General features: G+C 43.1%; 1 protein-coding gene and 1 long non-coding RNA gene across 2 annotated transcripts; both read right to left on the reverse strand.

The window, feature by feature from the left end:
• Window positions 1–253: 253 nt before the first annotated feature.
• Window positions 254–26,127, reverse strand: LOC120916490. Its single transcript, XR_005743989.1, has 3 exons — window positions 25,906–26,127; window positions 13,072–13,180; window positions 254–448 (listed from the first exon to the last, which is right to left on the reverse strand). It is a non-coding gene; the product is annotated as an uncharacterized LOC120916490 (long non-coding RNA).
• Window positions 26,128–37,287: 11,160 nt separating this feature from the next.
• On the reverse strand, window positions 37,288–99,654 carry LOC120915825 (SH3 and multiple ankyrin repeat domains protein 1-like). The gene is made up of 2 exons (XM_040326625.1): window positions 99,345–99,654; window positions 37,288–37,509 (listed from the first exon to the last, which is right to left on the reverse strand). The coding sequence occupies exons 1-2, from the start codon at window positions 99,615–99,617 to the stop codon at window positions 37,288–37,290; spliced, it is 495 nt and encodes a 164-aa protein (XP_040182559.1). The 5' UTR covers window positions 99,618–99,654.
• Window positions 99,655–144,179: the final 44,525 nt, after the last annotated feature.

Raw genomic sequence — 144,179 nt, forward strand, 5'->3', positions numbered from 1 at the left:
AACAGAGAAAAAAACAGGTCTCCTGTCCTGTCAGGCAGGGTTGTGCTATATGCCAGGGCAGTGTAAATCTTAGAGCTGGATTGACGAAAATAAAATAAAAATCGTTTGGCAGGTAAAACAGCAACCTTATACAGTATGTATTGTTTTTATTGTATGTATTACTGTCTTTTACCCTTGCAATAATTTCTCATTTAAAGCCAAACTATAGACAAAGTTAAATGCCATTTACAGCCTGTTTTATTTTACCCCCCCCAGAAAGATACTAGAAAGCAAATGACTGTATAAATTAATCATACCATAAGGGCATTGTAGTTTCTGGAGCAGACCGCTTTGTGCAGAGCCGTGGTGCCATCTCGGGCTCGGAAGTCAATGTGGGCCCCTCCAAGGCACAGCATCCTAATCACATCCACAGTTATTTCAAGTTGTGAGGCCATGGTGAGCGGCGTCTCTAAAAGCAAAAAAGAAAAACACTGTATCAGCTATTCAATGTTTAAAAACAATTGTATTCCTGGTTTTAAGGGGAATTTTACCATTCTTACTCAAGGCCAAACCTTTGTCAGGTTTTATTGCAATGCTTGGTTGGAAGGTCTCCCACACTTTCTGTCTGGTCATTTGTATTGGATGTGAAGGAAAATCTCCCCAACATGGACAATGACAACAATAAAAAGACAGACAGACAGACCGACCGATGTTGGTCTTCCCGACTCTAGTTGACATTCCACTTTAAAGTGGACTAAGCACTAAAAAAAAAAAAAAAGTATACATTTCTTAACCTTTTCTAGAATCCCATGATAAGACTAAAGCCCTGTACACACGATCGGTTTGTCGGATGAAAACGGACCGATGGACCGTTTTCATCCGACAAACCGATCGTGTGTGGGCCCCATCAGTTTGTTTTCCATCGGTGAAAAAAAATAGAACATGCTTTACATTTTCCCTATGGATAAAAAACTGATAGAAAAAAAAAACGATTGTCTGTGTGGAAGTCCAACGCTCAAAAATCTACGCATGCTCAGAATCAAGTCGACGCATGCTCGGAAGCATTGAACTTCATTTTTCTCAGCATGTCGTAGTGTTTTTTGTCACCGCGTTTGGACACGGTTGGATTTTTGACCGTAGGTGTGTAGGCAAGACTGATGAAAGTCAGCTTCATCGGATATCCAACGAAAAAATCCATTGGATTAGATTCCATCAGATATCCGATCGTGTGTACAGGGCTTTAGAGGCATCAGTCACACCTAAACAAGCAAAATATAAGCTGGGCTCTAAGGTAGAGATTTTAGTTATTCTCCTTTCCTTTTTATTTTTTTTATTTTTTTTTTAACATGGGCAGAGGTGGGACTAATAAATAGAATCACCTTACTTTTTTGGAGCAATATCTGCTTTAAGCATAAATGGGACCAATACTTGGACTAAGGGCTCTTTCACACTGAGCGCCCGTACAGGTCCGTCTGTCAGGTTTTTTTTTGCGGACCTGTACGGGCGCTCCGTGCTCCTCTATGGAGCCGCAGATGTCAGCGATGACATGCCCGCTGACATCCGACCCGTTCCGATCCGCCAAAGTGTGGCGGAGGAAAAACCTACTTTTCCTTCCATCTGGCAGATCAGATCAGGTGAACACGGAAATACAGTCCGTGTTCATCCGATCCCCCCATAGGGGGGAGCGGAGAAAAGACAGGGCGGTCCCTGCACAGTGTGCGGGGACCGCCCTGTCATCCGCCGGCTCAGCGGGGATCAGCGGAGCGATCCCCGCTGAGCGAGCGGAGGTGCACAGGGCGGATCATTACTGATCATTACTGATCCGCCCAGTGTGAAAGAGGCCTAAATTAGAACAAAATATAATTCCCACTCCTTCTTTGTCTATATAGGTACATTCAATGTATACCAACTTTGCTAGGAAAACTTTCATCATATCAAATTATGACAACACAGTGTGGAGCTTAGAAAAGATGAGACAAAGCATAACCTCAGAGTCTATTTCTCTCTAACCCATGTATTGATTATTATTTTTTAAGGGTTATGTCTACTACTTCTACTCCACAAGTCCTTTTAAAATGGAATATCCTGGAAGGTAGAAAACCCATCTTTGACAACTTTAAGTGGCACAATTGTGCCAGGGCCACCTGTCAAATTATAGCAGAACCCCAGTCCTGCAGTTATTTAAAGTTTTTCCACAAAAATATAAAATAAGTATTGTAGTAAAAGTCATTGATTTAAATCCAATCACTAAAATCTAATAAATATCTTTAAGTTTTTATGCAGTTTTTAAAGTTTTTTTTCTCTACTTATTATTCCATTAAAATGTAAAAAAGAGAACCTACAAATAAAGAGTGTTTATATTCACCTGCCCTGCAACCCATTCCTCTGATCTTCACTGTATTCAAGAGCTGCAACCTCTGGAAGAATCTCCATATCCACCACGTTCAGAAATGTTGGATGTCTGTGTCCCCTGACATAAATTGTGGTTTCCTCTAATGAGGCTTACGCCATTACTGTACCCAGGGCCGTCTTAATAGCATCATGGGCCCCTGGGCAAAGTAATGCTCTGGGGCCCCAACAATGATGACAGTGAAGGTAAACAGACATAAAGTAGGTAGGAGGCAGACTGCCTCCCCTGTGTATCGATCACTCTCAGTGCCATCATGGGGCCCCCAATTTCGGGGCAGCGTGGGCTCAAGGACCAGCTGCTTTGGGGAAAGTGCAGAGGCCCCCCATGCAGCTGGGGCCCCTGGGCAGGGCACTCATTAAAGCGGGGGTTCACCCAAAAAAAAAATGAATTGCATCTGGCAGAGCCAGCATACTAAGGACATTACATTTCGGCATTTTTTTTTCTCAGTACATACCTTTATATCCTGATGTTCTCCAGGGCTTCCGGGTTCCGATGACTGCGCGACTGGGCGTTCCTAACCTTCCGTTCGATGATTGACGTCTTGTGAAACAGGTGACCTGTCGCGTCACGCGCGTCGGGAAAGAGCCGAGCTGCGAGTCGGCACTATATGGCGCCTGCGCAGTCAGCACTACACGGCGGGCGCAGGCGTCGTATAGTGCCGACTCTTAGCTCGGGTATTTCCTGGAAATCTGGTGACGTGCGTTGTGCGACAGGTCACCTGTTTCACAAGCCGTCAATCATCCAACGAAAGGATAGGAACGCCCAGTCCCGCAATCATCGGAAGCCTGAGGCAGGGATAGGAACGCCCAGTCCCGGAGTCGTCAGAACGCGGAAGCCCTGGACAAAATCCGGATATAAGTACAGAGCAAAAAAAATAAAAAAATGCCAAAATGTAATGTCCTTACTATTGTACTTTTTAATGTAAAATCGTTTTTAGGGTGAACCTCCACATTAAGACAGCCCTGACTGTACCCTGTAATGCCACATACTATGGTTCCCTCCAGTTTACTGTGCCCTGTAGTGCCGTAGTAGTCAAGAAGGAACCCCCGAGGCTGTTAATAGGTTAAAACCTTGGTTAAGTAGAATGGTGTGATGGGGTCATCTCTATAAACTACTGGGTGAGAAATTATTGGGTTGTATGACCTAACGAATGTTGTACCTATGGCATCAGGCTGGCTGGTTTTCCCCCCTATTGTTTTTGGTTTTCCCCCTGTTCTTTGTTCCTTTTTTGCCCCCCTTCTTTTATTATTTTTGATTATTTTACCCCCTTTTTTTATGTCTAAAGTGCCTACAGTTGGAATACCAGATGTACGGAAAGATCGCATCAGAACTATTACTGTGTTGATGTATTGCTCCTTGGCTTTAGGCTGGGTTCACACTACTACACTACTTTCATCCTACTTTGCTCTGTGTTCAATGTTTCCCTATGAGAGCGTCTTGTAGCGTCCTACACAAGTCGGTCCGACTTTGAAAATGCTCCCTGTACTACTTTTGGTCCTACATTGATCCTACTTCAGGCCCATTGAATATCATTGAAGTCGGACCAAAGTAGTATCCTGTTCATGAAAGTAGGATGGATGTAGGACCAATGTAGGATACATGTAGGACCAATGTAGCAGAGCAAAGTAGGATGAAAGTAGTGTAGTAGTGTGAACCCAGCCTGATGCTTGACTAGCTTTGCCCCGGGTGTGGCATTGCTTTCTTTAGGGCATTTATATGCGATGTACATGTCTGTTATTTTGTACTGCTACTGTTTTTCTTTTTTTTCGAAATAAAAACTTTACTGATTTAAAAAAAAAAAGAAGGAACCCCCGAATGCTGCAAATGACCAGACATTCAACCTACTTGCACGTTGAATATGAAGAGGCTGTTGTTCTGCAGAAGTAGGAGGCAGGACATGTGAGAATAACCCCTCTTCTTTTTCACATTGTGCTTATCTAAAAAAAAAATTAACTGACAATTTCAACTAAAAAATATTCCTGCCAATATTACCATGAGGATCCTTTGCCAGCCACCTCCTAGTATGGGGTGATAATAGTTTCCCAGATGTGCTCCATTGGAGACCTCAGCAAGGATATTTTCTTAACTACCCCATGATGTCACTCAACATAGCTCTGCCAAGAGTCTAGAACAGTTCAAGAAAGTCAAATCACGTCATCTTCCCCTTACATCTAATTTATACCAAAACAAGCATTGCCATATATTTGAAGTAAATAAACATTTGTTTTTCGCAAAAGCATTGAGCACAGAACCACATTGTGCTTGATTACATAAATATGTCCCAGACAACAAGCTATTCGATTTTCTAGCACAGACACAAAACAAGACATCTAACTGCTAAACATCCCATAAATTATCAAACTCTGAGCCAAAAACTACGACAGTTCTTGTTTTAGAGTCAGATTTCAATGCCAAAAACACAATAGAAAAACAATCAAAATATAAAAATATCACGAAAGCAATTTATTTTTCATTTCCACTTGTACAACAACATTTCTGGGACTATTATAAAAGGTTATATCAATTTGGCACCCCTGCCTGCTTCGGGAATGGAGGATTACATGATAAATATACAGTATATAAAGTGGGTATAAAGTACGCTTTAAACAACATAGCATGTCCCTTCACTTTAAGCAGTGTCATTGTAGGGACCCCTCCGGTTTGAAATTTTGGGGGTGTGGACAGGATCCACGCCTCTTGGAGTGGTTAGGGAGGTATCCAAAAGGGAAACCAAATGGTTTTATCTCTTAGACAGTATGACCCCCTAAGGGGTTGAAAGTAGAATTAAATTTTAATAGCTGTATTAACGATTATTGGGAGTGGATTAGTGTTTGAGCCGGTTTAGAATTCAAATAACATGGATGGAGTGTAGAATTTATATGTGTTTAATAACTAATTAACTTCCTAATATTCAGAGTATTAATATAAATATGTACAGCTTTTGCATGATTTTTATGTATCAATTTGTATGGGATTTAATGAGTAATTTAATGGTTTATAGTAAACTTAACAATGTGTAATTGGATTAATAGTATTCAGAAGCAATGTTTTAATATGGTGTATCATACTAAATATGTTGAAGTGCTGACCTCCTATTACTTTACTCAGATGGAAAATGCGATCAACGGCACTGGAGAAATCCAGGACTGCAATATCTGGAAGGGTTAGATCTGGGTGGTCGGATGTCTCTAAGAGCTGTGCTGCCACGCCGTTTGGCCACACCCTCAGACGAAACACATCAGGGTGGGATCATACAGCAAGCTGAGGGGACATCAACACATGGGCTGGAGGTGTCGTGGACTAGGACCACAAGTGTGGTGAGATGCAAAACTCTGTTCCCAGACTATCCGGGTTGATGTGCTGGCTCACTGTGACTATGATGAGATGGGCATTGCTATTGATGCAATTTTGTGAGTATATTTATTGGGGATTTTTAAAGCGGTTGTATAACCGCAATGATTTTTATTTTGTTTTCCACCTGAAAAGGCAAAAGCCATAATGAGCTAGTATGCACAGCATACTAGCTCATTATTAAATACTTACCTCCGAACGTGGTGTAGAGAACTTACCTGGTCCACGCCGAGCGAGATGTCATCTTGCGTCGGCGTGTCTTCCGGGTATCGCCGCTCCAGCGCTGTGGTTGGCTGGAGCGGCAATGTCGTCACTCCCGCGGCTGCCGGACTTTTAGCCAAGGCTCCCCGCTGCGCATTGCGAGGGGAATATCTCCTAAACAGTACAGGTTTAAGCCTTATTATAGGCTTTCCTGTAGGTCAAAGTGGTAGTAATGACTTTACTACCACTTTAATTCAAATAAAGGATCTTAAACTGGATTACGCTATGTGGGCTATCTTTTCCCTTTAAATGCAAATACGTTTATCTACTTATGGTGGTAGTTTCCAAAGATTGCCATCCAGTAGAATTATGGCAAAAGCAGTTGGTGAGTATTGACCATAAGGGGAGTAGTGGATTTCACATGTTTACTGTGGTTGTAGAAAATATGAAGCACCTCAAATTTTTAATTTACTGCAGCTGTTTATGATACAAATTTTTTTTTTTTGTATGGACTTTAATACGGTTTATTCGTTTTGCACTTTAAGGTGAACTTACATATAGTTACATAGGGCCAGATCCACAGACATTTACACTTGCGCCGCGTATCAGAGATACGCTACGCTGCTGTACCTTACCTGGCGTACTTTCAAATCCTCAAAGATTTTGCGCCGTAAGATATGGCGGCGTAGTGTATTTCTGGCAGCGGAATTCAAATCGGCGGGTAGGGGGCGTGATTCATTTAAATGAAGCACGTCCCCGTGCCGATTTAACTGCGCATGCTCTGTTTCGAAATTTTGAACTTAGACGTGACTTACGTCCATCCCTATTCACAGACGACTTACGCAAAAAAAATAAAAAAATTAACCCCTTTTTTGGCCGCTAGCGGGGGTTAAAACCACACCGATAGTGGCCGAACACCAGCGCAATTCTGATGGTATAACGCTGCTAAAAATAGCCACCGCACCTCCCGCCCCAGTGTGAAAGGGGCCTTAGTCTGGTTGAAAAAAGACACTGAAAAAAGTCCATCTACTGTAGTTCAACCAATAAAGATAAAACTCAACAAAAATGAAAACAAAACTTTTTTTTCCTGGAAGGGAACAGTTGTTTCTGTGTATGATATTATTGTTACATTTATGGGATAGCGCTACCAGGAAGAAACTTTTTTGTTTTGTAAACTTTTGAGCACAACTGTTAAAGACCTGGACTGTGCAAAGGTTAAACAGTCTTCTAACATTACCTTACATTGAAGCAGCTAGGATGCTGCTGCCCATAACAACCAGATTAATTGGAAGGGACAACTGAGAAAATTATCAATTTTCCATAAATTATTGCCAGTTTAAAAACCTGGGAAAATGCTGGGAACAAAGATCATTGGCACCACGGCCCCTTTACAAGGCAGTAATCCCACGCCAAGGACTGGCTGAAAAGGTCCAAGGACCAGTGGATGAAGTCACCCTATCTGACCCCACCATGTAGCACCCGGCAATTGACCTGGGCCCCTGTGTCACACGGGTGCCAGGTGTTTGGCTGGACTATCTAAACCCTATCCTGTAACCACATGGAAGACGTGAAACCTTGCACAGTAAATGTTCCCAACCAGTGTGGGTCGTTGCTATTGGTGACCAGGAGAATGGTGAGTAAAGGGTTTACAACCTGCCATTCATGCACATGTGGCAGAAAGTTATGTTCTGCTTGTGCTAAGATGTGACTGGGCAAAGAGGTAGCCCCTGGACAGCCCTGTCTTGTAGCCCTCAGATAATATCACCAAAATAAGTGTTCCCATTAGAACAGTGGTTCTCAACCGTGCTAGTGCCGTGACCCCTTGATACATTTTCCAAAGTTGTAGGGACCCCTAACAGAAATTTTTTTTTCGTAGCGTGGGTTGTCAGCACCCAAGGCAGGCCAAGTAATTTGCGCCCCTAACACACGGACATTTAGCACTCCCTGGGTCCCTTCCACTTGTATAGTATTAAAACCCCTTATGGTACATTTTTGACTGTACCATTCTTTCTCTTTGTTCTCCTTTCTTTCCTTCTTCCCCTTTATCTCTCTATATCCTAATGTCTTGTTTTTTTCTCCCAATCCCTCTCTCTAGCTTTTTTTTTCTTTCTATTATTCTTTCTCTCCCTATTTCTTTGTTCCACCCCCTCTTTTTCTCTCCTTTTCATGTATTCTTTGTATTCCTCCTCTTACTCCTTGGTGAAGGGAATGAGATGAGGGGCAGTGCTGGTAAGGGGTGGGATCAGTGGCAGTGCTGGTAAGGGGTGGGATCAGTGGCAGTGCTGGTGGGGGGTGGGATCAGTGGCAGTGCTGGTGGGGGGTGGGATCAGTGGCAGTGCTGGTGAGGGGTGGGATCAGTGGCAGTGCTGGTGAGGGGTGGGATCAGTGGCAGTGTTGGCGGGGAGTTGGGATCAGTGACAATGCTGGGGGAGTTTTTAGCCAACTTAGGTGCTCTTGATCAAGGTCATCTGCCGATCTGAGAACTGTAGTGGGGACTTTTAATGGCAACTATAATCACAGGTTGTGTTACTCACTGTGTTTCTGTCTTGGTCGCAAAAAGGCTAGGAAAGTGGTACGGGCTTCAGGAACAGCCGAGGATTCGGTGACCCCTGGCAAATTGCCATTTGACCCCCAGGTTGATAACCACTGCATTAGAAGATTTCCTATATCTGATATAGCCTTACTTTCACTCCCATTATTTTGGTCACTATCACAAATAAAGAGGAAAACAATATTTATATTGGGAACACAGTAGAAATAAAAACCCCACAACGATTCTACTCCTTCCACATTCTATAAAAAAAACTGCCTTAGAGCTCATGCACAAAATAAAAAATACTGCGTTCAGCTCCATAAATCCTAAAGTTTTTTATGGTTTAGCTACAGTATATTGTGTAGTGCTTACCCCCAAAGGGGCCGATACAGTGTGGAGGAATCCAGGCACACCACAACAGTTCACTCAATCTGGCTCAATCAGACATGGGGAGGTATTTTCTTTCTTTATTTCTTTAAAGTTTTAACTTGTAACTGGGAGGAACAGGGGGAATGGGATACTTCAAAATGCTTGAGGGCTGAGGACACCTCTTTCTAATGGCAGCACAGTCATTATGTCAGTTTAAAGTAGACAGGATGGGGCAGATCCACAAAGGAAGTACGCCGGCGTATCTACTGATACGCCGGCGTACTTTCAAATTTCCCGCGTTGTATCTTTGTTTTGAATCCTCAAAACAAGATACGACAGCATCTGGGTTAGATCCGACAGGCGTAAGTCTTTGTACGCCTTCGGATCGTAGATGCTATTCTTCGGCGTCCACTGGGTGGCGTTCCCGTCGTAATCTGCATCGAGTATGCAAATTGGCCATTTCCGATGATCCACAAACGTACGAGCAGCCGTCGCATTCTTTTACGTCGTTTCCGTTCGGCTTTTTTCGGCGTATAGTTAAAGCTGCTATTTGGTGGCGTACGCAATGTTAAGTATGGCCGTCATTCCCGCGTCGAATTTGAAAATATTTTTTTTTGTTTGCGTAAGTCGTCCGTGAATGGGGTTGGACGTAATTTACGTCCACGTCAAAACAATGACGTCCTTGCGATGTCATTTAGCGCAATGCACGGCGGGAAATTTAGGGACCGTGCATGCGCAGTTCGTTTGGCGCGGGACGCGCTTCATTTAAATGAAACACGCCCCCTACTCGACAATTTGAATTACGCTCCGTTACGCCGCGAGAGATACACTACGCTGCCGTAACTTACGGCGCAAATTCTTTCTGGATTCAAAGCTTTGAAAATTAAGTTAAAGCGGCGTAGCGCATCTCACATACGCTGCGCCCATGCAATTGTACGTGAATCTGCCCCGATAAGTTTAAAACACTTGCAGCAGAGAACCACAATCTTGAACAGATCCAGGAAAAACTTAAACAGCCTCTATCCATCACTGTGAATCATGGGTACTGCAGCTCAGTAACCAAGCTTTAATCACAGACCCGATTAGAGAGATACCAACCAAGTAGTCCAGCAGCCAGTCCTAGATGGCTCCGGGGCAAGCAGCCCCCCTAAAGCGCCAACAATCCATCCTCAGGTAGGTAGGACCAGGTACGAACTTTATCACCTTCTCTGACCATCTACTGGGCACACCTCTCCAGGGATTGGTCAGAGGGTAGTAAATATTCAAGCTGAGGATCTGTATCTTCACGCCCCAAGCTCTGGAAGTTTCTCAACAGATCTAGGGGAAAGCAATCAATCCCACAGCTTGTGGAGCCACAGCAGTCCAAAGCAGACAATCCAACTCCTCTGACTACAGAGTAAGCCAAAAGCTAAATGTCCTTAGTAACCCAACTAGAAGGGTGCTACATCTGTATTGTAAGGGCCCATGCACACAGCTACATTACATTTACGTTGTACATCAGCAAACCTGCTATCTGTAAAAACAAAAATACAAAAATCTGAATCTCCAGTCAATAATTTACACATGTAAGCTTCTAAATACACGTAAACTGTCTATGCATACACATGTAAAGAAGAATTTTTAAATACGTTAACGCATATAAACATGTGGCAAGCCAGAACTTTGTGATCATTGGGTGCATTTTTATATGCACGCAGCCAGGGCCGGCCTTAGGTGTTCAGGCGCCCTGTGCGAGCGAATCCTGTGGCGCCCCCCCATCTAGATAGATAGATAGATAGATAGATAGATAGATAGATTTTAAAAAATGAGAAAGAAAGAAAGAAAGAGAGGAGAAAGAGAGGAGAAAGAAAGAAAGGGAGGAGAAAGAAAGAAAGAAAGAAAGAAAGAAAGAAAGAAAGAAAGAAAGAAAGAAAGAAAGAAAGAAAGAAAGAAAGAAAGAAAGGGAGGAGAAATAAAGGAAGAAAGAAAGGGAGGAGAAAGACAGAAAGGGAGGAGAAAGGGAGGAGAAAGAAAGAAAGTCAGAAAGGGAGGAGAAAGAAAGAAAGGGAGGAGAAAGAAAGAAAGAAAGGGAGGAGAAAGAAAGGAAGGAAGAAAGAAAGGGAGGAGAAAGAAAGAAAGGGAGGAGAAAGAAAGAAAGGGAGGAGAAAGAAAGAAAGGGAGAAAGAAAGAGAGGAGAAAGAAAGAAAGAAAGAAAGAAAGAAAGAAAGAAAGAAAGAAAGAAAGAAAGAAAGAAAGAAAGAAAGGGAGGAGAAAGAAAGAAAGGGAGGAGAAAGAAAGAAAGGGAGAAAGAAAGGGAGGAGAAAGAAAGAAAGGGAGAAAGAAAGGGAGGAGAAAGAAAGAAAGGGAGAAAGAAAGGGAGGAGAAAGAAAGAAAGAAAGAAAGAAAGAGAAAAAGAAAGAAAGAAAGGGAGGAGAAAGAAAGAAAGAGAGGAGAAAGAAAGAAAGGGATGAGAAAGAAAGAAAGAGAGGAGAAAGAAAGAAAGAGAGGAGAAAGAAAGAAAGAAAGAAAGAAAGAAAGAAAGAAAGAAAGAGATGAGAAAGAAAGAAAGAAAGGGATGAGAAAGAAAGAAATAAAGAAAGGGAGGAGAAAGAAAGAAAGAGAGGAGAAAGAAAGGGAGGAGAAAGAAAGAAAGAGAGGAGAAAGAAAGAAAGAAAGAGAAAAAGAAAGAAAGAAAGGGAGGAGAAAGAAAGAAAGAGAGGAGAAAGAAAGAAAGGGAGGAGAGAGAAAGAAAGAGAGAAAGAAAGAAAGAAAGAAAGGGATGAGAAAGAAAGAAAGAAAGAGAGGAGAAAGAAAGAAAGAAAGAAAGAAAGAAAGAAATAAAGAAAGAAAGAAAGAAAGAAAGAAAGAAAGAAAGAAAGAAAGGGAGGAGAAAGAAAGAAAGAAAGAGAGGAGAAAGAAAGAAAGGGAGGAGAGAGAAAGAAAGAAAGAAAGAAAGAAAGAAAGAAAGAAAGAAAGGGAGGAAAGAAAGAAAAAAAAAAAGAAAGAAAGAAAAAAAGAAAGGAAGGAGAAAGAAAGAAAGAAAGAAAGGGAGGAGAAAGAAAGAAAGGGAGGGAGGAGAAAGAAAGAAAGAAATGGAGGAGAAAGAAAGAAAAAATGATAGATAGATAGATAGATAGATAGATAGATAGATAGATAGATAGATAGATAGATAAAAAGTTGGATGGATGGATGGATAGATAGATAAAAAGATAGATAATAGATAGATAGATAGATAGATAGATAGATAAAAAGATAGATAATAGATAGATAGATAAAAAGATAGATAGATAGATAGATAGATAGATAGATAAAAAGATAGACAGATAGATAATAAATAGATAGATAGATAGATAGATAGATAGATAGATAGATAGATAGATAGATAGATAATAGATAGATAGATAAAAAGATAGATAGAAGGAAGAAAGATAGATAGAAAGAAACAAAGGCAAGATAGATAGACAGACAGACAGACAAAGAAAGATAGATAATAGGGAGAGAGAGAGAGAGAAGGGAATGAAGACCACCCCTACATCAGTGTACAGTGTACTCACTCAGAGGCAGGAGGGACTGGATGGATATCACACTCCTCCATCTTTCCCTTCTGTTTGCTGTGCTTGAAAATTCCCGCCCACATCCCTTGTATGCCGGGGAGAGTGGGCGGGGCAGACACAAGGAAAGGAGGAGAGGAGGGGGAGGAGTAAAAGCAGCTCCTCTCCTCTAACTGGCTGTGCGGGCAAGCAAGGGGAGGGGAGAGATGTCAGAGCTGGCTGTGATACGCCCAGCTCATCTCTCTCTCTCTGGAGCTCTCAATGAGCTCCGATCTCCCTGCTTATCTGTCCAACTCACGGCTGGGTGCTGTGCTGGTGGCAGAGCTTGCTGCGAGCTGTGATGGCCGCACGGCGCCCTATGTTGCCCAGGGCGCTCTGTGCGGTCGCACAGCTCGCACACCGCAAAGGCCGGCCCTGCACGCAGCTGCCAGAAAGATCCTGCGTCAATAAGAGTGCATTAATTGGGGCCATGTGTGTGAGCCGTTAGATACACCTTAAAAGCATGTTTAAGGGCTATAGGTTTGTAGGCTGTAGGGCATTTAAGCAAGTTTTTTATTTATTTTTAGATCAGACACCTTGATGAGCCCTATGAGGCCCTTGGTTTCTTAGGTTGTGTTGTTAGTGAGTGAGAAAGGAAATGATATATATCCATATTACACACGATATGGCATTTGTATATGTGCAGTGATTTTACTTACCTCCTGTTTCTGAATCATGATAGTTTGGGTCTAGGCCTTTATCAAGCAACCTGGCCACCTTCTCTGCAGAACCGTGTTGAATATATTCCAAAAATTTCTTCAGACCAGCCTGTATGGAAGTAAAAGAACATCTCATCATAAACAGTTTTTACTTTGCACATGTTCAATCAAAACATCAAATACATTAAAATTACTAATGCTAAATGTCACCTTAACATAGTGGTCCCCAACCCCCATACCCCAAACTGGTCTCAGTCCATGACGTGTTAGGAACCAGGCTGCGCAGCAGGAGGTGAGCAGCGGTAAAGATTGCGAAGCATTATCTGTATTTAAAATAATTCCCCAGCGGCGGCATTATATAGTGATAGGAGCAGTGGTGTATTTAGGTTTTGTGCTGCCCCAGGCCTGACTAAAATTGTGCAACCCCTAATTTAAATTATGATCCACCCCTTCCTGTAAAGGTTACTCCCCTTCCTGTTTAAGACTTGCCCTGAAATTTTTCCAGTGGGGACACTAGTTCTAAGGGCCTTGGGGGCAGGGGGGGGGGGTTCCCTTAATCTGCAGAAATTTCCTCTCACTTCCTGTTTGGCTATGGGGCAGAAAATAAAGAGAAATTAACTTTAAGCACAAATGTCTGCAAAAATTTTGGAGGACTAAGAGGACATAACCATGCCAGTGGTGCAGCAGATAACATATAGCACAGTGATGAAGGTCTGTGGTCCAGGTAGTGAGCAAAGGAAGGATTGGGGGCAGGAACAAATAAATCCATCTGTTTATTTTTCTCATTAGCAATTAACAGAAATAAAATTAAGATTCCTTAATTTGTACAACTGATACAAGAAAAGGATTGCAGGAGAGTCCTACTACCTAACTGCTAGGTGTAGGTGACCATGTCAGTGTCCCTTGTGTATCCACCATCCCTATCATACCGGCAGCAGTTCGGCCGATTTGTCTTGCGGCCCTGTCCACCTCATAAGACTGGCACTACACTAAAATTGTAATGCAAGCTGAGGGATCTAGGTTGCGCTCCCCTTTAAAAAATCAAATGCCTTATGATGTGAGGTGGCACTTCAATCATCCTGAAACCGCCCCCCCCCCCCCCCCATTTCCCAGTCTGTGGAAAATTTGGCCATCATGAAACTGGTCCCTGGTGCCAAAAAGGTTGGGGACTGCTGATCTAACATGTGTGTACCTCTGTAAATATCATTCTCAATTCTCAAGATAAGGGTATATATTGGAACCATTGACTGCTGAGCAGCATAGGCTCATTTATGACCAACTAATAAACCAATACCTTGCCCCCCCAAAAACGGTAGCTGATTACATTTGAAATTGGGCAAAGCCACAGCTTTTTCAAACTTTGCAAATGTAACAACTTTCGAAATGCACAAACCAACAATGCCAATTAAAGTTATACTGTAAGCACCCATAAAACAAACTCACATAGCCAAGAGGCTTGTCCTTAAAGCACCAACAGTGCCAGGCAGGCATTAGGCTGACCCAAGAGTTTCATTTGTGGGCATAGTCATAAAGCAACATCAATTGCTGGCAAGGTAAAAACCACCAATACAGCTGCTCAAAACATCACAACGAGTGGGAGGGAGGTCAACTATTGTGACAAATGAAATCACTCTGAGCAGTTGATGTGCCTCAGCGTAGCCTTTTTTTTTTTTTTTTTTTTTTTAGAGTTCAGTCTCCACCAAGTCACCACAGGTCTTTGTAGACAATCCTAAGGGAGCTACTTAACTTCCCTTTTATGGTCACGCCCACAGCGATGCAATGCTTCCAACAGTCAAGGCTCCCTTTCCCTACAGGAGGTTCAAGAAATATTCATTAGTCAGATCTTTATTCAAAGGGGATAGCTTTTGCGAAGTTACTAAGTTGGCTAAGCACTTCGGCCCAGATTCACATAGAACTGCGGCGGCGTAACGTATCGTAGATACATTACACCGCCGCAAGTTTTGATCGCAAGTGCCTGATTCACCAAGCACTTGCATTAAAACTTACGCCGGCGGCCTCCGGCGTAAGCCTGCGTAATTCAAAGGGGCGTGTGCCATTTAAATTAGGCGCGCTCCCGCGCCGGACCTACTGCGCATGCTCCGTTTTAAAATTCCCGCCGTGCTTTGCGCGAAGTGACGTCATTTTTTCGAACGTCGATGTGCGTATCGTACTTTCGTATTCCCGGACGTCTTACGCAAGAACAAAAACATTTTAAATTTCGACGCGAGAACGACGGCCATACTTTATACAGCACATACGTGGGCTGTGTAAAGTTAGGGCAGCTAAAACGACAACTAACTTTGCGACGGGAAAGTAGACTAGCAGCGACATAGCGAACGCGAAAAACCGTTGTGGATCGCCGTAACTACTAATTTGCATACCCGACGCTGGTTTACGACGCAAACTTCCCCCAGCGGCGGCCGAGGTATTGCATCCTAAGATCCGACAGTGTAATTCAATTACACCTGTCGGATCTTAGGGCTAACTATGCGTAACTGATTCTTTGAATCAGTCGCATAGTTAGGAAGACCCTAAAACAGAGATACGACGGCGTATCAGGAGATACGCCGTCGTATCTCTTTTGTGAATCTGGGCCTTCATTTCCATAGTCAGTACTATTGAGGATTTTAAATAGTAGGACATGCCACCCCAATACAAAGTAACTCCAATCTTTTTTGGACTCTACTTCCATTGATGAGGCACTCATTACATTTTCTACTTCTAGGGATCTGCAAGAGTATATTTTCTGAAGTGCTGCATTGAATTACAAGTACAATAAATGATTAAAATACTGTAATGAGCATATTTCTTTTATAGGGAGTTTTCATAATATAAAACTGTAAGAAAGGTTTCATGGAAGCAGCTATTCACTGAATCATGTCAGCAAATTGGATTCAGGACAATGAAGCTGAACCAGTTCTTGAGATTGGTGTGCAGTCTATTTTGTATCGTGAAGGTTCTTTTTTAGTCTGCTGCTAATTAACATGGCTCAGGTTCTGGAAAAAGGAGCTGAGAAACATTGCGCGCTGAGTCTTTTAATGCACAATTAAGAGCAGATCTAGGCTGGCACATTGGCAATGGAAGGGCTTGTGTGAATGAGATTAAGTGGGCCAAGTCAGGTTTAACAAACGTCTGCTGCCCATTTTTCTTTTGCTTCGTTGAGCTGCTGATAAAAAGAAATATCTGGTACTTTTGGGTATGAGGAGTATATGATTGCCCATTCTCCTCTCTTCTTTGATTGGCACCTAAATGACCAATCACCAAGCCCAGCCCTATTATGTGGTGGCAGGGAAAGAGTCCTTAGCCCTGTGTAAGATTCGAGTCAGTCTTGTACCCTTTTTTAACTGTGCCTTGGCAGGCATTCGGAAGTGTGCTGGAGCAAAAGAAAGATGACAATAAGCAGCAGGGGCAGCAAATAACATGCCCACTTTAGACTAGACCAGTGGTCTCCAAACTGTGGCCCTGGGGCCAAATTTGGCCCTTTGCTGGCTTTTATCCGGCCCTTGGGGCACTATTTTATTCACGGACACCAATAAAGGACACAATTCCTACCAATTATATCAATGATGGGGCACAGTTCTTCCTAATGACACCAATGACGGGTCTTAATTCCTCCCAATGACACCAATGATGGGGCACAATTCCTCCCAATGACACCAATGACATGACACGATTCCACCCAATGACACCAGTGATGGGACACAAGTCCTCTAAATGACACCAGTGATGGGGCACGATTCCTCCCATTGAGACAAATAATGGGGAATTGTTTACTCCCACTGATGCAAGGACATTTTGTACTTCCGATGGTCTGGCCCCCTAAAGTCTAAAGGACAGTAAACTGGCCATTTGTTTAGAAATTTTGGAGACCCCTGGACTAGACCAGCGATCTCCAAACCTTTTACATAAAGAGCCAGTTTATTGTCCTTCAGATTTTAGGGGGGCTAGGCTGTGGTCAGCAGGAGTAGAAATTTTCCTCGCATCAGAGGGAGTAAACATCACCACATTTGGTATTAGAGCAGTGGTCATCAACCTGTCACCAGGGCCCATTTACAGGCCAGGTTTGCAAGATAACTGAAACACATCACAGGTGATATAATTTACTGCTCAGTGATTGCAGTATTCTAGTCTGCATCTCCCCAAGTTAATACATAAAACCTGGCCTGTTAGTGGGCCGTGAGGTCAGGGCTGATGGCCACTGTATTAAAAAGGGAGGAATAGTGCCCCATTGTTGGTATAACTGGGAGGAATAGTGCCCCATTGTTGGTGTCAGAGGTAGAAATGGTGCCCCATTGTTGTCAGATAGCAGAACCGTATCTCGTTTTAGTGGGAGGAATAGTACCCCAGGGGCTGCATAAAGGCGTGCAAAGGTCCACAGTTTGAAGATCACTGGACTGGACTATCAACGTTTCCTGTCCTTTTTGCATAACATATTTGCAAGCAGACACTACAGATCACTCTTCTTCCAATGTAATGAGCCATATGGGCTATCATTTTTGTATATGTAGAAAGAAACCATATCAACGTGTTGTGACAGTATGGTTCCCTGTCATGGTGTTTGTCGCCCAGGATTGTCAACACGACAGGTTGGGGACCTGGAGCGTGGAGATTTCGCAGCGATCTGGGTGGGAAAAAATCTCCGATCCTGGAACCAGGTTTTGGGAACAGCCAAGAGGTTGATTATGGGCTCCACCCTCCCGAGGAGTCCTGGTATGCAAGGGAGAAGTGTGCATGTCCGCACAGGACAGTCTGAAGAAGGAGACTGATGGCCCAAACCTGTGGGCTGTAGCAGCAAGGAAGTTGTACAAGAGAGCGTCAGAGGTACAGAGTGTGTACCAAACAGGGAGACGGTTACATGGTCAAGAGGACCGAAGCCAAAGCCTGAGCAGCAGTGCTGACCAGAGAGCAAGATGGCTGGGTATTTTCCATTTGTTATTACAATATAGCTGTGAAGTTGAAAACTCTGCGTGAGCAATCCTGGATCAACGTCATCTTTTGTTTAATAAAAGTGGGCCAACAATCAGTTATGCGCCCCGCCCACAACTTCTTGAGACACATCACAGGTTCCATGACACTGTGGGATCATTTACACAGCACATGCACAGTGGGAAGCCATCTGTGAAGCAGCGAGGAGTCACAGCTGGCTTCCCATACTAAACTTGCCAGCGCTAGGGATGAGCTTCGAGTTCGAGTCGAACTCATGTTCGACTCGAACATTGCCTGTTAGGCGAACAATTTGGGGTGTTCGCGGCAAATTCGAAAAGCCACAGAAGACCCTGTAAAAGTCTATGGGACTCTGATGTAAAGCTGGTTTGCCATTACATCAGAGGGGGCGGGGTCACCCACACGTCACTGGGAAAGCCTGGGCTTTCCCTTGCGTCAGAGGGGGTGGGGTCATGTGACGGGTGGCCCCGCCCTCACCTACATAAGAGCTTTCACTGCTGAAGCCGTGTCATTCCCGGGCTGTCTCCGGTGGAGACAGGTGATGCGCTGGGCTGGATGGACATCTCATCGCTGGATGTTGGACCTGGATGAAGAAGAGATATTCTCATCGCTGGACCCCGGAGAGAAGATAACTCATCGCAGGATACCGACAGCGTTGGAGCAGAGACCGAGAGTGGATTACCACCGCTGGAATTTTTTTTTATTTTTTTTTAATAAAGAACTTTCCCAACGGTGTCTGTGTTTTTTTTTTTACAATTGTTACACTTTCTTTGTGAAATGGTAGAGGTACAATGTACACCATTACCAATTCACATAGGGGGGCCGGGATCTGGGGGTCCCCTTTGTTAAAGGGTTCTTCCAGTTTCCGATAACCCCTCCGCCCGCAGACCCCCACAACCACTCGGCAATGGTTGTGGGGATGAGGCCCTTGTCCCCATCAACATGGGGACATGGTGCTTTGAGGGGTCACAGACCCCCAAAGCATCCTCCCAATGTTGAGGGCATGTGGCCTGGTATGGTTCAGGAGGGTGGGGGCACTCTCTCGCCCCCCCCTCTTTTCCTGCGGCCTGCCAGGTTGCATGCTCGGATAAATGGTCTGGTGTGGATTGTTGGGGGGAACTCCACGCCCTTTTTTTTTTTTAGGGTGGAGTTCCCCTAAAATCCATACCAGACCTAAAAGGTCTGGAATGGATATTTGGGGGGAACCCCAGGTAATTTTTTTTATTTGATGCAGGGTTCCCCTAATATCCATACCAGACCTGAAGGGCCTGGTAATTGAATTTGGGGGGACCCCCACGCATTGTTTTATTTTTTATGAATTACTTTTCTCTGTATTGCCAGGAGCCGACAATTCATTATAGTCGCAAGTGATTAAAAAAAAAATTTTCTTCAGAAATGATACTTTGTGCAGGGACAGTTCTAAACACGGGAAAGAAGCGCTACTTCACAGGCATACTATACACCCCCCCCTAGGTACGAAATTTAAAAGAACATTTCACTTTAAGCATTATTAAAATCACTGTTCTCAAAAAAACTTCCATCTTTAAAACTTATTTTTGCATTGATACATGTCCCCTGGGGAAGGACCCAGGTCCCCAAACACTTTTTAGGACAATAACTTGCATATTAGCCTTTAAAATTAGCACTTTAGATTTCAAACGTTCAAGTCCTATAGACTTTAACGGGGGTTCTAAAGTTCACACAAACTTTTGGTCTGTTCGCAGGTTCTGGTGTGAACCGAATGGGGGGGGGGGGGTGTTCGGCTCATCCCTAGCCAGCGCCAGGAACCTGAGGAGGACTGGCAAAGAACCAGTCAGGTGAGAACGGCGCTGGATCCTTGGTTAGGCGAGTATCCTTTTTATTAAAAGTCAGCAGCTACGGTATTTATAGCTGCTGACTTTTTACGTTTTTTGCAAACAGGCTGAAAATATCTTTAATCAGAAGCACTTTTATTAATAATTTATGTTTTCATACATATAATCTTCTATCTTCATATAGTTCAGTTAACCTTTGAAAATGAAAGATAAAAGCTGATTGGCCACCATGCACAGCTGCTCCAGATTCTAGCTGCTCTAGTTTTGATAAGCTCTTCTTATTGTTCCTATGATGATAAAACTGACAAGGGAACGATACTATCTAACAGCGCACACTACAGAGAGCTCTGTTCACATGAATGAATCCCCAAGTGTCACACATTCGGTAGGGAGATTTAGCACCAGATGATACTGCTGCTACACTTCCAGCAACAGTGAGCGCCTTGAACACACTCACATTCGAAACCGTACAAATAACAGAATATTCTGCATGAACACAGTAATCCAATGCACAAAATGCAAAATACACAAGTCAGCGACAGATGGTTAGATTTAAAATCTTGCCAGTCATGGTTTTGTTTTTAATTATGTCCACGATTGGGTCTATAGTACAGCGTTTACTGCTTCCCATGCTCTACTTAGTGCAATTGGAAAGCTTCCAAATACACTAAGGCCCCGTACACACGACCAAACATGTATGCTGAAACTGGTCCGCGGGCCAGTTTCAGCATACATGTTCGGTCGTGTGTAGGCGCGAGCGGGCCGAATTCCAGCAAACATTTGCCCGCCGGGCCTTTTCCCAGCGGGCAAATATTCGTGGACGTGTTTTAAAACCGTCCGCTGGAATCCTGCCCGCTCGGACATGTACGGTCGTCAGTACAGACCTACCGTACATGTCCGAGCGCCCGCCGTCCCTCGCATGCGTCGAATGACTTCGACGCATGCGTGGAAGCCTTTAAATGGCAGGCCCGCCCACGTCTCCGCGTCATCGCCGCGTCATCGTCGCAACGACGACGCGGACACGCCCCGCGGATTGTTTACGCGCGGACTTCTGTACGATGGTTAGTACAACCATCGTACAGAAGCCCTCTGGCAGGCATGTACGGTGAAAACGGTCCGACGGACCGGTTTCACCGTACATGTTTGTTCGTGAGTACCCGGCCTAAGCCGGTTCACACTAAGGGGACTTGGGATCCGACTTGAAGTCGCCTCAAGTCGTCCCAAGTCGCGCTGTCGAGAAAAACAATGCAAGTGAATGGGAGCGGTGTTAAAACACACGACTCAAGTCGCTCCGACTTCAAAAGAAGTTCCTGTACTACTTCAATCCGACTTGTAGGCGATTTGTACCCATTGATTTCAATGGAAGTCGCCTCCAAGTCTGATCCAAGTCTAATCACTCTCTTAACTGAAGCGACTTTCCAGGAAGATAACATACATTTCTCAGGCAAACCTCTCCCTCCCCCTCCCTCCCCTAGAGCTGATTGTTGTTTGATTGGCCACTGGAAAGTCTCCTGTCCTGGAGACGACTTCAAGTCGTGTTGCAAGTCACCCCAGATCGCCCTGTGGTTCATGCTCAAGTCGTGTCTGAGTCGCCTCTGAAAGTCGCGCTGGAAGTCGTGTCGCCCTAGTGTGAACCGACTCTAAAACTTCTGTCCAGACGAAATCAAATTTTGAAACACGACTTGGGCAAAGACTGCTGAATAGTTCAATTAGCTGGAACTATAGACTACCTTGACAACCAAAAAGGTCACTGGTGTGTTCACTTCCAGCCCTTCTTTGTAGGCTTGGAGTAAAGTTTTAATATCTCAAGCTTTTGACAATTATATTGTGTTTGAGAGTATATGTTTGGGAGAGATGGATCTTAAATGAGAAATGTGGGATTCTACAAAAAAAAAAACGAACAAACACGATGCTGCAGCTGTCCCCTGGCATTTCCAAGTCTGAGAACTGAGTGATCACATGACCACTGATTGCTCAGTTTTCGGTCTGCTCTGAGCAGAGAGTGGTGACTAAGTCATCGCTCTCTCTGCCCTGCCCCTCAAGCACTCACTGGAGAGCCAGGCTGGGAAGGGGGAAGAAATGGCTGTGTCAGGCTCTCAACAGCGTGCTGAGAGGCTGAGCCAGCTTCGGGTCAGCCATCTGGGTTGATCCGGACAATTTTGTTGGGATCCTTCTAGAGTGGACCTGTGGCATCACAGGAGAGCACAAGTACATTCCTGTGACCCAGAAGAGAAGTATGGCCAAAAAAGGCTTTGACCATACTTCTATTTTAAAGTAGTTACATGCAGGTACTATAACCGATTTTGCCAAGTTTCAGAGATGGTTTTTCTTACTTTTTTGCACTGTAAAACTTTGTCATGCAACCATGCATCTTTTCTTCCTGATAGTGGGGGCCGAGTTACAAAGTAGTCAGACTGGTCTCTTGGCACCTGCCAGCAGGACCCGATGTTAACAAGGATCAGATGATACCCCAACAGCGGAATGGCTGATGCGTTTCTGGGGCGCACCCCTTTCTTCAGAGCCTAGATGGTCAGTTATAGCTCTCTCCTATGTGTTCTCAAATATATAGGTGTACAAATGTGCAGAGGGGCCCAAGCTCAGGTGACCATCAATTAGCCAGTCCTGCCCCTCAGTCACAGCTACTCCCACTCGAGGGGATGGGACTAATAAGTTGCCACCCCCCATGGGAGGTAGCCAGTTTACAAACCATAGTGCCTAAACTAAGGGCACCATGGCAGCACCCTTTACTAGTGCGGCCAATACTGCCATTATATAGCTAGCTGAAGCAACCTCAGGAACAAATTATGAAGAGAGAGGTGTGGGACAAGAGCGTGGGCAAGTACTGTTGGAAACACAGGCTATTACCCCAATGCAACTCCTCCTGGGCAGCAGTTGATCGATGGTTGGCAAAACGTCTAGTGCGTCTGATGCCTCTCCTGGCTCTCCCTGTGTGTCTAGTTAGACGCACGCCGTCCTAAAACCAGGAAGTGCGTGTACCTCCTTGCGTTCCAACCTGCATTTCCGGTTGGGCCGGAACATCACTTCCGCTCCTGCGCGCGCACCCACAGTGTGCGGCGCATAGCAGGGCCACGACACCAGGAAGTGGGGGTGAGTAAGACTATTGCTTTTATAATATTTTAATAAAACTTTTTTATGTGGCAATGCACTAGGTCGGTGCGCCCTCTTTTTTTAATTTTTTTTCTGTAGCCGCATGAACACCCATTATTCTGAGGAGGGCCGCAAGACTCTAGACCTTGCCTTAAGATTGGACTACACTACCCTTGTTTAGCGAAAACACAAGAGCGCAGGAGAATTTTGTTTTATGGGCGGAGTTACAAGACACTGTGCAGACACACTGTGTGCTTATTTTCCATAGTCTGTTCAGCCTCAGGAAAGATGCAGGCTGTGAGTGAGCAGGAGGCATATTCAGGAGGCAGGCTGTGATCGGTCAGGGGGGGTGAAGTGGCTGAAGAAACTACCTTATATAGACATACTGTGTGTCTGCACAGTGTCCTGTACCTCTCAAAGGATGAAAACTGACTACGCTAACATAGATCAGAGACTATACTTTGTGTGGTCAGTTTAGAACATGGAAGAAAGGTGACTGGCAGGATCAACCAGGTTATATATTTATGCCGTGCTGGGCTTTTGTCAGTTTGCCTCCGACTTATTGTCATACTGGTAAGAGAGACGGTATCTCCATGATTATTATTCACTCTTAAACCATCCTATGATATAAATCATTGATACTTTATTATCTTTGGGAGTGCTGACACATTGAAGAATTATCCTCCGTATTTCCACTAAACAACTTGGCCTGGTGATTTGTCAGAGTTGTTTTTGCACTGTGTATTAGCTTAATATAGACAGCTAAAATGCCAAAAAATCTTAACGTTTCATCACATTCTGCAAAATGTTTACAGAACCAATCACCAAAAGGTATATATAATAATCTAAGGGCCAGATTCTCAGAGACTTACTTACGGCGTAAGTCCGAATCTGCGCCGTCGTAAATTTAAGCGTATTCTGGAAACCAGATACGCTTAAATTAGGCTAAGATACGAGCGGCGTAAGTCTCCTACGCTGTCGTATCTTAGGGTGCATATTTACGCTGGCCGCTAGGTGGCGCTTCCGTTGAGTTCGGCGTAGAATATGCAAATGACCAGATACGCCGATTCACGAACGTACGTGCGTCCGTCGCAATTAGTACACATAGGAGGTATCCCAAGAGGCTTCAGAAGCGGGGTGCACACTATTTTTGCTTAGGCAAGAATGGAGGCAGGGGTGGGATGGATAGAGAATTAAAATAACAAATAGGTCAACAATCACAAATTTGGCCTTTCCAGATTGTGGAAGGGGGAGGGTTGCAATGGAAAAAAATCTTTTTGATATGAAGGTCTGCTTTAAAGTGGGTTGTAAACTCTCATTTACCCAGTGAAGTGACTGGCCTCAGATGATACACAGAGATTAAACAAATCCTCCTACATAGGTTGTACCTGGTTATCTCTACATTTCAAAGTCCACAATTTATAAAGCTTGCCTGGGCTGTCAGAAACAGGGGGCAGAGAGTTGAAATTACACACTGCAGAGCTCATTGGAGGGAAGGGACACAACCCCGCTCACACAGCACACAGGAACAAGGCTGTCAATCACAAACTGTGTGCTGCAGATCTGTCCTATCACTTTTTTTTCTCTTGGGGTCAGCAAAACTTGTAACTGAAATGATGTAACACCTACTGCGCACAAGTGTGTCAGGCTATGGTCAATACGTGTGCCTCCTTGCAAAACAGTATTAGGAAATGTGCTGGGCCTTGCTGCCCTCTAACGACTAGGGTAGTCCAGCTAACACCTTCAAAAGAACAAACAACAGAGGGAGCACCAGCCTAGTGCATTATCCCAAATATACTTTATTTATAATCTTTTTAACTTTTATTTTACCTTTTTTTTTTATAAATAAAGTGTCCTTGGGATAATGAACTAGGCTGGTGCACGCACCCTCTGTTACTTGTACTTTTGCAGTTGCCAGGAAAACATGTCAGAAATTACTCATGCAAATAGCGGAGGAATGAGGCAGCAGACAGAAATTACACTTAGTGCTTTGGATTGAGACAAGTACACACTATAGAGGGATATACTTTGATGAAGGCTTCTTAGGCGAAACGTGTCAGCGCATAGCCTGTACCTGTGTATCCATGTAACCAATAACCACTTAAGGACTGGACCAATATGCTGCTAAATGACTCAAGGGGTTTTTACAATTCGGCACTGCGTCGCTTTAACAGACAATAGCGCGGTCGTGCGAGGTGGCTCCCAAACAAAATTGGCGTCCTTTTTTCACAACAAATAGAGCTTTCTTTTGGTGGTATTTGATCACCTCTGCGGTTTTTATTTTTTGCGCTATAAACAAAAATAGAGTGACAATTTTGAAAAAAATTCTATATTTTTTACTTTTTGCTATAATAAATATCCCCCAAAAACATATATAATTTTTTTTTTCCTCAGTTTAGGCCGATACGTATTCTTCTACCTATTTTTGGTAAAACAAATCGCAATAAGCGTTTATCGATTGGTTTGCGCAAAATTTATAGCGTTTACAAAATAGGGGATAGTTTTATTTTATTTTTTTCTTTACTACTAATGGCAGCGATCAGCGATTTTTTTCGTGATTGCGACATTATGGTGGACACTTCGGACAATTTTGACACATTTTTGGGACCATTGTCATTTTCACAGCAAAAAATGCATTTAACAGGTACGTACATGTGCCTGTCCGTGCCATTCTGCCGACGTATATGTACATGCGGCGGTCCGGAAGTGGTTAAAGTACTTATTCAAGAGCATCCGAGTTGCCAGCCCTTTTTGATTCAAGTATTGTATTTATGGGGCCTGAAAGTCCTGGCTAGAGCACCGGATCACAGTTCGTGGACTTCTATTTCGGCAGTGGAGCTGGGGTAACATTTTGTTTCTCTATAAAGTGATATACTTTGTTCATATTTTATGTCTGAGGCTTACAACCAATTTTTATATTTTAAAGTTCTCAGGTTTGTGAAAGGTTTATTTTGCACATTAAACTTACCTTGGTGTGGAGCTTGGCCAATTGCTTTTCATCAAGGTTAGTCTGTTTGTAAACCCTCGTCTTGTAGCGGAACTGAAAATATACAGCAAAACATAGAAATCAGCTAAATGGAACGTTTCATGGACTCATTACAAGGACAATTCGTGAGCCGACATAAAATTGTCTTAACAAAAGCATAAAAAGCTCAGTTAAACAAACTATTCTCAAACTTTTTGTAACCATGGTGACATGTCTGTGGAGAGCAACAATCTGGGAACAAGCATACAAAAAAGTTTATGCAATGAAACGATAATGCAGTGCGCAATGATGATCATATGTCAACTATAGAAACCCAAACTGACCAACCAAATTTCACCATTCTTCAGTTAACTGCATTGAGATTTGTGGCTAGTCATATTATCTGTTGCTAGAATAAAATATTTTTAATATCTGGAAGTGCTGGATATGATTGGGGAGATTCCCCATAACTGCATGATTTACTCAATACATACCAGTATATGAGGCCACATTTTCTGGTAAGTAGGTTGACTTTAAAATATGGTGGTGGATCACAGAGCGATGGTGAAGTTTGATCATATTTGGTCTCTTCACGGGTGATCTCTACTCAAGTTATGTGACTTATTTCCTATGGTGAACTACTACACATTAGGATCCTTTTAATTTATCGATAGATTCTAGACACGTGCATTAGTTTTAGTCCGAATGCATTTTCAGGTATTTTCATTATCGTTTTAACAAACGATAACGAAAGTACAGAAAACGAAAACCGAAAGATCCAACATAAACAAATGCTTTCTTTTCGTTGCTGTCGAATGTGCCTAACCTTAACTCTATTAGTGCAATATTATTCTACATAGAGAGAAAAGATTCAACATAGAGAGACATGAAGATTCGACAAAGAGACATGAAGATTCGACAAAGAGACATGAAGATTCGACAAAGAGACATGAAGATTCGACAAAGAGACATGAAGATTCGACAAAGACATGAAGATTCGACAAAGACATGAAGATTCGACAAAGAGACATGAAGATTCAACAAAGATAGACATGTGCAGACTGGAATATTTTGTTTTGTTTTTTCGTTTGGAAAATACATTTATTTAGTTACTCCCGAAAATCGTTTTGATCCATTTCGTTTTTCGTTGGGGAATAGCTTTCGTCCGAAAATCCAATAATACTTGGTTTCTGTCGAATGGTCGAAAGAATATTCACCGGAACGTCGAATCTTTGTTGGTTTCTGTCTAATGGTCAAAAAATATTCGACGGAACGTCAAATCTTAACGCCGAATCGTCCATTTCCGTTCGAATATTCCGCCTACAGGAATTCTAATGTTGTATGACTAGTAATAATGTCGAATCTATTCTCTATAATGTCGAATCTATTTTCTCATAAATCGAAATCTATTCTCTGTAATGTCGAATCTATTATTTCTATAGTGTCGAATCTTTTCTCTATGATGTCGAATCTTTTCCCTATAATGTCGAATCTCTCTATATCGAATTTTTACCGCAACGAAAACGAAAATAAAGCATTTTTTATGTCGGATCTTTCGGTTTTCGTTTCTTGCACTTTCGTTATCGTTTGTTAAAACGATAACGAAAAAAACAGATTTTCGGACGAAAATGCATTCTAACGAAAACAAATGCACATGTCTAGACATGAAGATTCGACAAAGAGAGACATGAAGATTCGACAAAGAGAGACATGAAGATTCGACAAAGAGAGACATGAAGATTCGACAAAGAGACATTAAAATTCAACATAGAGAGACATGAAGAGTCAATTTTTTTTTTTTTTTTAAAGATTCTGTCGAATCTTTATTTTTTCTTCTTCTTCTTCTTCTTCGAACTTTCGACAGACACCATAAGCCTTCAATGACAGATTCAACCTTAATTGTGCCTAACCATAACTCTATTAGTCCAATATTATTCTACATAAAGAGAAAAGATTTGACATAGAGAGAAAAGATTCGACATAGAGAGACATGAAGAGTGTAATTTTTTTTTTTTTTAAAGATTGTCGAATCTTCTTTTTTTTTTTTTTTCTATTTTTTATTTTCTTCTTGGAACATTCGACAGACACCATAAGCATACAATGACAGATTCGACCTTAATTTGGATTTTTGGATGAATGCCCTTTTTTGACGACAAACAAAATAAATAAAAACGAATTTCGGGAGTAACTAAATATTTTTTTTTTCGGACGAAAACGAAATTACGAAACCAAATATTTCAGTGTGCACATGTCTAATAGATTCTAGTTGGAACTCTTTGGATTGTACCACACCATTTGCATATTCTTGAGTTTTTAGGACTTTTCACATATATTTTGTTCATTTTATGATTCTTTTAAACATTCTGGTTATTACATCACCTGTACTGTACCACCATTTGCCTCAAGCAGTGCATATACGACAGCGTGTTCCAGTTCTTGCCAATATCCAGCAACTTCGCACAGCTATTGAAAAGGAATGGACCAACATTCCTCCTGTGCGAAGGAGATGTGCTGCACTGCGTGAGGCAAATGGTGCTCACACCAGATACTGATTGGTTTTCGGACCCCCCCCCCCAGTACAGTAAAACTGCAGATTTTAAAGTGGCCTTTTATTGTGGCCAGCCTAAAGGCCCATACACACGATCTGACATTTTGACAACAACGGTCCGACGTACGTGTTTTATCTGACAATCCGACAGTGTGTATGTTCCATCGGACAATTGTTTTTTTATCGGACAAATGTTCGCTGTGAATGCTCTCAAACTTTGACAACAAATGTCTGATGGAGGATAATCTGATCATGTGTACACCTGTCCATCGGACTAAAGTCCAAAAGTACAAACACACATGTCCAAAACCAATGCTAAACATCAGCCAACAATAGCAGAAGTTGCCCAAAGGGTGGCAGTAAAGAGCAGAAAAACCATGTGATTTGGTGAAAGTTGGCTGAAAATGTTCTGCTGTGTGTATGCAGAACAAGTTCACGGCCAACGCCCATTCGAACCAAAATCCACGGAAAAATCTGATGGAAGTCCGATCGTGTATATGAGGCTTTAGGCACACATGTGCAATAATCATGCTGTCTAATCAGCATCTTCATATGCCACAGCTGTAAGGTGGATGGATTATCTCAGCAAAGTAGAAGTGCCAACACAGATTTAGGCAGATTTGTCAATAATATTTGCGAAAAATAGGCCTTTGTGTACATAAAAAAAAGTCTTAGATCTTTGAGTTCAGCTCATGATAAATAGGTGCAAACACAAAAGTGTTGCATTTATAATTTTGCTCAGTGTAGATAGACAATACATCCTGTTATATCTAAGAATACATGAACTATACACCATAATACTACAGCGCCACCTGCTGCATAGATAGGTATAAAGCATACAGTATATAGTCAGTTTAAATGCAACCATGCTGTTGTTCTTTCCAACAATTCTCACCTTTTGTGTGACCCCTTTTGTTGCAATACTGTACAGTAAGTGACTGACCCAGAACTTGTATGCATATAAGGACTTCTGACCTTCCTCCAGAACAGACTACCCTCAAGAGCCATTAAAAGTACTCCATTTGAAATGGATCAAAGCCTAGCATAGAGAACATCAGAGTGTTTGGATGTAAAGCATATGCCTATATTCCAAGTGAGAAACAATCCAAGCTGGAGAACAAAGCCTTAGGCCTCGTACAGACGACCCAACATGTCTGATGAAAACGGTCCGCGGACCGTTTTCATCAGACATGTCTGCTGGGATCATTTGGTCTGATGGCTGTACACACCAACAGACCAAATTTCCCGCAGACAGACGGCGCGGTGACGTGGCGGCGACGATGACGCCGCAACGTGCGCGAACCTGGAAGTTCAATGCTTCCACGCATGCGTTGAATCACTTCGACGTCATGCGCGGGTTCTCGGGCCAGCGAACATGTCCGATGAGTCATACTGACCATCGGACATGTCCGGCGGACATGGTTCCAGCGGACATGTTTCTTAGCATGCTAAAAAACAGTTGTCCGCTGGAAACCTGTCCGGTCGGCCGGAAAATTGTCCGGTCGGCCCTACACACGACCAAACATGTCTGCTGAAACTGGTCCGACGGACCAGTTTCAGCGGACATGTTCGGTCGTGTGTACGAGGCCTTAGAGGGACCAATAGTAGGCTACAGTGAGCAAACTAAAGCTGTGTACACATGATCGGTTTGTCCAATGAAAACAGATCGATGGACTGTTTTCATCTGACAAACCGATCGTGTGTGGGCCCCATCGGTTTGATTTCCATCGGTGAAAAAAAATAGAACATGGTTTAAATTTTTCCTATGGATAAAAAACCGATAGAAAAATCCGATCGTCTGTATGGAACGCCATCGGTCAAAAATCCACACATGCTCAGAATCAAGTCGACGCATGATTGGAAGCATTAAACTTCATTTTTTTCGACTCGTCTTAGTGTTGTACGTCACCACGTTTGGACACGATCGGATTTTTGACTGATGGTGTGTAGGCAAGACTGATGAAAGTCAGCTTCATCAGATATCCGACGAAAAAATCCATCGGATTAGAGTCCATCAGATATCCGATCGTATGTACTAGGCTTAAGGGTTACAGAATCCTACACCCAAACACAGAGTATGACCATAAGCAATAGTGTTTATTTTGATGAGACAATCTCTAAAAGCCGTAAAGTAAATATTCCAAGCAAACCAGAAGAAAAGGTCAAACAAAGCCAACCTGTACAGGAGTCCTAACAAGAGGTGGAACTGACAATGCCTAGATCAATTTCCCCACCAGATCCTGCTGAACTGGCTGAAGTCAGAAGATCCACTTGGACTACAAAGGGGATACTACCCTGCAAGCTGTCATATACTGTCAAAACACACAGCATACTTGAACCAACATCCTGGGAAGACATAGAAAAACTGCCAAAATATCAAGCCAATAAAAGGTAGCAGAAGAATAATTAAAGTCACTTCAAGAAAATGAAACCTGGACACTCACAGAGCTCCCTACTAACTGCAAAACCAAAGGAAGCAAGTAGATTTTCAACGTAAAGATGCAGAAGGGAATATCCATAAATACAAAGAAAGACTAGTTGCCAAGAGTTACTTTTGATGAAGATTACGATGAAACATTTGTTCCCGTCATAAAACACTCCACCATCAGATCGCTTCTTAGCGTTGTAGCCAGGAAGGTCATGCAAGTGAAAAACCTAGATGTTAAAACTGCTTTCCTATATGGAGACATTAAGGAAGAACTCTACATGGAGCAACCACCAGGGTTTGAGCAAGGAGACAACCTTGTGAGTAAACTTCAGAAAAGTATCTACAATCTTAAAGCGGGGGTTCACCCTTAGAGGGCACTTTTTCCCCTTCTATTCCTGCTCGTTTTCTCTAGGGGAATCGGCTATTTGTATTAAAATAGGTGCAGTACTTACCCGTTTTCGAGCTGCATCTTCTTCCGTCGCTTCCGGGTATGGGCTTCGGGAATGGGCGTTCCTTCTTGATTGACAGTCTTCCGAGAGGCTTCCGACGGTCGCATCCATCGCGTCACGATTTTCCGAAAGAAGCCGAACGTCGGTGCGCAGGCGCAGTATAGAGCCGCACCGACGTTCGGCTTCTTTCGGCTACGAGTGACGCGATGGATGCGACCGTCGGGAAGCCTCTCGGAAGAATGTCAATCAAGAAGGAAGGCCCGCTCCCGAAGACCATACCCGGAAGCGACGGAAGAAGATGCAGCTCGAAAACGGGTAAGTACGGCTCATATTTTAATACAAATAGCCGATTCCCCTAGACCGAACGAGCAGGAATCTAGGGGAAGAAAAAAATTTTTTTTAGAAATGGGTGAACTCCCGCTTTAAGCAGTCTGCAAGGATGTGGAATGAGAAAGTGAATGACGTACTTACTAGAGAGGGATTCTCAAGAAGTAAAGCATACCCCTGTCTCTACTCCAGGAATCAAGATGACAGATGGATATACATCCTTATTTAACCACTTAAGGACCCGCTTGTGTACATATACGTCGGTCCTTTAAAGATGGATATCTCGGTAACGGCAGCAGCTGCTGCCACAACCGAGATATCCATCTTTTCTTTGAGCGGTCCTGTAAACGATAACGGTGGTCTACTTGGCGGATTCGCCGCAAGATCACTGTTATCGGTGGCGGGAGAGGGCCCCCCCTCCCGCCGCTTACCGGAGCCGTCTGCAGCTGCGGAGGCGATCGGGTCCTGTCCCCTGCTCGGCAATGATACAAGTGAGGGCAAGATGGCCCCCACCCGTCTCCATAGCATAGCAGGGCGGAAGCGACATCAAAACGTCACTTCCGCCCATGCTTCTTAAAGCAATATTTTCTTGTTGTCATTTTTTCAAATATTTTCTTGTTGAATTTTTTAAACGTTGCCTATGGAGATTTTTAAGGTTAAAAGTTTAACGCCATTCCACGAGCGGGCACAATTTTGAAGCGTGACATGTTAGGTATCATTTTTCTCGGCGTAACATTATCTTTCACAATATAAAAAAAATTGGGCTAACTTTACTGTTGTGTTATTTTTTAATTCAAAAAAGTAAATTTTTTCCAAAAAATGTGCGCTTGTAAGACCGCTGCGCAAATACGGTGTGACAAAAAGTATTGCAATGACCGCTATTTTATTCTCTAGGGTGTTAGAAAATATATATATATAATGTTTGGGGGTTTTAAGTAATTTTCTAGCAAAAAAAAACTGTTTTAATCTTGTAAACAGCAAATCTGAAAAACAGGCAAGGTCCTTAAGTGGTTAAGTTGATGACATTATAACTTGTTTTGAACAATCAGATAGTTCACAAGCTGAAAGAAAATGTTGAAATCAAAGAGCTAGGGAACATTAGCTACTATCTGGGAATCCAAATAGAGAGAGAAGAAGATGGGAGTTATCTTAACCAAACTCAGAAAATATCCCAAATCTTGAAACAATTCCATATGCAGGATGCAAAGGAAGTGAAAACACCTATGGAACCAAGCTATCAAAAGAGCAATGAAGCAGAAAACTTGATACCCAACAATGACATGTATCGCAGCAGTGGGCATACTATGCAGGAAAGTATCAGCTCCCTGTACAGTAAGTGTGAATGGAATGCAGTAAAATGAGTCATGCAATACCTCAAAGGAACAATTCAGGTGAAGTTACGGCTAACAGCAACATCAAATCCAAAACTGGTCAAATATGTGAATGCTGATTGGGCCGGGGACTGCAGAGACTGCAAATCCACAAGTGGATTCATCTTCCAGTATGGGGAAGGAATCATAAGTTGGTCTAGTCGAACGCAAGCAACTGTCGCTCTTATGCCGCGTACACGTGATCGTTTTTCGGCATGAAAAAAAACGACGTTTTTAAAAACGTAATTTAAAATGATCGTGGGTGGGCTTCACATCGTTTTTCGGCTTCTGAAAAACGAAAAAAATTTTTTTTTCGAACATGCTGCATTTTTTAACGTCGTTTTAATAAAATGTCATTTTTCGGGTTGTAAAAAATGATCGTGTGTGGGCAAAAACACGCGCATGCCCAGAAGCAAGTTATGAGCCGGGAGCACTCGTTCTGGTAAAACTACCGTTCATAATGGAGTAAGCACATTCATCGCACTGTAACAGACAAAAAAGCGCAAATCGTCTTTTACTGAGTGAGTGAGTGAAAAACTTATATAGCGGAGCACATGAGAACTAAATCGCCTCTGGGCGCTCGTTGTTCCTGTCTCTCTTGATATCAAAAGAGATGAGTTTTGATCTGTCTTCTGAAGGCCAAGTGGTTCTCCTCCAACCGAATGCTGGTTGGTAAAGCGTTCCAAAGTCTGGGACCCTGGAACGCAAATCTTCTTTCTCCTTTGGATTTGTATCTGGCTTTGGGTATCTGGAGCAGATTTTGGTCGGTAGATCGCAGTATGCGATTGGGGTTGTAAGTTTTTCGCATAGATATTGAGGGGCCCTTCCATGGATGCACTTATGCGTCAGACAGAGTGCTTTAAAAGCAATTCTGTTTTTTACAGGCAACCAGTGAAGGGCTCTAAGCGAAGGTGAGATAGATTCCCATGATTTTATCCCAGTCGCAAGTCTGGCGGCCGTATTTTGAACGACTTGCAGACGAGAGATTTGGTACTTAGGGAGTCCGAGGTAAAGGGAATTTGCATAGTCCAGTCTGGAGTTAACAATTGTTCCCACCACGACTGCTATGTCTTCTTTAGGAATAAATGGAATGAATCTGCGTATTAGGCGCAGCAGATGGTGAGATCCGCTGACTACTGACCCTATTTGTGCGTCCATTGTCATGTGGGTGTCAAAGATGACTCCGAGGCTTTTGACTTGGGCGCTAGGGGTGATGATTTCGCCCAGAATGGGCGGGGGTGTCCAAGTTGGTGCAAGTTGGTTCTTACGACTGGCGTGAAGCAGGAGAAGTTCTGTTTTGGAGCTGTTGAGTTTAAGATAGCTCTTTGTCATCCAGTATCAAAGAGAGGCATGTCTCTAGACTGAGATGATGATCCTTTTTGTTGCAGATGCGAAAATACAGTTGAGTGTCATCTGCATAAGAGTGATAAAGCAGTTTTTGGCTGCTGATGATTTCAAAGAGAGGGCGGAGATAGATGTTGAATAACACCGGCGACAGAGGGGATCCTTGAGGGACTCCGCATGACACTGTGCGTTTTTCAGAAGTGAAAGGTCCCAATTTCACTATTTGTGATCAGTTTTCCAGAAAAGAGGAGAACCATGATAGGTCGCTTTCTGCGACTCTGGCTACTTCAGCTAGCCGAGTCAGTAATAGTTTGTGGTCTACCGTGTCGAAAGCTGCACTTGGGTCCAACAGTACCAGAAGACAAGATTCTCCTTCGTCTGCGGCCTCGAGAGCGTCATCCCATATTTTGAGCAATGCTGTTTCCGTCCCGTGTCCAGGACGGAAGCCAGATTGAAGTGGATCGAGTAGATTGTGGGTATCTAGATGCTGTTGCAGCTGTTGTACCACCACTTTCTCCATTACCTTGGAGAAGGAATTTAATCCTGTTATGGGACGACGGTGAGTTGGGTCTTTGGGGTCAAGAGTCGGTTTCTTTAAGATGGGTTGGATTATGCCCTGTTTCAGCTGGGAGGGCACTATGCCTTCCCTGAAGGATTGGTTTATAAGCTGCGTGATGGGCGGCGCCAGGATATCGGCGCATTCCTTCATCAGCGTGGTGGGAATGATATCATTAGGCGCTGTGCTATTTCGCAGAGTACCCATGATATTATTAGTGGCCTCGATGGAGATGGGTTTGAGAGTTAACTTTGTTAATTGCGGTGAGATTGTGTGGGTATTGGGGGGGTAATTAAGGGGGGGGGGTTGAGGGGGTTACTGTTTTGCTGAATGCCTTGTCGGATTCCCTCAATTTTATTAATGAAATAAATAAATCAGCTAAAGGAATCAGCTAAAAGCAGCCCAAAGGTGAATAGAACTTCCCCTTTATAGTGCCGTCGCACGTGTTGTACGTCACCGCGCTTTGTTCATAATTTTTCAAAAACGATGGTGTGTGGGCAACATCGTTTTTAATTATGAAGTTGAAAAAAATATTTTTTTTTGGACATGCTGAAAAACAGTTTTTTTTTTCATGCCGAAAAACTATCGTGTGTACGCGGCATTACTTCAACTGAAACAGAGTACATTGCAGCAGCATACGCATGTCAAGAAGCGATATAGATTTGTCAACATTGGGATAGACATGTCAAAATCAATTCCCATTTTTGAAGACAAACAGGGATGTATAAAGCTTACGCATCAGAAAGGGTCAATCCTAGGACCAAACACATCAACGTCAAGTATCACCTACTGAGGGACAATCAAGAGCAAGGTGTTAATGACATTCAATACTGCCCGTCAGAGGAGATTACTGCAGATGCACTCGCCAAGCCTTTGCCGAATTATATTCAGCTTCTTCTGGAAATAACCATGACGTTTCTTCGACAATGTACATGTTGTGTTAGAAAAAACAGTAGCATGGTTCCATATAAACTGAGTATATACTGTATGCATTATACCCATCTATGCAGCAGGTGGTGCTAGAATATTATGTAGTGCCCCCTTACTGTTCTGTACGGGCGCTACGCTAAAGTTAGTGGGAATGGGAAGATTAGTTTGCTCCCATTCACAGTTTATGGAAATTTAGGCTGTTGCCAATTTCAGAATTTGTCCTGTGGGTCAGTCTGCGCTCCGGGGGTGCGTTATCACCCCCGGGCGGCAGCTGGCGCTAGAGGGGTTCTGACAGACCCATCTTTTCCCAGCAGCCAATCAGAGGAGTTCTTCCCTTGTTGGGCATGCTGGGAGGGGGGTATATCTGGGCAACCGCCTTTGGGCCGTTCTGTTCTGTGCGGGGCCTGAGTTCCAGGTGCGGCATCCATGGGCCCCCCCACCGTGGCCTGCTTTACTGAGGTCACGCACCATGCGGAGCCTCATCCCAACCTAGAGAGGGGCCCCAGCGACTGGCTGGGTCCCAACCTTCTGCTGAGAGGATCCTAAACCGGGAGCTGTGCGATGGGGGATTGGCTTTGGGAGAACCTAGAATCAGAGGTTGTCCAGGAGGCCTAGACGAACCATCGGGGATCCAGTCACCACACTGCATGACAGGTATGCTCAAGCTGTCAGTGGGTGACACGATCTTAACTGACTGGGAGGATTCGCTCAATCTAATTTCACAAATCTCAAATTGTCAAGCCTGTGGCAGAAGCCTGTTCCTCCCAGTGATCCTTAAGTGGCGCTCCGGCTGCCAGGCCTGTGATAGACGCCTGTCCGGGGGCACTTTACCCACCCCGATTGTGGTGGCGACGAATTGGGTTACATTATTGCTGAGAGCAGGCTTGCTCTCTTTCATATCCAAGGCCTGATACTAAAGTTTCTCTACGCTCATCAACTTCTCTCTATTGTGTGTCATGTTGATGTTGGCCATGTTGGGCCTTGGGAATAAAGCGTTGAAAACTCAATTGACGTCTGGACACTTGCTCTTTATTCACACTCACAGCTATCACCCCTAGACCAAGTCAAGAAGGTAACTTAAGTAGGCCGATCCCAAACTAAACAGTGGCTCCTTCGGGGGTGAGCGCTACAATTATAATGTGTAGTTCATGTATTATATGATATAACAGGATGTTTTGTCTATCTATGTTCAGTGTACTTGTTTGTGTTTAGTTCCTGTTCATGTTTCTTGTGCTGTAAAGACATGCATTGCAATCCTCCATAAAAGTAAAGCTATTGCTGCAAACAAGAAGCTTCCAGCGCATGATTTCAAAACGCAACAAGAATGACATGCAGGCTACTTGAATTTGCAATAGTAGCCTCCGTATTTCTCAAAAGAAAATGCTCCCCCCCAAAAAAAAAACAGCTTTTTTTTTATTCTGGCATGCATACAATCATATTGCAATACTTGCCTCCAAATACGGAACCCCTTTTTCAAAGGATTGTGGGTATTCCCGAAGCAGCCGCTCCTCATCCAGGAACTTGGCATCTCTCCCATTGGTGGCTGGTTGGAAGAGGCCGTAGTTGAGGACATCCTTGAGGCTCTCATTTAGCGTGCACAGTATCTGCTGCTTTGCTACCCAGATAGTGGCATCTGGATTAAATCGGAGGCATTTCTGCAAAGAAAAATAGTAAAGATGTAAACAAATATGTAAGGAGAGCCAAAGTTTTTTACAGTGTTAAACCAATGCAAATTGAACATGTAATCCAGCAACATTTCCAATATGTCAAAATTAAAATGACCATTTGTTAGTTTATTTTTCTTTTTTTTAACTAGCCCATTATGCTTTTAATTTGCAGGGTTTGCAGTGTGCAAAAGAGGAAGTAAAACTCATCAGGGTTTACTTCCTTTTTAAGGCTTCAGCATACCAAGACATTTTGGACAACTTGGTGGGAACAGTTTGGGGATGGCCCCTTCCTGTTCTAACATGACTGCGCACCAGTGCACAAAGTAAGACATGGATGAGCGAGTTTTGGGTGGAGGGAACTTGACTGGCCTGCACAGAGGTCTGACCTTAACCCCGATAGAACACCTTTGGGATGAATTAGAGCGTAGATGGCAAGAAAAGCCTTCTTGTCCACATCAGTACATGACCTCACAAATGCGCTTCTGGAAGAAAAGTCAAACATGTCAAGGTGTAGGTCACCCAGGATTCTCAACTAGGCAGGTTAAGGGACACTAGGATTATTGTTTAATTTGGCGGAAACTGTTTTTTCCGTTTTCTCCGTAGTTGATAAAATCTGGTTTGGTAAACCTGGAGTCTGGAGATTTCGTAGTGATCCAGGTGGGATGAAATCTCCATCCTGGCACCAGGTTTTGGGAACAGCCAGCAGGAGGGAATCTGCGAAAGAGAGAGTGCTAACGGAGGTACGGCATTTGTACATGAAACCAGGGACGCTGCTAGATGGTCGGAAGGACCAAGGTACAGAGGTTCAGCAGTGGTGATTCTAAAGAGGCAGAAGGTAGGATTGTACTTCATTTTGCATTAATGATGGAAACTCCTATGTGGGCAACTGTTTGTTTTGTTAGACATTTTCTTTGCTTTCTCTGCAAGAAAAATGGGCCAACAAGCCCTTAAACACCACAACAGAAGTGGTCTCCACTCACTGGTGAGCTATACACTAGAGCTAAACAACCCCCAAACATTACTATATAAATACAGTGTGACGGTATTAGAATGATATCCCCGTCAAAGATTCCCTTCTTCCCATAAAAGAACATCCCATCCTGGAATCGCCATAATAAGCCACACATGAGCCAAGCTTACTGCTGGAACAAGACAGTTAAATGGCAGCTTGCTGCTGGTATATATGCAGTTTACAAGCTAAATCCTCAATCAAGGAACAATGAAATCTCCAACCCCTTTCCACACACAGTGGGGGCTCCCATACAGATTATTAGGCAGACACTTCGGAGTCGACCCTGAAAACATTTCTTTAGATAATGACATCAGTGAAGGTAATTACTAGTTGTACAGAATACATTATCTAGACAGCTTGGCCCCGCATATAGAAGAGATAATTACCACAATGAAGCAATCAGAATAATTAACATGAGCCCCTTCTAATCACAGTAAACAGTAACCACAGGGCTTCTTCACACAACACAATAGATCAATAAACCTTTCAACAGAGGAATGAGTCACACCTGAAATCACCTGTTACCTCTAACACACACACAATTACTAGCAGGGAGAATTACACTGAAGCATCCTTCACATACAGTATCTCACAAAAGTGAGTACACCCTTCACATTTTTGTAAATATTTTATTATATCTTTTCATGTGACAACACTGAAAAAATTACACTTTTCTACAATGTAAGATAAAGTATACCCCTAAGTGATAAATTGTCCAAATTGGGCCCAAAAGGGCAATATTTTGTCTGGCCACCATTATTTTCCAGCACTGCCTTAACCCTCTTGGGCATGGAGTTCACCAGAGCTTCACAGGTTACCACTGGAGTCTTCTTCCACTCCTCCATAACGACTTAACAGAGCTGGTGGATGTTAGAGACCCTGCGCTCCTCCACCTGCCATTTGAGGATGCCCCACAGATGCTCAATAGTGTTCAGGTCTGGAAATGCTTGGCCAGACCATCACCTTTACCCTCAGCTTCTTTACCAAGGCAGTGGTCGTCTTGGAGGTGTGTTTGGGGTTATGTTGGAATACTGCCCTGCGGCCCAGTCTCTGAAGGGAGGGGATCATGTTTTGCTTCAGTATGTCACAGTACATGTTGGCATTCATTGTTTTCCTCAATGAAGTGTAGCTCCTCAGTGCCAGCAGCACTCAAGCAGCCCTAGACCATAACACTTCCACCACCAGGCTTGACTGTAGGCAAGACACACTTGTCTTTGTACTCCTCACCTGGTTGCCGCCACACACACTTAAAACCTTCTGAACCAAATAAGTTTACCTTGGTCTCATCAGACCACAGGACATGGTTCCAGTAATCCATGTCCTTAGTCTGCTTGTCTTCAGCAAACTGTTTGTGGGCTTTCTTGTGCATCATCTTTAGAAGACAGCCATGCAGACCAATTTGATGCAGTGTGCGGCGTATGGGCTGAGCACTGACAGGCTGACCCCCCATCCCTTCAACCTCCGCAGCAATACTGGCAGCACTCATACGTCTATTTCCCAAAGACAACCTCTGGATATGACACTGAGCATGTGCACTCAACTTCTTTGGTCAAATATGGCGAGGCCTGTTCCAAGTAGAACTTGTCCTGTTAAACCACTGTATCAAAATAAAAGGAGATGGTTTCCAAAAAACGTTCTGTTGCGATACTGGCCAACATCCTGAACTGATGTAGAAAATATTGTTTATTGGCCAGGTGCACAGCCAAGATTATTCAAAGAGGTCTCTTTGTCTGACCAATGAATCGGATATGCAACAAGATATTCTCTCTTGAAATACACAGGACATTTTAGAGGTAAATATTTATATTGATAACCTATATGAAATTAACCAATAATTAATAAAAAATACCATTATTCGATGTGGTATTGTGATATGAATACTGATGCCTCTTTCTTTGCTACAATCTTTACAAGATTGATTTAATATTGAATTGCTGGAATTGTGGAACAATTTATAGTTTCATAGATATTTGAGAGATTTATAATAATATTTGTTTGTAGATTCCACATAATCAGCTCTTTATATTCTGGACGGATGCAATCCTGGTTTGCTCCACGGCCGCCAATACTGTTTTGTTTGCCTCATTTTTTATCCTTTTCTGGGATACTATTTTCCTTTCACACGACTTTAGGGTCCTGTGGATATTCTCCAATCCTCGTGTTTTTTTTTTTGTTGATTTCCGCTGCGGACTTCCATGCATGGGTGTAGGAACCCTTACAAATCTGGGGGGGACAGCATTTTTACTCGCCACCTACACTGACCCCCGACACCTACCTGACACATACACTGACCCCCGACACCTACACTGACCCCCGACACCTACCTGACACATACACTGACCCCCAACACCTACACTGACCCCCGACACCTACCTGACACATACACTGACCCCCGACACCTACCTGACACATACACTGACCCCCGACACCTACCTGACACATACACTGACCCCCGACATCTACACTGACCCCCGACACCTACCTGACACATACACTGACCCCCGACACCTACACTGACCCCCGACACCTACCTGACACATACACTGACCCCCGACACCTACCTGACACATACACTGACCCCCGACACCTACCTGACACATACACCTACACTGAAATATGTAAAATGAAGTACAGCGCTAAATGAATAAATAAATGAATGTCAATAGATGCAATTATTAATCCTCAGGAACCGGATTAATAATTTACTGATTTTCATGATGTTATCCCTCAGGGCTTTCAGCATGTAAGCCTGTGAGGGAGGCAGAGCAACCGCCGATCAGCAGCAGTAAGGCCTCTTTCACACTGAGGAGTTTTTCAGGCGGTACAGCGCTAAAAATAGCGCTGCTATACCGCCTGAAAAACTCCTGCCCAGCCTTCTCAATGTGAAAGCCCGAGGGCTTTCACACTGAGGCGATGCGCTGGCAGGAGAGAAAAAAATCTCCTGCAAGCAGCATCTTTGGAGCGGTATGTATACCGCTCCTTCCCATTTAAAACAATGGGAAACCGCGGTAATACCACCCGCAATGCGCCTCTGCAGAGGCGAATTGCGGGTGGTATTAACCCTTTATCAGCCGCTAGCGGGGGTTATCAGCCGCTAGGAGAGTCACGCCACGTGTTAATGCACAGATAGTACTGACAGAGACCGTTACATGCCAAAAGCCCCCTCCAAGCCCCCCCTTAGGAATCGAATTAATGGATTTACTGAGCTTCATGATGTTATCCCTCAGGGCTTTCAGCATCATGTAAGGGGTTAAATTATGAATCCTGCTAGGTATTTGGCATGTCGAATTCCCTGAGGGATGCATTATATAGCAGGATTAACCCCAAGGGGTTAAATAATCCTGCTATATGATGTATCCCTCAGGGAATTCGACATGCCAAATACCTAGCAGGATTCATAATTTAACCCCTTACATGATGCTGAAAGCCCTGAGGGATAACATTATGAAGCTCAGTAAATCATTAATCTGATTCCTGAGGGGAGGGGACTTTTGGCATGTAACGGTCTCGCTGTCTATACTCTCCTCTCCCCAACTTTTAACTGCTGCTGCTGACCGGCGGTTGCTCTGCCTCCCTCACTCGTGACTCACTTTTTGTTGTCCATCGAGTTGTTCCACTTCCCGGTCCCAGATGAAGGCTCTGAGCATTTCCAGGTCCGGTCAGAGAGGAAGGGTGGAGAAGACGGCGGCGGCTTACAGATGCGCGGGCTGCCTTCGCGCATGCGCCGCCCGCGTTCAAGGACTGGCCAACCACGCCAGAGCACATGATCACATTCGCCCAATCCCAGGGCGCCATCTGCCGCAAAATGGCGGTGACAATAACGGTAACGGAGTTCAGAAAAATGACACAAGTCCTCCTAACCTGGGGGGGATTTTACAATACCTGTCCCCCCCGCATTATTTCCTGGGGGGGATTCGTCCCCCCCGTCCCCCCCGGTTCCTACGCCCATGCTTCCATGCATGCGTGTCTATGCAAGTATGCCTCCGCCATGATGTATTCAATACCTATACCCCTTTTTCATCCATCTTTTGCCATTTTGATGATCTGAAAAATGTTTTCTGATTCAAAATATTATAAGTTTATGTATTGCTTTTGTATTTTAGATTACAGTATAAAAAAAAAAAAAACGTGAATTCTCCCTGAAGGAGTTTCGCCTCCGTAATGCATAGGAATCCTTCATTGTATGATGTGTATACCCATGTGTATTTTCATGTATTGCATATTCCATTGTTATATGGCTGCACGTTTTATATGATACATCAATATTTTCTATGTCCTATTTTGTACAAATAAATATTAAATGTTTTACCCTTTTGTGGTTATACAATCTGTGCCTACAAAGTCCAGCCCTTGAGGGGAAACTTTTTTCTACGTTAAACCACTGTATGGTCTTGGCCACCCTGCTGTAGCTCAGTTTCAGGGCCTTGGCAATCTTCTTATAGCCTAGGCCATCTTTATGTAGAGCAACAATTCTTTTTTCCAGATCCTCACAAAGTTCTTTGCCATGAGGTGCCATATTGAACTTCCAGTGACCAGTATGACAGAGAAGCAATAACACCAGATTTTACACACCTGCTCTCCATTCACCTGATAACTTGCAACACAAATGAGTCACATCACACCGGGGAAGGAAAATGGCTAATTGGGCCCAATTTGGACATTTTCACTTAGGGGTGTAATCACTTTTGTTGCCAGCAGTTTAGACATTACTGGCTGTTTGTTGAGTTAATTTTGAGGGGACAGCAAATTTACACTATTATACAAGCTGTACACTCACTACTTTACATTGTAGCAAAGTGTAATTTCTTCAGTGTTGTCACATGAAAAGATATAATAAAATATTTACAAAAGTGTGAGGGGTGTACTCACTTTTGTGAGATACTGTGTATACTGTAGGTTTTAACTATTCCCCGCTTTAACAAAAAATAATATTAATGGCATTATTGACCTTGTTTGACTCCACTTTAATGAACTAAAAAATAACTTTAAAATAATTTTTAAGTTTTAAATTCTTCTCTTCTCTGTCTCTTCTCTTGTATGAAGATGGGCTGAGATCTGTGCGATATCTTAATAGTCTGCTTGTACAAGTCTTTTTTTTTTTTGGCCAAGTTTCCAGCAACCGCATATGCACCTGCGTTACGATCTCCCTATCACAGTTTCCAAGGTAATGACAGCTTGTATTCTCTGGCAACAGTTTCCATGACAATTCTAAGAACACCAAAGCCGCTCACTAGGAGTTCGATGAAAGTCCCAAAGGTTTGGCTAACGGAAGCATATTGATGCGCTGTGCTGGGAGATCAGCCAGAAATGTTTTCCCGAGCAAAACCACAGTTTACTTTAATCTTGTTTAATCAAGTACAGGTACAATCTAATTTAAAGCTGGTGTGCTGATCAATTATTAACAAAGGATCTGCATGTGTTACAAATTTAGGTCTGTATCTTAAGTAGCAATCCTAACTATTTACTGTGATCATCGCCCTTTGTTTTGTTTGTACTAAGAATATGTATTATTTGATTGTTTTCTGCAATTTCAGAGATGCTGTTTTTCCCTGAGGAAGACATTAGTGTAAATCCACAAAGTTGAAACGCGTTGGGTCAGCTATCTGAAAGAACTTTAGGAACCATTCTTATCAGGCTCTTGAGGTTTAAAACACAGATATCATTCACCATCTCCACATATGCACTGTCATTCATTGTTTTTAACCCACCACTTGGTGGTGGTTATTTGCATGTATATATATATATTTCTGTCTGTGTATATTTTTGTATAATTTTTTCTATTAAATTTATATTTTTATATATATTTTCTGAACCCTTTTTCCATTGCCCATACAATTCCAATTTTTGGAGGCATTTTATTATTTGATTTACTGTGATCTTTTTACACTGTACGGGAGAACAAGACGAGGGCTTGTTACATAGCAGCACAGTGGAAACATACATTTTACCTTAAAGCGGGAGTTTACCCGAAAAAAAATATTTAACATTAGATTGATGCTCATTTTGTCAAGGGGAATCGCGTATTTTTTTTAAAATTGAAGCAGTACTTACCGTTTTAGAGAGCGATCTTCTCCGCCACTTCCGGGTATGGGCTGCGGGACTGGGCGTTCCTATTTGATTGACAGGCTTCCGACAGTCGCATACATCTTGTCACGAGTAGCCGAAAGAAGCCAAACGTCGGTGCGGCTCTATACGGCGCCTGCCCACCGACGCTCGGCTACTTTCGGAAAATCGTGACACGATTTATGCGACCGTCGGAAGCCTGTCAATCAAATAGGAACGCCCAGTCCCGCAGCCCATACCCGGAAGCGGCGGAGAAGATCGCTCTATAAAACGGTAAGTACTGCTTCGATTTTAAAAAAACTACCCGATTCCCCTTTACAAAATGAGCATCAATCTAATGTTAAAAATTAAGTTTTCGGGTGAACCTCCACTTTAAGAGCCGTTATTAATCTACAGTTAAAAGGAAAATTCCAGACATTCCATAACCTTGCAAATGTTTAAGGTTTTATCATTTGATTTCTATAAAGTATCAAAATATAATTTCTTTGATTTCAAACTTAATTTTATTTATTAAAGAAGAACGTCAGTCCCCATTTGTTTGGGAAAACACACACTTGCCCTATGCAAAAAAAAATATTTTAATAAAAAAAATCAATATCCGAATTTGAGTGAGGGGAACAAAGCATGGTAAAATAAGATAATTTTAGCCTGAAGGTCTACTGTAGGTATATTGTAGATGCATCTTTATAAAAAGGATGCAAGGGATATCTAAAATACAGTAGAACCTTCTTGGATTACGAGCATAATCCATTCCAGGAGAATGCTTGTAATCCAAAGTACTCGCACATCAAAGCGATTTTCCCCATTGAAGTAAATTGAAACGAAAATAATTTGTTCCGCATTGACTTCAATGGCAAAGCCGGAGAGCAGCGGAAACATCCGGAAAGGCCCGAGGACAGTTCGGCTGACCTTGGCAAACCTCAGAAAAACTCTGTTCATGAGCCTTTCTGAGGTTTGTCGAGGTCAGCCGAACTGTCCTCGGGCCTTTCCATGCATTCGGCGCCCCCACCTCAGGCCAAAAGCGGTACTGCACACCACTTTGGCCTGAATACTGCTCTCTTTGCGAGACAACACTCACAAAACGAGTTAGGCTTTTTAGAAATAAGGTGCCCCTATTGCGAAACGCTCGTTAACCACGTTACTCGCAATCCGGGGTTTCACTGTATCTAATATATTTTATAATTAATTTTAAATATAAATACACACACACATCAATCAGCCATAACTTTATGACCACCCACCTAATATTGAGAAGTCCCCCCTTTTGCCTTTAAAACTGCCCTAGCACATCGAGGCATGAGCCATTAGATCTCTGAAGGTACGCTATGGTATCCGTTACCAAGCCGTCAGTAGCAGATCTGTAATTTGCGAGGTGGCGCCTCTAAGGATTGGAATTACTTTTCCAGCACATTCCACAGATGCTCGACTGGATTCAATTCTGGGGAGTTTGAAGGCCAAGTCAACACCTCAAACTCCTTGTGTTCCTCAAACCATTCTTGAGCCATTTATGCAGTGTGGCAGGGAGCATTATCCTGCTGAAAGAGGCCACTAGCCATCAGAGAATACCATTTCATGAAGGGATGTACTTGTCACCAACAATGTTCAGGTAGGTGGTACGTATCAAGTAACATCCACATGAATGGCAGGACCCAAGGTTTCCCAGCAGAACATTGCCCAAAGCATCACACTGCTTCTGTCGGCTTGCCTTCTTCCCATAGTGCATCCTGGTGCCATCTCTTTTACAGGTAAGCGGCACCCAGCAATCCACATGATGTTAAGAAAACTGAATGTATCAGACCAGGCCACCTTTTGCCATTGCTGTGGTTCAGTTCTAATGCTCGAGTGCCCATTATAGGCGTTTTTAGCTGTGGACAGGTCAGCATTAGTGTTGCTCACGAATATTCGTATTGCGAATATTCGGCTCGAATATAGCATATTCGAGTATTCGCGATATATTTCGAATTTTGCAATGAATATTCGCAATTCCGAATATTCGCATTTTTTCAATTTTATTTTTAAAACAGATCACATCCTATCGACGTCTAAAAGCATTGCTGGTATGATTAGAGACCCTGGGCCGAGTAGCTAAGCTGAGGCGATCCTTTTATGTTGCCGAATATAAAAAAAAAAAAATTGCGAATTTTCGCTAATGCGAATGCGAAAATGATTCCGAATTTTCGATAACTGTGGTAGGAGAACTCTGATTGTCTCTGATGCAAAAGGGGGGGGCTTTGTGTATGTTTCTGTTATGAATATTTGTATGTTTGATATTATTTTTTTTGTAAGAAGGAAAAAATTGCGCATACCTTAAAAAAAGGGGAGAATACAGCAGCAACTCAAAAATGTTATACAACATAATTTAATACAAGACAGAAAATGGAGTCGCTCTACAAGAATAAAAAATATGTCTAGTGACAAGACATGTGGGCAAATTATAAAATAAGCAAGCGCAAATAACTTGTGAAATACACAGTGAAACAAATATATAAAGAAATATAGTCCCAATAATAGAAAAATAATCTTTCATAAAAATGTCTTTGATATGTGAAGTGAAAAAAAGTCCAAAGCATGCAGCATGAACGTGTTCAATCTTCAAGGTGTTTGATTGACAAACGGCTGTGACAGATGGATAGAGTAAAGAATCACCACCAATGCAAAACACTTTTTATTTTCTATTGTAAAATATCAAGAATATTCTGAGCCAATCAGTGTGCTCCTTCCACATTTGCCGAATATTCGCAATTATTTTGTATTGTAAAATATCAAGAATATTCTGAGCCAATCAGAGTGCTCCTTCCGCATTTGCCGAATATTCGCAATTATTTTGTATTGTAAAATATCACGAATATTCTGAGCCAATCAGAGTGCTCCTACCGCAGTTATCGAAAATGCGCAATTATTTTCGCATTCGCAATAGCGAAAATTCGCAATCATTTCATTTCGATAAAATATCACGAATATTCGAATTTAGCGAATATATCTCGAATATTCGACTATATATTCGAGACATATCGCGAAATCGAATATGGCGTATTCTGCTCAACACTAGTCAGCATGTGCACCCTGACCGGTCTGCAGGTACACAATCACATACCCAACTGTGATGACCATTTTGTCTGCTTTCAACACATCAACTTCAGGGAAAATGTTTATGTGCCGCCTAATATATCCCACTGACTTTCAGATGCCATTGCAATGAGATAATCAATGTTATTCACTTTACCGGTCAGTGGCCTAAAAGTTATGGATGATCAGTGCTTCTATATATACACACACACACAGGCCCAGATTCACAACCGATACAACAGAATACGACGGTGTATCGGTGAATCAGTTACGCATAGATATCCATTAGATCCGACAGGCGTAAGTCTCTTACGCCGTCGGATCTAAACTGCATTTTTTTTGACCACTAGGTGGCGCTTCTGTCGAATTCCGCATCGAGAATGCAAATTAGCTAGATATGCAAATTCTCGAACGTACGCGCGGCTTTTCCCGGCGTAAAGTTGCCCCTGCTATATGGTGGCGCAGCCAATGTTAAGTATGGCCGTCGTTCCCGCGTCGAAATGTGAAAAAGTTACTTCGTTCGCGCAAGTCGTCCGTGGGGCTGGAAGTCATTTAAGTTAACGTCGAAACCAATGACGTCCTTGCGGCGTACTTTGGAGCAATGCACACTGGGAAATTCCACGGACAGCGAATGCGCCGTTCCGAAAAAACGTCAATCACGTCGGGTCACAGTAGTTTTGCATAAAACACGCCCCCCTTATCCAAATTTTAATTAGGCGGGCTTACGCTGGCCGATTTACGCTACGCCGCCGCAACTTACGGAGCAAGTGCTTTGAGAATACAGCACTTGCCCGTCTAAGTTGCTGAGGCGTAACGTAAATCAGATACGTTACTCCCGCACAATTTTACGCGGCTCTACGTGAATCTGCCCCACAGTATTTATTGGCGTATAACACTCACTTTTTCATCCTGCAAATCGGTTGCAAATAGTGTGTGCGTGTTATACGCCGATACTGCAATTTGGGCTGCCTCGGAGAGAACGTGGAGGGGGGCGGAGGCGGGACGACCGCCGTCCGATTACATACAGTGACAATTTCCTGTTTACTCAGCAGGCCTCTGTAATAGGAAGTCCCGCCTCCTGGGCCAGCATTGGACCAGTGTTCTGTCTATCATAGAAGCCGGTCCAGGAGACGGGACTTTGAATTAAAGAGGCTGCCGAGTAAACAGGAGATTCTCGCTGGCTGTAATTTGACCGCGCTCATCCCACCCCCCCTCCCTAAGATGGGCATTGATGAGGCTGCATTCATGGCAATGGGGAGGCTGCAGATGGGTATTGATCAAGCTACATTGATGGGCAATTGTGAGGCTGCATTGATGGGCACTGATCCTTATTTTGCTTCAAAGTTCTTTATTTAAAATGTACGTTTTTTTCCTGAAACTTCCCTCTTAAAATGAAGGTGCGTGTTATATGCCAATAAATACGGTATATGCACATACACACATCAATACCATTTAATGGTATCAATTCCTTCATCCTCCAGGAACTGGCTGCATACTCTCGCCATATGAGGCCGGGCATTGTCGTGTACCAGGATGAACCAAGGACCCACTGCACCAGAATAGGGTCTGACAATGGGTCCAAGGATTTCATCCCAATACCTAATAGCAGTCAGAGTGCCATTGTTTAGCCTGTAGTGGTCTGTGCGTCCCTCCGTGGATATGCCTTCCCAGACCATCAAAGACCCACCACCAAACCAGTCATACTGAACGATGTTAAAGGCAGCATAACATTCTCCATGGCTTCTCCAGACCCTTTCACGGCTGTCACATATGCTCAAGGTGAACCTGCTCTCATATGTGAAACGCATGGGTGCCAGTGTCAGACCTGCCAATTCTGGTGTTCCATGGCAAATGTCATTTGAGCTCCACGGTGCTGGACAGTGAACACACTGACCACTAAAGTACGTCGGGCCCTTAGACTTGAAGTCTGTTTCTGATTGTTTGGTCAGAGACCTTCACACCAGTGGCTTGCTGGAGGTTATTTTGTAGGGTTCTGGCAGGGCTCATCCTCTTCCTCCTTGCACAAAAATAGCAGATAGCGGTCCTGCTGATGGGTTAAGGTCCTTTTACGGCCTTGTCAAGCTTTCCTAGAGTAACTACCTGTCTCCAGAAATCTCTACCATGCGAAGTTCAGGTTATGATAAACATACCTTTCTCAGCCAATCATATTTGTGGCTAAGCATGCTGGGAGAGGTTATTTAATGGAATGAAGTCAGGTGATCAGGGAGTGTGTTCCAGCCCAGGGCTATGGCCTCGGTGGATGGTGGATGTAGAGTTCCTGGCTGCTAGGCCCGAAGCCTGGGGCCTATCCAGGTGGCATCCGACTGCTAGGCCTAACAGAGGCCTATCCGGATGTTCACGTTTATGCAGAGAAAAGCCTGCCAAAGATCCGGTAAAGATTCTAGACGGATGGAGTTCTAAGGAAGCACCAGAAAGGACTTTTCATGCGCTGGAGGCTATGAACTGGCTGGGAGGAATTCAGAGAGAACTCATCCAAGGGAATTAGTGCACGAAGCAGTGAGTAAAGTTCAGTTACTAGAGGAGAAAGCTTGGCCTACAAAGTACAGTTGTGCTGGTTAAACTTAAAGGCTCTTTTTCCTGTACTGCCATCTACCTTATCTCACCTATTTTTGTCTAAGGCCCTGTACAGACGAGCGGACAGTCCGCTGAAAACGGTCCGCCGGACCGTTTTCAGCGGACATGTCCGCTCGGAGATTTCTGTCTGATGGTTGTACACACCATCAAACAGAAATCCCCTCGGACAGGATACGTGGTGACGTGCCGCGCAGTCGCCGCGACGATGACGCGGCGACGTGCGCGGCCCTGGAAGGTCAATGCTTCCACGCATGCGTCGAATCACTTTGACGCATGCGAGGGCTTTGGGCCGAGCGGACATGTCCGGTGAGTCTGTACAGCCGACCGAACATGTCCGACGGACAGGCTTCCAGCGGACATGTTTCTTAGCATGCCAAGAAACATTTGTCCGCTGGAAACTGTCTGATCCGCCGGAAAATTGTCCGGTCGGCCGTACGCACGACCGAACATGTCTGATGAAACTGGTCCGTCTGACCAGTTTCAGCAGACATGTTCGGTCGTGTGTACGGGGCCTAAGGAGTCTGACAATCTGCCAGTTGCCGATTGTTACTATGGGTGTTCTGTGCCCTTTTCCCACTTTCCCGAATTGTCCTGTTTTATAAATAAACTTCTCTTTTGTTGAAGCATTAAAAAGACTGGTGCCCAATGTTCTTACTGGTTCATATCCCAACATGCCCAAAAACCTGTACCCTGAGGATATTTGCCAGCCTTCCCTAGCCTCGGTCGTTACCATTTGACTCCGGGAAAGTCGGGGTAGGCGCTACATATCATTTCTGAAACTTTACAATGTGCTACACAGGAAACTGCATTAACAGTTAAACAGTTGTAACCCTAAAAGAAAGAAAAAAAAGCCTCTGTTCTATGGTATAGTGCTTGTGCCATGTAATGTGTCCCTTTTCTATGATATAAAATATATGATGTAAAATACCTGGTTGATCCTGCCTGTTACTGTGTTTGCTGGCCATGGTAATCATGGCTGCTGATCCCCAATACCGCGGTTAGTTTGTGTGCCTCCATCATCCTGCAGTCTCTCCCTCTCCTCCTGCCTTTCAGTTCCGAAGCCTGTGTGTGAAAAGCCGATCTCCCCCCGCCCCTCCCCTCCTGCTTCTCTTCCCTGTGGCTCTCTATGGAGCTGGTTCACAGTGGCTCCGGTGTGAATTGCACCGGAGTCCTGTGCATCTTTTGGTCAGTTTCAGCTCCAAATTCAGCCCAAAATTTGGGCTGAATTTATGCCTAAAAACTGTAAATTGAGACGCACCAGACTCCTGCCGTGAGTTGCTCCATTCTCCAGTGTAAAACTAGCCCAAGCGAGCAAGTTTATCTGCTACCTCTGCCCCTAAAAAAAAAAATCCAAAATGAACCATCACTGATAAAACCAATATGATCCTCCAACTTGTTTTTGTTAGTGTAGTACCTGCACCCATTAAGAGAATAGGGGTAATTCCATTAAACCATTTCATTTGGCTTTTATATACCTTACAGTGGAATTAAACCTCCGCCATTTAGCGATGTTAGGCCCCATACACACCATTAGATTTTCTGAAGCTTTTTGTCTTCAGATTTACCAAAACCATGTAGTAGAAGGGCCTGCCTGATTACATACAAATGGAAACTTTTAAGGTTTGATTCCATATTATATGGTTTTGGTAAATCTGAAGAAAAAAATATACAAAAAAATGTAAAAGTGTGTATGTGGTCTTAATCATGCTGTAAAAACTAGCACAATTTTTGCGCATTATGGCAGACTCTTACCTGGCATGAAATCCCCCTCTAGCGTTACGCTGTCAGTGCTCCCATCAATCATGGGCACTGTCATCTCCCAGTCTTTTATCTGGGTTCCAATTTTTGCCCACTTGGTTGGACATCACTTCTGTGTATGTACTCGGGAGTCAAATCATCACAGCACATGTGCAACTCAGTGTACACGAACGCTGACAGCAGTGGCAGCTGGTGCTCAAATTTTTTTGGGGGGGCGCAAACAAACGAAAAAAAAAAAAAACACATAAATTGCAGCCTCACTGTGCCCATCAATTGCCGCCACTGTGACCATCAAACGCAGCCACTGTACCAATCAAACGCAGCCACTGTGCCATAAAATTATCGCCACTGTGCCATAAAATTGTCGCCATCAAACGCTGCCACTGTGCCATGCCATCAAATGCAGCCACTGTGCCCATCAATTATCACCACTGTGCCATGCCATCAAATGCAGCCACTGTGCCATCAATTGTTGCCACTGTGCCCATCAATTGTCGCCACTGTGCCATGCCATCAATTGTCGCCACTGTGCCATGCCAAACGCAGCCACTGTGCCATCAATTGTCTCACTGTGTCATGCCAAATGCAGCCAATGTGCCATGCCATTGTCGCCACTGTGCCCATAAATTGTCGCTACTGTGCAAGGCCATTGTCGCCACTGTGCCCATCAATTGTTGCCACTGTGCCATGCCAAACACAGCCACTGTGCCCATCAATTGCCGCCAGTTTGCCCCTAAAATGCTGCCAGATTGCCCCCCCCCCCCCCACCTGGCACTTACCTTTCTCGGTCAGCCTCCTCCACGATCCCTTAAAATAGTCCCGTCCTCGATGTCGGTTCAGCCAATCAGGTTACCGGTAACCAGATCCGGTGAACCTGATTGGCTGAAATGCATGTCAGTATTAACCAAGGAACGCACACCCCATGTGTCCCCTGGTTAACTATTTGGAAGCCGATTACAGCCCTCAGACTATAATCGGAAAGCCAATCAGGGCTCTGATAGACACTTCCACAGCCAACCAGCTGCCGATATTCAGATGGCCGGCCATCTGAATAGTGGGCAGCGGCGACAATACATAGATTCATGCAATGCATGAATCTATGTATTGTTTTTTAGTGGCGGAGCAGGAGCAAGAGGGGGCGGCGCTCCTGCACCCTCTATGGACGCACCGCCACTGGTTGACAGTCAAGGAGAAAGGTTTATGGCAAAGAGAACAATAGAAGCTCGTCGGTCACAAAGTTTAACTTATTTTTTTTTATTCCTGTTTTCACATTTTACATTTTGTGGTTCCAGATTTTCTTCTGGAAACTTGTGGTTGCTTCTTTAAAAAAAAAAATATATATGTTTTCCCTTTAAAACGCAACAGGATTTTTATTTGATTAATAAGGGATAATTCTAGTAACTCTGACTATTAGTTTAAAATGTTTGATTCCTGCTGATAAACTCTATTTCCCCTTCTGGGATACAAATCACGCAAGACATATACAGGGGTGACTTAAACAGCACAAAATGAAGATACTTTTAGCAGTGCAATTAGTAACACCAGAAGCAAATCAATATAAGGAAAGCAAGACGCTGTTTGTTGTACAATATATTTACCCAGCGGGACTAAATTAGGGTATTGGTTTCCAAGCATTGCAGAAAGTGAGCTAATAGGCAGCTATTGGTTTATGTGTAACATGACTGATTTATTCCTCTGATGTTTACAGTCGAAGACAATGAGAAGTGGTTGACTAAGAAGAAAAAAAAAATAGTTCACTTTCATCTTATTTGTGTAGACATTCAAAAGAGTATTGTATTAGAAAAACAGGATATAACACGTTTTATTTGTCGTTTTGAATATTATTTCAGGCATTCATCTATTTCCATATATTTTGGTTATACAGTGGAACCTCAGATTGCGAGTAACGCGGTTAAAAAACGTTTTCGCAATACGAGCACTGTACTTAAAAGAAAATCCTAACTCGGATTTTGACTGTTGTGTCGCAAAATTTGTATGATTCAGGCCAAAGCAGTGTGCAGTACCGCATTTGGCCTGAGGTGGGGGGGCGCTGGAGCCGAGCGGTGCCGCTTGTAAATGCATGGAAAAGCCAGAGGACAGCTTGGGTAACAGAGGGGTAGATTCAGGTATCTCCGCTTCAAGTCACGGCGGCGCAGCGTAGTGTATTTACGCTACGCCTCTGCAACTTACAGGAGCAAGTGCAGTATTCACAAAGCACTTGCTCCGTAAGTCGCGGCGGCATATCGTAAATGGGGCCGGCGTAAGCGTGCGTAATTCAAATGGGGGAAGGGGGGGCGTGTTTTATTTACATTTTTGATGACCCGACGTGATTGACGTGATGCGCCGTCCGTGTACATATCCCAGTGTGCATTGCTTCCAAGTATGGCGTATAACGACGTATTGCTTTCGACGTGAATGTAAATTACGTCCAGCCCTATTCGCGAACGACTTGCGCAAACAAGGTAAAAAATTTAAATTTCGAAGCGGGAACGACGTCCATACTTAACATTGGCTGCGCCTCCTAATAGCAGGAGCAACGTTACGACGAAAACGACTTAACGCAAACGACGTAAAAAAACGAACGCCGGGCGCACGTAAGTTTGTGAATCGGCGTAAGTATGCAATTTGCATACTCTACGCTGAAAACGACAGGAGCGCCACCTAGCAGCCACCGTAAGAATGCACCCTAAGATACGACGGAGTAAGAGACTTATGCCAGTCGTATCTTAGGCTACAGTCGGCGTATCTAGCTTTCTGAATACAGAAAGTAGATACGCCGGCGCAACTTGGCAATTACGCGGCGTATCTATGGATACTCTGGCGTAATTGCTCTCTGAATCTACCCCAGAGTCTTTCCGAGGTTTGCCGTGGTGTCCTTGGGCCTTTCAGGCCGTTTCTGAGGCTCTCCGGCGCCCCACCACCTCTGGCTGCATAGGGTATTGCATGCCATTCAAGTCAATGCGGAAAAAAATATTTTAGCTTCCATTGACTTTAATGGGGAAATTCGCTTTGATATGCGAGTACTTTGGATTACGAGCATTCTCCTAGAATGGATTATCCCCTGTATTTATATATTTTTTGTGGTTATTTTGTCATACAGATACCTTGACACTCATATATATGGTCGTTTTTTCCTTCAAAAGCGAAATATCCTCTTTCTTTAACCACTTGCCTGCTAGGCACTTTCACCTCCTTCCTGCCTAGACCAATTTTCCGCTTTCAGCGCTCTCACACTTTGAACGACAATTGCGAGGTCATGCAACAAAAATTGAGAAAGATAATGATTTCTTTCAGTGAGACAGATACAGTTGGCTCACCGAAAGAAATTGTCTTTTGGTAGGATTATCCCTTATTAAATTAATTTTATTTTGGTGGGATTTAATCACTGCTGGAATTATTTATTGCTAAAAAAAAAAAAAAAAAAAAAAAAAAAAAAAGACTACAAATGTTGAAAAAGAAAAAAATGTTTTTCTTTGTAAAATGTTGTAAATAGGGGCAGCCTGTCCACTAAGGGTGCACAGACGCCCGCTCTATGCATGCATCCAGCCCCCATGCAGGATGCATGAATTGCAATGAGGGGGGTGTATGTTTGAAGCATGAGATTAGAGCCAGAGGCTCTCACAGGCTTCAAAAAAGGGTGAGCTTGAGACGTAAAGTACTGTGAACTGAGCCCACCTGGTTGTGGGACAATAGCATATTAATATTTTCACACCGATTCTCCTCCCAGCCAATCAGGAAGCGGGTCCGAGACCTGTTTCTCGATCTGCTGAAAGGAGAAGCGTTCCGATTAGCTGCTGAGGAGGGAGGAGACAGAAGCCGCCGCAATGCACGCGGAAGAGAGCAGGGGAAGGTGAAGCCGCCCGTGATGATCGCAACTTGTCGCCCGGGTGAAGCGCTGCCTGCCATAGATGGAGCTGGAGCTCCGGGCCCAACCGACCTACCTGACCGGGGGGGGGGCTGTGGGTGCACCGATTGCTGCCCCCCCAAAAAAAATTACCACCAGCCACCACTGTAATTTTACTATTTTATTCCTTCACTGATGTTGCTGATGAGGCTGCACTGTTAGGCTTCACTTATGGGCACTGATGAGGCTGCCCTGATCGGCGACACTAATGGGTTGCATTTATAGGCAACACTGATGAGCACTGACATGCTGCACTAATGGGCACTGATTGGGGCTGCACTGATGCCCTGATTATCAGTGTAGATGTCCCCTGTGTGGATTTCCGCTTACCAGCTCTCCTCACGTGCTTGTCAGCGTGAGAGGAGGAATGCCGATAACCAGAAAATCCTGTTTAGACTGTTATCAGCTGTGATTGTACACAGCTGATCACATGGTGTAGAGCCACTGTGATGACAGATGCGGGTCCCAGGGGCACACAGGGAGGCAAGGTTCTGGGAGGATGTCAATAGACGCCCTCACAGAAATTTGTGACAGCACTATAGCCGGTATTCAGCTATATCGTGATAGGGAAGAGGTTAAAGTAGATCTAAGGTCAAAATATAAAATAATTTCCACATCGTATTTCTATTTTTTTTAGCCTACTCCTATTACTCAATAGCATCTTGAATTTTGCAAATTTACTCCCCACACATTTACCTTGAATTCTGTGAAACATATTTACTATGCCCTGTGAGTAGGCAAGGTGTGTCATACATTTCACAGAGCCTGCCTTCTGAACTACAGAGGTGCTGAGTGGAGGAGTTTCAGGAGGTGAGGTCAGTACAGGAATCTGTGCTTGCAGGTGTATTGTCACAGTTTGCTGCCTATCCTAGAATGCTCCGGGAAGTCACGTGGCGGCCAACTGCGCATGCGCGATGCGTTCCAAACGCAAATGCGATGCGTTCCAATGCATTCATTCGACAGTGCACACCAGTGAAACCTTGGTCGGCATCCAGGCTCTTTCCTTAACATCCCCGTGGATTGGAGGATGTTAAAAAAAGAGCCAGGAGGCCGAGCGAGCGGAGCGAGGACATGAGGCCGACTGGCCACTTTCCTCTAAATCCACGTCGCCCTGAATGCCAGGTTCGCTGGTGTGTACTGTCGAAAATCCATTGGAACGCATCGCACTTGCGTTTGGAACGCATCGCGCATGCGCAGTTCGCCGCCACGTGACTTCCGCAGCATTCTAGGATAGGCAGCAAACTGACACTACACATGCAGTAAGGTACCATGGGATATGTAATCCTTAGAAACTGAAAATAAACGGCAGAAGAGTAGCTGAAAAGCATGCAGGGAATCCAGGAAGTTGTGGGAGGAGACCGCCATCATTCCGAACACAAAAGGAGATTTTTAAAGTAAGCTTAGAGCAGATTGTCAAAAATAACTATTGCTTGTATTGTTATTACAATGGTTATGTTCTAAAATAAAAGAGTATTTTGTGGTCATAGATCTCCTTAAAAAGGCATTCTAAAAAATCCCAAAATGTCAAAGCAGGGCGCATCGGCCTTATGAAATCTAATAAAACACTCACACAAGTAGTAAAACCACAGACATGAAATCATTGGGCTAGATTCAGGTAGCCGGGCGCATTGTTACGGCGGCGTAGCGTATCGTATTTACGCTACGCCGCCGTAAATCAGAGGCAAGTGCTGTATTCACAAAGCACTTGCCTCCTAAATTACGGCGGCGTAGCTTAAATGGGGCCGGCGTAAGCACGCCTAATTCAAATGAGTATGAGGGGGGCGTGTTTTATGTAAATGGCTGGTGACCCATGCACCGTCCGTGTACATATCCCAGTGTGCATTGCTCCAAAGTACGCCGCAAGGACGTATTGGTTTCGACGTGAACGTAAATTACGTCCAGCCCTATTCGCAAACGACGTAAAAAATTCAAAATTTGACGCAGGAACGACGTCCATACTTAACATTGGCTACGCCTCATAGAAGCAGGAGCAACGTTACGCCGGAAAAGCCTTACGCAAACGACGTAAAAAAAATCCGCCGGGCGCACGTACGTTTGTGAATCGGCGTATCTAGGTCATTTGCATATTCTACGCCGAAAACGACAGAAGCGCCACCTAGCGACCAGCATAAATATGCACCCTAAGATACGACGGTGTAAGAGACTTACGCCAGTCGGATCTGAATACAGAAAGAAGATACGCTGCGTAAATTCAAAGCTGCGCCGGCGTATCTATAGATACGCCGGCGTAATTCAATGCTGAATCTAGCCCATTAGGTTCCATGGATTGGACTTTCTTACATCTCCATCAGTGGTCTAAAGAAGGACCCCTCCAGCAGCCTTCAATTGATGCAAGTTTACTGATGCATTTCTAGGGACAAGCCTTCTTCCTACTTCTGCCCATGCTTGCCTTTTAAATAGTCCTGATGCGATGTGGAATTATCCACGATGACTGGCTCTGCCCCATTCATAAATTGGTTAGCTCTTAAAGGGGTTGTAAAGGTACAATGTTTTTTCCTAAATAGCTTTCTTTACTTTAGTGCAGTCTTCCACTTCCATTTTGCTTTTAAATGTCCTTATTTCTTTTGAGAAATCCTCACTTCCTGTTCTTCTGTCTGTAACTCCACACAGTAATGCAAGGCTTTCTCCCTGGTGTGGAGTGTCATGCTCGCCCCCTCCCTTGGACTACAGGAGAGTCAGGACGCCCACTAACACACAGATCCTCTCTCTATCTGCAACGTAGAGCGCAACGTAGCGTCCGGACTCTCCAGTAGTGCTCGCCCCCTCCCTTGGACGATACATGCGACATAGATTTCCTATGATACCAGACAAGATCTTTAGACGGCTGACTGCAACTTCAGAAGGTTGCCCACCTGAACAGCAAGCGCATGGCAGGGTTCCTAAGGGGGCAGCAAGCCCCACCGATAGGCTGCATTCCTCTCCCACAGAAAAAACCTGGAAGCCCTTTGTTTATACAGAATCCCAGCAGCATTCAGGGCCACCCTCCCTGGGATTGGTCAGGGCTGTTTAAATATTCATGCTGCCCATTTGCCTTGCTCCATAGAGATTCTCTAGCACAGTGGTCTCCAGACTGTGGACCTAGGGCTGGATGCAGCCATCTGTATTCCTTTATGTGGCCCATGGGGCTCTATTCCCCCACTGACACCAGCGATGGGGCACTGTTCCTTTCAGTGACACCAATGCTAGGGCACTATTTTTCCTTCTACTTACCACAGGCATTATGTCTTTTTTTTACTTCACTTGCCTACCAAGCCTGGAGGCATTGTTACTCCAACTGGCCATAGTCCGGCCCCTCTCAAGTCTAATGGACAGGCCCTTTGTTTAGAAAGTTTGAAGACCCCTGCTCTAGAAAACAGAGAGAGCAATTGAACCTGCAACAAGTGAAACACGGAACAGGCCAGAATAATCAACACTACAGTGAGCCAGAAAAAAATTCACCTAATCCTAGAACCTATCTAGGAGGGCGCTACACTACACCTAATCTTAAACTGGCCATAGATGGGTAGAATTTCAAATATAAATGATATGGAAAAGAAGGTTCTAAGAAAGTTTGTTTTTCTAATTATTAGTAGGGTCAAATCGACATTTGTTGTCCATCGCAGCAACAAGAAAATTTGAAGGAGCAGGATGGAACATTTTTCTTGAATGAATGAACGTCTGACAATGTATGAGGTTTTTGTTTGGTAAAGTCCATTCCAAAATTAAATCTTAAATCAAGCGAAATCTTTCGAATGACATTAGAATATTCTGAGAATTTTTGTAAACGTTTTTTTTTAATAGACATGTGCATTCGTTTTCGTCCGAATGCATTTTCGTCCGAATTTCAGGTATTTTCGTTATCGTTTTAACAAACGATAACGAAAGCACAGAAAACGAAAATCGAAAGATCCGACATAAACAAATGCTTTATTTTTGTTTTTGTTGCAGTCGAATGTGCCTAACCTTAAAGTGGATCAAAACCCAAAAATGTATTTTTATTTTTTTGATGTCACAATGTAGAGAATAAGATTTCCTATCATCTGTGCCCAGTCTTGCCACACAGAGTTAATCCAGCTCTGAGAAATCCTATTTTTATTGTTCAGTGAAATAAAACAGACTTCCAGATAAAAACCAAAGTCCTTGCTTGAGTGACAGGTTATTTACATATCTCGTGCACTGCTTGCAGACATACACAGCTTCTGTAAAAAGTGCTCAATTCACATCCCCCTCCCCTCTTCCCTCCAGATCTATGTATATTCTGATGGCCGTTGCATTTTCTCATGGCACTGAACTGTGACTCACCCCATATTTTGAAAACATTTAATCAAAACACAGGGGAGGGGATGTGAATTGTGCACTTTTTTTCAGAAGCAAGGACTTTGGTTTTTATCTGGAAGTCTGTTGTATTTCACTGAACGATAAAAGAGGATTGCTCAGAGCTGGATTAACTCTGTGTGGCAAGACTGGGCACAGATGATAGGAAATCTTATACTGTACATTGCAACATAGAAAAAAAAAATTAGTCCAATATTATTCTACATAAAGAGAAAAGATTCGACATTATAGAGACATGAAGAAGATTCGACAGAGAGAAAAGATTCGACAGAGAGGCATGAAAATTCAACATAGAGAGACATGAAGATTCGACATAGAGAGACATGAAGATTCGACATAGAGAGACATGAAGATTCGACATAGAGAGACATGAATATTCGACATAGAGAGACATGAAGATTCGACATAGAGAGACATGAAGATTCGACATAGAGAGACATGAAGATTCGACATAGAGAGACAGTTTTCGTTGCTCCGTCGAATCTTTTTTTTTTTTTAAGATTCTGTGGAATCTTTTTTTTTTCTTAGAACATTCGACAGACACCATAAGCCTTCAATGACAGATTCAACCTTAATTAATTTGGATTTCCGAACGAATGCATTTTTTTAACGAAATAAATAAAAACGGATTTCGGGAGTAACTAAATAAATTTATTTTTCGGATGAAAACGAAATTGCGAAACAAAATATTTTCGTCTAGGTCTATTTTTTAAGACTCTAATAATTTTTGTTACAAGTTTTTTTTTTCATTTATTGTCAGCTGTAGAGACGCTTAACGCAGTCATGGAAACACGTCTCCCGATAGCCCACCCGCAGTGAGATAGACTCACCTATCTGCACTCCCCCCCTCCATCAGAGTACTCAGTTTGTTGCTCTAAAGGAGCAAGGCTCACACTGAATTAGCAGTTGACAACGTCTCTTCAAGTACAGTAACCCATGGAAACCAATCAGAATCCATTGTAGATTAGACCGACGTGATCAGAGGGAATTCTGATAGGTTGCAATTGTAGCAAAGTCTCTGGCCTTGTCCAGTCTAATGCAAACTTTCCCGGGCAGAGATAGCCAACATTCTTTTGTAGGTGGTGGGTTGTGAAGCATAGTGGGTGCAAGTTAGACAAAGTTATTGGGCGCCAGACACTTCTTAAATGTATACGTATTTTTTTTCTCTTGACAGTCCTTTTTATATTTTTGGGGGAAAGAGGGTTGGAGCCAAGACACTCTTAGATTGTTGTAGATTAAATTGGAAGACGTTGAGACTTGAATAGGAAGACAGCAGTGCAGGTAAAGGCCCCAGCAAGGCGCCACATCTGCACATGCAGGAATGCTGTCTAAAGACTATAGCAACTGTCTTTAACAGTTCCTAACTCAAACGTAACAGTTCCATCAGCTTTATTACAACTGTCTCTTGTAGTTCTTTAACACTGAGCTCCAACGTCTTTCACTTGATCCTCTGATTCACTGACTCTGAATCCCTTAAGCTCCTCCAATATCTGCGGTGGTATCTCCCTCAAGCGTTACCCACACTTTCCTGCTGGGTCCCTAGCTTGGCACTCCAGATACTTCTCAAGCTTCACCCCTGCTGACTGGCTCGTTCCATGGCTTGACTCACAAGTCTGCTCTGCAAGCATCTCCTCTGCTGGTTGGGTTCCTGACTTGATTACCACCTGAAGTTTCCCGGTTCTCCACTGTGCCCGTTCTGTGAGAATGCGGCTCCAGTACCTGATTGTTACTCACTATGGTCACTGGTAATAAGGTGTTTGGTCAGTTTGTGGCAACAGCTTCCCTTCTACAGTGGAACCTCGGATTGCAAGTAACACGGTTAACGAGCGTTTCGCAATACAAGCAATGTATTTGTAAAAATCGAAACTCGGTTTGCTAGTGTTGTCTCGCAAAACAAGCCGGATTCAGGCCAAATCGGTGTGCAGTACCGTGTCTGGCCTGATGTGGGGGGCGCCAGAGCCGAACAGCACAGATCACAGCCAATTGGTGTCTTTCAGAAATGCATGGAAAGACCCAAGGACAGCTCGGCTGACCTTGGCAAATCTCTGGAACAAAGTCTTTCCAAGGTTTGCCAAGGTCAGCCGAGGTGTCCTCAGGCCTTTTTGGCCATTTCCGAGACTCTCCCCCCCCCCCGCCTCTGGCCGCATGCGGTATTGCATGCCATTGATGTCAATAAGGAACTAATTACTTTTATTTCAATGTTTCGATATGCGAGTATTTTGGATTACGAGCATTCTTCTGAAACAGATTATGGTCGTAATCCGAGGTTCCACTGTACCTCCGACCACTGACAGGTTCTCCGGCCGACAGAACCATCACTTCTGGTTGGACTGCAAGCTGCAATCCCAACCCCACTCTGCTCCCTTACTTCTGGATAGGTCCTCAAACAGCCTAGCAGCCACATACCCTCGTAATAGGGCCAATCTCCGGTCTAGCAGTCCAGGGCACACCATACACATCCACCCAGACAGCTATCCAGGTGGCACAAAACACAGATAACCTGATTCCACCCGAATATATAGGCTCTCCCAGCAGGCCAAGGGATTCAAGAAAACCCCTGCCCATTGGCTGAGATACCCCATATACCCATAACCTGACCTTGGGCTGCCCTTCTCTTATCTAACACCACCAATTACCCGGCCACCTGGTGGTAGAAGAGAAAAGTGGAACAAGGCCAAACTTAGAGATCCCTAACAATTGACCAGGGTAACTACTCCTGGCAAGTACATTTGTGAGGAGCATCCCTGACTAAGCCCCAGGGCGCTACACAATGAATGCTTATATATTCATATTTGTTTTCATAAATAAAAGCTGCTAATGGAAAATACAATCAATTCTCCTGTTTTCATACTGTATATTAGTGCTTTTCTAATGGACTGCATTTAGTGAAGCCTGTTTCCCATTCTGTCCTTAGGATAAAACATTTACTTTAGAGAGATCATTGATCCCTATGGGGAATGCAAACATCAAAACGCATTGACCCTTTTCCTGAGCTGAAAACCATCTGTACATTCTTTGCAAAAAACAGAGCCTGTAACATTTCAATCCATCTTCAGCTTAAATTATTTTTGTTCCTTTCTGGTAAGGGAGAAGGGTTAGAAACTTTGCTGTGCTTTTTTTGCAACATTTAAGAGTCATTTACTATCTTCTTGACTTATATATTGAACATATTAGTTAATTAAAAGTAAACAATTGTCAAATTGCTGGAGAAGGGCTTTAATGAAGTGTCGCCACAGATATTTCCATATGATTCCCAAGATAAATGTGTTTGAGATTTGACTTCCTACCTTTTCTTTTTAATTAACGAATATTCAAGGGACAAAATATAAAAAGACAGCTTTTACGAGAACAGTAACAGGAGACAGAGCTGCATGCCATATGTTCTGATTAAAAAAACAAACAAAAATAAAACAAAACAAATAATAGAGCAGCTATAAATCCCCCCAAAAAATTAAATAAATCCTTTAAGTCCAATGTGTCATAAACAAGTCATGTTTTTCATACTACACATGTGCAAACGTATATAGTGTATAAAAATGCTTAAAGTACAACAAAAAGCAGAGCAAATGTTCAAATATAACTTAAAGCGGAGTTCCACCCAAAAGTGGAACTTCCGCTTAATCATCCACTCCTTGCCCCCTTACATGCCACATTTGGCATGTAATTTTTTTGGGAGGGGAGTGGGGGCTTCAGGAGTAGTGGGACTTCCTGTCCCACTTCCTCCTTCTGCCGAGGGGCTGCTAAGGCAATACGTCATATCGCCTTTTGGCAGCCCCTCCCTGTAGGCTATCGCCTGGGACACGTGACAGGTCCCAGGCGATCGCCTGTCCAATCGAATGGCGCAGCGCTGCTCACGCATGGGCAGCCTGTTGGATTCTGTTTTAAAGTGTCCGCCCCAGTTGATATAGTTAAACTGAAAAGAATGAGTTTACTTTACGTACATTTAAAGAAACAAACATAGGTTTAAATCACAAATGTACAACTGCTAGGTAATGGCACAATATGATTCTGCAAGGGCCCTTGCGGGAATCAGTAATGACAATAATGAATAGGTCTAAGTTAAAAATGGTACCATTCAATTAAACTAGTGTAGGCAATCAATGCTTGCGAGCTCCCGGGCAATCCTGCGGAACAGCTAAGGAATGTCTCGAGACTAAGGTCCACGTTGCGGCCAGTTGGTGCACGTTAACTTATAATCCGCAAATGGTAAACGATGAAAAGGAGTTAGTAAAATAAAGGATCCTGAACAGCAACGTTGGTGAACTGATCGCTTGTCAGCGTCAGTCACTTCTGTATAATAACTATAAAGTTAAAGGGCCTCTAAGTCTCAGCTAGAGGCCAAACACGTGTCTCCGGCTTGTAGGGTGGCACTAAGTTAACCGTCTGGAAAGGAGGCTTGGAAGTTGAGCATGTGCTCTCTCACCCGACAGGGCCCGACCTGCCGGAGTTATTCTCAAAAGGCACGTTGGTAGATCACTGCTCCACAGCACAAGGATCCCGGCATCAGGCTCTCCACTGTTTGTCAGCTGGGCAGCCTCTCCGATCTCCTGGAACACGAGCTGGGTATAGTGGTCTTGCTTCCTTCTGGATGGCCGGTCTCCCGGAAAGGTTAGGCCCAGGCCTCAGGTCTACCAGCACGGCTGTGCTATAGTCAGCAGCTCTGCAGAGGAGAAGATGCAGGTCCCGAGAGAGAGAGAGATCAGCCACTCCCTTTCCTAAGTAACCTCCCCCATAAGTCTGTGTGGAGGTGTCACATGTTCCAATAACACAGGGCATTGTGGGAAGTGTAGTCTGTTTCTCCTAAGAGTCAATGGAGTCCATATCTCCCGCTACTCGCAGTCCCACAATGCATAACTTCTTAAAGGTATCGTACATATTTACAGGCGTTGATAAAGTTCCAGCGGAGTTTAGGCCTGTCAGTAGACTCTGACAGGATGACCCCTCTACACACATTTTAGGAGAGTTCTGAAGGATTTCATGTTAAGTTCTTCAGGTTTGCCAATTGGTAGAATTCTTGTTGTGTAAAGACTGCCCCCAATATCCAGCAATAGATTGTATTTTATTTCTTAGGACAAGCATCCTGGCAGTGTTGCCAGAGCTGGAGAAGAATGCAAGCTCCTGGAGTTTTGAAAAAAGAATGTGCTCTTCTCTCCAAACTTGCAATGCAGTGCTTAGAGCCCGGGGCCACATGTAGCCTATTGCCACTTCTTGTGTGGCCCATTGGTCCCCCTACAGACACGTATCTGTAATATGTCATGCACTGTGTCTCCAGTCTATGATTGACTGCTGAAGCATGCCCCCAGTCTTCAACAACCCCTGTATCATGTTATTAGTCTCTGACAGTCTCTTGGAGCATTCCTTCAGTCTCTTGAAGCATGTCTGCAGTCTCTGACCATCTCCTGTATCATGTCTGCAGTCTCTGACCATCTTCTATATTTAGTCCATACCTCTGCTATGCAGTCCCTGACAATTTTAATGAAGTTCTTTAAGTTAGGCTCAGACAAAGTAATCAAAGCATATTTTATAGGAACAAGGGAGCACAGGTTTTGTTTAACCACATCCCTTAAGCCCCACCCCATGCCCACAATTTGCCGCGACATAGCGCACTGCAGGTCTTTTTTACTCCTCCAGTGTTCCTCATTCTGAAGTTCAAAAATTGGGAGATATGGACTTCTCTAGACATTTTAGACTTTTCTGAATTTGCATATGCAGTTATGGGCTAAGAGCTCTACGAATCCTTTTGCACCATATTACCCCCTATACTGGGCCCCTTCTGAATGCATGGGTAGGGTAGTACTGTATAGGAGAGAAAGTGACTGTTGCCAGCTACAGGATATCCCGCTCACTTTTCTGCAGTCAGTGGCAGAGATACAAGAGTTCAATATTTAGAACAATTCTTAAAGACAACAGCTTTGCCCTACAAAGTTTGTGCGGAATAAGTCCACACGGAGCAGAATTTAAAGCAGTAACTCTTCACTCCATCTTGTCACATTTTACCTGGGCCTATCAATTCCTGATGGCCACTCTAGTGGTCATAACTTTGAGCGTGAGCTCTAACACCTTATGTGCCCAGGAGGAGTTGGCGCTGAATGGCTAGTGCAAACAGGCTTGTCTTGACTGCTCTGTAAATCGGGGGTCATGGCATTGAGGTTAGCGCCACCCTTCCACTGGGGCATTTTGGATCACCTTACATTGGGGGAGAGGACTGCTTGGAATGATTTTTCTTTGGATTATTTTTTTCACAGAAGTAGTGGACCTTTATGTTATCACTTTAATTCATGCACTATTCGGACTTTGTTATACATATACAGTACATTCACTTTTTTGGTCATTCTATTGGCACGTGTGTTTGCACTTTATGCACATTTAATATTACGTATGTTTTTACTAAACGCATGACACATTTGGATTGATTTGATTAATTTTATTTTTTATATATTTTAAGTTATATTTGCACATGTGCACTGCTTATTATCATTGCACGTTGTTGCACTTGCACATTTATACATTGTATATGTTTGCACACATGTAGTATGAAACCCATGACTTATTTATTACACATTGGACTTGGATTTATTACATTTTTTAGGGGGATGCAGTGCCGCCTTATAATTTGTTTGTTTTATGTATATGCAGCTTATCAAAACATATGGCATGCAGCTCAGTCTCCTGTTAGTGCCTGTTCACACTACTTGGGATCCGACTTGTGACGCTCCAAGTCGTGTGACATGAGAAATTAAAGTGAATGAGAGCCGTCTTAATGCACACTACTGAAGACGCCCCAACTTCAGAAAAGGTTCCTGTACTACTTCAAGGCGACTTGTACCCATTGATTTCAATGGAAGTTGCCTCCAAAGTCAGGTCAGTGTCTTAACTGAAGCAACTTTACAGGAAGAGAAAATAGTTTTCTCAGGCAAACCCCCACAGAGCTGATTATTGTTAGATTGGCCACTGGCAAAGTTGCCTGTTTTGGAGGCGACTCGACGTTGCCTCGAAGTTGCCTTTAAGTTGCCTCGCAAAGTCATGCCAACTTTCATGACGCTGTAGTGTGAACCGGCACTTTGTGTCCTTATTGTGTTCAATGTCTTTTTTGATTATTCTTTGAAAATTAGTTAATTAAAGGGAGGAAGTCAGATCTCACAAATACCTTTATCTTGGGAATCATATGGAAATATCTCTGGCAAACCTTCATTAAGGCTGGGTTCACACTGAAGCATGGAGCCGCTCACAGCAAGGGGTCTGGTGCGTCCCCGTTTACCATTTCAGGTCTGATTTTAGTCCAAATTTTTGGCTGAATTCGGACTTGAAATGGACCAGAAGACGTGCAATTCACACCGGAGCCACTCCCGAGATGTGTGAACCGGCTCCATAGAGAGCCGGTCACAGTCTCCTGACATGTGAATTGGATGTGGAGAACCTACACCAAATTCACAGTAGCATGAACCCAGCCTACAACTCATCTCCAGCACTTTGGCAATTATGTACTTTTAAAATCCACAGTTCTTAACAAAACAAAATCCTATAAAGCATGTCCGGAAGAGCTCCACGTCTAATAAACATTTGCTCAACACACACATCAATCCAATTTCTACTTCCCAATACAATAATGAATACTTATCCGCCATCGAGCATTACTATGGATTTTTGCATTGTCCTGTCCTAGCGCATGTATACTTTTTTTTCACATTAGGCCAAATAATCAATGTTTTCCCCCTTGGAGCAGCTGCTGGTGAGTGCCGAAACCGGTGAAACATGTGTGGGATAGCTGATAGCTGTGTGGGATAGCCTACACACCATCGGTTAAAAAACGATCGTGTCAGAACGCGGTGACGTAAAACACAACGATGTGCTGAAAAAAACGAAGTTCAATGCTTCCAAGCATGCGTCGACTTGATTCTGAGCATGAGTGGATTTTTAACCGATGGTTGTGCCTGCTAACGATCGTTTTTTTTCTATTGGTTAGGAATCCATCGGTTAAATTTAAAACAAGTTGGCTTTTTTTTAAACCGATGGATAAATAACCGATGGCGCCCACACACGATCGGTTTGGAACGATGAAAACGGTCCATCAGACCGTTCTCATTGGTTTAACCGATCGTGTGTACGCGGCCTTAGAGAGTCTACAGTCAGTTACAGAGAGGTCAGTGAGGGGAAAGGCCATTTCTAGATCAGGCAGTAACTAGATCAATCGCCCATTTAACAAAACCCACAAAGCCTGTTTTTTCTTCGATCCTCCTGCTTCGCTGGCTGTTTCTAGTACCAATGACATTCTGTACAAATTATTGTGAAAAGGCAGATTAAGCTGCATTAATTACACTGTAAGCTCCTGTAAGACGGGTTATAGTTTTTTGGTTTCCTTTTATTTCTTTTCATTTTGGAGAACAATCGTATTTATTCCCTCCAGTCAGGATAAACATTTCAATAACGAAATCCTGCAGCCTCTTCATACTGGTATGAAGATTTTCTTGCTTATCTCCTTCTTCTTAAAAGCTTTGCCAAGGGTCTGTACTCCATTTAGAGTAGGTCAGTGTTTTCGTCGTATTCACTGAAATGAAGGATTAGCTATTTGTTTCCACCAGTATGTAAGGAACTGGCAGCCCCCCGGTCCACCTCTCTTGGGAGCCACCATTCACTCAATCACGTTTGTTCCAATACCAGTGTCCTCCACCTTGGCCTAGGAGCACATACGCTCATGCTGGGGACTGTTTAAAGCTGAACTCAAGGTAGATATAAAATTCATACAATATGCCATTACAGTGGAACCTCGGATTGCGAGTAACGCTGTTAACAAGTGTTTCCCAAAGGGAGCTGCGGTGGCTCAACGCGATTGGCACTGTGCTGACAAGCCATTCACCTCTGCAGCTAGAGGTTCGGATCCCGGTCTCGGCATCATGTGAATTGAGTTTGGTGGTCTCAGCCCGGCTCCCGGTGGGTGTGCTATGCAAGGTAAGCCTGTGCTTAGTACGCCCACCCCCCTCCCACAAAAACCACCACACCTACACACGCACTCTAAATTGGGTTAACACACGCACTTTGACCACGTGGTCTCTAAAAGAGAGGCGAAGGACTAATGGGGCTGGTTGAGCGGGCTAATCCTCTCACTCCCTTATAGGGAGTCCCTCTGCCCCGTTGGGCTTCAAAGCGGAGCAGGTAGGGCGGGCTGTGTGGGAGGACCCCCTCACACACCCACCATTGCCACCCGGGGCATGGAGAAAGGTGGCAGATTGCCCCTGGGGGAGGCCTGCCTACTCCCAACTCCTGCAGTCCGGCTCCTCTCTCGAGTACATGCACAAAATACACTTTAAAAAAAAAAAAAAAAAAAAACAAGTGTTTCCCAATACGAGCACTGTATTTTTAAAAATCCTGACTCGGTTTGCAAGCGTTGTCCTGCAAAACGAGCAGGATTCAAGCCAAAGCGGTGTGCAATACCGTGTTTGGCCTGAGGTGGGGGGGGCACCAAAGCCGAGCCCATCGGCGCAGTTCAGAACCGTTCGGAAAATCTCGGTAATATTCAGTTCCTGAGCCTTTCCGAGTTCAGCCGAGGTGTCCTCAGGCCTTTCCGAGTGATTCCGAGCACCGCCCCCCACCTCTGGCCAAATGTGGTATTGCATGCCATTGAAGTCAATCCGGAACAATTTATTTTCATTTCCATTGACTTCAATGGGAAAACTTGCTTTGATATGCAAGTACTTTGGATTACGAGCATTCTCCTGGAACGGATAATGCTCATAATCCAAGGTTCCGCTGTACAAGTATTTTTATACCAAATGCTTTGATATGATTTACAGTAGTAGTAGTAAGAGAAGGAGCCCAGACTGAATGAGGATAATACAGCACAAGGATTGGGTCAATTGTTCCTCAATTGTTCAAGGACCCCGGCTTTGGAATGCTCTACTCATGACCATTCGCTTAGAAGAAAACCATCGAGCTTTTATGAAAAAACTAAAGACCCACCTCTTCTAATGGATCAGGACAACACTGGATGCAAAGCGCCTTGAGGCGATTAAGTTCGCATTTGTTGCGCTATACAAGTTTCTCACTCACTCACTCACTCAGTGTTTATATGCTCATGCCGTTAGGATTGGCGTGTTCATCTTTTCCTGTGCACCGGCTCTATGTATAAATTAGAGATTAGAAGGCTGGCAGGCTGCCGAGACACTGCTTCCAAGGCTAGCAAAAAAGATCAGCTGCTGAAAGGAAAGTGTTACTAGTGTATATTTTTGGATGAATCACTTTACAGTGTCTGAAGCTACAGAGGTCAGCGAGGGATCATTTTGAAGTGGTTCTAAAAGGCAGAAGGTGCTTTCTATGCGTTAGGGTAAATAAAACTTCAGCGTGCAGCACCATCCCAGTCTCCCCTTCTAGTCACCTAAACCCAATGTCGATCTAGCGGTGTGCACAAGAGCAGCATCACTGCTCTTTCTCCTCACTGGCCCAGAGGCAGCAGCGGAAGGCATTGGCTCCTGCTGCTGTCAATCACAGCCAGTGAGTGGAGAGGGAGGGGGGCCAATGGAGAGCGTGCTCACATAAGGGTCCCCACAGCAAGAAACTTGCCATAGAGGCACTCACCGGGTGGGGGGGAAGGAGCATCAGAGGGGGATCCCAGAAAAAAATTAATTCGAGGCTGCGCTAACAAAAAAATAAAAAAACACACACAATCATATACCCATAGTTGATCCAGAGGAAGGTGAAAAACCCCAGAAAAGCATGATCCAATTTCTACAGCAGGGGAAAAATGTATTGTTGATCCCCCGAGAGGCAATCGGATATTCCTTGGATCAACTTTACCTATAAATGTTGGTATCCAGTATATTATGTACATTTAGGAACAAATCCAGGTCTTTTTTAAAGCAATCTACTGAGCTGGCCAGAATCACCTCTGGAGGGAGTCTATTCCACATTTTCACAGCTCTTATTTTGAAGAAACCTTTCCGTATTTGGAGATTAAATCTTTTTTCCCCAAGATGTAAAGCGTGCTCCAATGTCCTCTGTGATGACCCTTAAAGTGAATAACTCAACACACCAAGATAACTATATAGACCCCTTTTGTTTTTGTACATGTTGATCATACCCCCCCCCCCCTTAATCTCATCTTCTCAAGAGAGAATACATTCAGCTCCTCTAATCTTTCCTCATAGCTGAGCTCCTCCATGCCTCTTATCAGTTTGGTTGCCCTTCTCTGCACTTTCTCCAGTTCCCCGATATTCTTTGAGAACTGGTGCCCAAAACTGAACTGCATGTTCTAGATGAGGTCTTACTAATGATTTGTACAGGGGCAAAATGATATCTCTCTCTCTCTGGAGTCCATACCTCTCAATACAAGAAGGGACATTGCTCGCTTTGGCAATGCTCTACCAAAAGCCCAGATCCTTCTCCACTGTGAATTCCCCCAGTTGTACACCCCCTAGTATGATGCATGCATATTCTTACCCCCCAAGTGTATAACTTAACATTTATCAACATTAAACCTCATTTGCCACAGTCACCCAAACAGTGCATTGAGGTCGGCTTGTAAGTTGGAGACATCCTGTAAGGTTGTTATTCCACTGCATTGCTTGGTGTCATCTGCAAAGCCTGAAATGGCACTTTTAATCCCAGACCCTACATCATTTATGAAGAGATTAAAAAGTAAGGGTCCCAACACTGAACATTGGGGTACACCACTGATAACCTTAGACCATTCAGAGTAAGGATAATTAACCACTACTCTGAATACTGTCTTTTAGCCAGTTTTCTATCCATTTACAAACTGATCTTTCCAAGCCTGTAGACTTTACACATGAGCCGTGTGTGACGAACTGTATCAAACAATTTTGCAAAATCCAAGTATACCACGTCCACAGCTACCCCTCTGTCTAAGGTTTTACTTGCCTCCTCATAGAAATAAATCAGGTTTGTCTGACAACTTCTGTGTTTCATTAACACCATGCTGTCTGTTGCTTAAAATATTTTTTTCCAGCAAGAACTCATCTATGTGGTCTTTTATTAAACACTCAAGTATCTTCCTGACTACAGAAGTTAAACAGGTCTATAGTAACTTGGTAAAATATAAACACCACATTGGACTTACGCCAGTCCAGTGGTACTATTCCAGTCCTTAACGAGTCCCTAAAAATTAGAAACAATGGCTTTGAAATGTCAGAGCTCAATTCTTTTAGGATCCATGGGTGGATGCCATCTGGTCGAGGTGCTTTATCCACCTGTATTCTGTCCAAATATTTCTGGACTTTTGAGCCATTGTGGATCATTTGGGGCTGTGTCATTGCCATCCCCATTATGGACTTAAGCTCCCCCAGACCCATTTGTATACACAGAGCTGAAGTATTTAATACATTTGAAGTCACCCACTCCAGATTATTTTGTAAAGGGCCTACATGCTGAGATCTGACCTTTTTACTATTAATATATTTGAATATTTTTGGGGGTTTGTCCTACTTTCTTTTGCAATCTGTCGTTTGACTTTATTCGTCCTTGATTTCCTTTTTACATTAATTTTTATGTTTTTTTAAGAGCTCCTATTTATAGCTTTTTATACTTTGGCCGTGAGTCACATAGGTTTTATTTTTAGCCTTTTAAAAACATATTGCACATGAGAATAAACTTTGCAATGAGTTTGTCTTTTTGAATAATTCCTGTTTCTGTTCTATTTTCATCAATGCCATTATTCCCTCCCAGTCTAAGTCTTGGAGAGCAGCCTCCATCCTTGGAAAATTTGCTCTCTTAAAGTTAAGTGTTTTTACATTTTCTGAACATGTTTGTTGCTTACAGCCAACATTAAATGAAATCATGTTATGGTCACCGCTACTCAGATGTTCTTTTATATGAATATTGGTAATAAGCTCTGCATGGTTTGAGATTACCAGGTCCAGCAGAGCATCATTCCTAGTCAGGGCCTCAAAAACTGGACCATAATAGGTTTAAAAATGTTTGTCCTGTAACTGTTCCAGCAGTAACATTACTCAAGTCAATTTCCGGGTAGTTAAAATCCCCCATTATTATCACTGTCCCAGCCCTTGCAGCCCTTTCTATCTGTGCAAGGAGCCATGTCTCCACCTCCTCATTAACACTGGGAGGTCTATAACAAACTTCAATGATAACCTTTGTAGTACGCACACCCGTGTACATTTCCACCAATAATGCTTCAGATTCATCACACTCTCCATCAACTAAGTCCTCTTTCAAACTCGTTTTGAGATCACTTCTCACATAGAGACAGATACCACCCCTCTGTTTTTACCCTGTCTTCCTGAAAGAGAGTATAGCCCAGTCATGTGAAGAATGAAGTCAAGATTCAGCAATACCAATTAAATCATAGTTCTCCTCGTGCACCAGAGCGTCCAACTCAGACTTCAGGCATTGATGAACAAACACTAATTCATTGTCACATTTTGCACACTTATTTTGTTTATTTTAGTACAAATAGTACCATTTCCAATGGTTGTTTGTAACATGGGAACCTTCATATGACCTGTCATAGCCCTCCCCCATCTTTCCCCATTTCACCCACCAATAGGGACTGACCTGTCTGCCCCATTATAATCTAATTTACCCTCCCCCTCAATCATAGTTTAAATACTTCTCCAGCCTTCCAATAAACCAATCCCCCAGCACAGCAGACCCCCTTCCATTTAGGTGCAAACCATCTTTAGCATATAGATTGTACCCCAACGAAAAGTCAGCCCAGTGCTCTAGAAACCCAAATCCCTCTTTCTTACACTAGGTCTTTAGCATTGCATTAAATTCTCTAATCTCCCCCTGTCTTTCCTGTGTTGCGCGAGGCACAGGCAATATTTCAGAGAATATCACCTTGGAGGTCCTTCCCTTCAACTTGCAGTCTATTTCTTTAAATTGGTTCTTAAAGAACGTCAACCTTCCATATATTCTGTCATTGGTTCAAATGTGGACCAAGACAGCTAGGTCATGCCCAGCCCCTCTGAGTAATTTATCAACCCGATCCACCATATGCCAAACCCTGGCACCAGGGAGAAAGCAAACCATTTGGTTGAGGCAATCCTGGCGACAACATATTACATGTTTATTTAAAAGAAATACCTGTACAATCACTTTAAACCATATTTACTGCTTGTTTAGAGTATGTAAAAATTAGCATGTCCACAGTTCTACTTTAAAATACCGTAATTAAAAAAAGAATATGCAATAGATATGCATACGCCCTGTACCTACAAGTTTTTGCATAGGGTAATACCACTGCATAAGATCTAATTAGAAATAGGAATGCCGTCTACCAGATCATTTGTGTCTTTCAGAAATGCTTCACAAAAATCAAAACCCAAATGATTATGTACAACAAACCTTATGCATAATTTCCATAAACTGAAGGACGAATAAATAGATATTGGCTCAGGGTAAAGTTAATCCACCACTGTGTTAGGATAACACTACAGGGAGGGTTAGCATGAGGGTGTCCTAAAGGTAGAGAATCTCTTTCCAGAAGATCTGAGCAGAAAAACGACCAATGCCAAGCTCCCAGTGCTGAATGCTAATGTATCACTACTTGGTCCTCTGGGGCAATGTCTAAACCAAAGGTATGAAATAGAAACGACACACGTATGAGGAGTGAAAAGCGATGCGCACCCCAATATAATACAGCATGGAAGTTTTTCCCCGGGTGGGGTTTTAATACAGCGAAAGTTTTAACAAGTACAGAAATATATATTAAAAGAATTTATTAATTATGTACATAGGACACAATCATGACAATAAAAATTAGAATCTCCAGTTTCAAAAAGTAATAAACAATAAATCAAATACTTAGACACAATTGCAAACACAACATTACAGATACAGTTGTACATGACAAGGACATCTGCACATGTTGAGTTCCTTACGCGTTTCGATCCCTTAATATGGGATCTTCTTCAGAGGATTTTTGGTTTGCTGTGAAAAATTAATTAAATGATATGTTTCAGTTCTATACCTAGGTATATGTCCAATGGTTAGAAAACAAAACAAAGTGTATAGTTACCAATCAAATGTTATTGGAGACATTATTTGTGACTGGAGTTTCACTCAGCTGGTTAAAAAGAGACCCAGTAGTCTCCCGGCCACTCAGCCTCCCGGAGCGCGGGCCGCCAAACTGTATGTGACTTACCTTATTATGTACAACTGTATCTGTAATGTTGTGTTTGCAATTGTGTCTATGTATTTGATTTATTGTTTATGACTTTTTGTAACTGGAAATTCAAATTTTTATTGTCATGATTGTGTCCTATGTACAGTGTTGTAAGCAACAGCGTTTAAATAAACACTGTTACCTAACGCAGCCCCATTTGAGGGTAACTAGTAATCTACCAGATTACTATTCCCTTCTCGGCAACGCCGTTCCAATTACTTTAAAGGCGTTACCGTAATTAAATTTACTGCGTGCGTGCGTAGGGGGGGGGGCAGAGGGGGTCATGTGGAGCTGGCCTGGCTGTGATTGGGTGACGGCCGGGTCAGGTGGCCACAGAGATGGCCTGCCTCTGTGAACGCGGGTGGCGCTGGCGCATGCGCTTGGAGTCTCCCGCCCGCCTGCAGTGTCACGACGAGTCTGGCTCAGCTCAGCCGCCGACATCTCCCCCGCTTGAACTTCGGTGAAGGTAAGTGGTGCATACTACTGTATGTTGTGTTTTCATCGATGGCATTCATTCTCTGTTCATGCTGTATTCTGCTGACAGAGCCGTATTGAGGGAGACAGCTGGCTGTAAATTCAGATTTATGCATTTGCCAATGCCATTGCCAATACCAGGAAGGTGAGAAGAGGCTTGCTGCGTTCCCTTTATATTATGCTCTTTTCTACAAGCTGTCATTACTATTAGCTCTGAACAAACAGAGGCTGCTTCTGATAATGGTACATAAGTCATTTTGCAAGTCGCCTTAGATGTCGTCTTCAAGTCGCCTGGCCGAGTCGCCCCCGAAGTCGTGCCGCCCCTGTGTGAACCGGCTCTTAGTGATTTTGCCCATACTTTATGTTTAATTAAATACCCATACCAATTGCATGCATGCCCTTAAAATAAACACATATCTGACACTTGACATTTTATTCTATACATATATGTATAAGTGGAAACAAGATGGTAAAAAAAATGGTGGGTTCCAAAGAAGAAAAAAAAAAGGAGAGAGCCTTGAGTGAAAGTGGCACTTTCTGTTCGGGGAATAAATCATTTTGCTGGGTTATGGAATGTCACCTATGGCATCTCTGGAATTCTCTTTATTCAGACTACTCAAGCTACACAAATACTATGATCATGCACCCATCGTTGCATATGTTGAATAACTTAAGGTAAAGATTAATAAAACATTTCAGGTAACATATGTATACTCTAAAATTGAATGCAGGGCTAGTGCCTGAAAGTAGCTCCATTTTGAGAAGGTTAATTATTAATAGCAAAAACATGTGAAAAAGCCTTAGGCAGTGATTTGATTTAGACTTCATAAGATGTACTTGCTTAATACAGTTTCAGCAGAGAATTGAGGAGTCTGGTAAGGCTTGGCCTCTAAATAATTCATTGGAAAAACATTCCTATTCCACCCGCCTGAAACTAGTTCAAAAAAGGAGTTTGGATGTGGTTACACATAAAAACACATGGGATAGATAGATTGGATCAATCAGGGTTTCTCAACTAGGGTTCCAGAGGTTGCTAGGGGTTCCTTGAGCAATTTCTGCCTCTCAGATAAGTTCCCAATGACACCCATACTGTAATAGTTTTAGCGATCTGTAAGGAAGTCAATGCAAGGAACATTCTTTCCACTGACCATCACACTAATGTATCAAAAGTTGTAAATATAGTAGTTTTTAGCACAGGTTCCCTGAGGCCGGAAAGTTATTTCATGGGTTCCCCTGTGTTGGAAAGGTTGAGAAAGGCTGCAGTAGATAAATTGCTTTAATTTAGGATTTGATGAATTGAGGCAGTATTGGATTCTCTGTTAGGTCTATTGCATAAAATGTATTGGAGGAGCTCTTCACTATTACCAGTTCTCCCAGGACAATCAAGAGTTTTGCTGAGTACTGGACTTCTTTGTCTATCCTATGGAAAATTCCCCTCTGACAATAATGCAGTATGATGAACCCCAAACTGAGCTAAGTGAATGAGGGTAGTACTGAACACTGTGCACCCTCTTTTCTCCAAAATGTGCATGTCAGTGACAGGTGATTGGTAGGGATGAGCCAAACACCGAACGTTCGCTCGAACATTTAGAACCCCATTGACGTCTATGGGACTCGAATGTTCGAATTCAAAAGTGCTCATTTTAAAGCCTAATATACAAGTTATTGTTGTAAAATGTCTTTGAGAACCCGGGTCTTGCCCCAGGGAACATGTATCAATGGACTCCTGAAAAAACTACCATTTAAAAAAAAAAAATCCATTGATACATGTTCGCTCGGGCAAGACCCGGGTTCTCAAAGATGTTTTCACAGGCACACTATAGACACCCAGCAGGTACAATAGTTAAAGGAATTTTTCATTTTTTTATTTAAGCATCATTAAAATCACTGCTCCTGAATCTTTAGGTGCAAACTACAGAGCACACGGCCAGTACACACCAAGTAGCTTTAGGTGCAAACTACAGAGGACACAGGCAATAAACCACGTAAGAATACTGCAGCTAGCACAATCACCTGCCTGCCAGTAAATTAGGAAGAACTGATTTAGCTAAACTATACAGTGTATAAATATATGTACAACACCTTGGATGTATATATATATCCTCTACACACTAACATTAACTGACTAGCCTGCCTGCTCTATCTACCTGCAAAAAATGACACTCTCTCTGTCCTCTCTTAACCACCACAACACACTACACAAGGCCGACCTGCAGGCGGCCTTTTATAGTGTGGGGCGTGTACTAAACCCCCTGAGCCATAATTGGCCAAAGCCACCCTGGCATTGGCCAATTATGGCTCTCCGTTTTTTGCAAGCTGTGATTGGCCAAGCATGCGGGTCATAGTGCATGCTTGGCCAATCATCAGCCAGCAATGCCGCAGTGAATTATGGTCTGTGAAACGTAACTCGAATTTGGCGCGAACGACCCGTTTTGTTCGTATTTCGACGAACGATCGAACATACGATGTTTGAGTGGAACTTGAGTTCGACTCGAATACAAAGCTCATTCCTAGTGATTGGATTTAAAATCTTGTGTGTTAGACATGTTTCATAAACCCCCACACAAGAACACAACTCAGCTGGAGACATGCAAGCTATAATAAATCCCATTAAACTTCAGTAGCAGAAGATGGTAAAAATGAAATCCTGCCATGGTGGCAGCTACTTTTTGTGTGTATAAAGAGTTACCTGCAGAGTTTACCAACCCTATAGTGACAATCACTCGCAGTGCACTGGCACTTAAATTGTTGTCCCATGAGCTAGAAGATCTCCGTGCAGGGTGAGGCTAAGAGTGCCATTCCCTTTTCCATTATTGTAAAACTGTTGATGTAGGAGTGCAATGATTAAGCACGTTTGTGTGAAATGCGTCTGTTAAGCATTTTGGATCGCTTGTGTGTCATGTTTTTAATCGTTTGACTCTACAATAAACATAATTTCTTCATTCCTGGATGTGCCGCCCTTTCTTCTTTGTTCATATGGACTGTCTAGGCTACGGACATTGGCAGGCACCCAGAGTTTTTCTACAGCAATACTTTGGGATTGTGCAGATAGCCTGGGAGCGGTGTGTACCCAGCTTTTCTTTCTGATGTATGAGTACCAAAATCCTGTGGGGGTTTGCACCCTTCTTAGATCTATCCATATCGCATCACATATAAGTTTAGGCATAGAGATCAGCTTCAAGTTTTACGTCAACATCATTTTTGTTTTTACTTTTAATTAAAGTGCAAATGGCTCGTTTACCTAAACACTAGGGATGAGCAGAACACCCCCCGATTCGGTTCGCACCAGAATATGCAAACAGGCAAAAAATTTGTTTGAACACCATTTAAAAGTCTATGGGACACGAACATGAAAAATCAAAAGTGCTCATTTTAAAAGGTTACTATGCAAGTTATTGTCATAAAAAATGTTTGGGGACATGTCAGTTTTTTCAGGAGCAGTGATTTTAATAATGCTTAAAGTGAAACAATAAAAGTGAAATATTCCTTTAAATTTCATACCTGGGGGGTGTGTATAGTATGGTGTAAATAATCCTGCGCTGCCAATACACAATGTAGTTGCTAACACGGCTGGTTGGAAGAAGCGAAAACAAAAATGGGTGTATAAGTGTAGCGCTTAAACAATACAAAATGCGATACCAAGTATTGTATATAATAAGTGGATGTACCACAAAATAGTGATAACTCACTGTGACAAAAACAAATGTAAATATAACATGAAATGGTATAAACTAAAAGTCCATAAAGAAATAAGTAGTCCACCAAGTGTCAAAAGAATGACTGAAGGAGAGGAACAACTTCCAAGTGATTCTTGTGAGCAAAAAGTTGTGACTTCTTGTGTAAGGTGTGATGACCCGCCACCGGTAAAATTGCGAGCTTACCAGAAAAGATGGATTTAGAACTTATGTCTCTGTGAGTCCAACAGGCATAAATGGAGATAATCGATGTGTCGATGGCTGGAAAAATCCTTATTGGATGTACATCATGACCTCCGATCATCAATAATAAAGGTTCAACTAGACGCGTGGTGAAAATTGATAATAGGTACATAAACTTGCTCTCAGTAGATGTCAGTGATGTGAGGAGATGAGAAAGGAGAATAGCCACATAGTGTAATCTCGTTTAAAAGATTAAATTAATTTATTACAGCTAGTGCACTTACATGTAGCTGAAATGTATAACGCTTGTATATACAGATGAGGTGGCAGTGGAAACCTACCAACGCGTTTTGTGTTACTACACTTCGTCTGGGGTGTATCTCCACTGCAGCCCTCTTCAAATTATAAAAAAGAATGACCCCCGTAATGAGAGTCCAAGGTGAGTATAGTATGCCTGTAAAGTAGTGCATGTTTCCAGTGTTTAGAACTGTTCCTGCACAAAATGTCATTTCTAAAGGAAAAAAGGCATTTAAAACCACTCGTGGCTATTCATGAATTGTCGGGTCCTGGCAATACAGATTAAAGTCATTAAAAAAAAAACGGCAGGGGTCCGCCCCCCTCCCAGCCCTTTGGGACTGGTATGAATATTAAAGGGAACCCCGAACCAAAAACAAAAGTGTAGGGACCCCCCAAAATCCATATCAGGCTCTTCAGGCCCTTAAGGGGAACCCCGCACCATTTTTTTTTTTGAAATGGTGTGGGGTCCCCCCAAAAATCCATACCATACCCCCCAGATTCCGCCCTCCCTATGTGAATTGGTAATGGGGTACATTGTACCCCTACCATTTCACATAGGGGAGGCGGAATCTGGGGGTCTGGTATGGATTTTTGGGGGGACCCCACACCATTTTTCTAAAAAATAAATACATTTAATCTTTTAAACGAGATTACGCTATGTGGCTATTCTCCTTTCTATAGACACCCCCCAGGTACAACATTTAAAGGAATATTTCACTTTTATTATTTCACTTTAAGCATTATTAAAATCACTGCTCCCGAAAAAACTGCAGTTTTTAAAACTTTTTTTTGCATTGATACATCTCCCCTGGGGCAGGACCTGGGTCCCCAAACACTTATGACAATAACTTGCATATTAGCCTTTAAAATTAGCACTTTTGATTTCTGCCATAGACTTTTAATGGGTGTTCCGCGGCTTTTCGAATTTGCCGCTAACACCCCAAATTGTTCGCTGTTCGCCGAATGGGCGAACAGCCAATGTTCGAGTCAAACTCATGATTGCTCATCCCTACTAAACCCCAGGGTAAAAGGATAGCTACAACCAAGCTGTGGTTGCGGTAATTAACCCATCTCATGTTCTCTTTGTTGACCAGTAGAGTTGACTACAACGGCTTCTGCACTGCACTGAGTTCTTAGTAAAATGCCTCTCTCATTGTGCAACACCCATGCTAATCCCAATTTTATTGCCACTTATTCGTCTTAACCCTTCTGCCTGTGGAAAGTTGTTTGTACAAATTGGATCCCTATCAAGGAGAATCCATGTGAGGAAAGAGGGGAATTTCCAGAGAGAGGAGAACAGAAAAAAGCCTCCCTTTTTTGTTAGTAGCTCCACTAATGGCACCAAATTTATTTTTTCCATAGTTCTAAAGCAGAGATTTGTACCCTGTGCCACACATGCCAATCCTGGGGGTATTTTGCTGCACTGACACAAATCCTAGGACTATCTTACTTGACTGACACCGTTCTCATGCCACGTACACACGATCGGTCAAACCGATGAGAACGGTCTGATGGACCGTTTTCATCAGACCAAACCGATCGTGTGTAGGCCCCATCGGTTATTTATCCATCGGTTAAAAAATGTGAAACTTGTTTTAAAATTACCCGATGGATACCTAACCGCTAGAAAAAAATCGATCGTTTGTAGGCACGTTCATCGGTTAAAAATCCACGCATGCTCAGAATCAAGTCGACGCATGCATGGAAGCATTGAACTTCATTTTTTTCAGCACGTCGTTGTGTTTTACGTCACCGCGTTCTGACAAGATCGTTTTTTTAACTGATGGTATGTAGGAAAGACTGATCATCAGTCAGCTTCATCGGTTAACTGATGTAAAAATCCCTCAGACCGTTCTCATCGGATTGACCGATCGTGTGTACAGGGCTTTGTTGATGCACTGCCACAAATCCTGGGATATTTTGCTGCTCTTAGACCAAACATGTGTAATTGATTGGCGCTGCATTGACATCAGTTTCTTTTTATTTTTTTCTGCACTGATCCCAATCATTGGGGTAATAGCTGCATGGACACCAATACTGGTGGTGTTACACTTAGATGAATCTTATGGGGTGTAATTGAAATTGCTGACACCAATGTTGGGGGTTGTTTTGGCAGTCACCGACACCAATGTTACGGGTTCTTATGGAAGCCACCGATACCAAGGTTGCAGGTTCTTATTGCAGATACTGACACTAGTGTCAGGGTTCTTATTGCTGTCACTAACCACAGTGTTGGGTGTTATGGCAGGCACTGACATCAATGTTGGGAGTTATTTCAGGCACTTGCAGTAATACAAAGGGTATTACACTTACAAAAATCATATGGTTCGTTATTGCAGTCCCCGACACCAATGCTGGGGTTTCTTATTGCAGTTGCTGACGTCAATGTTAGGGTTTCTCATTGTAGTCACTAATACCAATGTTGGGGTTCTAATGGCAGGTTGGGGTTCAAATGGCAGTCCCTGGCACCAATTTTGGGATTTTAATGCCCTGTACACACAATAGGAATTTCCTATGGGCTAAAATCTGATGGAATTTTCTGTCAGAATTCCGTTCAAGCTGTCTTCCATCAGTCTTGCATACACGCTGTCAGACTAAATTCCGACCATCCAAAACGCGGTGACGTAAAACACTACGATGAGCCGAGAAAAATTAGGTTCAATGCTTCCGAGCATGCGTCGACTTGATTCTGAGCATGTGTGTTTTTTTTCTCCGTCGGAGTTCCACAGACGATCAGAATTTCCCATAGGATTTTTTTCAATCAGAAAAAAAAAAAACATGTTCTATTTCCAAACTCCGACTGAAAAAAATCCTATGGGGCCCACACGATAGGAATTTCTGATGAAAAAAATTCCATCAGACTTTTTTTATCAGAAATTCCTATCGTGTGTACAAGGCATTATTGCAGTCACCAACGTTTGTGGTTATTACTGCAGTCACTGACACAATGTTGTTCATGTATTACCATTCTAGTTTATAAAGCCACAGTTTACTTTCTAAATGCTCACTTTAGTGATAAAAAATATACAGTAGACATTTTGTTGTACATATCTGGCATTCTCAGCTTCTTACAAACATTTTAGGGCACGCTAAGCTAAAAAGGTTTCCTATCCCTGTGTTAAAGCCTTTTTAGAATAAAAAAATAGTAACGTTTCAACCTATCTGGAACATATCATCACTTGTAACTGGTTAACAAGACTTGTGTTTACATTCAATGAACAGTGGTAACATGTATTCAGCAGCTACTAGGGTAGCATTGATTCATTGTTCTATTACACACACAACACACATGCCAGTGACGATTTTTCTTGTAATTTCAGTTTCATGGTGTGAGCTGTTTAAATAGTACTGAGCCACTTTGCAGAGTTACAGCTGAGCTGCCTTCAATCAGTGTAGAGCGACAAAGTCACAGAGCTCTACTGCCGGGGAGAGACTGAGAAAGCTTCGGAGGGCAAACTGGTAATTCAATTATACCGACATAAAATGCCAGCTAGTCCAGCTTCAGTTATTTCCTGCTTCCAGGTCTACCAATGATGCCTTTTGTGTTATAGTCCCAAAAGCCAGGCTCTAAGTAGGATTTTTAAGAATACTCCAGGCAAACCATAATATTTATTCACATAAAATGAAATCCTAGTTACCCAGATGTCTGAGGAAGGGGGTCACTGAGATTTTTAAAGGGGGCTGGGTTTATTTAATCAGATCAAATTAATCATAGTGAAGATATTGCATCCAAGTAGAATGCAGGTCACACAAACAGGCTGCAAGTTTAAAATTCTTATTTGATGTAGTACTGTCATCATAATAAACTAAACTTTTGCCAACCCTTTGGCCGCGTACACACGATCGGTTAAACCAATGAGAATGGTCTGATGGACCGTTTTCGTTGGTCCAAACCAATCGTGTGTGGGCGCCATCGGTTATTTATCTATCGGTTAAAAAAAAAGCCAACTTGTTTTAAATTTAACCGATGGATTCCTAACCGATAGAAAAAAATCGATCGTTAGTAGGCACAACCATCGGTTAAAAATCCACGCATGTTCAGAATCAAGTCAACGCATGCTTGGAAGCATTGAACTTCGTTTTTTTCAGCACGTCGTTGTGTTTTACGTCACCGCGTTCTGACACGATCGTTTTTTTAACCTATGGTGTGTAGGTGCGACGGACCATCAGTCAGCTTCATCGGTTAACTGATGAAAACGGTCCATCGGTCCGTTCTCATGGGATGGACTGATCGTGTGTACGCGGCATCAGAAGTAACAAAGGAAAAGTACCCCCTGGTACTTTCTCTCAAATTTTCTCCAGCTCCTCATGAGCGTGGTACTCAATGTGTATGATGTATTGTATATGATTATGGTAATGCTTTGCACCAAATTGCGTTTAACACTTGAATACAATTTTTATGTTTTACAACAATTTGCTTATAAAAGAGTTTGCCCTTAAAGTCCCACAGTACCGGAAGGTACTTTTCCTTTGTTCCTTCTATACAATATAATGAGATGTTGGCAACACATAGATGTAACTTTCTCCACATTGATTTCCTCTTTATAACTTGTTCCAACTCTTAGGACCCTGGACTCCAGAAGTCCTTTGTACATCTGTTATGAAAGAAATACAGGGGTTGACATTGCTAGCTCGGTTTGGAAAATGCTAGCTGCCCAGCTGCCTCTGGCTTGAATACTTTTGAGTCCCTGACCTGGAACAAACATGAAACAGATAAGAGTTGTAGAAAAGTTAGCATTTCTTAAGCTTGCCATAGATGGTTCGAATCTTGGCCAGTTTAGCAGGGTCCAGCCAAGACTCGAACCATCTATGGGTAGGCTGATTGTACCCAAGTTGATACATCAATCGACTTGGGTACAACCAGCATGTCGGAGTTTCACATGCGATTATTGCCCGAGGCCTGATTTGATTTTTTTTCAGCAAGTTGGAACATTTGGAAGAACAAAAATGTGTGCTGACATTCTATGTGCCCACTGTTTAGATAGCACTTGGCTGCCCAGGTCACAGAGAAGGACTAATGATTCTTGCTGCCTTTCCTGAGAATATTTGCTGACTTTTTCTGAGGTCCAGCCTCCCTCCGTGTATTATAAAAAGGGAAGAGATCTAGATTCCTGGGAGCAGGGGGACTTAAAGTGATTGTAAATTATCACCTTGCAAAACAACCCATTCAGTATAAAATAGAAATGAAAGGCAAAACATTTTTGTATAGATCTAAAAATACATTATAAATATTTTTTTCCATTTTGAATAAGTGATCACATTCCCTCTGTTCTCAGCTGCACAAGACCTGGGGGAGGAGAAGCAGCAGCACACGATCTTACTAGAAAATAACTGTGCAGTGAGGGGAGGGGGGGGGTGTCAGGACAAGTCTGACCATGGGGGGAGAGCACACTGAGTTCCCAGCATAGCTAAAGAACTGACCACTGTGTGTTCCCTTAGTGCAGTGTTTCTCAATTCCAGTCCTCAGGCCCCCCCCCAACAGGTCAGGTTTTCAGGATTTCCATTATTTTGCACAGGTGATTTGATCAGTTTCACTGCCTTAGTAATCACCACAGCCTTTTCATCTGAGGGAAATCCTGAAAACCTGACCTGTTGGGGGGGCCTGAGGACTGGAATTGAGAAACACTGTCTTAGTGTGATCAGTTTTTAATAGGAGAGCAGAGGGACTAGCAGGAACACCAAGGATTTCACACAAAGGAAGCAATGCAAGGAGAACAAATATGTATGTGAAAAATGTACTACAGCGCTAACTATTAATTAAATTTGAAAGGAAAAAACACAACAAAAATACCCAAAATGATATCGCTGCATACACACAGGTGTACAAAACCAAAATGATACAAAAAAAAGGAAAAAATAGTGATGCGCTGAAATAAACTTTTGCTGATATGTGTACAATATGTTAAGAATTGATACCAAAAATACACACTCAGGAGGGTATCAATAAGAACACACAATAAAAAACAAATGAATTGTGAGAAAAAAAAACAACCTCAAGTGTAGCAAATGTCCAGTTCCGAGTAGTAGTATTTACAATACAAAAAGGGTTCCACACCCACTTGCTATCACAGGCTGACGTGTTGTTAAGCTTTCAAACAAAACACAGGCAGACACCTTGAAACTTCAGATTAATAAGTGTGGACTAGTGCTTAATTGCTTCCAAATGGCACAGCATATGAGGACACCTTGCTGCTTCAGGGCGAAATAACTCAAAAAGAAAAGAGATATGGTGCAATACTGTGGATCACAGATTAAGCATGGACAACAGCAAAAAAACAGATGCACTCACGAATCCCGTCTTCAGATACAGTCTTTGAACATAGCCTTACAAGCCGCTCAGTATAGCAATCTCCGCACACGGATGAACGTCCGTTGATCGCTTCACTAGGCTCCTCCCCCACGCGTTACTTCACTCGGCACGTGACTTAATGGTGATTAAGTCACGTGCTGAGTGATGCAAGGCGTGGGGGGAAGAGCCTAGTGACGCGATAAACGGACGTTCATCCGCGTGAGAAAAACACTATACTGAGCGGCTTGTAAGGCTATGTTCAAAGGCTGTATCTGAAGAGGGGATTCGTGAGTGCATCTGCTTTTTTGCTGTTGTCCATGCTTAATCTGCGATCCACAGTATTGCACCATATCTCTTTTCTTTTTTCTTTTTGAGTTATATCGCCCTGAAGCAGCAAGGCGTCCTCATATGCTGTGCCATTTGGAAGCAATTAAGCACCAGTCCACACTTATTAATCTGAAGTTTCAAGGTGTCTGCCTGTGTTTTGTTTAAAAGCTTAACAACACGTCAGCCTGTGATAGCAAGTGGGTGTGGAACCCTTTTTGTATTATAAGTAGTACTACTCAGAACTGGACATTTGCTACACTTGAGGTTGTTTTTTTCTCACAATTCATTTGATTTTTATTGTGTGTTCTTATTGATACCCTTCTGAGTGTGTATTTTTGGTATCAATTCTGCACATATTATCAGCAAAAGTTTATTTCAGCGCATCACTATTTTTCCTTTTAATGCAAGGAGAACATAATACATTCTCATACAAGTATATGGTACAGCAGGCACATAATCTCAATTCGAGGTTTGCCAAGTATGGACTTTTCCCATGGGTAACTTGGGGAAGCCACAGTCAGATGTAGTTAGGAGAAAGATGTTAATACATTTTATAGATGTTGTTCCAAGTTTCCAGTTAAAGTTGTTTCAACTGCTCTCAACCTAGTCTAAAGTTATTCAAGAGGCGCATGATGGGTCTTGGTGTATTTCTAAAGAACCTGGGTCTGCAATAGCACTATGGGGCATGTTTAACACCACTATAAAAAGGATAATCTACAAGGCTAAGAAGAGGCGGTAGTTGCTGCGGGTTATTGGAAGGAAGAACAGCTACAGCAAACAGTCATGGCATGGTACCTAGTTAGGTGACAGGTGCTTTGGTAGCGAGGGGTCGGTGCTCTGGCTCCCTCCCTAGCTGTCCGTCTCCTCCAGTCACCAGGAACAGACTAGCATTACGGGGATCTAAAGCCTAATTACTAGGTATGTTAAAAGTTAACTAGGACACATATGAGACCCGTGCTATGTGTCAAACGTGGTTTCATTTAGTTGCTGAGAGTGAGGTAACGGAGGTACACTGGACTGGTGGAGTGGGCAACGGCTCTGCATGTCCCTCCAAATGGAACACATACATCAGTTACAATTGCGTAGTTATTTAAGACAAAACATCTTATGGATGAACTGCGCACATTATTCCTGCATGCAAGTGGCTCATCTGAGTAAGGGGACTTCCTTAATTTTTGATTCTTCACATGACCGTAGCCTCCACCTAAATCCAGGCATTGGTAAACACGCCTTTGGGTGAGGTGTTACCCCCACATGCATGGGCGCAGCTAGATCCCTCCCACAACTTGGTCATCCCCAAAATGTCTGTTCCTCAACAGAACCATTTTCAGTATTCCTCGATATCCCCAAATGTCCAGTCCTCAACAAATGTCAACTACTCAACCCCAACTCCTTTTATACCATTTATCTTTTAAGAATTCAAAGCCTTCAAATATGATACTACATCAGAATACCAGCAAGCACACAGACATTTAGGTAGATTCACGTAGGGGTGCCTAACTTTAGGGCGGCCTAGCCTAGTCTTTTTAGGCTACACCGCCGTAAATTAGTTAGGCTAGTAGTGATTCTTAAACCAGGTACCTGCTAATTTTCAGCGGCCTAGCCTAAAACGAGCGGGCGTAAGCGCGCCTAATTCAAATTACTTGAAGGGGGGCATGTTGTATGGAAATGAGGCTTGACCTCACGTTTTTTGACACTGCGCATGCGCCGGGCGACTACATTTCCCAGTGTGCATTGCGGCTAAGTAGGCCGTACGGGCCTATTGATTTCGACGTGTACGTAAACGACGTAAATCCCGATTCGCGGACGACTTGCGCAAACAACGTAAAAAATTTGAACCTCGTGGCGGGAACGGCGGCCATACTTAACATTGTTATTCCACCTCATAGGTGGAATAACTTTAGGCGGCCTATCGCTTACGGAAACGACGTTAATCGACTGCGGCGGGCTCGCGTTCGTTCGGGAATCGTCGTAAATGCTCATTTACATAATCTAGGCCGGCCGCAATGTAAGCGCCACCTAGGGGTAAGCCAAAACATTGCAATCTAAGATAGGACAGCGCAAGCCGTCCTATCTTAGATATGTTTAAGTGTATCTCTGTTAGAGAATACACTTAAACATAGGTCGGCTTAGATTCAGAGTTAGGTCGGCTTATCTGTAGATAAGCCGGCCTAACTCTTTGTGAATCTACCTAATTATGCGTATCTATTGTTGGCCTCTACCCTACAAGTATTTGTATTTTAAAGTTTATAGATAAAACATTCCTAATCATTCCTCCACTAAAATTAGGTAGCTTGCTAGGAATATGTTGTGGGTTTCTATTTCCAGCGGCTTGCCACGATGCAAGATTTACAATCTAGAAAGTAGAAAGTTGTCAGGATCAGCTAAAACACTCTGCTGATTAAACAAATTGTTCAGTTCTTGTCATTACTGCAGCATTACTGCAACGCAAAATACCTAGTCAAGCTTCCGTCATCACTCCTTAAAGTGTTTCCTGAACGCTCCCTGTAGGCCGTCATGAACAGTAAAGTGTTTGCTTTAATGAGAGGTGGACTCTGAGAGCAGGAGGAAAAGCCAATGGGAACTCGGTTTATTGGATTTTGTTTGTGCTGAGTTAGACATAAATCATAACTTGCAGGTAATGAGCCCCTTGGAGACCACGTAATAGCTTAAAAATAAAAAAAAAAACAGAATAAAAGGAGAGGATGGAAATGAAAGTCTGAACAATATTAGGTATCCCATAAGAGCAGTCTACTCTTGAGAAAGATGCCTTTAAAAGATAATTCCAGCTTGCACATTGGCGTTTGTAAATAAGAGAAATCTATTCTATATGAACTAAGCAGTGTATGGTGGTGTGGGAAGCAGGAGAGATAAGCATTTACATTCTTTTAGTAAGGTAATGTTTTTGACAATTTAGATTGACGACATTGTCACTTTAAAATGAAGGCATAATGATTTTGGTAAGAACAGCAGATTTGTACCGGGTTTGCCGCCAACAACAGTAATAGTTTGGATTTAGGATGATACAATCTGTTTAGTTAGCCAATAAATGGTATTGCAAACCCCCCAACCTCTACCACACTTAAATCTACACTAGGAGTTTTACCACTTGGGGTCATCCGCTGATTGCCTTGCTAGTGATTATATGCCGAAGTTGAGCCATAGTTATTTGGTTGACACATAATTTTTTTAAATTAAGTAATATTATATTATTTCATTTATATAAAAAAAATATTTTTTTCTCTTCTTTCAGCAGTTTATTATGCATCTTATTATACATCTATATAAGGTTTGGTGATTATAAACTAATTTACCCTGTTAAAGATGTTGTAAACAATATATGTATTTTCTGTTTCTGGAAGTTATTCTTCTTGCTGTTTGCACTTGTTCAAGAGATAGAGGGTCCTGAAGAAGCAGGAAACCCTACGAAATGCGTCAACATCATTCCTCTATCTTGACTATAGCCTATGAATGTTTACAGTGGATGATGAGCATTGGTATTAATGCAAGCAGCTATATGAAATATGTGATTTTACATAGATTTTATTGGAAGAAATAAAGTTTTGTATTTTTATAAATATCAATGTATCCTTGTGTTCACTGGAGGGGTATTTAAAGTCCTAATATTCACAGTTTTGCTATATTTAAATTTACAGGCCACAAGGTAAAACACGTTTTGAGCCACAGGCAGAAACAAATCACTTAGAGCAACTAAGCTTTGGAAAACGAGGATACAATCCTGCAACTGCTAAATTTCAGATAGGAAGAACGGTCAGTATGCCCAAAACCAAAGTGTAAGGCACAAAAGGGAAACCATGTCCCACTTGTAGTCAGGTCACCTTTAATCCACATCCAGAGGCGTTACCTTGAATAGCAAATTAACTGCAAAAGCTTTGCTCTGGGTTGATTCAGTGCTCCTTAAATTTTACTGTCCTGGCCTCTACCTCTCCTTTTGCGTCTCATTTTTATATAACAATTTTTTAGCCATTCAACAAGCCCCCAAATAATTTCCATGTAGAAATGGATGGGGGGATGATAATGGGGATATTGATGATGAAATATGGGAAGTGGCATGTTATTTAATGACACAAGTATCTTTATCCTCAACACAAAAGTGTTCCCACTTGTTATTTTTCATAGAGTTTATAAAACACCTGTAAAATTGTATAGCTGGGGAAAAAAGGAATCTCCAATTTGTCCCTAATGTAGCCATGATCAAGGAACTCTCATCCACATGCTGTGGAGATGTTCTAAATTGGCATGGTATTGGTCTAATACAACTGACACTATCTGTTATTTTACATGCAACCGTTCCTCCTGATCCTTTATCATGCTTACTTGGTGTGACGCACAGGCGTTCTCAGCGATCCGGTGACACTACTCGGTGGTGCATCTGTTGTAGACTCCTAAGGGCTTTTATTTTTGAAGTGGATTGGAAGTCTCAAGCCAGTTTTTGCTATTCAAGGTTACCCCCTTGGTTATCGCTTTCTGGCTCAACATTATAGTCACTGCTCTTGACCAGCCCTGCACCCCCTGCTGATTGATTTCTTGCTTACCAGCAATTGCCATCATAATTTTGTCTATATGATAATACCCCCCTAACTGGCTAATGGTTTTTAAACTATGGCCAATGCTAGGGTAAAAAGACTGATTGTTGTCTACCTTCAACGTGGTTAACTACTGTATATCAACATGTCTATGCTCCTGAGGAAGCGTTGTTTTTAACGCGTAACATGTAGAGCGAGCCCTCTTTTTCCTCTGGACCCACCGCCTGGTTACACATCGCACAGTTAACCTTTGATCATACTCTTTTTTGAGTCTTTTATGATAGAATTGTAATATGATTGTGATAACCTGTGTGGACCAGTTATTGATTTCATTTCTTTGATTTTATATTTGTAACTGTTTTTTATGACATCTCTATAAAATAAAAGTATCTAGTTTCTTATCGTGTGCCTTTAAAGTCCAAAATGACTAGCCTTTAGCCAAAATCTACTTGGTGTGATGGATGAGGAACAAAATTAACCTGCCACAGTTGGTACACTGATAAGACTATCATTTGTAGTGCATAAGCTGGTGGCACATCATTAGTTACCCCCACATCGTCAGACTAAGCAAATATGGATAGGATGGGTCAATTCCCGGCTACTTAAAGGAAAATTGTAGTCAGAATCGTTTAAGGTTGCGGGGTTAGCCCCAACACAGTTAATATTAGATAGACCACTGCAACTGTCATAATCATGGAGTAGACATCTTTACAATGTAGGCATGTTGGGGGTTAAGTCTCTTGAGTGAAAATATTCGAAAAAAACTCAAGGAATGGGATTATGTAGGCAACACACAAAAAGCTTCAAAATATATAAAAATTATATCGATTTATTACAATAAATCGATATAATTTTTATATATTTTGAAGCTTTTTGTGTGTTTCCTACATAATCCCATTCCTTGAGTTTTTTTCGAATATTTTCAATAATCACGGGATGATGGCAACTACATGCCGTTTTGTATGAGTTGGTCCTTTTTCTAACGCTTACAGAGGGCCGTTTTTTGTGATGAAAAAAAAACGACGTTTTAAAAAACGTAATTTAAAATGATCGTGTGTGGGCAAAACGTTGTTTTAGGTCTTCAGAAAAACGACAAAAAAAAAGTTCGAACATGCTTGAATTTTTTGTGTCATTTTTCAAAACGTGGTTTTTTGTTTCACAGAAATTGACCGTGTGTAGCAAAAAACGACGTTTAAAACAACGTTTTTAAACCCGCGCATGCCCAGAAGCTAGTTATGAAGCGAGCTTCAATGGAAAAAAGTGGTGAACGTAACCTCGCTTTGCTAGAGCATTGTGAAAAAACGATGGTGTGTAGGCAACGTCGTTTTTGAAAATGAAGTTTCAAAACGTCGTTTTATTTCATGATTTAAAACGTCGTTTTTTTTCATCACAAAAAACAACCATCTGTATGCGGCATTAGTCTCTTGAGTGAAGAATGGCAAACCCAGTGTCTGAGTTTGTAGTGTGCCCAACGGTGTGATATGGGAGGGTTGGGGTGGGAATGGGTACCATTATGTACCAAAACCAACTTTTTTATTTATTTTGGACAGAGCGTGAAATGGTTTAAAGCGGGAGTTCACCCATTTCTTTAAAAAAAAAATGTTCCCCCTTAGATTCCTGCTCGTTTGGTCTAGGGGAATCGGCTATTTGTTTTAAAATATGAGCAGTACTTACCGTTTTCGAGATGCATCTTCTTCCGTCGCTTCCGGGTATGGGTCTTCGGGAGCGGGCGTTCCTTCTTGATTGACAGTCTTCCGAGAGGCTTCCGACGGTCGCATCCATCGCGTCACTCATAGCCGAAAGAAGCCGAACGTCGGTGCGGCTCTATACTGCGCCTGCGCACCGACGTTCAGCTTCTTTCGGAAAATCGTGACGCGATGGATGCGACCGTCGGAAGCCTCTCGGAAGACTGTGAATCAAGAAGGAACGGCCAGTCCCGCCCATACCCGGAAGCGACGGAGAGGATGCATCTCGTAAACGGGTAAGTACTGCTCATATTTTAAAACAAATAGCCGATTCCCCTAGACAAAACGAGCAGGAATCTAAGGCTAAAAAGTGCCCTCTAAGGGTGAACCACCGCTTTAAGTAACCCTGGGATTAATTTTTTTTTTTGCAGTCCTGTTTTTGCACATATGGTTTAAACAAAATGAGTATAGTAACTAGGTAATTTAGGCCTTGTGTACATGGGTGCCTGGGACCATACAACAAAAAATTCAGGCATCTACGTCCAGGTGGGTATGTCTGTCTGCATGTGCGGATTTAGGCAAGTACCATCATATACCCGCATACAGCCATTGATGTCTATGGTTGGCTATATGCAGTACCTCTGGCTACCAGGTGGAAAAATATTCCCAGATTTTAAGTTGTACAGGTATTAGCACCAGTGTGTGTGATGCCTTGAATCCCGTCAGTTTATTTATTTTTTGCCATCTCTGAGATTTCCCCTTATGTCATACCCTGTAGATACCACAGGGAGTGGGAGGAGATCAAGTGTCCCTAATGGTACTAGTGCCCCCAATGGAAGATTACCCCATTATTTCTATGTTAGTGGCAACTCAAAATCTGGATTTCCCTTTACTTTTTGTCCTGGTGACCACAAATACAGAGGGTGAATCTCCTTAGTGGGGAGATGGAAATAAAAACATAAGAGGGGTTCAAACTTCTTACCATTCCATACAAAACATAATAAAAAATGTTTTGATTAGAGATACACATGAAGGTTAATGGAGTGCAGTTTCCAATTTTAGCATCATTTAGTAACCAACATCCTTCTATAGTGAACAATTAGAAATGAATTGAAGTGTATTTATTGTTCCTTTTTGTTCCATCCAGCCTAGCGCATAAACCAGGTTCCTCCAAAGTTGGCATATCAGTGTCTTCCTGCAGTGAGCTAATGGGACAGAGATGGAGGACAGAGAGCATGCAAGCAGGCAGTGACAGATGAGATGTAAAAATGAGCAGTTTATTCCAGTAGGCGCGTTCTAACTTGGTTCTACATCACTGATGGTTAAATCCAGAGCATATGGCATGAATAATGTGAGGTTCTCATTTTGAAGCTTGCCAGGCACAATGTAACGTTGGCAAATTCCAGCCAAACTAACAAGACCTATAAAAAATAAAAATCTGCAGTATATTTATATAATATTAGACTTTTTTTGCATGTGTGCGGGGTGTGTTGGATGTGCCTGGGCACACCCTAATCACCCCATGCGCATTAGTATTATCACTCTGTGTGCCATCAGGAAGATGGTAAAGATCTCCCTCTTGCTGGCTATGCCGTAGGAAAAGTGTTTACGCTCTTCTCTTTCACTGTCCTGGAAAGGGGATCAATATGCCGGGGTCATATATATGTAAACACACACGTGTTTGAGCTTTAGGGTGTACACCCTAATGCAATAAGCTGTGCACACCTATGATAGGGTTATGTGTTATGGAATCTATTGATTCCAGGGATACCTAGAAATTTAAAGTGAACCTGTACTCTGCTCACATTAGGTAAAGCTAAAGCTTTGTTTAGGCCACATGCACAATGGGTGTCTAGCTCCAGCGCTTTGGTGCCGGTGGAAGTGGGCTTGATGGTGTGCCTATACCTTTCACTGACACCTAAATACCGGAGTATCGTGCATCAGGGCTAAACGCCTAGTGTGCTTGGAGCATTGAGATAAACCATATACCAGGGTTTTGCAATTAGCGGACCTCCAGCTGTTGTAAAACTACAAGTCCCATCATGCCTCTGCCTCTGGGAGTCATGCTTGTGGCAGTCAGAGTCTTGCTATGCCTCATGGGACTTGTAGTTCTGCAACAGCTGGAGGTCCGCTAATTGCAAATCCCTGCCATATACAATCAGAACTTCACTTTCATGCTATCACCACCTCACTTAGCCACTGTCAGAACACCTAATCTTCCTCTTTCATTTTAGACATTGTGAGCAAGTTAAAAAATTATACATTAACAGAAAAGATGGATAACGGCACAACAACATATTCTAAAGTGGCTTCTTTATTAGACCATAAAATCAAATGCACAGAAAATGAGTGGAAAATTTGAACAAATTTCAAGCACACGGGTGCTTAGTCGAAGATTCTGTGTGCGTGAAACATGTTAGAAATCATCTCCTCTGCATTTGATTGTATGGTTCCATAGGTAAGCTGCTTTGGAATATGTCAGTGTGTCCTTATCCATCTTTTCTGTAACAGTGAGTACCAGGTGAGGAGTACAAAGACAAGTGTGTCTTGCCTATAGGGATGAGCCGAACACCCCCCCGTTCGGTTTGCACCAGAACCTTCGAACAGACCGACCGTTCGTGCAAACATTTAGAACCCCATTGACGTCTATGGGACTCAAACGCTCGAATTCAAAAGTGCTCATTTTAAAGCCTAATATGCAAGTTATTGTCGGAAAACGGGTTTGAGAACCCGGGTCTTGCCCCAGGGAACATGTATCAATGGAAAAAAAAGTTTTAAAAACGGTCGTTTTTTCTAGGGCAGTGATTTTAATGATGCATAAAGTGAAAAAAAAAATGAAAAATTACTTTAAATATCGTACCTGCTGGGTGTCTATAGTATGCCTGTGAGGTGGCACGTGTTTAGAACTGTCCCTGCACAAAATGAGATTACTATAAGAAAAAAGTAATTTAAAACTGCTTGCGGCTTTAATGTAATGTCTGATCCCTGCAATATGGATGAAAATCATTGAGAAAAATAGCACAGACACAGACAGTACACACACCACATAGCTTTAGGTGCACACTGCAGAGGACACAGGCAGTAAACCATGTGAGAATACTGCAGCTAGCACAATCACCTGCCTGCCTGTCAGTAAATTAAAAGGAGCGGATCTAGCTAAACTATACAGTGTAACTATAAGTATATATACAACACCTGGTATGCATATATATCCTCTACACCATGGGTACTCAACCTGTGGCCCTCCAGCTGTTGCAGAACTACAAATCCCATGAGGCATTGCAAACTGCTGACAGTTACAAATATGACTTCAAAACACAGAGGTATGATGGGAACTGTAGTTCCGCAACACCTGGAGGGCCACAGGTTGAGCACCTATGCTCTACACACCAACTTTAACTGACTAGCCTGCCTGCTCTATCTACCTACAAAAAATTACACTCTCTCTCTCTCTCTCTCTTGGTCTTCTCTCTCTTAACCACCGCAACACACTACACAAGGCGGACCTGCAGGCTGCCTTTTATAGTGTGAGGCGTGTACTAAACCCCCTGAGCCATAATTGGCCAAAGCCACCCTGGCTTTGACCAATTATGGCTCTCCGTTTTTTGCAAGCTGTGATTGGCCAAGCATAGCCAGCAATGCACTGCGATGCCACAGTGAATTATGGGCCGTGACACGCCAATCAAATTTGGCGCGAACGGCCAAAACGTTCGTAATTCGACGAACGATTGAACATACAATGTTCGAGTCGAACATGAGTTTTACTCGAATACGAAGCTCATCCCTACTTGCCTACAGTCAAGCATGGTGGTGGGAGTGTCATGGTCTGGGGCTGCATGAGTGTTGCCAGCACTGGGGGGCTACAGTTAATTGGGGGAACCATGAATGGCAACATGTACTGTGACATACTCAAGCAGAGCATGATCCCCTCACTTCGGAGACTGGGCCGCAGGGCAGTATTCCAACATAACGACCCCAAACACACCTCCAAGACGACCACTGCCTTGCTAAAAAGCTGAGGGTAAAGGTGATGGACTGGCCAAGCATGTTTTCAGGCCTAAACAATATTGAGCATCTGTGGGGCATCCTCAAAACGGAAGGTGGAGGAGCGCAAGGTCTCCAACATCCACCAGCTCCACATTTGATTGGAGACCATCACTGTTTGTTTGACAATTTTCTGCCTTTCTACAATTTCTCAATGTTGAGGGATGTTGGGTGGAAGCGGCTGACTAGGCCATCCACTGTTTTAATTTTGGGTAGTTCTTCATAAACAGAATAAAAAATTCATACAGTGTATGGCCAACTTAATTATCCAAAGGGAAGAACATTGCCAAGCTCTAAAAAAATGGTACCTTTATAGTGTTATAACTCATATAACCCTCCCTTTCAGTGAGGCATGGGCCGCACATGCCTTTCTAATGTCAACTACCTGTAGAATAACCTCAGGAGGTGAGGCGTGGGTAGGGCCACATTACCTATGAAGCCAATCGAGGTAGCTGCCTCAGATAGAACTCATAGAGTTGGCACAAAGGTCAGTGTCTATACTGGATACCTCATATTCAGTACATTTTCAGACCTGTGTATGTTCAGTCTCAGGGCCGCACATCATCATTGTTTGTTATGGTAAAGGCATTTGACATCAGCACGGCCCGTGTCAGGGCAGCAGCAGCCTCAACTTTGAGACTCAGAAGGTGGAGGTGTTTGCCATTGACAAGGTTGGCCTAATTGCATAACAAAAAGCCTTGGCTGCACAAAGGGTGGATGGGATGGTGTGTTATAGGACTGTGGTGATCACCATAATTGCATTTTCGCAGCGTTCCTTTCTGTGGCATCATCCCGTTAAGGGTGTAGTGTGTCATTTAGGGTGGCCGTGGGGTGTCTGCGCATACGCACCCTCACATGGCAGCTTACGCCTCGGCGTCAGAGTGCCTTGCCATCCCCACATGGCAGTAGGGGCGGAACCCACTGGACCCTTCCGGGGATACAAATTGGAGGGGGGATATGGCTGGGAATCCCTCCTTTATTTTTCACTCCACTTGGCACAGCTGATTCCACTGCTGGGAGCCATTATACTACACAGGTACACTCATCTCTTATACTCTAGCACTTTGATGTCTGATATTGGGTCATTCTCTTACATATATATATTTTGTTGCACATATCGTAACCATCCCTTTCCTTTTGCTCTAGAGATTGTTTTCCTAGATATCCCCTTTTGGCTTCTGAACTTTTTCCACATTCCCTCACATTTACCCTTGGGTCTCCATGTCCTGCTCCATCGTTAAGTTGGGGCATATACATTTATATGATTTGTATGTCCACTTTGTGTAATCAACCATATTGATTTACTAACATTTATGTTACAGCTGATATTTACAAACTATGAGAGGCCCTCCATCTGTTCCCTGGTGATGGTTTGGGCCGGTCTCTCCCCCTCAGCTCCCATACCATACACCGGTGACTGTCGCCTTTTGGGATACAGCAATTTGGCATTGCAGATTGGCAAGTATGGGGTTCCATACCCCTGAGCCCCTTTCACATATTTACTTTAATATCTATGACTGTGTCACATATCTCTCTATTCAATTTAGATACATCACACATGCATCTACCCCTGAGGAAGCGAGCCACGTCTCACGAAACACGTTGGTTACTTTAATGCCTGTGTCTACAGTATTATATCTACGTGTACCAATGTTACTTTTATCATGTACAACATTCTATTGGCTATGCTACTGTTTACCATCATGCATGTATGCACATTCCTTCCTAAATGGTTTTACTGTATCTATTGCGGTTATTTTGGCCTACTGTGACCACCTCACTCAAAGTCCCAAAGCGATCCTCTGTATTTTCTGTGGCTCTTAAGACCATGAACACTTGGTACGCAGCCACCCCCCTGATTTTTGTACTCAAAAATATTTTTCTTGCAGTCATTCCCCCAGAATTTTTTCTTGCAATGGGTTTCTGTGACAAGTTCTTCCTTCATATTTACAAAGAGCATAGTGCACTCCATTCATCAATGTGACCCATTCATAGAAAGATGCTGTGTTTAAATAGCAGATGGAGCCATCAAAGTGCGTGTCCAATCCAAGATATCACTAGTACACCATGTTCAGATAAACAGACAGGACACTTTAATGTCACCAACAGAAGGTAACATTTGAGGCCACCAACATCTAAGATGTCACCAGCACACCATGATCAGGAAAAACAGATGGGACCCCTTAATGTCACCAATGGAAAGTGACATTTAAGGGCAACAAGGGCCTCTTCCTGAGACAGCAGTGACATTAAGTTCTGCCTATGGAAGAGGGCCTTGGTGGTCTTGAAACATTACTTTCTGTTGGTGACATTAAAGCATTCTGTTTTTCCTGATCATGGTGTGCCGGAGACATCTTAGGATTGATTCCTCCTCCTGACACATGAATTAATAACCCCCATCTGCCCGATTCCTTACTGTTTGATGCAGGTCAGGGATTCCAATGCGAAAGACCATCATACTGAAGTTCGAATCGTCAGGGACAGACATGGATCTCTCCTTTATTCTACGGGCAGCTATTGATGATGATGAAAGAGGATTAGAAGAACCTATATTGCTGGTGGCAGAAGTGGGATTGTTCTTCCCTCCAGAGACCCGGCCCTCTCTGGAGCTGTCCGAGTCCGACTCTTCCCCAGGGTATCCGGAGATGCTCCTCCTCTCCTCCTCGCTTGATACAGGACTCTGGGGCATTGTCAGGAAGGCAGAACCACAGCAGCATTACAGGGCCAGCTGCAGGACAGAAAAGGAAAAAAAAAAAGAGAATTAATTATTGACAAATAACAAGCAAACAAAAATGTACTAAAATACAGGTGTATTACAAGGATATTCAATCTCAAGAAAACATTTTATACATTGCAGCTTACACAGTTTACAGGCTTTTTGTAAATCACTGCCTTAAACCAGGAACATAAAATGGATAAATTGTAAGTTCCCAGTCTTTAGATGTGGTGTCTGCATTATTTTTTCTTTTCTTTTTTTGACTAAGAACCTTTTCAGCAAGTACAGAAAAGAACTGTTGATCTTGCCAAAAAAGTAGTGCCCTTGTCACTTTCGGTCAACATAAAACAATATTCCTTATGTAAACTACTAATCCTCACCCCCTTGTATGTATTGACAATGAAGAGAGGGAATACATGTTTTAAAGAGGTTGTAAAGGTTTGTTTTTTATTTTCTAAATAGGTTCCTTTAAGCTAGTGCATTGTTGGTTCACTTACCTTTTTCTTCCATTTCCCTTCTAAATGTTTTTTTTTTTTTGTCTGAATTTCTCACTTCCTGTTCCTCCTCGGTAAGCTGTTGTGGCTGATTAACCCCCAGCCAGAACGGCTCGGATGATGGTGGCAAGCTTACTGAGGAGATACAGGAAGTGAGAAATTCAGACAAAGAAAACAATTTTTAGAAGGGAAATCGAAGGAAAGGGTTAGTGAACCAACAATGCACTAGCTTAAAGGAACCTATTTAGAAAATAAAATACAAACCTTTACAACCCCTTTAAGTCCAGTCTGGTTGGCAACCATTGCTCCTTCTATGGATAAAATGGAGTGACTTAGAGACGGTTCACACTAGGGCGACACGACTTCCAGCGCGACTCCGACAGGACTTGAACATGAACCACAGGGCGATCTGGGGCGATTTACAACACAACTTGAAGTCGTCTCCAGGACAGGAGACTTTCCAGTGGCCAATAAAACAACAATCAGCTCTGGGAGAGGGAGGGGGAGGGAGGGGGGCAGGAGAGGTTTGCCTGAGAAATGTATGTTATCTTCCTGGAAAGTCGCATCAGTTAAGACAGTGATCCGACTTCTGAGGCGACTTCCATTGAAATCAATGGGTACAAATCGCCTACAAGTCGGATTGAAGTAGTATAGGAACCTTTTCTGAAGTCGGATCGCCTTGAGTCGTGTGTATTAACACCGCTCCCATTCACTTCCATTGTTTTTCTCTACACCACGACTTGGGACGACTTGAGGCGACATTTAGTCGGATCGTAAGTCGCCCCAGTGTGAACCGACTCTTAGGGTAGTCACGCTTGGACAGAAGGGTGCCTGAAAAAAGAAAACTGGTGTAGCCACCACACACCTAAGTGGCAATCTGCAATATTTTACATTTTTGTTTTTGTGCTTAGAAATTTTTGTTCATTTATTGCACCAAAGAAGCACTGAAACCTTTCCAAAATTGTAGTAGCATTGAAAATGCTACATTGCGATTTCTCTTGACATACAATTCTGTGCTACTCAAGTCACATCTAAAATTGCACCAGTATGAACCAGGCCTAGTAGACAAACGAATATATAGAGGGTATTGGTAAACAATATACACATCACTTTATAGCAGTGTTGCCAACCGGCAGTGTTTTTACTGGCAGCCAGTAAAAAACAGGCACTTTTCTCCTGCCTGTAAATGCAAGTGACAGGATAAATTTGCCAGTAAAAAATATTGGTGTGACGCTCGGCTCTGAAATGTGCAGTTGGAGAGCTAGCTTAGACCAATGGAGTGCCTGATTACGGTGTGCTTGAGTGGCACTGGCAGGGGGGCGGGGGCAGGTTTGGCAGGGGTGGTGGCGGAGTGTGTATTATGATGTCATGGTGCAAGGGAGCTTCGTCTGCAGGAAGGGAACGGGACTGTCAGCGCTATTTGCATTGGAGTGAACTGAAGGGACCACTTGGCCTGGAAAGAGATTGTCACTGTGACTCAGGAGGGGACATGTTGTGTGGGTGCCTCGCTTTCAGATGTCTTTTTGAGGGAGGGGAGGTAGGGGAATCTGCATCCACCTCATTTCTGTGAATAGGGGGAATCGGTCTGCTTTTTTTCATTCAGCCCAATAGCTAAAAAAACAAAAAAACTCTATATGGCCAGCTGTAGTCTTGAGATATCATAACACTTGACCAACAGGGAGGCATTCCCATGCCTGCACTCAAGAGTTACTTAGTATAGCTCCTCTCCTGTAAGGTTTCTTGCACACTGCAGCTTTAAAAAGCTCAGTACATATTTTTTTATTTTTTACTGAGCCAAAATACTGTACAGCTAATAATTGTAATGTGCCTATGCACACAGGCGTGTAAACAAGCACTGTGTATTCTTCTTCAATAGAAAAATCTGATTTTTTTGGTCAGTAATTAACACCTCATGTGTGCAAATGCGCACAAATTCTATTTGCATATTGTGCAGGATGAGAATACGTTTTAGCGCATTTGCACGCAAAAAAGGGGGGTAAATAGGGGCAAATTTATAAAAAAAAAAAAAGGCTGAATAAGTAGATGCTCAAACAGTGATGTGTATGGGGGGCATGGGGGGAAAAGGGGGTGGATGAATGTTGAAGGACATCGTATTTTAAAGTTAAAATAAATAGTACTTATCAAGATTTGGGATATTGAATAATGTATATGAAGTATTATGTAAGTAAATACTGCACAATGTTAAAGTTGTATATCTGAAGAAAATTTTATAAAAATAAATTGAAAACAAACAGAGTATCATGTGCAAGAGGCCTAATAGATTTGTAAACTCCAACAATGAACTTTTCTTTTTTGGTCTGATAAAATGGTTCTGTCATCACAGGGCCACTTTTCCAAAACAGGTCACCTGTAACACCAGCATCACTGGGGAACGTTGGCCAACACAGTCCCAAGCAGGGCTGGACTGGGACAGAAATTTGGCCCTGGACGTCATCCAGACTGGCCCACTTTGACAGGTCTCTCCCATGGCGGCCGGACAACTCCCGCACCCCCCCCCCAGCCACCCAAGCCCCCTTCACTAGCCACTAGCCGTTCTACTTTAATAGAGTAGAACGGCTGGTATTGGTACTCTTATAGGCAGTACCAGTGGGGAAGCTAGACATTATTTCACCCGGGGCAAGGAATCAGTTCGGTGCCCCCCTTATGGGACAAGATTAGGCAGAAGTGAGAAACTCCCAGGCCATAGCTGTTGAGTCAGCTGTCTGTCCCCTCCCCCCATGCTCCTCTTTCGTCTCCTCTGGTCCTCCCCCTGCCTCTTTGTTCCCCCCCAGGTGAGCGTTGCGGGGAGGGAGAGACAGAGGAGCAAAAGGGGCAGCAGTCCGCTGTCACTGAAGCTGGCCCACTGAGTAGGGTTGCCACCTCATCCCTTTAAACCCGAACACATAGTAATTACACAGGTTCTGGGGCTAATTTAATGTTGATAAGGCACTAAGTGAGTTTAATTAGCACCTTAATCAGCCAGAGAACCTGTGTAATTAATATGTGTTCGGTTTTAAAGGGATGAGGTGGCAACCCTACCACTGAGCCATTGGCCCACCGGGAAACTCCCTGTAGTCCCAATGGCCAGTCCATCCCTGGTCCCAAGGCACTGACAAGGAAATTAGCTTTTTGCCATGTCATTTCAGTCCATACCAACGTATGCGCTGAACAAAAGCATAACAAGTGGCACTTTTACACACCATGGTGCATTTTGACACACTACAATGCATTGCAATGGCTGCAGTACATACTGTAGAGTTGAATGTAATTTTGTGTCATTTCAATAAAGTAAAAAAAAAAAGTTGCAATAGAAAGCATGGCACTGCACCTACACAACACACACCAGTGAGCATGCATTACACGGAGCATAACACTCCCCTGCTGGTCGTTGTCTTATGTTTCTGGAGGGATCTACTGTTGGGGGAGTTTTCTTTTTCCTGGCTGCTATTACTGCTGGCTGCTTGGGGATCTATTGTTGCTGGGGGATCAATTTTAGCTGGGGTAGATCTATTGTTGCTGGCAGCAGAACTATTGTTGGTGGTGTTGTAATATTAATATAGATGTGTAGGTATTTAAAATACTGTTTTGTGTATGGCATGGTATTTATGTGTGACATACAGGCATTCAAGGTAACATATCAAAAGGTGTTTGCCGACCAAAAGAGTTAGTGGCCAAACACAGATCAAAGGGACAGCTGAAGACCCTTAGATGTGTTAATTTACCTACAGTAGGTGTGTGTGAGATGGCCTGTTAACCTCAAAGGATAACTTCCTTACATACATAAGGAAGTATTTATTGATGGTAATTAGACTTGGGGAAGTTTCCATTGACCTGAAAGAACCACTCCATCTTGTGTGAGACCAGCATTTGAGGCAGTCAAGCTGGCATTTAGTCTGGTCTTGTGACTGAGAAATATGGCACATGTCTAGGAATTATATACTCTGTTGGATTTTTGTATCATCTGTGGACTTTGGACTTTGTATGTTATTGGAAGTTAATTAAATTTGCGTTCTCTGGAGAACCTGTGTTGCTGCGAAACAACGTAATTTATAATCATCATACTAGCATCTAAGATATCAATTATCTAACCGAAGTACTGGACATGATACATCTAGATCACTACAGGTGGGGGTTCTATTGTAGCTGGGGTGGATCTATATTTGTGGCAGCAGATCTAGTGTTGCTGGGGATGTTTTGTTGCTGCTGAGGTCAATTATTGCTTGCTGATACTTGGTTCTGTATTCTCCACTGGGGTACTCGGGGGTGGAAAGAGGGCGAAGACAAGAGATGGTGCTCGGAGGAGGCTAGGACCCAGCGACAAGGTGACTCGCCAAGGGCAGGGGAAGTAGTTGCAGGAGTACCTGCCCTGCATGTTTGTACTTGGGTGTGGTGGGGGGAGGGGGGGGATTAGTAAGAGAGGCCAAGGTGTGCGCTGGGGTAGTTGGCAAACAATGGCTGTTGTGCAATGGTGAAGATCTACTGAGACACTGACCAAGGAGAAGAAAAACTACCATATATTTCTCAGTGTATGAGGTCAGGAAGTCGGTTTTAATACATACTTTATATGCGTTATAAGCACAGTGGGTCACAAACGCTCAACTTTTTATATTTTCCATTTAGATTGTGATTCTGAGATAATTCAACCATACATTCAAAAGAGCCTTTTTCTGTCTTACTGTGTTATAGGAATTCAACAAAAAGAACAAGCCGCTGACATTCTGGTCTCTTGCTGAACATTCTGAATAAAATGGGAGGAAAGGGAGAGGAAATTACACCTCTGAAAATGATCTTTGTTATTTTGTGGATCTGTGGGATGCTTTCAAAGTATGTGTATGAATGACAGCATCGGGGTCTCGTGAAGGGAAAGATTCATCGGTATGTAAGCTTTATCAGTAAAATACAGCATTAAATCGAAAACATAGCTCCCAACTTTCCCCGATTTCGGGGGACTGTCCCCGATTTGGAAAAAAAAAGTCCCTCTGTCCTCCTCATTTGTGCCTCATTTTGGTCTGATCTATATAGTTGTGCAGGGTCGTCTTAATAGCATAATGGGCCCCTGGGAAATGTAATGTACTGGGGACCTCTACCAGCCTGTCCCCAATTTACGCACCTCCTCTCAATAATTAAAGCATTAATAGTTGATAGAATTAAACATATACCGTATTTATGGGCGTATAACATGCATTTTTCCCCCCGGAAAATCACGAGCGTGTATTAAACGCCGATAGCGTACCTTGGACTCGGAAGGGATTGAGTGCTGCCGAGTGCCGTCGCAAACCACCGGGCCATCATCTCCCGTTTACTCGGCTCTGACGTCACACACACACTCCCGTCTCTGCCACTGGACCAGTGTTCTATCAATCAAAAAAGCTGGTCCAATGGCGGAGGCGAGATTGTGTTTGTGACTGCCGACGTGACGCGTGAGCTGAGTGAACGGGAGATGACAACTGCACTGCATGTGAGATGGCGAGTCTGCAAATGGGCATCAAGCTGCATTGATGAGACAGGCTGCAGATGGGCACATAGACTGCATTGAGGCTGCAGATGGACACTGACCATTATTTTGCTTCAAAGTGGTTCATTTGTAAAAAAAAAAATCCTAAAACTCTTAAATTGGGGTGCGTGTTATACACCGATAAATACGGTATTTGTTAGTACTTTCAACAATTTTTTTTTTTTATAAGAAAACATGCCATAAATCAAAGACTAATCAACACAAAGAGCATAATACTGGAGTGAAGGGGGGGGGGAGGGGGTTGGGGGGTTAGAAGGGGACTGTACAGAGGCAGTCAGGAGGGCACAGTACAGGTTCAGGGACGCTGCCTGGGATATGGCCTACCTAGGACAACTTAGTAAAAAGTATGACTGTCCTGTCAAAACCGGGACCAGGGGCAACCCGTTAAGGGGCACAGGCTCTGCCCCCCACCCATTGACGCTTTCCCTACCCACGCATCAGGCTCCTTTCAGGACATCAGCATATGAATTCCAATGGGAAGGGGATGTTTTTTTGAAGCACCAATTATAGCCAGAGGCTCGAATAGGCTTCAATAAAAGGTGGGTTCAGTCGCAGAGAGCGCGGTCTCAGCCCACCCAGGTGTGTTACAACAGCAAATTAACATCTTCGTTCTCTGCACCTGAAAACGAGGCTTGGCTTACTTTGTCAACAAGGCACCGAACAGATGACGTCGGCGCCACGTCTACGATCCTCTCCTCAGAGCGAGATGTGACGTGCATGTTTTTACGTCTTCTGGCTAAGACAAGAAGCAATCCACTTTTCATACTGAGGCTTGCAACGCACGCCGCGTCACCATCTTGTCATTACAGGAAGCTATCGCGGAATTACACTTCGGCAATCGATGACATAACATTGGTTTGTATTTCATTATTGGGGTAAAACTTCATATATAAACGCAATGGCTGCAGTGGGCTAGCACCTCAGATGATGTCTAGTTAGATGAAACCCGTTTATACGGGCTACACTGCTGCCATTATACATGTACCAAAAGCACTCTTCATCCTCTCAAATGTGATTTTTTTTTAACTTTAATTAAGATCCAATATTTTTTATGGAATCACGCTATGTGGCATTTGTTCTCCTCTTCAACTACGCACATGAATGCATGTTAGAATCTATCCATCTTGAATACTTACCTTGGAGGTTACTACCCTTGAGAGCCATTTGAAGACTTGTGGGATTACCCGATTCATTTATCAAAGGTTGCCAGATTTGAAGCCCTCATCTTTGGCGTACACCACCACAAGCTTGTTTGACTCATTGGGCGTACACCCTTTTGGGTTCAAACATTCTGGTAAGCCTTCATCTAATTGGTGGTGGATTATCTACTTGTAAACTTTCCTCACAAGTTGTTTTCATGTTTGACGTCAAGAGGATGTTATGAACATTTGTAGGCAGATTCAGAAAGATTTAGGCCTAAGTCAGAATCTGCGCCGACGCAAATTTAAGCGTATTCTGGTAACCAGATACGCTTAAATTAGGCTAAGATATGAGCGGCGTAAGTGTCTTACACCGTCGTATCTTAAAGTGTAATTTTTAGGCTGGCCGCTAGGTGGCGCTTCCATTACGTTCCGCGTAGAATATGTAAATCACTAGATACGCCGATTCACGAACGTACGCCCGGCCGACGCAGTACAGATACGCCGTTTACGTAAGGCATTTTCAGGCGTATAGTTATTCCATCAAATAGCTGGACTAGTAATGTTAAGTATGGCCGTCGTTCACGCGTCGAAATTTGAAAATTTTACGTCGTTTGCGTTAGTCATCCGTGAATAGGGCTGGACGTAATTTACGTCCACGTTGAAACCAATACGTCCGTGCGGCGTACTTAGCCGCAATGCACACTGGGATATGTACATGGACGGCGCATGCGCCGTTCTTAAAAAACTTCAATCACGTCAGGTCACACTTCATATACATAAAACACGCCCCCCACATCCTCATTTGAATTAGGCGCATTTACGCCGGCCCCATTTACGCTACGCCGCCGTAACTTAGCAGGCAAGTACTTTGTGAATACAGTACTTGCCTTGCTAACTTACGGCAGCGTAGTGTAAACACGATACGCTACGCCGCAAGGATGCACCCGCCTACCTGAATCCACCTATTGGTCTCTATTTCAATTTTGGACTTACTACACATTGGGTTTCTACTACTCATGGTTTTCACTTTTATTTGTTTTTCAACATTGATTTATCATCACTGTGAATATACTCAATTAAGGTTTCAACCAATTAATATTGTGAGACTCATAACATTGCCTCAGTTCATTTTGAGACATGTTTCTAGCACTGCAATGTTATTTTTGCAATTATTTGTTGTGTTAGCTGCTGTTCATTGTTTAAAGGGACAGCGGGGTATTACACTTCCACTTTCTAGAGCGAATGAATATTTACTGTTGTAACCCTAATCCACCTCCCGGTCAATCAGGAAGCAAGTTTTGACACCGGTCACCTGATAGAAAAGGCGATCCTATTGGATTCCTTGGAGGAGGAGGGTAGGCGCCATGGAGGAGAGGACTCGGAGCTGAGCTGCTGCCTGCCACCTGCCACAATGGAGTAAGTGCCAGACCAACCGGCAAACAGCAGGGGGGTTGGGTTATGTTTGCCACACCCCCCCCCCCCCAAAAAAAAAAAAACACCAGCCGCCACTTTCCGGGGCAGTTGGCAAGTATTATGTAATGCAGGATTATCATGGGCCCCCCATGCACCTGGGGTCCCTGGGCACTGCCCATGCCTTAAGACAGTCTGGTAGTTGTATATAAAATGCTCAATTTATCCTTCAAAATGGGTTTCCCAGCTTAACGCCAATTTCTAAATTGCTGCATTTGTAAATTTGAAAAGCCAATATAAAGGAATAGTTGTGGTAAAAAGTACCTAAGCCTACATATTTTTGCTAGTAGGGGTCCATTGTACCTATCTCAAAAAGTTTCAAAGGTATGCAAAAAAAATTGTATATGGTAGTAGTGCAGCAAACAAGGTTTCCAGGAGGCAGGACAATACAGTAGTAGTTCTGGCAACATATTACAATTAAATTGTATAATCACTTCTCAATTCAATTGACCTTTTATCCAATTAGGCAAACCATTGCAATACACACTTGTTAGTCAACTTTTAAATGAACAAATGTTGCTGTAGCGCCCTGCTCCTGTTGATCAGGCGCTGCTTTAAATTTAGTGGGGTCTGAGCTGTAATTTGGCTCAGATAAGAATGATTGAGGGCAATTTAGCCTCTGTTTCAGCCGTGACTGTGCTGGGAGTAGCCACCATTGTTCGCCTGGGTGTATCATTACCACCCCAGGCCAAGGATGGCAACAGCAAGGTCAAAGCACATTGGGTGTCCCCCTCAGCAGCGAATCAGTGGGAGTGGTTGCTCGCTGTGCATGCCGGGGAGGGGTACTTAAAAGACAGACGCCATTAGGGGGTCGTCGTCGGGGTCTGTCATCCCACATGCCTCGCGGGCCGTCTAGCCTGAGGTGCGTGTTCTGAATCCTGGTTTCGGGACCACGTTTGCCCGGGGTGTGACTTTGTTTGTGGGCCCAGTAGTCTGGCTGGGGCCTGCCTTGCAAAAGGTGATCCTGTGCTGTCTGTCCTGCGGGAGGAAGCCACTTGATGAAGGAAGCAAGGGGAGGACCTATCCTGGAAGAGGCTGGTACCTTAGTAGAAGGCCTGGAAACTTCATCGAAGGATGCACCGCACACCGAGGCTGGACAGTGTCGCCTATCGGGCCTCAAAGTTCTACCAAAGCTAAGCTAAAAAGATCCGGGTGCTGAATTCTGTGGCAGAGGATTCCGGACCAAAGTGACTGCTCATAAAGGAAGGTCTGTGGTGGAGACTGTACTTTACTTCATGCGCCATCCCGGCTGCTAGGCCGGTGAGAGGGACCTATCCGGGTGAGCAATACCCACTCTGTCTAGAGTGGCGATAAAAACTGTTTGCTGGAAGCAGGAGTGTTTCCCTATTTGTGACTATGCACCTGAACCTATCTACCTTTCCACCCTTTATCCATCTTTTCTACTGAAGTTCTGCAAAATAAACCCAAGAAAAATAAGTGCATTGTGTGTGGACAGTGAAATTCTTCAAGCTCTCTTTGCACCCTGGACAGCGAGAATATAGAGGTAACATGCCACCCAAAAATAACCAGCCGCTCCTCCAGGGGTAGCTCTACATTGCCCTTCCTCCTTCGCTGCTCTCTCTCTCACATTTTATTTCTATTTTTCACTTCCATAACTCTTACCTTCTTGCAGAGAATGCTTTATGGTGAAAAAATGTTTAGACTTTGTAACCACTTCTTGTATTTAGAAATGGTTTTCATGTACGTTTTGTAACTAAATGTAACCTCTGTATTGGTCAATGTATGCACAGTTTGAATTGCCTGGGTGTGTAACAAGTTTCTATTAAATAAAAACCTTTTATTTCTGCCATGAGCTTAGCCGTAACATAGCACACTGTCCAATGTATTAGCAGTAATGTCTAAAGAATACCTAAAAAAAAAAAAAATGTAATATATATGTGGGTACAAAACAATAGCTCACTCAGCAGTGACACGTTACAATAAAGAAGAATAATACCACATAAAGTCAGGCGAACTGTCACATCATAACATGTGCGGAAGCCCAAGGATCACCAAGTGACACGAGATGATGGATTTCTTCTAATAAATCAGCAAGGCCCAATAAACCTCTCAAGCTGTCTGCACTTGTCTGTGAATTTTATAGGGCTAGACTCAGATATGCTAGGCCTATTGACTAAGACAACATACAAAGTGCAGGAATTCATGGAATCCAATCAGAAATAATCCCCTATAGTATGGTATAGTATAGTAACAATCTAAATTTCTCATAACAAAAAAACAAAAAAAGAAACACAAAAATCTTATGAAATGTTATGGCTTATTGCAAACGGGTATAGAGAATAGTCTTCATAAAAATAAGATCACAATCATCTTTACTCTAGTGAAAGGTAATGTACCTCATTCGGTAATTTGCGCAGATATACTGCGTCAGAATGGCTCCCCTTGGCGAAATCCCGTAGGGGTACGTCCTACACTTTTTCGGTCACCAGAAGGCGCGCGCACGCCCGCTGCATGGCGGGGTCTTGATGCGCGTGTAAACACACAAATCCCTGTGCTGTCAGGGAAGAGTTAACATATTGTTTATCCCTACTAAGTAGGAAAAACAATATGTCTCCTCTCCTAGTCACTCCCATCCCCATACAATTGGAACACACTGAGGGAAACACACAGTTAACCCCTTGATCGCCCCCCTGGTGTTAACCCCTTCCCTGCCAGTGACATTTACACAGTAATCAGTGCATTTTTATAGCACAGATTGCTGTATAATTGTCAATGGTCCCCAAAAAGTTTCCGATCTGTCCGTCGCAATACCGCTAAAAATCACAGATCATCGCCATTACTAGTGAAAAAAAAAATATATCAAAATTAGGGCTGTTACTGATTACAATTTTTGTGTTCGATCGATTTTTTTTTTTATCGATTAATCGACCAGCCAGAAACTGTACGACGCTGCAATCATACTTTTCCGGTCGAATGTTCTGCCTACAAGCTATAGTAGAATTCTAATGTTGTATGACACTAGTAATAATTATATTTATTAATTATTAATATTACTAGTCAACCAACAATATAATTTTTCTATAGCCTATGGGCCGAGCATTTGACCGGAAATGTATGATTGCATCGTTGTACAGTTTAGCTGCTCCGTCAAATCTTCTTAGAACTATCAACAGACATCCATAAGCCTTCACTGACAGAGTCAACGTTTTTCGATGCTTTGTCGAATCTTCGTCTTTCATGTTGAATTGTCAAGTTAGTTCTAACTATTTTATTGCTCCTCCTCTTTGGTTACAATCAGCCAATAACATTCATCATCATCATTTTTAATTTACTTCCCCCACTCAATTCCAGCAGCGATCTTTTCTCTCTATAATGTCGAATCTTTTCTCTCTATAATGTTGAATCTTTTCTCTCTATAATGTCGAATCTTTCCTCTCTATAATATGGAATCTTTTCTCTCTATAATGTCGAATCTTTTATCTCTATAATGTCGAATCTTTTCTCTCTATAACGTCAAATCTTTTCTCTCTATAATGTTGAATCTTTTCTCTCTATAATGTAGAATCTTTCCTCTCTATAATATGGAATCTTTTCTCTGTATAATGTCGAATCTTTTCTCTCTATAATGTCGAATCTTTTCTCTCTATAATGTCGAATCTTTTCTCTCTATAATGTCGAATCTTTCCTCTCTATAATGTCGAATCTTTCCTCTCTATAATGTCGAATCTTTCCTCTCTATAATATGGAATCTTTTCTCTCTATAATGTCAAATCTTTTCTCTCTATAATGTCGAATCTTTTCTCTCTATAATGTTGAATCTTTTCTCTCTATAATGTCGAATCTTTCCTCTCTATAATATGGAATCTTTTCTCTCTATAATGTCGAATCTTTTATCTCTATAATGTCGAATCTTTTCTCTCTATAACGTCAAATCTTTTCTCTCTATAATGTTGAATCTTTTCTCTCTATAATGTCGAATCTTTCCTCTCTATAATATGGAATCTTTTCTCTGTATAATGTCGAATCTTTTCTCTCTATAATGTCGAATCTTTTCTCTCTATAATGTCGAATCTTTTCTCTCTATAATGTCGAATCTTTCCTCTCTATAATGTCGAATCTTTCCTCTCTATAATATGGAATCTTTTCTCTCTATAATGTCAAATCTTTTATCTCTATAATGTCGAATCTTTTCTCTCTATAATGTCGAATCTTTTCTCTCTATAATGTCGAATCTTTCCTCTCTATAATATGGAATCTTTTCTCTCTATAATGTCGAATCTTTTATCTCTATAATGTCGAATCTTTTCTCTCTATAATGTTGAATCTTTTCTCTCTATAATGTCGAATCTTTCCTCTCTTTAATATGGAATCTTTTCTCTCTATAATGTCGAATCTTTCCTCTCTATAATGTCGAATCTTTCCTCTCTATAACGTCGAATCTTTTTTCTCTATAATGTTATAATGTCGAATCTTTTCTCTCCATGTAGAATAATCTTGGACTAATAGAATAAAGATTAGGCACATTTGACCGACGAAAACGAAAATAAAGCATTTTTTTCTGTCGGATCTTTCCGTTATCGTATTTTGAGCGTTAGTTTTTGTTTGTTAAAACCATAACGAAAATACCAAAAATTCGGACGAAAATGCGTTCAGACGAAAACGAATGCACATGTCTAGTTTGCATTCAAGGCTCTATATTGGCCAGAACAGGCCTTGAGGGTAAAAGGTGATGGACTGGCCATGCATGTCTCCAGACCTAAACCCTATTGAGCATCTGTGGGGCATCCTCAAATGGAAGGTGGAGGAGCGCAGGGTCTCTAACATCCACCAGTTCCGCGATGTCATCATGGAGGAGTGGAAGAGGACTCCAGTGGCAACCTGTGATGCTCTGGTGAACTCCGTGCTCAAGAGGGTTGAGGCAGTGCTGAAAAATAATGGTGGCCACACAAAATATTGACACTGTGGGCCGAATTCGGACATTTTCACTTAGGAGTGTACTCACTTTTGTTGGCAGTTTAGACATCAAAGCCTGTGTGTTGAGTTATTTTGAGAGTACAGCAAATTTACACTGTTCTACAAGCTGTGCACTCACTACCTTACATTGTAGCAAAGTGTCATTTCTTCAGTCTTGTCACATGAAAAGATAGAATAAAATATTAACAAAAATGTGAGGGGTGTACCCACTTTTGTGAGATACTATATGGGAAGGCTGGATGTAACCAAGTCGATCCAATGATCAACTTGGGTACAACCAGTATTTTTAGCATAGCAATAATCATTGTGTTCTCCCAGCATGGACGGCTTCCCACTGACTGTTTTGATGGAAGAATTGAACGATTTTCTTTCCTGCAACCACAAAGAAAATCCCATAATCTATGGCCTGCCTTACCAGCCAGTTAGCAAACAAATTAAATGCTGTAAATAAATATCTGAATATCCCAAGAGTGGTGCTGACAATAACAGCAAAATTACCATTCAACCTCCTGCCCCACATTAGTGCCTATAGTCAGTATAAAAAGCTGCAGAGTCAATGGTGGCGCCACATAAATCCAGATGAAAGAAATAACCAATTTATGCAGGTTACCATTGATTTCAATATAATATGCATTCTCAATCCAAACACACACATACAATGTTGCCAACATCATTTTTACAAAATGCCTGTCAAAAACATGAAGATAAGAACAGTTCCATTAAGTACTATATATTTTTATAGGTTTTAGTGCAATAAAATGCAGAGTTGTGACAGCGCTCTTAAAAAGCAGACAAGCTTTCCTTAGTGCTTCAAGGTGAATTAAAACACAGAAAAATCATCTTACAGTGCATCCGGAAAGTATTAACAGCGCTTCACTTTTTCCACATTTTGTTAGGTTACAGCCTTATTCTAAAATGGATTCAATTAATTATTTTCCTCAACATTCTACAAATAATACACCATGACGACAATGTGAAGGAAATGTTTGCAAATTGCTTAAAAAAAAATCCCATGTACACACGTATTTAAAGCAATACTTTTTTGAAGCACCTTTGGCACCAATCACAGCCTCAAGTATTTTTGAGTATGATGCTACAAGCTTGGCACACCTATTTTTGGGCAGTTTCTCCCATTCTTTTTTGTAGGACCTCTCAACAGGGGCATCATTAGGGGTGGGCTAAGGAGGCTGGAGCCCTGAATGGGCCGCCGAAAAAAGGCCAGAGGCTCGGGCATGCAGTGTTTAATTACGAGCCCCGAGTGCCGCCGAGCAGGGACTGTTCTGTAGCCGAGCGCCGCCGAGTGACACAGCAGGTCCCGCCTTCTGGAGCCTGCAGTGCCTATGATGGACGTCCCACTGGTCCAATTTCGGGACCGCGGGACGTGTGACGTCCATCATAGGCGCCGCAAGCTCAGAAGGCAGGAATTACAATGCCGCCCAGCGCGCCATGTCACATCCCTCTCCCTGCTCGGTTCATTGGCTTTCCTTTCTTCCTGAGCCTCCTCTGGCTGCACACCACGGTCATGTCAAACCTGGGGGTCCTGAGCACACACGCAGCCAAACTGCTGCAAAAGATTTGTTATGCTCTTCTCTGTCTCCGAGGAGTTTAAAAAGTTTCCCTGCGGTGCAAAACAAGAAAGCCATTGAAAGGCTGCAGCAATTCCTAACATGGAGCTGCCTCTTTGTCCGGCGGCTGCGATCAATAATTGGAGTTGGAACTTGGTTTGAGACCATCTTATGGGAACCACTCCAGGAGGTATACAGCCAGAATATCACATCTACAAGGAGGTAAGTGCTCTGTTTGAAGACTTTTTTTTAGAAGATTACCAGACGAACATCAGTATTATACACGAAGATCACAGTTTATCACCATTTAAGAAATTTTGTGGTATATTTTTAATGTTCATTGCACATTGCTGCAGTTATTTTACGGTTATATTTAGCACTTTTTGCACTTATAATTCTTTATTATATAACTATTGCGCTCATCATTTTACATTTCATCCATTTTTGCACACCACGGCTGCCCGCTGCGCCACGCCACATCCCTGCTCCCTGCTCAGGGGCTCTCCTCTCCTCCTCGCCTGCTAAGCCTCCTGACATGTCAGTGTCAGTGTATGTAGGACATGTCAGTGTATGTAGGACATGTCAGTGTATGTAGGTCAGGTCATGTGTCGAAAACAACCCTGAAAGACATGCTAGCGTCCCTAAGAGCTTTCTTACATGCTGATATCATGGAATGTGTAACCGACACGTCAGTATGTGTGTGTGCTGACATACACATACACACACACTGACATACATACCCACACACTGACATACATACACGTCAGTGTGTGTGTACTGACGCACACACACACGTAGGTCAGGATATGTGTTTCAGGTAGGTCACACCGCGCCACTCCACCGCACCCCCCCTGATGCCGGCTCCTAGTCATTTTGCCACCTAGCAACGCCCCTGCCTCTCAAGCTATATCAGGTTGGATGGGGAGCGTCGGTGCACAGACATTTTCAGATCTCTCCAGAGAGAGGGCTTAGGCTAGGCCACTCAAGGACATTCACAGAGTTGTCCTGTAACCACTCCCTTGTTATCTTAGCTGTGTGCTTAGGGTTGTTGTCCTGTTGGAAGATGAACCTTCCCCCCAGTGTAGTCCAGAGTGCAGGTTTTCATCAAGGATGTCCCTGTACATTGCTGCATTCCTCTTTCCCTCAATCCTGACTGGTCTCTCAGTTCCTGACGCTAAAAGACATCCCCAGAGCATGATGATGCTACCACCATGCTTGACTGTAGGGATGGTATTGGCCAAGTGATGAGCAGTGCCTGATTTTCTCCAGACATGCCGCTTGCCATTCAGGCCAAAGTGTTCAATCTTTGTTTCATCAGACTAGAGAATTATGTTTCTCATGGTCTGAGTCCTTCAGGTGCCTTTTGGCAAACTCCAGGCGGGCTGTCATATGCCTTATACTGAGGAGTGGCTTCTGTCTGGCCACTCTACCATGCAGGCCTGATTGGTGGAGTGCCGCAGAGATGGTTGTTCTCCTGGAAGTCTCTTCTCTCTCCACAGAAAAATGCTGGCACTCTGTCAGAGTGACCATCGAGTTCTTGGTCACCTCTCAGACTAAGGCTCTTCACCGCCAATCGCTCAGTTAGGCCAGGCATCCCGCTCTAGGAAGAGTACTGGTGGTTCCAAAGTTCTTCCACTGTGCTCATTGGAACCTTCAGTGTTGCAGACATTTTTTTGTACCCTTCCCTAGATCTGTGCCTCGATACAATCCTGTCTCGGAGGTCTACAGACAATTCCTTAGACTATATGGCTTGGTTTGTGCTCTGACATGCACTGTTAACCATGGGCCCTTATATAGACAGGTGTGTACCTTTCCAAGTAATGTCCAATCAACTGAATTTACCACAGTGGGCCCCAATCAAGTTGTAGAAATAACGTATGCAAAGATTTCAAACAAACTTTTTGCACATTGTCATTATGGGGTATTGTTTGTAGAATTTTGAGGAAAATAATGAATTTAGTCCATTATAGAATAAGGCTGTAACATAACAAAATGTGAAAAAGGTGAAGAACTGAATACATTCCGGATGCACTATATACAGTATTCAATAATAAAAAAAACAAAAAAAAAACTGAAAGTGCTAGAGAACAAATTAAATCACAAAACTTTGTTTGGAAAACAATGCACAATCAAAACACACTAAAATATTCCATACTACTAAGTGCTACCACTTAAGGACCGCCTCATGCACATTTACATCGGCAGAATGGCACATGCACGTACAGGTACATGCTGTGCTATTGGGTATTTTTCGCAAAGTAAAATTTCATCACATTCATTAGGCTCTGGGCAAAAATACCTTGCAAAGTGCCACTTCACTTGCAAAGTCAACAGCCTCCTTGCCTTTAGTACATCAAGCCCAAGGGGTTTACTAACCCTGACAATTCACCAGCTGCATCAACAGAGTGGCAACAGCAAATGGTAAGTTAGTTCCAGCATTAGAACTACCGAAAGGCTGGTAGACTACTACTTTATCCTTAAGTAGTGTGTATGTAAAGCGGTTTTCTACTCATGGTGCATATAAATGAGTGATGTCACACCTGTTATTAGGCAAGGCTTTAACCACATGCCGACCAGCGCACAATGATATACGTCGGCACAATGGCTCGGCAAGTAGACGTACAGGTTTAAATCGTGGCATTGTGGGTGCGTGTGCGTGCCGTGTGCTCCGTAACCATGCCCGCGTGACCCGAGGACTCGATGTCCGCCGGTGTCCTGCCATCAGGTCACGGAGAGGCAGAACAGGGGGATGCCTGTGTAAATAAGGCATTTCCCTGTTCTGCTGTGTGACAGGACACTGATCTACTGCTCCATGTCATCGGGAGCAGTGATCAATGTTGTCTCACTAGTAGCCCAGCCCCCTCACAGTTAGAATCACTCCCTAGGACACACTTAACCCCTTCCCTGCCAGAGTCATTTACACAGTAATCAGTGCATTTTTATAGCACTGATCGCTGTATAAATGACAATGGTCCCAAAATAGTGTCAAAGGTGTCTGATGTGTCCGCCATAATGTCACAGTCACGATAAAAATTGCAGATTGCCACCATTACTAATAAAAAAATTAACAACAATACAAATTCCATAAATCTATCCCCAATTTTGTAGACGCTATAACTTTTTTTTTTACCAAAAATATGTGGAAGAATACATATCGGCCTAAACTGAGGAAAAACTTTGTATTTTTATATATTTTTGGGGGATATTTATTATAGCAAAATGTAAAAAATATTGCTTCTTTGCAAAAGTGTCGCTCTTTTTTTGTTTATAGCGCAAAAAATAAGAGGATGATCAAATACCACCAAAAGAAAACTATTCGTGGGAAAAAAAGGATGTCAATTTTGTTTGGGTGCAACGTCGCACGACTTGCGCAATTGTCAGTTAAAGAGATGCCGCGCCGAATTCGCAAAAAAATGGCCCAGTCATTGGGCAGCCAATTCTTCCGGGGCTGAAGTGGTTAAAGAAGCTGCTCTCTTTCTCAAGGAATGCCTGTTCTGAAGGATTTCCTTTTATCCAACGTATCCTTAATGTAGCACAGGCATTCCTTGAAACAAATGCATCACAAATCCATAAATCTGCCTTCCGTGTTTGTTCATTAGTAACAAGTCAATGGCCCAGAACATGGATACCCACATCAAATGTCTGAAACACTGGACTCATCACGTGGATATGGTGTCACCATGACAAGAATTTTGCCTGAACGGGTCCGTCAACCTTAGGAAGCTTTTTGTGGTTGTCACCAATTGCTTACATTGCACTAGTATACCTTTATGATGTGATGTCAAATTATATCTGGTGAGCGTGGCTTGTTTTTTGGTACATATTGTACACCTTTCTGAAGTTGAATATTTTACTACGTATTTATGAATAGGACTATAAGATGGCACCACGGCCGATTGTACAAATAGAGACTTCTCTGGGCATTTATTTGTGTGCAGAACTCATACGCCACGTAAATGAGACACAACACTCCCTCCTACCTCTCTCAATTCAGCACTTGTCAAATGTCATTACCTGTAATATAAGCCTGTCACAAGAGTGAACAATTCAAATTGAGAAAATAATGGAAAAAGGCACAAGCAGAGGTTACTGTCAGTGAAAAAAAACATGTAAAAACGATCAAATAAAGAAGTTGCAGCAAAAATATGCAGATCTCAGGTTTTACTTAAAAAGTCACAATATCCCTCCCCTTTGTATCATTACATTTTACATTTTTCATCAGTTTGGATTTCCTAGATTTGTTTAAGGCTTGTAGCAGGTATAGGCAAGGCCATCTTAATGCAAGGGCACTCCTGGGTACTGCCCAGGGGCCCCAGGTACTGCCCAGGGCCCCTAGCAACAACACTTTGAAGGCATCTAAAAAAAAAAAAAATGTCTTAAAGGACTAATGATTTTTTTTTTTAAAACTACTGATGTAATGTTATATTTATGGGTGGAACTCCACTTTAACTATTTATACTTTATTTATGGAAAGTAAATTTGTAAATTGAAGCAAGCTGGTAGGGGCTAAAGTGCATTACTTTGCCCAGGGGCCCATGATGCCATTAAGACAGCCCTGGGTATAGGGTCACTTTTATGTCCCTTCTGGGTTGTAGTGCAATTTCTCGGTTGACCACGACCTATATGTGTTCATATAGCTTAGGGCTTCCCTTGGGAATGGAGATCAAGTTGTGTTTCCAACCCCCTTGAGCAAGCCCACCAGGATGCAGTTACTCGTACTGGGCCAAATATATAGAAACAAGGCATTACCCACCCCACAGCCACACAAGGAATGCCCTAGCCACAGATGATTGGCCTAATACAGCCAACAGTTTCTTTGTGGAAGTAAAGTGAAATCTCTTTGGTGGGGACACAGACTGCAACAAAATACTTTTTGTCTGTGAAACAGGTAAGGATTGCCTTCTATCACAGAGACTGTCAGGTTAAAACTATCTTTCTGTCCTGGATTAGACATGTGCAATTTTTTTAGTTACGAATACGTTTTCCGTCAATTTTCGTTATTTTAGTTGATTCGTTAACATACGAATGAACGAACGGTTTAGCGCAATTAATAACGATATTTTCAAAATAACGAATATGGAAAACAACGAAGATACGAAAGAAGAAAGAAACAAAAACATAGAAACAACGAAAATACCGAACCAAAAAAAATTACGAAAAACAAAATGAACGAAAATGCAAACTTACTAATATTCGAAGACCGAAAAGAAAACAACCGAAATGCCGAACAAAGAATAAAAAACGAAAATCAAAACTAACGAAAAATAAATTACGAATCGTCGGAAAATGGAAATGAAAACAACGAAAATACGAAATAATGTAAATTAGCTTTCGTTAGTACTGAAATATTTCTGGACATTGACCAATAGCCACTGAGCGCTGTCCCTTTCCTCTGAAGAGGTTTGTTCCTTCCCCCAATGAGCGTCTTTCTCATTACCTCCTGGCTCCTTGTGTCTTTTTCTGTGTTAGACTGCAGTGCATGTAATTTCTAGATTTGTATTTGTAATATCTGACATATTTTAGTTTTCTTCTACGTCAGACTTCATTCTAGACAGGGTGTGTGTGCTAACTAAGACAGTCAAGTCAATCACAGTAAAGTACGAATTACAAAATTGCGATGAGTAGTGTGTCGAATAAACGTAAAATGTATTCTAACAGAATTACGAATGCAATAAAATCTACAAAAGTACGTTTTTACAATCAAAGGAAATTAGACACGAAAATACGAATGATCATAAAGCAACGAAGATATATTTCTTACGAAAATACGAACGCGGCATGATGGAAAATATAATGTAAATACGAATAGCAAAACAACGAAAATTAAACCAACGTAAAAACGAAGGAACGAATAAAATCATTTTAAAAATACAAACGCGGCAGAATACAAAATATAACGAAAATACTAATCTTGATTCAATGAAAAATAAACTAACAGAAAAAAACGGAAACGGAAAAAAAAGTGTTTTGAAAATACTAAAGAGTACGAATACGATAACTAACGTCTTACGAAATTACGACTCGTTACGAATCACGATGAACAGAAACGAAACAGAAATAAACGAAATTTTTTGCTGTGCACATGTCTATCCTGGATACAATTACTACTCTTATTTCTTCTTCCATGGTCATGGAGACAGGAAGCACAGTGAAATTTGCCCAATGGAGTTATAAACAGCATTTATAACCACTTGACGGAAGTATTTTTCAAATCTAAAAGACAAGGTTGATTGATGTGTAGCCCAAAACAATAAAAACAGTACTGCTCAAATGCCCCCCATCTGTTGGATCAACATGTGAATAAACTGGAGCAAGACAGACGGGATTGGCTTGTCAAGCTCTAGTACAGTGGTCATCAACCCTGTCCTGCAGGGCCCACTAACAGGCCAGGTTTGCAAGATAACTGAAATACATCACAGCTGATATCATTTGCTCCTCAGTGACTGCAGTATTCTAGACTGCATCTCCCCAAGGTAATACATAAAACCTGGCCTGTTAGTGGGCCCCGCAGGACAGGGTTGATGACCACTGCTCTAGTAGACTTCAACAAAATGGTGGTCGTCTGCACACAGACATGACTACCTGTTGCATAAATGTGAATGAAATGGGTAAAAGATGGCTTCAGCTCCTGTTCTCCATCTGTAGAGAACTCCTTTTCAGGGAGTAATTGTAGGGTTGATTGAAGTTTTTTTTTTTTTTTTTAAACCTGTATTGCCAGACTCATACAGATGTGAGCTCTACCTGAAGGGACTTATGTGTTGCATGTTAAACTATTGCACAATTGCAAGTGGTTACACGCAGTTCTAGAGTTTTTTTCTTCCCATATAGGGGGGGGGGGGTATGCATAGCTTATCATGAGCTACAAAGGTTAAAACAACCATCCCCCCTTCCTTATATCAGGGGGATACCGATTAGGTCCTTCAAAGTGTTTTGCAGAGCAAGTGGGATATTGTGGATCCATGGAATGCGCCATTGTAAAAAAATCATTGAAATCCTCCTGCTATTGCCATCTAGAATCCTGCAAACTATTTGGTTTGAATGCAATAAAAAATGCAAATGCAGTTAGTAGGGTGGGAAGGTCACAATACACAGTGAAACTCGTAAATTTTTTATTTATGGAATAAGCTGTCAACCCATAACAGAAACAACGCTTGGCTAGACCATATCGTTTGTTTATAGAAATGTAATAAATCTATGGAATTTTTAACAGTGGTGTATATGGAACTATAATTTGGCACCTATAAAGTCCCATATATGCTGGATATTTTTTGTACTTTAATTTTTTTACAGAAGCTGCTTTTGGGCTAAAACTATAATAATAAATAGGAAAAATAATTCAGCGCTGAAAAATATGTAACAGTAAATAATGGTTGCAAGCCAGTACTCAAGGTAAATTCATATAAAATCCCTCAAGAAATATAACAATAAAAGCAGTGCAGCGCAACCTAAAATGTAAATATAAACACTAATAAATAATGTCCATGAGAAGAAACAAGTGATTGTGAAAAGGCACAATGAAAATGACGGCATGCAATGTGGATCAAACGTGGCCAGAAATCCCTCCAGTGGCCTCTCACCACTGATTCGACCTATAATAGGTCACATGGCATGTAACTCATTCCCAGTATAACTACTTAGAACATCCAAATCGATCAGCATACCAAAGGTGTCGATCAAGGTCCTGAGCTTTGTCTCCAACATGCATATGAAACATAAATGAAGACAATCTAGTGCTCTCTGTATAAGGAGTGTTTAATTGCAAAGAAAAAACAAAAAGCGAAACTACTCACAAAGATGGCACTCAGACACGAGTGCTTACAGACAGCATAGAAAACAATTGCAACAGCGATGGCTGTGGGTGACGTCTGTCGTGACTCCTCCCCCTCGTACGCGTTACATCCGTAGGCGGGACTTCATCAGCGCAAGGTAGGTGTCATCCGTGAGGTGAGAGGCCACTCTGTGTGCGGTCTGGCCACGTTTGATCCACATTGCATGCCGTCATTTTCATTGTGCCTTTTCAAAATCACTTGTGGACTGTTTCTTCTTATGAACATTATTTATTAGTGTTTATATTTACATTTTAGGTTGCGCTGCACTGCTTTTATTGTTATAAAACTATAATAAACAATTAGTTCCAACATGGTCTGCAACTGACTGACTCAAATTTGGCCCACTATCAAATTTAATTCCATCTTTTCACTTGTGCCTGGAAAAGACACTGCGAAATACATTCAGGAGACCTGTGAAGCACATACAACATTGTGATCTTTATTTATTTAGCCTTGTTGGGTTTGCAGTTCACATTTAATGAACTCTGCAAGATGATTACTAGATTGACTGCTTGTTAATATCTCATTAGCTGTACCATCTGTGAAAAGTGAGTTATATAAAAAGGACTTTGATTTTGTTAAGTGGCCGGTTCAATAAATTGGATAATGAAAAGATTGATTCATGATGGGGAAAAAATATATTCATGTTTGCTATTATAGGCTCAGTCTAATTGTGGTACCTTCACAAACCCTGTAATGAAAAGGGAAACGGCATTGCCTACCAAAGATATACATGTATATAGTTAGCAAATAAAAATAAAAAATAAATCACTAAGGCCCCGTACACACGAGAGGATCCATCCGCTGGAATCGATCCGCGGACCGGCTCCAGCGGATAGATCCCCTGGTGTGTACAATCCAGCGGATCTGTTTCCGCGGATTTTTATCCCCTGGGATGGATTTCAAGCGGATAAAAATTTGAAGACATGCTTTCAAATCTATCCGCTTGAATCCATCCCAACGGATTGATCCGCTGGTCTGTACAGACTCACCGGATCAATCCGTCCGAAGGGATCCCCCGCATGCGTCGTAATGATTCGACGCATGCGTGGAATTCCCTATATGACAGCATCGCGCTCGTCGCCGCGTCATCATCGCGGCGACACGTCATCGCGAGGGGATTTCGGCGCGGATTTCGATCCTATGGTGAGTACACTCCATCGGATCCAAATCCGCTGAAATCCTCGAGAGGATTTATCCGCGGAAACGGTCCGCTGGACCGTATCAGCGGATAAATCCTCTCATGTGTACTAGGCCTTAGAGCCGGTTCACACAGGGGCAACCTGTCAGGCGACTCAGCCGCCTGACAGGTCGCGGTCCGCAGTAGTCAATGGAACCGTTCTAATAGGAGCGACGCAAGTCGCTCCGACTTAGAAAAAGGTTCCTGAACGACTTTGGGGGCGACTTGCATTGACTTCAATACAGAAGTCATTTTGCATGTTGCCTCTCAAGTCGCCTTGAGATCGCCTTGCCGAGTCGCCCCCAAAGTCGTGCCGCCTGTGTGTGAACCAGCTCTAAAACACTTTGCACCTTATTTGTTTGCACAACTTTACCAAACAGGAGAAAAATGTGGGAAAAATAACACACTGATACTTATAAACATTGTTTCCCATTCAAATATCTTTTCTGATCTATGATTACGATCTGAGCCTGAAGCCTCGTACAGACGCTCAGTTCGGCAAGAACCAGCAAGAAAACTGCTGGCAGAGCTTTCTTGCCGAGCAAACCTAGCGTGTGTACGAGGCTTTCAGGTTTCTTGTCAAGAAAGCTGCCTAAAATCTTGACGAGAAAAATAGAGAACCTGCTCTCTATTTTCTCGTTGTGATTCTCTGCAGTGTTTTCCTGCCGAGAAACCAGAGAGAGTGTATACTTGCCTGTCGCCGTGGAAACCCGCGTATGCTCAAAATGACTTTGACGCATGCACAGTAGCTTTCTAGGCATACGTAGGGTGCAGCAAGATGGCGGCGACGGCATCGAAGGTGACGAGCACATGCTCGTCGTACTCGATGACGTCATCGCGTTCTTGCCTTCCAAAAGAACCGCGGTGGCAAGAGATTCTTGCCAAGAATCTCGTCAGGGAAAACGTTTTTTTCCTGACAAGATTCTGGCCCGTGTGTACAGGGCTTATTTCTTCATTCTTCTCACAGTACATAGTTAGTCAGGCAGGTTGAAAAAAGACACAAGTCCATCTGGTTCAACCATAAAAATAAAAAAATAATATCATACAATCCCATACACACAATCCTATACCCACAGTTAATCCAGAGGAAGGCGAAAAACCCCAGCAAAGCATGATCCAATTTGTTACAGCAGGGGAAAAAAAAATCCTTCCTGATCGCCCGAGAGGCAATTGGATTTTCCCTGGATCAACTTTACCTATAAATGTTAGTATCCAGTTATATTATGTACATTTAGGAAATAATCTGGGTCTTTCTTAAAGCAATCTACTGAGCTGGCCAGAACCACCTCTGGAGGGAGTCTATTCCACATTTTCACAGCTCTTACTATGAAGAAACCTTTCCGTATTTGGAGGTGAAATCTCTTTTCCTCTAGAAAAGAGTGCCCCCTTGTCCTCAGTGTTGACCATAAAGTAAATAACTCAACACCAAGTTCACTATATGGACCCCTTATATATTTGTACATGTTGCTCATTTCCCCCTTAGGCTCCATTCACACCTAGGCGTTTTAACGCCTGAAGCCCGACGCTATTGCAGCCTAAAATACGCTGGAGGGGTGATTTAACATTGTTCTCTATGGAGATGGTTCACATCTCCACGCCGAACGCCAAAACGCTGTACGCCTGAAAACAAGTCCCTGACCCTTTTTTTCAGGCGGCTTCGGCGTTCGGCATAGCCAACAATGTGTTAATCACCCCTCCAGCGAAAACCGCGGTAAAAAATGCAGCGTTTTGTTGCGGCAAATAGCGGTAAAAAACTCTGCAATTTGTCGCGGTACAAAACGCCGCGCTAAGGTGTGAATGCAGCCTTAATCTCCTCTTCCCAAGAGAGAATACATTCAGTTCCTCTAATCTTTCCTCATAGCTGAGCTCCTCCATGCCTCTTATCAGTTTGGTTGCCCTTCTCTGCACTTTCTCCAGTTCCCCGATATCCTTTTTCAGAACTGGGGCCCAAAACTGAACTGTATATTCCAGATGAGGTCTTGCTAATGATTTGTACAGGGGGGGCAAAATTATATCTCTCTCTCTCTCTGGAGTCCATACCTCTCTTAATATAAGAAAGGACTTTGCTCGCTTTGGAAAACGCAGCTTGGCATTGCATGTTATTATTGAGCTTATGATCTACCAAAACCAACAGATCCTTCTCCACTATGGATTTCCCAAGTTGTACTCCCCCTAGTATGTATGACGCATGAATATTCTTAGCCTCCAAGTGCATAACTTCACATTTAGTAGATCAGCCAAATACAATGGTGGGTCCAACCAGTGGAGTGATTACAATCAGGATGAGTAGATAACCCCCATCTGCTTTTCTCTAAAAAATATTTAAAAAAATCTGTTTGAAAATATAAATGGACCCCAAAACCATTTGATATTATAAAACCGTTTCATATTTCTATTGCCATGTTTGCTAATACGCCAAACCATTTGGAAATATCGAAATCTGTAGCAATTCTGATAGAGATCAGCAATTATCCTTTAGCAGCACATTACAGGATATCAGTCTGCACCATCCTCCATAGTGAGCCGTCTGAGGATTTGCTGTTAATTGTTCATCATCCAAGTCTTTTTTTTTTTCTTCCCTCAAAATGAATTAGCGGTCTACGAGAAATGCTTCCGGTAATGAATCTGTCACACTTAAATTAATATATTTCTGAGCTAAATATATACATAACATTTTTTGGAGAGAAATTAGGCACACCGATATTTTTATCCAGTAATAGAATTTCTTGTTCACGGCATAAAGTATCATCATAGGTTAGCACAGGGATGGTCTGCATCAGCACCATGGTCGCCCTTAGAAGGCCAGTTCTATCAGTAGCCCCCCAACCTCCCTTACATCCCAGTGCACCCCCCTTACCATGTGCTGCTGTCAGAAAGAAGCTGGAGGCGGAGCTAGGAAAGCAGAAAGTGCAGGGTCTGGAGGTGAGCTGGAGTTAGTTGCCGAAGTCTGCTGAATGCTAAGACCAGTAGGGGCAGAGACAAGGGGGTGCTGCGGCTGCACAGAGAGATGCAGGATCTGTAGGAGAAGTTATGTCCTCCTCTCTGCTGCCGACAGCTGGGGCGGGGGTTGTGGCAGAGACTAGTGTAACGAGACCCTTGCTCGCTTCCGCTCTCCCGACACTCCTCTGCTACTATTGAGTCAGCTTGCAGATCGCAACGTCTGATGGTTCGGTCATCCAAGGCTCCGGGATCTGAACTACAGCTATGTGCCGTTCGGAATCCATTAGAACAAACACCAGGCAGGCTGTATGTAAGTTCAAACAGGAAGACCTTTATTCGAAGCACACAACACACTTTTATACAGAATTTGGAACATCCCGCCCCCAACAACCGCTTTCCTATTGGTCAATTGTAAAGTACATGTAGTCCTCCTTCAGGTCCTCCTTAGCCATGCAAATGATGACTTGAAAATGAGTCAGCAGGGATTGGTCTGATAGCTTGAATAGAATGACTGTTATGTGTAATGAGACAGAAGCCCCAGGGGGCAATCAATGTACACAATAGCCAGACACAGAACAATGGAGCCGTCTGGAGCCTTAAGACAGAGCAGAAGACCCCCCCACTGTGTAACAGATTTCAAGGAGAAACACTTCTGCATTCCAAGGTCCATGACAACTAGCCTCTCTGTGGCTGCATAGAGAAACACAGGATCTGGCAGAGGAGTTCTGTCCTCCTCTCTGCTGCCAACAGCTGGGGCAGGGGTTGAGGCAGAGACTAGCCTCTCTGTGGCTGCCTGGAGAAGCACAGGATCTGGCAGAGGAGTTCTGTCCTCCTCTCTGCAACCATCTGCTGAGACAAGGTGGGAGCAGAGTTTAGGGAGGTGCAGCAGTTGCAGGAGAGGTTCAAGGCCAACATGAAATGGCTTGGAGGGTCCGATTCAGCCTGCAGACCTTGTGTTTGACACATGTGGTTAGCGTATCAATATGTATAATCTGTCTGGAGTCATACAAGCCAGTGCCTTATAGTGCATTAGCTGCAGCTCTAAGACAAAGCCGTGTGGATCATTTTAAGTTCGACATTTGGATCAGTGTGATCCCATAAGTAAGTGGGGTTGCTTTGAAATGTATTGCATTTTCTTTTATGTTTTGTCTGTGTACCATTTTGTTCTACACTAAAGACCAACTGCTGAGCACAGTTGTCAGAGATTTTTCTCTTCTGTGGATGATAGTCAGAACCAGTTGAGAAAGCGTCAGATGTTGCTCTCCTGTGTGTGGGCCTGTGACACTTGAGGTATTATTCTTTAATATTACAGAGCTGACATATGAAATACAATCAGATTGTACAATCTCCCCTTAGACCTACTAACAACTATAGGTTGCAAAGGAGTACGGTAAAGTGATATTAACCAGTTCCACTCTGATTCTGACATTCCGCGCATTTGCATTTATTTTTATTAGAAAATTACCTAGAACCCCAAACATTATATATATATATATTTTAAGCAGAGATCCTAGAGAATAAAATGGCTGTTGCAATTTTTATGTTGCACGATATTTGCCCAAAAAAATGTCAGGGTGTGGCCCGGGCGAATTTTCAAAACCAAAAGGGGTAACCCCGAGCCACACTCGGGATCGCATCGCAGGATCCAGGCAAAGTTACTTACCTTATCCCCAGGATCCTGCGATGTCCTCCCGCTGTGTCTACGGGCTGTGTACTCCGCTTGAGCTATCACAGTGCCGGGCTCCGTTCCCTGCGAGCATCGTGACGAACGGGACGAACGGGACGAAGCCTGGTGCCAAATTCTAAGTTAAAGCGGAGCTCCGCTGAAAAAAAAAATATTAAAAGCCAGCGGCTACAAATACTGCAGCTGCTGACTTTTAATATTAGGACACTTATCTGTCCTGGAGTCCAGCGCCGTCTGCAGATGAGGACGAGCGATCGCTCGTCACTCTGCTGCCCCCCCGCCATCCTCGGTAAAGGAACCAGGAAGTGAAGCGCTCCGGCTTCACTGCCCAGTTCTCTACGGCGCATGCGCGAGTCGCGCTACGCCTGCCGATTGCCTCCCGCTGTGTACTGGGACACAGCGGGATGCCTGCAGTCTGCCCGAGACTGTGTGGTCGGATGTAAGCGCAAATACCTGTCTTTAAACAGGTATCTGCACCCCCCTCCCCCTGAAAGGTGTCAAATGTGACACCGGAGGGGGGGAGGGTTCCGATCAGCGGAAGTTCCACCTTAGGGTGGAGCTCCGCTTTAAAAACACACAATACATATAGTACACTGTAATCTTACAGATTACATTACTGTATAAAATAATTTCACCTCCCTTCTGTCCCTAGTGGTTTTTCCAGTACCCTACATGCAGTTTCATACAGTGGAACCTTGGTTAATGAGGAACACGGTTAACAAGCGTTTTAAAAAAAAAGACCAGCAACTTTTTTATTAAACCTCGACTCGGTTTGCGAGTGTTGTTTTGCAAAGCAAGCAGGATTCAAGCCAATAGGGTGTGCAATACCTCATTTGGCCAGAGGTGTGGGGGCGCCAGTGACACGGAAATACTCAGAATAATTTAGAGAAACTGAGAAATGCTCAGTTCCCGAGTGTTTGAGCCTTTCCAAGGGTTTCCGAGTTCAGCTGAGCTGTCCCCGAGTATTTCCGAGGCTCTCCGGTGCCCCCACCTCTGGCCACAAGCAGTATTGCATGCAATAGAAGTCAATGTGTTACAAATTCTCTTAGTTTACATTGACTTGTATTGGGAAACTCACTTTGATATGCGAGTGCTTTGGATTACAAGCATTCTCCTGGAACGGATTATGCTTGTAATCCAAGGCTCCGCTGTATTATAAATACTGTTCTTTCTGCCTGGAAACTGGAGATTGTCCAAAGCAACATCAAAGGTGGTTTTAGACAAGCTAGAAAAAAGAGCGATAATAAATTAAAATCACTTGCAGAATTGAGCGATAGCGATTTGTGGGGAAATTCGTCATCAAACACCGAAAGTAATGACAGCGACAATTCTGCAACTGAGCAAATTTCAGTGTTTTTGATTCGATTACATTATTGAATCATTTTTATTATTATTATATGTTATAATTATTTATAGTTATTTATTATATTATAATTTATGATTTAATGTTTCAAACTTCATCATACCCGGGATGTCTACTAGACTCTTGTTTGGAAGGATTTAAATGTGTTTTTCCTAAGAATTACAGGCCTACAATATAAAAACGCCAAATTTCCATGCAAAACACCGCTTTCAGCATCAAAAATCGGACATAATCATACAGTCAGGGAGGTTAAAGTGTTAATAAACCCAGGACCCTGAACTCACTATATCTGATCTCCCACAGTACAGTACACCAAACATGGAAATGCAATAGTTTTAGTAAATATAAACTGCTAAATATCTTTTTTTATTAGCAGTATACAGCAGTCTTGTGACTTCTATCAGGGTCTGGTTAAAGCTTGTTGGATGAGTATGTATTCTGATTGTCCTATCAGGCTGCATGATCCCTGACTTTCTGTCTGGACAGGGCTGATTGGCCCTGTGCTGATCACATGCACCTTCCAAATAAAATAAAAAATAAACTCTCTAGCAAAATACACCAAACTGAGCATGTAAAGCTTGTCCCCTAGCCGCTCTTCTATCAGCAGATGGATTCGGAACAGTGGAAGAAGGGGAAGAACAGAGAAGACAAAATCAAACAGCCTTTTTACACAATGCGGAGAATTAACCCCTTAGGTTCCACAGTGAGTACAACAAGCATGCTTTACTACATATACAGACTGATATTACTGTTGTGGGTTTAGTAACACTTTAAGTTTTGGTGAACACAAACACAATATAATACCCAATTTATAATAAAATATAAAAAATGATGTTACCCTGAAGTAAATGGACATCCAACATGTCACACTTTAAAATTGTATACACCCATGGAATGGCGTCAAACTACGGTACCTAAAAATCGTCCATGTGCAATGCTATAAAATCCTTTACAGGTTACCAGTTTAGAGTTACACAGGAGGTCTGGCACTAGAATTACTGCTCTCACTATAACGTTTGTGGCGATACCCCACATGTGTGCATGAGCACAAGAGGACTGGGGTGCGTTAAAAAATGTTTTTAAATTGTATTATTTATTTACCATTACATTTTTTTTAGATCAACTTTATTGCTATAACAAAAGAAAAAAACAATATCCCCCTACGACAGGACTTCCTGTTTAAAGTGGAGTTCCACCCATTTTTTTATGTTCGTCTGTGCTGCATGCCCTAATCTCAGTGTTCAGAATGGACAATTTTTATTTATTTTGTTGCTTGTAAATACCTTTATTTTGTAGTCCTTCATTACTTCCTTCTCCTTATTAGCCTAGGCTATTAAGTCACAAGGCTATTCGCAAGGGTTTCTGGGATAGGCATCATGTATCCCAGTAGTCGTTGCAAATAGCCTATTTGCATAGAGAAGGGGCGGCAACTTCCTCTGACACTCCCGTTGCTATGGAAACCTGACAAACCTATTACATCGCATGTGCGAGATTTGCAAGGCTGAAATCCAGGAAGTTATACAGTCTGGCTTCATGATGCCCACACTTAAGATGGCCACGGTCTATTTCTAGATTATAAACAAACTAAATGCTCCAACAACCTAACAAAACGGACCTTAGTTTACAGACTAACTTTACTAGACTACATTAAGCTTGTGTATTACAGGGGTATTTATATTTAAAAAGTGAAATTGTGGGTGGAACTCCCCTTTAAGGAGAGATCTGGGGTCAATTGAAGCCCAGACCTTTCCTCTGGCCTCCAACGCATCTGATCGCATCTGATCAAACCAAGATCAGATGCTTTCATAAGCTGGTCAAGGCGTGTTTACATGTAAACAAAACCAGAAGTGACAAAATCCTTGTCGACTCTGGTTTCTGACATAACACAGTTGGAGGAACAACATTAGTTCCTCTCATTGTGTCTCAGGAAGCGGTCACATCCTTACCGGGCCCCCTGATGGTACAGGAGAGTCCGGTAAAGGTAGCGGTGGAAGGGGGGGGTGCCCCTTCCACTGCCTGTAAAAGTAATCAAGCAGCTGTATAACCACTAGGATTACTTTTACAGTGTGCAGAATTGGGGGGGGGGGGGGGCTTATTTCTCTTGCAGCATCTTATGGAACCACCCTTGCATCCAGGGTATAGTGTTGTGTCTCCCTATACTCCCGCTAGGATGACAAGACACCCTCCTGCTGCTCCTTTCCCTAAAAAACAGACTGTCTGGATAATGCACAGTCTACTCTTAGGCCCCGTACACACGACCAAACATGTATGCTGAAACTGGTCCGCGGGCCAGTTTCAGCATACATGTTCGGTCGTGTGTAGGCGCGAGCGGGCCGAATTCCAGCAAACATTTGCCCGCCGGGCCTTTTCCCAGCGGGCAAATATTCGTGGACGTGTTTTAAAACCGTCCGCTGGAATCCTGCCCGCTCGGACATGTACGGTAGTCAGTACAGGCCTACCGTACATGTCCGAGCGCCCGCCGTCCCTCACATGCGTCGAATGACTTCAAAGCATGCGTGGAAGCCTTTAAATGGCAGGCCCGCCCACGTCTCCGCGTCATCGTCGCGGCGACGATGCGGACACGCCCCGCGTATTGTTTACGCGCGGACTTCTGTACGATGGTTCGTACAACCATCGTACAGAAGCCCTCTGGCAGGCATGTACGGTGAAAACGGTCCGACGGACCGGTTTCACCGTACATGTTTGTTCGTGTGTACCCGGCCTTAAATGTTTCCACTGAAGCAGGAAGTTCAGGGAAGAAACACAGAGAAAAGGAGCAAGCAGCATTGAAAGGTGTTAGGGTAAGAGTAGGGTAGGGTAAGGGCTTAATACTACTTTAATAAAAGAAGCAAACGACCAATTTGCAAATCAGGACGCCCACTAACATACTGCTCCTTTCTCTGCAACGTAGAGAGCGTCCTGACTCTCATGTAGTCCAAGGGAGGGGGCGAGCACGACACTCCACACCAGGGAGAAAGCCTCGCATTACTGTGTGGAGTTACAGACAGAAGAACAGGAAGTGAGGATTTCTCAGAAGAAATAAGGACATTTAAAAGCAAAATGGAAGGATGAGGTAAGTGAAGGAGGACTGCACTAAGGTAAAGGAAGCTATTTATAACCCCTTTAAGAGTCAAATTAATCTGGGGGGTTGGTGAAAAAACTCCACTCTGGATGATCAATGTACATATGCAGGGATTTTTACAAACTTTGTTTAGAAAACTGAAGAAATAGCGGTTTGTATCACTATGTCCTTTGCAGACTGATTGTAATGAAAGGGTCTGGTTCATTTTAATCACCTGGCGCCTTCTCAATGCTCTGAACTGAAAAGCTGCAAGGTCGGCATCTTTTTAAAAATTATATAATCCTTGAGGAGTAACTAATTAAAACTGAAATATAGCCCTGACCATCATAGCAACCAATAATATAGTATCAGGTTACCAAACACAATCTTCGTGCGATCATATCGCGATTTATAAAAATCAAAACTGAAAAACTGGGCAATGAATAAGTTGCACTGGCACAAAAAATAAATAAAAATATGGCCCTTTCAAAATCATACAATGCACTCCTTATGTGTATTCTGTTCTCCTTTGCTCCATTTCAATGACATCTTTAACCACTTGCTTACTGGACACATATACCCCCCTCCTGCCCAGGTGAAATTTCACCTTCTGGCACTGCGTCGCTTTAACTGACAATTGCGCGGTTGGCGTCCTTTTTCCCCCACAAGTAGAGCTTTCTTTTGGTGGTATTTGATCACCTCTGCGGTTTTTATTTTTTGCGCTATAAATGAAAAAAGAGCGAGAATTTAGAAAAAAAACACAATATTTTTTACTTGTTGCTATAATAAATAGCCCATTTTTTTGGGGAAAAACATTTTTTTTCTCAGTCTAGGCCGATACGTATTCTTTTACATATTTTTGGTAAAAAAAAAAAAATCCCCCAAAAAAGCGACTGGTTTGCGCAAAAGTTATAGGGCCAGATTCACAGACATTTGCGGCGGCGTAACGTATCGCATTTACGTTACACCGCCGCAAGTTTTACGGGCAAGTGCTTGATTCACAAAGCACTTGCCTGTAAAGTTGCGGCTGCGTAGCGTAAATCCCTCCGGCGCAAGCCCGCCTAATTCAAATGGGGCGTGGATCATTTAAATTAGGCGCGTTCCCGCGCCGAACGTACTGCGCATGTTCCGTTTTGAAATTTCCCACCGTGCTTTGCACGAAATGACATCGCACCAACGTAATTTTTTTGAACGTCGACGTGAGTTACGTCCTTTCCTATTCACGGACGACGTACGCAAAAAAAATAAAATATTAAAATTTGACGCGGGAACGACGGCCATACTTTAACATGGCAAGTCTAAATATAGGCCAAGAAATAGCAGCTTTAACTATACGCCGGGAAAAGCCGACTAGCGACGACGTAAGAGAATGCGACGGCCGCGCGTACCTTCGTGGATCGCCGGAAAAAGCGAATTAGCATACCTGACGCGGAAAACTACGCAAACTCCACCCAGCGGGCGCCAAAGTATTGCACCTACGATCCGAAGGCGTACGAAGCCGTACGCCTGTCGGATCGAAGCCAGAAGCCATCGTATCTTGGTTTTTGAGGTTTCAAAATAAAGATACGACGCGGCAAATTTGAAAATACGCCGGAGTATCAGTAGATACTCCAGCGTATTTCTTCTGTGAATCTGGCCCATAGTGCCTACAAAATAGGGGACAGAACATTTTTTTTTTACTAGTAATGGCAGCGATCTGCGATTTTTATTGATACTGCGACATTATGGCGGACGTATCGGACACTGTTGACACATTTTTGGCACCATTCACATTTATAGTGCAAACAGTGCTATAAATCTGCACTAATTACTGTATAAATGTGACTGGCAGGGAAGGGGTTAACACTAGGGGGTGAGGAAGGGGTTAAAATGTGTACCCTGCATAGTGTTTCTAACTGTGGGAGAAGGGGACTGACTCGGGGAGGTGACCGATCTGTGTCCCTATGTACAAGGGACACAGATCGATCTCCTCTCTCCCTGATAGCACGTGGATCTGTGTGTTTACACACACAGATCCACGTCCTTGTCTGTGTAACCGCCGATCGCGGGTGGTTGGCGGACATCGCGGCCGCCAGTCACGCGCATCGGCATCTCAGTGATGCGGCAGGCACGCGCGCGCCCCAGTGGCTGGAGGCCGTATATAGACGGCCTCCCGGCAATTGGCATCCACACTGCGGCCGTATAAAGTCGTACGGCCGTCAGGAAGTGGTTAAACACTATTCACAGCTCCATCCTATAAAGCAGCTTCCACTACATGATTATAGCTCCTTTAAGAAACATTTAGCGCTGCCTCCTGGAAAGACTGCACATCGCACAAGTTTATTTCCGTCCGTTTTTTTTATTGTATTCTGCTAAAGATGAAGAGCTGTGTGGGCTGCAGTGAATCACAATGAATAAAATATAGTCACATTCAGAGGATTCCAGTGATTTAATATTTAATCCCTTCCTTTCATTCATGCACAGTTTTTCACTACCACCTGATTCACGTTGTACCACGTTATAGATACAGAAGAAGAGCAACTGCTTACACAGATAAGGAAACAAACGTGTTGGTAAAATGTTGCCGGGGTCTCCATTTCTATTGTCAGACTGAACTCATGTTCATTCTATAGTCTTTGATTAAAAAACACCTCTGGATTCAATCTTCCATTCCTTTTTACTCATCTCCTCACCCATTCATCAGTTATTAAAGTGGAACTCCAGGTATGATCTTTATTGCACATTTACAATTGATCCAAGCTGGACCATGTAAGTATACATAGCTAATGCCTGATGAGCTGCTGTTGAAGCTGCAAATCCCTGAAGAAGTCAGTGCTAGTGATAGTCATAATCTTCCAGATCCTGTGCCAAGCAGTTTCTCCACTACACACCGACCACAGGGATCGACCACGTGACAAAATACAGGTGAAACTCGAAAAATTAGAATATTGTGCAAAAGTTCATTTATTTCACTAATGCAACTTAAAGTGGAGGTTCACCCTTTAAAAAAAATTCTGACATCACACAGAGTCGCGCCATCCTACCGACAGAATGCCAGTGTTTTGTTTCTCAGCACGTACCTCTTAATCCCGATTTTCACCTCACGGCAATCCCGCGGGAGTGGGCGTTCCCAAGCACTGCCTGTGATTAACAGGCTTCCGAACGGCGCATACTGCGCGTCACTGGTTGCCGACAGAACCCGAACGTCGGTGCGCAGGCGCCGTATAGAGCCGCACCGACGTTCGGGTTTTTTCGGCAACCTGTGACGCGCAGTATGCGCCGTTCGGAAGCCTGTCAAATCACAGGCAGTGCTTGGGAACGCCCACTCCCGCGGGATTGCCGTGAGGTGAAAATCGGGATTAAGAGGTATGTGCTGAGAAAAAAAAAAAACACCGGCATTCTGATGGTAGGATGGCGCGACTCCGTGTGATGTCAGAATTTTTTTGGAGGGTGAACCTCCACTTTAAAATCTGAAACTAATATATGAGAGAGACGTATTACATGCAAAGCAAGATAGTTCAAGCCGTGATTTGTCATAATTGTGATGATTATGGCTTACAGCTCATGAAAACCCCAAATCCACAATCTCAGAATATTAGACTATTACATGCAATCAATAAAACAAGGATTGTACATAGAACAATATCAGGCCTCAGAAAAATATAAGCATGCATATGTACTCAGTACTTGGTTTGGGGCCCTTTTGCAGCAATTACTGCCTCAATGCGGCGTGGCATGGAAGCGATCAGCCTGTGGCACTGTTGAGGTGTTATAGAAGACCAGGATGCTTCAATAGCGGCCTTCAGCTCTTCTGCATTGTTCGGTCTCATGTCTCTCATCTTTCTCTTGGCAATGCCCCATAAATTCTCTATGGGGTTCAGGTCAGGTGAGTTTTCTGGCCAATAAAACACAGTAATCCCACAGTCATTGAACCAGGTTTTGGTGCTTTTGGCAGTGTGGGCAGGTGTCAAGTCCTGCTGGAAAATGAAGTCGGCATCCCCATAGAGCTCGTCTGTGGAAGGAAGCATGAAGTGCTCCAAAATCTCCTGGTAGACGGCTGCGGTGACCCCGGACTTAATGAAGCACAATGGACCAACACCAGCAGATGACACGGCTCCCAAAATCAACACAGACTGTGGAAACTTCACACTGGACTTCAAGCATCTTGCAGTGTGTGCCTCTTCATTCTTCCTCCATACTCCGGCTCCTTGGTTTCCAAATGACTGTGCAAAATTTGGTCTTATCAGAAAGTGGACTTTGGACCACTGAGCAACAGACAATGTAAGACGCTTCTGATGTTGTTTGTTGTTCAGGAGTGGCTTGACAAGAGGAATACGACATTTGAAGCCCATGTCCAGGATCTGTCTGTGTGGCGGCTCTTGATGCACTGACTCCAGCCTCAGTCCACTCCTTGTGAAAGTCCCCAACACTTTTGAATGACCTTTTCCTGACAATCCTCTCCATGCTGCAATCATCCCCGCTGCTTGTGCGCCTTTTTCTTCCACGCTTTTCCCTTCCACATAACTTTTTATTAATTTGCTTTGATACAGCACTTTGGGAACATCCAACTTCTTTTGCAGTTACCTTTTGAGGCTTTCCCACCTTATGGAGGGTGTCAATGATGGTTTTCTGCACAACTGTCAGGTCAGCAGTCTTTCCCATGATTGTGATTCCTACTGAACCAGACTGAGAGACCATTTAAAGGCTCAGGAGCCCTTTTCAGTTGTTATGGCTTAATTAGCTGATTAGAGTGGGACACTTTGAGCCTAGAATATTGCACCTTTTTTACAAAATTCTAATTTTCAGAGATTGTGGATTTGGGGTTTTCATGAGCTGTAAGCCATAATCACCACAATTATGACAAATCACGGCTTGAACTGTCTTGCTTTGCATGTAATGAGTCGATCTCATATATTAGTTTCACCTTTTAAGTTGTATTAGTGAAATAAATTACCTTTTGCACGATATTCTAATTTTTTGAGTTTCACCTGTATAAGGCATTCTCTGGACAGACAAGGTGGAGATCATGACTTTGTCCAATCAGAGAACATGTTGCATTGATTGAAAAAAATACAAGGTGTTCTATGAATGGTAGCAGTGACGAACAAGGGACCTCCAGTAGTCAGTGTGCAGAAGTTAAGTCACTTAGCACAGGATCCGGAAGATCACAGCAATCACTGTTGTAGCGCCGACTGCTACAGTGATTATCAGCTTCCCCAGCAGCCCATCAGATATGAGATTTATATACTTATATTGTGCCAAGCTGGGCAGTTAAGTTTGCAATAAACGTGATACCTGGAGTTCAGCCTCAAATATCTCCTGATGCCACTTTCACCTGCTGACTTGTATACAATTTTTTATACATTTTTAGGCATTTTGACCCCTGAATACACCCTGGTTGATAATGGCTGCAGAGGAAAACGTCCCTCTGCAGGGAATAAGAAGATTCAGGGCTTGATGTATCATGCGATTTAGGCAAGTAGTTGGGGCTTTAGAATTACCATTTTAACTAATTAGCTGGGGGATGGAGAGAAGAGGGTTAGTGAGAAGGAGTGCCCAGATTTCATCCATAAATAGGAACCTCTACTAAAAGAATATGGAGCCTGCCATTGTTGACCTCTCTTTTCGAGATTACTAGTTGTCTGGCTGTCTTGCTGATCTGATAGTTTTGGTTCTTTTTAAAGCGGAGGTTCACCCTAAAAGAATTATATACCATCCCGTCCGGCATACTTGCGTCAGCTACAGTATGCCTTTTTTTTTTGCACTGTATTTACCGTTTTCTTTTTCAGTTTCTTTTCAGACTCCCGCGGGGAGTAGGCGTTCCTATGAAGAGGGGAACATGATTGATGTCCGGCTATGGCGCGTCACGCGTTCCGAAAATAGCCGAAATAGGACTCGGCTATATACGGCTCCTAGTCCGTGCGCAGGCGCCGTATAGGGCCGTGAAGAGCCGAGACCTAGTTCGGCTATTTTCGGAACGCGTGACGCGCCATAGCCGGACGTCAATCATGTTCCTCTCTTCATAGGAACGCCTACTGAAAAGAAACTGAAGGATTAAACGGTAAATACAGCGCAAAAAAAAAAGAAGCATACTAGTATGCTGGATGGGATGGTACATAGATGTTTTTTAGGGTAAACCTCCGCTTTAAGTCATGGACTTGAACCCCCTAAAACAAGTAGCAAACTGCAACTTTCATGGTTCGCTTCTGACAGGTTCCCTTTAAGGATTACAGATTGAATTGCAGGACAATATTAGCAGTGGGATCAGAACAGTGGCAGCAAGCTAAATAAAAAAGTGGGGATTAGCTAATTACTTAAATTATACCTTCCCTGGGGGGGAAAATAACAAAAAAACATGGAGGCTGCCTTAGCAGACTCTTTACCCTGTGAATGCTAATTACTTGGCTAAAAAGTGAAACCTCTAGCTTCAGTCACTAACGCAAAACCTGTATGCCAATAAGGACTTATGACCTTTATCTGCACAAATTCTTTTTTGTTACCTTTTGCTATGAAAACCTAGCTCCCGGGTTTGCATAGCAAAACCCAGGAGCTAGATCCCCAGATGTATACTAAGCTTGCAACCCTGCCAGCAGCATCCACTCGTCATCACTCCACCACTGATCCTTGGTGCCCTGGCCCCACTTGTGCAGCAACTTTCAATAGGGTTATATTGGACCATCTCCTGGTGCTGAAGACACTGCAGTGATGGTCCCATAGAACCCTATACTGATATTACTGTGCATTAAAAAAAAAAAAAAAAACACATAAAACCAGCCTAGTACAGCATCCCCATATGCCCCTGTAGATTCTGGGATCCTGGGCAGTTGCCCATTCTGTCTTTACTGTAGTCTGCCACTGAAATAGAACCTAAAAGCAAGTCTATGTTAGAACAAAACTGTAAATGAAAAATGCTCTTTGATTTTGCTATGCCCAATTTTTTACACTGGAATTTGCCTTACTGTCAATGGCCTCAGGCATGAGTCAATGCTTACACTGCAATAACGTGATTCCAAGAAAAATATGCAACTAGATGTTGTATGGCAAATCAGATACCAGGGATCTCCAATGGCCCACTAGATAATTAAGATCAGCAGATGCATCCTATGTTCTCTGCTTCTGATGTAAGAGGGCACTATAATGTAAAGGGGATGCTGAGGGAGACCCTGATATATGAGGGGACCAGGGGCGGACTGACCATTGAGTCACTCGGGCACTGCTCGAGGGCCCCATGCCACTAGGGGGCCCCATTAGGGTTGCCAGGCTCAGTAAAACTAGGGACAGTATGTAAAAATCTGTGTTTTTTTTAGATCTGTCCCTGATATGTCCGAAACCGACATGCTTTTGATGTGAAAATACCGAGATTTTAGCTGCCCCGCCTCTGCACTGCCTCCTGGCGTGGTGGCCATCTGTAAGCCCAGGGGCCCCATAATCTTCTATTGCCCGGGGGCCCCATGAGTTGTCAATCCGCCCCTGGAGGGGACCCTGATGTAAGTGGACTATAAGGAGGATATGGCGGACTGATGGGGATTTTTTTTGACACACAAATATTTTTAATGGATACGACATGCGGCCCTTGTACTGAAAAGTTTAGAGACCTCTAAACTATAATAGTAAACTAAATAAGGTGCTTTACCATTATATTAAAATAAAAAATAGTATAACTGTAAAGTTGTATAGGCAAAACTTTTTTTCCCATTTTGGATAGAGTAATGCTGCGTACACACGGTCGTTTTTTGTGATGAAAAAAAACAACATTTTTAAAAACGTCATTTAAAATGACCATGTGTGGGGAAAACGTTGTTTTATGTCTTCTGAAAAACGACAAAAAAAAATTTGAACATGCTTCAATTTTTTATGTCGTTTTTCAAAACGTTGTTTTTTGTGTCATAAAAAAATGACCATGTGGGCTAAAACGACGTTTAAAACAACGTTTTTAAACCCGCGCATGCTCAGAAGCAAGTTATGACGCGGGCTTGAATGGAACAGAGTGCCGCCGTACGTGCTAAACGTAACCGCGCTTTGCTAGAGCATTTTGAAAAAATGATGGTGTGTAGGCAACGTCGATTTTTAAAATAAAGTTCGAAAAACGTTGTTTTTTTCATGAGAAAAAACAACTTTTTATTATAAGACAAGAAAAACGACCGTGTGTACGCGGCATAAAGCAGGGTTATAACCCCTGTCAGCTTTTTTTTTTCGACATCTGTTTCCCAATGTGAAGATTTACCTTTTTTTTTTTTGTCATAGCCAAACAGGAAATGAGAGGAAATCCCTGAAAAATATGGGAATCCGTTGGTACCCCCAAGTAGCCAGAACTAGTGTCCCCATTGGAAGATTTTACCTCTATTACTTTTCTGGGGACAACCCAAAATTTGGGATTATATATCAGACAGGAGGCTCATATCTTATGCATTAATCTTCCTTTATTAATGCTCACAGCAGAATGTATTTCTACAAAACTTCAATGTAAAAAACTTTTCAAAATAACTACCACCCCCAGCAGTCCATACAGTCTCTAACCACGCCCCTACGGGGACCTCCATAAAAGGGACTGTCTGCGGTGGTTCTTCCTCTTTCTTTCTGCTCACAGATAAGATAAGTATTGATTCCATATAATTACTTTTTTCTAATGCAGTCAGTGCAGGGTTTCCCCTGTCATTCTCCTGACTGTTGTTTCTCTAATTGTATATACATTTATACTACTCTGGATTATCCTTATTAGGATCTTTCTTCTGTATATATATTGAATTGTTTATATAGGATGCTTCACTCGCTGTCCTTTACTGGTAAGGTACCTTACATATGTTTCCGCGTTCGGGGGAATGGACCCCACTGCCACATGTGGCAGAATACGTGGAAGTATGGGCCAGAAAGTCTTTAGATAGGACTGCCCGCAACAAATTAAGGGCTGAATGCCCTAGACCCTCCATACCCAAAAAAGTGGTAGCCACCCCGGAGGTGGACCCGGTCCTAACAAAATATCTCCTTAAAACAGGCAAGTTTCAGAAGAAGGGTATTGAACGATCATTTCGCTCAATACAGGACCGCGTCCTGGACCTCATGGGTCCTCTTACTAAGATACTCAATTTGTCCGAACAAGCTGCGGCTTCGGGACAACCTGTTGATCTCCCACAATTAAGGGGTTGGGCACAACGAGCCCTATGCCTAGCCGGCACTGCCAACACGGCATGCTCCGTGGAGCGGCGCAGATCCATCCTCATGCGCCTTGATCCCCAGCTTTCACATCTGGCGGAATCCGAACCCGGCCCATCGGCTGAGGGCATGCTTTTTGGTGACATGCTCATCAAAGACATTAATAAATTTGTAGGCTTATTCACCAGCCTAGACAAAGCACAGAACTCCTTAAGGAGGGCAGGAACCAATAAGGTTTTCAACAGGGCCGGCAGAAGTAGAGGCCGTTCTGCCGGCCGTGCCAACTACTATAGGCCACAGGGTAGAACACCGGCTCAGTACCACTACCAGGCTCCATCCTACGCCCCACCAGTGGCTCAACCGGCGCCCTTTTTTCCTCCCAGAGGCAGACCTTGGCGTGGACGTGGAGGACGCGGTTATCCTCGATCCAGACCTCCTACTGGTAAGCATACCTCACACCATACTCGATCACATCCCTGTGGGGGGTCGTCTGAGATTTTTTACCCACGCCTGGTCTGCGATTACGGCAGACGCGTGGATCCTAAACTCAGTAAGGGGGTTCGTGATAGACATACTTGTACCTCCCCCTCTCAACATCATCCCCCCTCCCATTCGGTTCGCAAAACGAAACACCCTTCTCATAGACAAGGAGATATTGGACCTGATTTCCAAACAGGCTATTATAGAAGTACATCCTTCTTCCCAAGGGTTCATGAGCAATCTCTTCCTAGTACACAAAAAAGGAGGAGGATACCGACCTGTGATCAACCTCAGGGGCCTAAACCAGTACATTCAATATCGTCATTTCAAGATGGAAGGAATTCACTTCCTTCGGGACCTACTCCATCCTGGAGACTGGCTCGTAAAGATAGATCTCAAGGATGCATACCTTACAGTCCCCATTCACCCAGAATCCCAATATCTTCTCCGCTTCCCATGGAAGGGCAAGATATGGCAATTTACTTGCCTCCCGTTCGGACTGTCGTCCGCCCCATGGTGTTTCACCAAGATCATGAAACCTGTGGTGGCAGCTCTGAGGAGCAGGGGAGTACGTCTAATCATCTATCTAGACGACATACTCATTATGGCCTATTCCAAGAACCAGGCACTTCTCCACATGTCCTGGACTATATCCCTTCTACAAGGACTGGGCTTTGTAATCAATCACGGCAAATCGATTTTAATCCCATCCCAACAGATGGAATTTTTAGGATTTACGGTGGACACGGTCCTATCCACCCTCAGTCTACCCAAGACCAAACTCACTCTAATCCGCAAAGAAATTCGGTCAGCGCTACGCAGAGGATACCTTTCCCTCCGTACACTAGCACGCCTAGTAGGCCTACTGGCGGCGTCTATCCAAGCCATATTTCCGGCCCCATTACATTACAGAGCCCTTCAGAGACTCAAAATTATGCACCTGAGACAAGGCCTCAGGTATTCAGACGAGATCCCCCTCTGCCAAGAAACCACCAAGAGTTACGTTGGTGGCTTCACCACGCCGTCGAGTGGAACGGCAGAACCATCTTCAATCCCAGTCCAGATATTGTCATAGAGTCGGACGCCAGTCGCCTGGGCTGGGGCGCCCGGTGCGACGCGCTCTCCACAGGGGGAACTTGGTCCTCTTCGGAGACTTCTCTCCATATAAATGCGCTAGAGCTGTTGGCAGCCCTGTTCGCAGTCAAGAGTTTCATGCCTTATACTCCCACGTGCTGCATCCTTTTCCGCATGGACAATGTGGCGGCGGTGCAATACGTCAACCGCCTGGGAGGCACCAAATCCAGAACCTTGGCCTATATTGCAAAGGACTTCTGGCATTTTTGTCTAACCCACGGCATCACTCCTATAGCGGAGTACATCCCGGGAATTTACAACTCGGTAGCCGACTGGAACTCCCGGTATCTGCGCGATTCCAGCGACTGGAGACTAGATCGCTCGATATTTCTTCTCTTGCAAAAGCTCTGGGGACCGCTATCCTTCGATCTCTTTGCGTCCCGACTCAACCACCAACTGCCTCGCTTCTTCAGCTGGAGGCCGGATCCGGAGGCTTATGCAGTGGATGCTCTCCGCCAACCTTGGCCGGAGGGAACACACTACGCATTCCCTCCCTTCCAACTAATCCCCAGACTCCTCCTACGGATATCCAACCTGGGAGCGAATGTGGTGCTGATTACACCATGGTGGCCGACCCAACCTTGGTTCCCAGTTCTACTGGAAATGTCCATAGA

Source organism: Rana temporaria, chromosome 10 (assembly GCF_905171775.1).
Source record: "Rana temporaria chromosome 10, aRanTem1.1, whole genome shotgun sequence".
Lineage (NCBI taxonomy): Eukaryota > Metazoa > Chordata > Amphibia > Anura > Ranidae > Rana > Rana temporaria.

Excerpts from the sequence above, each read along its gene's own strand:
- LOC120915825 (XM_040326625.1), bottom strand. The coding sequence starts at position 99,617 with ATGCCCCAGAGTCCTGTATCAAGCGAGGAGGAGAGGAGGAGCATCTCC. Across the intron at positions 37,510-99,344 it reads TCCCTGACCTGCATCAAACA|AAATGCCTCCGATTTAATCC; the intron begins GTAAGGAATCGG and ends TTTTCTTTGCAG.